The following is a 108,059-nucleotide window of genomic DNA, read 5'->3' on the forward strand; positions in this document are numbered from 1 at the left end:
AGTGACCTGGCAGCACTCAGTTGACTCTTTGGCTTGTCCTAATGACCATTAGAAGGACTGTGGGCAGTGAGTTACTTAAATGTTTTTCCCTTGAAATGGGAGCATCAGTTCAAGGAGCAAAATTGTTTCAAGGATCAGGAGAGACCACAGTGGGTGTGAGGGAAGAGAAATGATACCACACAGCCGTGAGAGTCCGGAGCAACGTATTCAGTGATAAATGAATGAAAAACAATTAAGGACACTTTGGGGAGTCTCCTCCACGTTTCATTGCATTGAGCAGCAAGGACATCACAGCCAAATGGTCCCAAATCCATTTAACACTGTTCTTTTGTACTTCCTGTCCCAAATGAGCTAACATTTTCTACAGCCTTCCTTTGCTGCACTCTGAGCCATTTTTCTCTCAATAAGCTTTCTGCTGGTATAAAATTGGCCTCATTTTATCTTCACTGGCTTTTGGGAATTACCTTTGCAGATTGTTAAATATACCTCTAGGTGACCTTTCAACAGAGATAAAACACAGCCCAGTTGTACAGTAAACTTGGAATACATTTGCCTGAGAAAGCATTTTTCTTCCATGATTAAAGCCATCTGCTCCTGTCAGCAATGCAAAATCAAATTGCTGTTAGGGAATACCATGTTGCAAAAGCCCAGTGGTCACTGTGCTCACCCTTCTTTTATGGCAGAGCAGGGAGAAAGAAGAGAAAGAGAAGAGAAATCTAGATGAAGGAGAGAAGACAGATCTTCCCTGGTCACATCATCCTAATGAAGAAGATGCTCCCCTTCAGTTTCCCTCTTGGAAAACCAAATGTTACTCAGGGAATACGAAAGACTCAAAAGCATCAGTCCGGCTCCACCCCTTGCTTCCTTCACTTCAATTTTCTTATGCTGCGTTTTGCTTTTGAATCCAGATGGATAGAGATTAATGATTTCTTTCCCCTTTGGCAAATCCTGAAAACATCAGAGATTTTATAAGAGGAGTCCTGGGACAGCTGATTCACTGGGTACGTGTTTGGTTTTTATTCAGGAAAGCTGATTACATCTTGGAGCGTGTGCTGAATGTATTCAAGTAGAGCACCTCTCTGGGTAAGAGGTGCACCTTGGCTTAAGACAGCTGTTTGCAAAGAGCTCTGCACACTCACCCCACTGCAGCCAAAGTGTGCTGTCTCCTTGGATTTCTAGCAAGCAGTAAAACAGGAAGCCTGGTGCTTTCCTCTCACTCCTCAAGTTACAAAGGTGTTACTGTCTGCAAATCACCTCACTTAAACAACTATGTTCAAGCCACCTGGGATGTCATGAAGGCTTGTGTTGGGTGGGGACGTCTTAAGGCAGGTATGAGGGAAGTTTGCTTTGGGGCTGGGCTGGACACTGCAGCCGGGCTGAGGATGGCCCTGAAGGCAGCAGGTCTTTCCCAGTCACCAACACTGCTGCCTCACCTTCTCTTTCTCATCTCATGTCTGATGCTTCTCATCTCCTGCCCAGTTTCCCCACTGTTCTGTAGGAGCTTTCCAGACAGTGTCCAGGTCAATCACTGAAGGATCATCTATTGAGACATGCATGACTTCCATAAAAGTCCGTGCTACTTCCCAGGCTCATGTGAGCTACAAACACTGGAAGGAGTGTATCACCTTCCCTGCCTTCTGACAGGATGGTTGGGTGTACATGTATATACATGGTTGTACATGTATGTACATGGTTGGGTGTACATGTATGCATTAATTTAAAAGGTATTTTTAAAGAAGAATACACCAACTGCTAATTGACAATAAGTGATAGTACTCTTCAAGACAGGCATAAAGTTAAAGAAGGGCAGAAAAACACGCATAGCAACAGACACCCTTTCAGCTTGTGCATTAATAACACAAGATTTACCAACTGATAGTGGCACGGCTTGTCAGACATTTTCTTTTAGTTTCAAGGAGAAGATTCAGGTATATCCAGAAATACTAGCAGAGACTTCAGGCTCAGTTATACATTCTAATAGCTCAGTTATACATTAAGGACTGCTTCTCAGCCCACCTCCTCTTCCACCCACTGCAATGCACCATCCTCAGGCCAATTACATATATGGAAAGAACAATATCAGTGAAATATTTGAGCATTTGTTAATACTCTTGTTGGTGTTTTCTTTCCTATAGAGAGCTGTAATGTCTGCATTCTTGACTTCAGCTTCCTTTTCTATTTTTCTTTTCTTGGATATAAGCCAGAAAGGCACGGTCATGGCACAGACTTTCAGAACTCTCTAGCATGCATCTCTGAGCACAGCTATCTAAATAGATGATACCTATCTTGCTTTGATTCTGATTATTTCATGGGGGATGGGCAGAAAACTTGAACAACTTTTAGGTTTCCGTATCTGCGGGCATCTGCTGCTTTGCAAATTTGGCCTCAGGCCCTCAGCTGCCTCTCCACAAAGCACTGGCAAATGATCCTCAAACAGGAAAGGAAAACAGAGCAGTCGATTTATTTATTTATTTATTTATTGCCTGTACTGAATTAGGTGCAAAAAAGCAGATAAATCAGCTTAAGATGCTGAAAGGACCATTTGATTGTTTTCTAATGGGTCACTTCTTAACAATCTTAAGTCTTACCCTTACAGGGAGAAAGACTTTGAGAACACAAGGTATAATAATAACTCTTAGCTGATCAGGTCTCTTAAAATAAAAACAAATATTAAAACAAAACAAAACAAACCAGTCCCAGGCTGGATGGAAAAACTTCTTGTTGAAGCACAGCCAAAACCAAAAGCATGCTGGGGATGATAGAAGACAACTGCTTCCAAAATGTTGCTCTGTCCAGTTTGCTGCCAAATTTATAAACATGATTATAAACATCGCTTGAGCTTTTCAGTTCAAAATCCACCTCCTATACATAGACAGTATTTCCTTCCTCCTTCAAAAGGGACAGAAACAAGTATTATCTTATTAACTTCCCAACAAAATTCTGGCATTGTAGGCAAATGAAGCTGTGCTATGTGATAGTACCACCAAAAAGCTTCTTCTTTCCAGGTTGCATGAGCTTTGGGCTCAAGTTCTGGAGTACCAAGTAGCAGTGGTTGAAGGCAATACCAGACTGTACTCCCTATCTCCAGCCCCAGCAACAGAAGGGGGGATGATGACACCCCCTCTGCGGCCTGTGCTGTGCACCTCTGCCTTTTCACTAATACACCTCATCAGCACCTTGTTCTGATATAATTCATAAGATTCAAAAGTACAAAGTAAATCTCAGACTGAAGACTTCTTTTAATCCAAAGGACTATTCCCATGAAACCAAGGAATTCAAATTCAGTTTAACCCCAGGACAGGAGGAAGGAAGGGAGTCATGAGACAGAATCTTTCTGTAGGTCCCAAGGAAAACATGCTTTGACAAAGAAGAAAGATTTGTTGAGACAATACAAAGTCATAGGTAAAAAGACTAACCCATGCTAATGAGATGGACATTCTGAATTTATAAAGCAGATATGGATTCTCAGAAACTGCCCTGACAGACCAGCAGCTGTGCAGGCTGTCACCAAAGCACAAACCTGCTGCTCTTGGTAGCAGAAGCACACAGTAAAATTCGTGTTTACTTGCCTGGGAATCAGACAACAGAATGCTAAAACAGCCCTGCCAGCAGCACTGTGCAAGTGACACATTTTATAACAGCATTGCCAGCCATAGTGGGTATGTGTTTTGAGAGACAGCTAAGCACAAACACATAAGTAATATGTCACCAAAGGGGCAGAGGGAGGCTGGTGGTAGAGTGGCACCAAGGCGGTACTGGGAAATACATGCAAGCACTAAAGCCTGCAAGGTATGAGTGCAGGAGGCAAGGCAGGTAAGAGGGATGTCTTGGCAATGTCTGCTGGAATCAGGACAGCCCTGCAGAGCAAGATGAAAAGATGTCTGGCAAAACCAGAACAACTCCTAGGCCTAGAAATAAAGTGAACAATGCCAGGACTACAAGAGCTTCACCCCTTGTTCCCTCCTTCACATGCACGGATGAAAAACTCCAGTGATGGACAGGGCAAAAAGAGGAAGAAATAAGCTGCCATTTCAGGGCCTCGTTCCCTATTGGAAGAGCCCACCAGACTGGGCACCTCGACCTCTATGGGCTGCAGTGTTAACCAGGTGGCCAACTAAAGGTAAGATTGGCAAGGACTAATTGTTTGAGTATGTGGAGACAATGACTGAATGTAGAATGGTAATTAGAGAGCCACTGAGGATAGAAGAGGCCTGTGGTGATCCTCTAGTCCCACATTACTACTCATAGCCAGGTCAGGTAGGCAGGTTGTTTGAATCCACGTCCAGATGGATTTTGAATACCTCCAAGGATGGAGGCTCCACAGCCTCTCTTGGCAGTCATTCTGCTTCCTGACCACTCTCACCATAATATATATATATGTATTTTTTCTACTTTTACATGGAATTATTTCTTATCCTTCCCTTTGTGACTGCCACTTCTCATCTCACTGAGCACCAAGTAGAGCCTGCCTCTATTTTCTTTACTCCCCCATCAGGTGTCTATATACGCTGATGGACTTTTCTGGACCCACAAATGTCCTTGCCTGCATGGCAGTGGGGAGTCCAGACTGAGCACAGTACTCCAAATGGGACAGTGATTAAGAATTAGCAATGTGCTTCATGCATGAATACCAAGCTAGTAACGTGTTGTTTTGAAACCAGCTTGATTTATCAGTCTTTTATGCACTCCCACATCACAGTGTACCTGTTAACTATCCCTACCCCTCCCTCTTCTCCTCCCTCCCTGCTTTGAATTGCAGCCCTCATGGCACACATGCTTGGAACTACAGCCACTGCTAAGCCTGAGAGTCCTGAGAGTGAGGCCACCGCTCCCACCAGCACTTCCCAGCATGATGGGGAACTGGGCAAAGCCCAACCCTGCATGGCCCTGCCACCGAACAAAGAGACTCATTAAATGTACTGATCTGGGTTTGATAAAATGACCCCAGCTCATATTCAGGTTATGAATGGCATTTTTTTAGTTCACAAGCCGGCAGGAACGAACAGGCCTTGTCTGACTGTCAAAGAGCTCATTTTGCTGGCATTGCAGGCCTCGATGCCAACCATTACCTCATCTAAGTTCAGGGAATACACGTTCACGACACTCCCCTCTGCATCGGTATCAAGGCTGATGATTCAAAGGGAAAAAACTCCTGCTTCTTAGGAGAAAGAAGGCTGTAAAGGAGGCAGAAAGTCTTCCAGTCCTGCTTAAATGTTTGGAGGAGCAAGCTGCTGAGTGTGCTCCTGCATGTCCTTCTCTCTGAGAGATGTGGCAATGCTCTGCTGAAAAAGAAAGCTCAGCTCAGCCCTGCACGCCAAACCCAGGGCACACTGAGGCTGATGTGTGCCAAACGCCAAGCAGGGACCTGCTGCTGAAAGGTCTGCCACTGTCACCTCCCCCTTGAGCCCAAACTCAGGAGTTACATGGGGCCTGGAGCTTCCCAGCAGCTTCACAGGCTTAACATTGCACTCAGGGAAGGGAATGCTTGGCTGTTTGTTTGTTTAATTTTTATTTTAAAACAGTGTTATTTATAAAACTTTCTGGTGGACCAACTGGTGCATCTGCTGCATAACCTCAGTTACTGTTGGGCAGAGAAACAAGAAGACAGCAGTTATGATTTTCTGCATTCAATCATTCTGGGTCTACTCAGCTTGGCAGCCACCATTCCTGCAAGAGCAGTGTAAGGTACCCCAACAGCAGGGGTATAAATAGATACTGCACTTAACCCTGATCAAAAGGTCAAGAGAAAAGGCTACCTAATACACATACTGCTCATGCCAAATCATTCCAGCACTCAGGATCTACTCTGGCCTCTCCAAGAGATTTTAGAAATTAAGAAGAAGGTTGCTCATCATAAAAGGACTGAAATCCTGACTGCCACCATCCACTGGAGCTTCCAGGTGCCCCATTTGGGCTCCAGGTGGGAGCACAATTCAGCTACCCCACTGGGCTGGGAGCTGCCTGGATGGAGGCTGCTCAGCTCCAGCTTCTCAGTGGGACCGTACAGTGAGGAGAGATGTAACGCTTCAGTTATGAGATCCAAACCTAGTTTTGAATTTGTTTTGAAAATTTAATAATCTGAGATGATTGCTAACATGTGTTTTGGATTTTTGTTTGAAACACAGGGCTTATATTGTTGCCTCTGGCTCAGTATGTCCCTGAACTACTCTCTGCTGGGTGTGGAGCAGGACGTGGGGTGATTTCTATGCTTGACCTGTTCCTGAGCTCATGTACCAGCAGCTGCTATGTACAACTGTAAGAGAGAGGACATGAGTCTATGATAGCCCTCATACAGCCCCATTGCAGTTGGTCTTGCTGCCCAGAAGCTCTAATTACATTTTGCACAGCAGCACGTGTACATCAAACAAAACTGTACCCACTTCACTGCTTCTGTGTCACCATCTAAGTAAAAACATAAAGAAAGTGCACTGTTCTCAAGGGTGTCACACAGGGTGCCCGCTGCTCTGAGCTCACAGCAGTTCTGGGCACCCACCCAAAACCAAACCAAACCTGAGCTTCACCCTTACCTCTGCCAGCCTCATGCAAACAAGCCACTGAGGAAAGAGGATCCTGATTTTTTGTGGCTTACAGAGCAGACGTAGGAGAGCATCAGTATTAGCACAACCTCTCAAACAGAAAATAAGCAACTAGACCTACCTTGTCCCTGCCATATACCATCTGCTGGGAAGAAAGTCAAGCTGTCACTCCAGCAGCATCTTGAAGGACTGTCCTTGGATGATTTACTCTCTGTGTTCTCTTCATGTTTTCTATACAGAAAAAGCATGTTTAAAAAATAATAATAAAAGACCATCAGAAACAGAAAATAAGGCCTAAACTAAAAGATAATCACACTGTTACATACACATTATCAAAACCAACTAATCGTGCTTTTATCTGCATGTGATGTTGTGAAGTCTAGAAGTTATGTAATTTAAGCCACGCATTAATCTATGCTGCTTATCACAGTGGATTTATTAAAGAAAGCTGGATGAAGACACTACACACATTAGCTATTTAAAACAGCCCACGTTGATACTATTCAGAGATGTAAACTCCAGCAAATCTCTGTCGAGCATGTAAGAAGGGAGTTACAGTTCCAGCCACATCAAGTGAAGCCAGCTCCAGCTCCCACTGACTTCAATGAAAAAGCTTCTGCTCACTCCGACAGTAATTCAGCTATGGCCATAATTGCCAAATGAATTACTCAGAGAAAGAGCACAATAAAAGAGAGCTAGTGGATGAAAAAAGGAGTTAAAAGTATATGCTGGAAAATAGATGATCAAATAAGACAAGTATTATATAGACTGTAATGTTTGGCTTTAAAATTGAATTTCCTTGTTCTGGCTTGCTCCACACAAACTAAGTTTTATGTATGGATGCCCATCTATGTGTATCTGTGCTTGCATTTAGCATCTCGAAGCCAATTAGGATCTGATTCTTCACTTCTCAGCCAGACCTCCAGATGAATGAGAGTTTCATACAGGCAAAGAGCATATGAAGGAATCTTTTGGAAATAACCATTAGAGTATACAGAAAAGACTACTGCACCCACATACTGGGTGCACAGGGCAGAGGTCTCACAGCACAACAGGAGCACCCAGATCTGGGCAGTGAGAGGCAGAGAGGCAAAGGGAAACACAGAAACAAGCCCCAAGATTTACATAAAGCCAAGGGGGTACTTCTTTCTCTAGGCCATGCATAGTGTGAAGCTGAAAATCCTACACTGTACAGGAGAGAAAAATTCTGTCTAAGCAACTTCTAACAAGGCCCCTCCATCCCCAGCATTTGCTCCCTCCCTGGGTCTGAAATTCTCTGCATTTGCTGCTCATCAGAACATACGGGAAACCTTCCTTGTGAGTAAATGTAACCAAGAAGGAATTTGCTAGAGGGGGCAATATTTTCTTTTATTTATTCCAAGATGAGGCAGCAGTTTGGAAAGCATTCAGTGGAATGTTCGGATGTCACTCCCCAAAACACTGGTGTGCTGGACTGCAGATGTGAGCAAGCTTTAAAGAGGAGAGTGCCTAATGAAACATCGCCTCGAGGGAAAAATCCTGTATATGACCAGTGTGAGCACTTTAAATAAAGCATCTCAGACAGCAGAAGAAAAAAATCTGAAGGAAACAATGAAAAAGGATAAAGAGAGCCCACACACCTCACTCCTCTGACAGCTCTGGGAATGTCCCAGAGGTCACAGGACACGATTTTACTTCTGCAATATCCCACATTCCTTTGTTTTAAAAAAGCAAACCAACAGTAACCCAAAATGTGATGTCACATTGACAGCTGGCAAATGCAGTTTCAGGCTGACGCTCCCAATCCTTTTACAGCCTTTCCATGTTCTCATCATCCCAAGCCTGCAGCTACTTTTATTGCTGGAGAACAATCAAGCAAAGGAGAAATGATCTCCTAGGGACAGAATCCAGCCAAGTTGCTATTTGCACCTTCTCAGCCCTTCCAATTGCATGTCATACCAACACAGCATTTCTCTGGACTTAATTCCTCACTCATCTGGACTGATTTGCCCATCATGAACAACAGAAAATTGTCATACATCAGGATGCTGTCATACATCAGGTTGGAATTTGGCCTTCTGAAGGCAGGAGAGTAAAAAATAGTACTAATGCCCTTCACACTCCAACCCTGTACTCTGCAAAAGAAGGACTCCAGCAAAGGAAGCGACTAATGTAAGGGCAACATAAGACCACTTTCTGAATCATCAGAGTCCTGCACTACTGCTACTGAAGGTGAGGTATTTTGTGGCCTTATAAACCAGTCAACCCAGTCATTAAGCATGATCAGTTAGTGAGATGTTAATAAAAATCAGATGCTTTTGGGAACTAACAAGAAAACAGTATTAACTACTTTAAGTCATAACCCCTCACTCCCAAAAAGTTAGAGAGAGAATCTAAAAGGTTTGAACATTCAATTTCCACCTAGTTATTAATTGGTTGCACTACTGTAGCCCTACATATGGTGGGGGGGTTGAAACCAGATGATCATTGTGGTCCTTTTCAACCCAGGCTTCACAACCCAGTGATTCACTTTTTGACATGGCTTTGCCATAAAAACTAAACCATGATGGAAATAAGAAGCCATCAAAAAATGTGTAAGAAAACCGATATCAGTGTCTCCTGATCTTCAGCATAATGGCCTGACATCCCACCTGCAGGAGGTGGTGCAGCAGCACAGAGGCCCTGGGCATGGTTCCCTGGCTGCAAGAGTGACTTAAGGCCTTGAGGGACCAGCTGGAACCTGGAGCAGTAAATGGGAGAAAGAGGACAGCAAGGAAAAGAAAGTAAATCTCCTGCATGTAGGTAATTCAAAGCTGCTGTAGAAATTGGTGCTAGGCATACCTGTATTATAAATTATGGCAATTATTTCCGACATCTTTTGTTCCAGAGCACTCCCAAAGCGTTTTACAACTCCAGCTTTTAGAATAGCAGAGGCTTTTCCTGAGGCTCTGGTGGGCAAGGAACCAGTGTTGACATAAACCCTGCTTTCACATAGCTTAATGCTGCTGCTGCTGCTGCTTATTCCCTGATGGCAACAGCACTCAGCAGGATTAGGGCTTATTCCTGGAAGTGGGAAGAGCACATTTAGCACATATAATTGCTAAGAAGGACCAGCATGAACAGATGACTTTTAGCTCATTGCACAAAGCAGCCTTCTGGACTTCTGATGCTTCAGCTGTAACTTGGTCCTCTGAGCTTCCTCATCCCAAACCAGCAAAGCACATAGACCTGTGTGGGCTTAGGGTTAAAGTACATTCAATTCTGCACAGGCAGCCAGTCCCACTGGTGCCAACAGGCCAACTTCCATGAATAAATGTGAGCATATGAGCTCTGCTGGAGAGCACATCAAGATCTCAGTGCTTTAAGCCCTTAGACATCATCACGTAGATATTTAACTGTTGTTTCCTATAATACAAGTGATAGAGAAACTGGTCCCAGAACATCTGTATATTTTTCGATCAAAATTTGCTGTATACTTGCCCTGATCTTCTATTTCAGTGGAGCATCTGAGAGTACTTTAAGATACTGACTTATTGCAGACAGTGTGCAAATATCTGTATTTATTCAGCTGTGTGACTCGGTTCCAAACATTTTAGCTTCTAAATTACTCTAATAAGTTTAACTTCATAGGTTTCTCTATCATGCTATTACGCTGATAGTTTTAACACAGATAATTAGATTATCAAGACATTTCCAAATATGGTCGGCTTTTATGCAGCAGTTATAATAACATAATTAGTAGAAACATATATAAGTGTAGATGCATTGGGATTTGAAACCCCTAGAGGAAAAGCATGGTGTGAGTACAAAACACTGTGTTATTTTATCTCACTGGGTTAATACTATATTTCCCCTCTTATAGCTGTTTAGCCATGCCCTGCCTTCATCCGTGCACACCAAGACCCACAAGGGATTGCCAGAAATGGTTTATAGAGAAAAAGCACCATCCCCTCACAAACATCTTCCTTCTCTAAACATCCCAGAACATGTGAAACATTTCAGCTGGTTCATCTGTCTGAAAAACTAAACAGCCCTTTGAAGAAAGCCTCTGCTGTTCCCATTGCTCTCCCATGACCTTGCAGGCTCTCATTGCTCCTGGAGCTCACAGGGAGGACTCCAGTCAGCACTCGGGGCTCCTCTTGCTCTCCACACTACTCTAATCGCATTATAATCTTTTAAGCCTGGGAAGGCTTAAATGCGATCGTTTACAATATGACCCCTAGTGGGGGGAGAGAGACAGGAGAGAATTAGGTACAGTGTATTTTCTGGTGAAATTATAGCTGCCTGACCCTTGTTTGCCTCTGCCACATTTCTTTACAGCTTCACTGGTTACCAAAGATCTAAGCTTCAAGATTGCTGGACTCTGTAAGTGGATGTAAGAGCCTTCCTGGGCACATTTTATTCCAAACTCACAAGTGATGAACGTTACAGCTCTTGGTCTACAAAAATAGACTTATCTGCCAAGACAGAAAGCCCATCTTGTAATTCAGGCACCGTCTCTGTAAGATTTGCATTTATCATTCCTAAGACTGTAGAGAAGTGAAACTTACAAATATTCATCCCCTTTCCAATTAGCAAATCTGAAAGCAACAGTTAAGACCCTGCTTATGTTTAACAAATAAAAGCCACTCATACAACAGGCTACTTTTAATGAAAGTATCTGCAGTTTACATGGATTTAGAAAGACAAAGTAATGCCTCAGGCCATTTTCATACAGTAGCGAGAACCAAGGCATGATAGTGCCAAGCTTTTACTGAGCCTCATGTTCCTCATTCTTCCCTTGACTTCTCTGTCAACAGGTACGATATGTTATTTTTATAACGAAATATCAAATAAGGAGCAATCTCCAACAGGTTTCTCTTGAAAGATGCTCCATAAACTGTAAAGTTTTTTCTCTGTGGTGTTGACCAACACTACAAGCTGCCAATTCACTGGAACATAGAAGACTCACATATATGGAATACATGTGAGTGTGTGTGTATGTGTAAACATACATACACATAAAATTATTTTAATACATAGGATATGCTGAAAGACACAGCTAAATAACATCTAGTACAAATCTGGGCTAAAATTGATGGCCTTGTTAGTTTGAGCTAAATTATTCCAAATTAATTAGTGTTAGCTAAGCCTTTATGCATGTAAATCTAGAAACACCTCATAGATTTATTCCAAAGCAGATATATTTGTGATTTATCCTAAGATTTGTCTAGGATCAAAGTTGGTTTTCAAATAGCGTAAGCCTGTCTCACAAAAGCAGCCAAGTCAGGAGAAGGTTTATTTTAATTCTCTGTAATTAACAGGAGTTCAGTGTACATCACTCCTCTCCCTGGTGCAGGTTGCAGATTTCAGAGCTATTTTTCACAAGTCTCAGGAAGTTCTGATCTGAACAGTGCATCAAAGTGCTCTATAGGCACCCTCCCACACACTGGCAAAGCATCTGGAGGTGCTTGCATGCATCATGCCTCTAATAGGGAGGGAATCAGGTTCTCATATAGGATAAGAAACAAAAAATGTGAAACCAGGGGAATTTTGCTGCTAAAAATGGATTTAAATATGGAAGATCTCAAGCTTACACTATTCTTACCTTCTGAGCATATGTATCTGTCCTGCGAATTGTGTGATAATCCAAATAGATTGTGTCTTTGTGCAATATGGAATGTTGGGGTTGGTAGGAGTTTCCGATGTAAAAACCTACTGCATGACACAGGACTTGAAGAAAACTGTTATAGGATGAGTGAAGAAAGAGATAACTGAGGGAAGCACAATCTTCCTTTCCAAACTCAACAAAACCTGGTTGATTTTGCAGTTATCATAACAAAATAGTCACCATTTTGTAAAGACTTTACCAATGAGCTCCCAAGTAAAGCTACTTTTAGCAAGACTCCCATCATCAGCAACAGAAATGACAGTGCTAATTCACAAGGCAGGAAAGAGGAGGATTTTATGCCATTTTTCAGAAAAACACAGACTGTAAGAGACATCCTGCCTCCTATTAGTGTCTCTTTACATCAAGATGCTTCTGCAGTCTTGATGCACGCAGAGAGATGAGGAGGTGTCAGCATGAAGGAAATGCACCATCTCCCTCCCACAGACTGCCATGAGCCAGAACAACCTGGGGCTGGGAAAAGTCCAGAGGGGAAATTCGGAGTGCAACAGAGAATTAGGGAAGACACAGCCTATACTCTATACCTATACTTGCTCTGATGGTGTATCTCAACTGAGGCAGGATCATATTCCTGAATTTTTTCCCCATAGAAATGAGAGCAGGCTCTGAGCTGGAAAAAAAAAACATAGCACTTTCTTTTAACGTTTTGCCAATCTGACTGCTGTATACTTTTACCAGACAAGCACAACATTTCCTACTTAAATGATATTTCATCTGCTAGGCAAAGATCCCTCTTCCTTTCCATCAATGACTGAGATGTTAAAAATATGCTGCTGACAGTATTTACTATGTCCCAGGGGTCTTCATGCTGACTGCTCCTCAGCCCTAAATACCCACCTGGGACTCCAGAACCTCACTGCATCCTTCCTAATGGGCTGCTGAGTGCAAGATAAATACCAAATCTGACCACTGACCCTTGATCACCAAATAGCTCTGTGAAGGTCTTCTTCCAAACCTGAAATATCTGTTACTTTTCCACTGTCCTTCGGTAACAACAGCAACTCCCTTCCTTTCATCACCAGCAATTCTACCGAGTTCAGCTTCCTTTTAGTGAAGAAGTATTATTCTAGCCTGAGCTTCATGTTAAATCCTGCCTTTATCCAGCTCTGTTTACAGTCTGTAGAGCTGAGGGGCCCCACCTCACCCTTCCCTATTCTTCCCCCTGGAAGCCCTCAGGACACTGAATTAGTCAGGCCTCTTTATCACACTGTTCAGCCATTCTGAAAAGAACAACAACAACAAAAAAAGAAGGATAAAAAGAAAGGAAAAAGAAGGAATTTTCATGATTTATTTTGCTTCACCTAATGGACTCATTAAGGAGAAATTAATTTTGTCGGGGTAATGTTTTCTTTATGAAAACTGGAGCTTTGTGCAAGGAGAACACATTTACACCTGCTGAATTTACGAACTGGATCCCGTCCCCAGCGTGATCCCAAATACATTAAATCTATGCAGATCCAAATCTATGCAGAGAAACAAAATCAGGACTTTTAGTGATATCGGACTTAGCGCATTATTTTGCACTCACATTGTGTGGAACAATAGAAAGATTATTTTTAGTTCAGGGCCGTTTGGTTTGCGACCCAGTGGAACAGGATTTCCCCCACACACACCCTGTGTGGGGTTTTTTTTGTTCCATCTGATGTAACCTAAGGTTATATTTCAGATGATTGCTCTGAAACCACTGTGCTTTTGTGCCAACGTTTAATTTCTTTCACACTGCTTCTGCCATTCTATGTAAAGCAGCAAAGGTGCAGCGATAGGGATGAATGTTCAAAATTACCAGGAAAATATAACCCGTGTGTTCAAAGCCATAAGACAGCGCCCTGAAACGCCTGCCTTGCAGAAGAGCAGAACAATAAGTGTCTTATCAAATGAAGAGCTCTGCCTTCTGCTCTGGGTGCAGGTTTAATTAACAAACCATGAGTGTACCCTCAGCTCCAGGCACAGCCCTGCGTCCCACCTCACACTCCCTGCTTCCTTAGCAGACGGACACCAACACAGAGCAAACCCAGCCCAGGAAACCCAAGGGGAGCTGGTGTGTGTCTTGCACACTGGAGATCAGCTAATTTGCTTCAGAACGTAAGTAAAGATGCAGAAAATGGTAGGCTGCCTCTTTCAGGAAACTGGGACAAAAATGGGTCGGATGCTGGAAATAAAAGAAAGCAAAACTACCCCTCCTGCCAGGGACTCTGTGAACAGAGAAACATTTGCAGCTTTAAGAAGTAATTTGGTTAAATTGTTTCCTAGTGATCGTTCCCAGTGCAAAAACTGAAATGTTTTTTATACCTTGTGTTACACCATAAGATAAAGGCAATATCAACATGTGCTGAATTGAAAATAATTGAAGACAACTAAATTTTAAAACAACAAGCAGAAAACCACTTTCTGAAGAACTTCCCTGCAACCTGCTACTGCTGATTAAGATCTGTGTTGCAGCAACCCTCCAATCAGTACAAGCTCAAGCACGAAATGATAGAGCACAGCCCTGCTGAAAATAACCTGGGGGTACTGGAGGATGGGGTGTGAGCCAGCAATGTGCCCTCACAGCCCAGAAAGCCAACGGTATCCTGGGCTGCACCAAAAGAAGCATGGCCAGCAGGGTGAGGGAGGTGATCCTGCCCCTCTGCTCTGTGTTGGTGTGGCCTCACCTGGAGTACTGTGTCCAGATGTGGAGTCCTCAGTACGGGAGAGACATGGAGCTGTTGGAGCGTGTCCAGAGGAGGGCCACAAAAATGACCCCAGGGATGGATCACTGCTCCTGCAAAGACAGGCTGAGATAGCTGGGGCTGTTTAGCGTGGAGAAGGGAAGGCTCCAGTGGTACCTAACGCAAGAGCTTCCCCAGTGTGAATGGATAAAAACACTGCTGCAACAGGGGATGAAGAAATCAGCTTCCTGAGATTAGCTATTCTAATTAATTAAAACAGCATTGCAACAAGGGGTCAAGGCTCCAGCTTGAGGTGTCAATCATCAAACCACATCAACTTCCAGGGTAGTTACGAAATCAATTCTCATCCAAGACAGCTATATGAAAATAGTTGTGCCACGGTATTCCACTGCAATGAAGAGTACCACAGAATCTGAGACGGCAGGAGAAAAGATCTGCCTGCACATCTCTGGAGCTGAAGTCCTTAGTTCTGGTGCTGTTAAGCCACTCCTACAAGAGGTAAAAAGTGCCTCCAGTTCATGAAGACATTTCTGCTAAGTGGGAAGCTTTCTTTTGGGATGTATCAGGCAACATGTATTTTTATATGTCACCTAAAGAAGATGGCTGCACTGCATCTTTGCAAAAGCTCTTCTTTTGGACTGACCTATTTGAAGAATAACCCAAAAAAACCTCTGAAGAGATGCAGTCCCCAAAATCCAATGTCCATCCAGTTCAATTGGATGCCTTCTGGCATACTGCATTAACAGTTTCCTCAAAGACTCTTAACTGCGGAAAAAAAACTTATGTTGAAAAGGTTTAAAGCCTGGAGCATCATTTGTAGAGGTTTATTTTGTGTGTGACAGTACTGAGTATGTCACTTGGTATGCATGATGACTAATGAGATCACATTCAAACATTGCTTGTGTGACTGTGTTAAGACCATGCTCACATTTGAACATGTGTTGCTCAACATACTTCACTTGAGCTATGGAAGAAGTCCAGACTTGCAATCGTTCCACTGCAAACACTGTATGTGAAGTTAATGAGCAGAGCAATGAAATAAAGGTCCCTGCCACCAGCGCTGATACTGGGAGAGGTTGACACAGCCCTATACCTTTGCTGGTGACTGGGCCTTGGGAAGGTGTGGGAGTGATTGTTTGAACTAGGGGCCACAGGATGGGAAGGAGCCCTGCGGAGAGCAGAGCTGAAGCATCCAGCAAAGGCACCCTGGTCTGGTGTTGGCTTCAGTGACTCTGGGATGTCAGGAGATCAGCCCTATATTGGAGGGATCCACAGCTCTGTATGCAGAGCAGAGCTGCCCTGCAGAGGCAGTCTCACAGCCCACCCACGGGGCAGCGGCTGAGAATCACTGGCAGACACACATTCCCAAACTGAAAAAATAATTAACCACCTAGTTTCTTTTAATTAAGACCTCAACTTATCCACCACTCCAGGATATGCGGATGTTTGGCTGCTGGGATGCATCAACACACCTGAGCACTGGAGGCGATTCCTCTTTGGCTTCATACCTCTGCATGCAGCAGAGCGGGGCTCCCACCCTGCTCTACCTGTGCTCCCCACTTTATGCCATTGGCCACGTCTCTCAGTGTTTTGTTACTGATACTCTCACAGATGCTGTCTTGGTAGGAATTTTCAGACTCAAATTTCAGCATCTTAAAAGTGTTCTGCAGCTCTGGCATTCTCGCATCAGCCCAGTGCCAAAGCAGCACACAGTGTTTTACACTTACGTAAGGAGATAAAGTTTTTGCCTCGAGGATACGGTGTTCCTAAGGCAGAGATAACATGCTGGGAAATGACAAGGAGCCACAGAGAAGGGGGGTGAGGAGAAGAAAACAAAAGAGAAAAATAGGGAAGAGAAAGGGCAAGGTATTGTCAGCAGAGGACAAACTGGATCTTTCATTCCAGCATGTGAGATGTTTTCCCCTGGTTATCTGCCTCTAGGATCTTTTAACTTATTTTTCTTGATCATCTTCTTCTCATCCTCCACCTCCTTAGGAGCATATTTTGCCTCCTTTGTGCTCACATCACAACTGGTGGGTCTCACATGAGTGAGATTCAACCTCTGAAGTCTGGCGCTTATAGTGTAAGACTCAGCTCAGTGCAGCAAAAGATAACAGGAACAGTTACAGGATGAGAGGTGATGGCCTTAAGTTACACTAGGGGAAGTGTATGTATTTTGATATATCGGCTAAATAAAATCCCATGAACAGTGAAAAATATGCAGACTCTTCTCAGTGGGGAAGGTTCACCAGCGATCCTTCCATTGAATTATCAGTCCTTCAAGGAAGACTAAATATTTTCATACTATGGGCCTAATTCCTGTTAGTCTTGGACAGGCTTAGTTTTCAGAAGCACGGTAAGAAGACATAACATTGGGAATTACCAAACAAAACATGGGCAGATTATCAATAAGATGATGTGCTAAGAAGCCTTATGGGGAGAGTTGTTCAGCTTGGAGAAGAGAAGGTTGCGGGGTGACCTCATTGCAGCCTTTCAGTACCTGAAGGGAACTTACTCCCAGGAAGGGAGTAAACTCTTTGAAAGGGCTGATAATAGCAGGACACGGGGAAATGGTTTTAAGTTGAAGGAGGGAAGATTTAGGTTGGATGTTAGGGGAAAGTTCTTTACTAGAAGAGTGGTTAGGTCCTGGAACAGGCTGCCCAGTGAGGTTGTGGATGCCCCATCCTTGGAGGTGTTCAAGGCCAGGTTGGACGGGGCCCTGGGCAACCTGATCTAGTAAAGGTGTATGTTTGATGGCCCTGCCAGGCAGGGGGGTTGGAACTACATGATCCTTGAGGTCCCTTCCAACCCGGGTCATTCTGTGATTCTGTGATTCTGTGAGAGTAAGTCTTCAGGAGGGAAGGGGAAATACTGAATACACAGCAAAGAGCCATGAGGGTACATATAGCGCTACTTGGAGCGCTACTGTTGGGATTGGAAGGTCCCATTTAAACATGGATCCCAGAGATAATCCATCCTTTGTTTGTGACTCACTCTGCTGATCTCAAGAACATTGTTCGGTATTGACTAATCTTGTGGGCTTCCAAAATGTCTGTGTTTCTATTCTGAGTCCTGGTACTGATTTCTTAGAATAATGTCACAGAATCATAGGAGTTGGAAGGGACCTCTGGAGATCACTGAGTCCAACCTCCCTGCTAAGGTAGGTTCCCTATAGTAGGCCCTGGCAGGTCTTGAATAGCTCCAGAGAAGGAGACTCTACAACCTGTCCAGGCAACCCGTTCCAGAGCTCTGTCACCCTCAAAGAAGTTTTTTTCTCATGTTCAGATGGAATTTCCTGTGTTGCAGTTTTTGCCTGTTTCCCTTTGTCTCTGGGCACCACCAAAAAGAGCCTGGCCCCATCCTGTTGACACCCACCCTTTAGCTATTTACAGATGTTGATAAATCCCCTCTAAGTTTTCTCCAGGCTGAGCAGTCGCAGGGCTCTTGGCTTTTCCTCACAAGGGAGACACTCCAGGCCCTAAATCATCTTTGTGGCCCTCTGCTGGACTCTCTATAGAAGTTCCTGTCTTTTTGGAACAGAGATGCTCAGTACTGGACACAGTACTCCAGATCTCGTCTAAACAGAGCAGAGTAGAGGGGGGAGGATCACCTCCCTTGACCTGCTGGCCACACTTTTTTTTTAATGCACTCCAGGATCTGTCTAGACTTCTATATTCCTAAAATGAAGCTGCATCTTTCCAAATCTGAACCTGGAGAGCATAAAATCTATTTGTTCCCACACCAAATAAAGGCAATTGCTTTATCATGGATGGCCTGTGATGGCTTTCATCTATTGTTTTCATCTCTAATTCTTTACTGAATTGTGAAAATAATGGACATAGAATAGAGATGAAAATAAGAAGGAATTAAGTTATTTTAATAGCATGTCACAGAAATTATAAGCTCCTGATTGAATGTGTTTGCAACAGACTTAAGGATTCACCCATTGCAGCTAAGGGGAATGCCCTAACCTTGACGCTGAACATCTGCAGCCTTTGCTTGTGTTTAATCAAGAGCGCCAGATGAGACAGAAAAATGAGTGATTTCAAACAAGTCAGAAATGCTCAGAGGAAGCTTTTAGACTGACTCAGCAGAAACACCTTCTGAGGGGCAGCAAGAAGACCTTTGCCGTATTTAATCCATTTTTATCAGCCTCCCTCAGCTGACAGTTTAGAAAGCTACGGCTGCGAGGAGACAGGCCAGCTTTATTTGTAACAGCTGTTCTGAAAGCCTTGAGCATGGATGGGGAGAGAATGAGCCTTCCCCTCACTGTTAGAAACACCCAGAGTTGACTCGGTTGTTCAGAACAGTCTGTTCGCATAAAGCTGTCCTCCTCATCCTCCCTGATCTGAAGCTGGGTGAACGTTGAGTCACTGCCCAATGGGTTTTGCACTGGTTTGGGGCGACCCAGAGCAGCTCTCCTTTCTATAGCCAGTTCTTGAACTCTGTGCCAGTTGTTTCTGATGGATGTTGAGATGTGGCTGAGATGGAAGCTCAGCTCTGATTTATAGGCATTTGCAGGTGATGTGGTGCAGAGTGATGGTGAGCTGCAGCTCCACCCTCTTTGTCTGCTGCACTGAAGCTCATTTTCAGGTGGAGATGATCTTTCAGCTTTATTTACAGGTTCAAAGAGGCACCGAACTGCAAGGTTTATCAATAGACAAGAGGTGAGTTGATAACATTTCTGTGTTTTCCAGCATACTCACACACTGTCCCCATTTTTCTTCCATCTGAAGCCACGGTGCACTTGAGGCTCATGGACGTGTGTGAAGCTGAGGACCTGCTAAGCTTGCATAGCTGCACACCTGGTCAATGTGCAGCAATGACCAGTAATGAGAAGTAATACCCACATTACCCAGCTGCTGCCTTTGGCATGGCTGCCCACACAGCCAGGTATTGGCCATTAAATAAGATGATTAATGCCTTGGCAGGCTGGTGTTTCCTTTGACATCTGTGTCTGCTCTGAGGTTTGCAGCTTTTTAGATTTTTATTAATGATCTAATAGGTTTTCAGTCTCTTGTTTCATATGGTTTTCATTAATGATAGGTCTTCGGAATACCATTCCTAGCTGATTCCTCTAATAAATATGTTTAGCACTTGCTTGGTTTCCTCTAGATGCTGCCGTCAGTTGGTGAGTGATCCACCTTTGCTGGCTGTTAAAGTCTTTGAGTTGGAAGATAACTTTAATAACATTACTTGGCTTTTCAGAATAGGGAGAAGAAACTGAGTCAAATAAATATGCAACAGTAATGCAGTCAAAGCAGAACCACTACCTGTGTTCTTTAACTGCTACTACTTATAATAATAATGATAAAATTGCATAAACTTCAATTTCCCTTTCATTTTCTTTAGGAACATACTGAAAACATTTATTTAGCAATACAAGTGAAATTGAAACAAAGAAATAGAAACGCCAGGCGGAAAGAAGGCATTTTCCCAGCTTAGGCATTAATTAAGACCAGTCAAAGAAAGCTGCTTCAAAAGGGAAAAGGAAGCCAGCAGTAAGCACGGCTGCAACTGCTTTTCATAGGGTTTAGCAATGACATGTGTGGCAGACAAAATCATAGCAGGCATTAACGCAACAATGTTAGTTCAAAGGGTACAGTGAAAAAGTTGGAGGCAAAACTGAAGTTACTGCATAATAGAATTGTTTCGCTAGCAGATTTGTCAGCAACAGCACAGGACAAAGAAACTTGCTTAGCAGAACATGATAGTCTTGAGAACTGTAATCACCGGTTTAAAGATAAAATCAAAGGCCTGGAGAGCAAAGCAGAAGAAGACGTAGAAATATGCATTGGTAACTCTCCTGAAGGTGAGAGGTTTGCATCCCTGTGAAGCGGTGCATAAAGAAGCTGCTGCACACCACAGGTTACTTGTGCCCCCTCATTTTCCCTGGCTGGAAGCCTGCAGGAGCGTGCAGCAGCACAGATGGCTTTCCTGTGCATCCAATCAGCAGAGGAGTTCTGGGAACTGGGCAGTAGAGTTTATCCTTTACAGAAACAAAACCAAAAGAAGCTGAGCACAGTCTACCTCATACCTCTGTAAATATTTTAGACACTTTCAAAAACGGGTTTGTCTATCAGCTGAGGTGTCATAATAGGGCTGGTATTACACTTTTGACATGCATTTTTGGTCTCGCTGTTGTTCAGGCTGTCTGAGAAAGCAGCTGGTAATTTTCTGTTTCTTTGATGGGCAGTTCAAGCTCTCTCTTCAAAAATTTCTTAAATCCCTTAATCTGAGATAAGCAGCACGTATACATTTCTTCAAGACAAGGGTGACTACAGGGAAGTTTCCTAAAACCAAGATAAATATCAGTCCTTGCTTGATTCCAAACCGTCATTTGACACAGTGAACGACAGAGTAAATGAGTGGTAACTTAATGCTATGAAATGCAGCCCTTGGAGAGCTGTGACTGGCACACATTCGCAGCAAGGCTTTAGTGTCAAAAATGTATGAGTAGGTAACACCAAGAGTGCTGCTCACATTTTGGAGTGAAGGTGATGTTACCAGCACGCTGCTGCTTTCAGTTCATGCATGTTTGCTGGGTTACTGAAGTAAATGACATACACAGACCAGCAGGAGTTGCTACGTGCCAGCAGGTAAATGCCCTGTGCTCAGTGCCCTCCTCTGTAAAGGGGAATTGATGTTTCTGCAGCATTTTGTGCAGTCAGTTTTAACACATCACATCATCGCGAAGAACTTCTTTACTGTTTTCATGATTAACAGAGGACTTGAAGCACTTAAAAGATCAACCTTTCTAAGGACACTGAAAGCATTTGTGGCTGTTGCAAGGATTTCAGGTTATCTGTCTCATTGTATCTGTATAGCAGGTACAGGCACTGGCTTAAAACTTGCTTCTGTACTGACTGTTAGTAGTAATGAAGGATCAGGTGAAAAGAATTATTATAGATGCACTGGATTTCTTGTATTACTGGCATACCTCCTAAGAAAAGAAGTGGCTTTCAGGGGCTGTCTGCATGGTGCTTTGTAGGTACATGCCTATTTGTTCTACCTGCAGCTGGCTGCACAGACCTGGCTTGTGTTCAGCATTTTCAACATTAAAGGCAGAGAACGGGTTACTGCTTTCTGTGAAGTGATGCTCTCTGTGCTGAGTGCGGTGGCAGGGACTGCTCCAGTGGGAAGGCCATAAGAGCTGGGGCAGAGCACTTGGGGCAGGCCAAAGACTTATGGGGATGGTGCCCATAGGCCCATGGATCGATCCTCTCATTCTCACACTCACACTGCCCCTTTAAGACACTGATCTACAAATGATGTGAGTCTGCAACAAGCTCTAAGAGCAGCAACCGGTTCTATATTTCAATCACCAGCATCTCATTTTAAGGCTTATTTATCACACTGCTGATCAAAGCACCGCTGCCAAGTTAGCACTTAGGGGAGGGCACTTGGATGTGGTGGTGGTGGCACCACCTAAGCTCCAACTCATGTTACACTCACCCGAGCACACTGTTTATCCCAAGAACTATTTCCTATCATGTTTTTTATTTTATTTTTGAGAAAACTGATGTCATTTTAAACTTTGTTAGTGATTATTTACTTATTTCTTTATTTTAAGTTACTGAGAGTTCAGCCTGCCCTGATGGTCAAGCCCTGTTGTGTGCTGACTGTGTCTGAGCCCTGACAAAAACCGCCAGTCCCAAGTGGAGAACATTCAGTTCATGTCCCTGCTGCATGATCCGTAGCCATGATAAAGCTTGTTCCAAATGCAGATTTAGGATCTGTGTAGCAGGGCAAAATGCTGCTCAGAGATACTGAGCTGGTAACCCAGTTTTTGTGGTGCTACCCACACTGTAGATGTATCCTGTGCTATGGGAAGCCACCAGCTGACCATATCTTGTGGGCCTTCAGGATTAGGCACATGATGCATTCAACACATGGGCCTCTGTGAAAGCATGCACGAATGGTCATGCTGCCTCAGGCTGCCGAGTCCTTAGCTGTCTCTGTACCATCTCTGTGCATGCAACTGGACAGCAAAAAGGAGTTGCAATTTTGTGTTGTGAGAATTCTGTATTGGAGAATAAGGCCCTGCATGTTATTTCACAGAATCATAGAAACATTTGAGTTGGAAGGGATGACTTTTAAGGGTCATCTAGTCAAATTTACACAGTGATAGGACAAGGGAGAATGGTCTTAAACTGTGACAGGGGAGGTCTAGGTTAGATATCAGGAGGAAGTTTTTCACCCACAGGGTGGTGAGGCACTGGAACAGGTTGCCCAAGGAGGCTGTGGATGCCCCATCCCTGCAGGCATTCAAGGCCAGGCTGGATGTGGCTCTGGGCAGCCTGGTCTGGTGGTTGGCAATCCTGCACACAGCAGGGGGTTGAAACTGGATGAGCACTGTGGTCTTTTTCAACCAAGGCCATTCTGTGATTCTATGGTGATATGAATTCCTCCTTAATGAACAGGGACACCTACAGCTCCACCAGTGCTCAAAGCCCCATTCAGTCTGAGCTTGAGTGTCTCCAAGGATGAGGCATCCACCACATCTGTGGGCAACCTTTGTCATTCTGCATTTCATAGAACTGCTTAACAAGAGGGACAAAAGGAGGCCCTTAAATGTCTCTCACAAAGTGGAACCCTTCAAAGTGGTCCTAAATGGTCCTAGTTAGGTTCAAACCTCTGATGAGAATGGCAGGAAGCATCACCCTACATCTGTCTCTGACATGAGAACAAATTGCAGCCACTGCACAGCCAAATTGTCACAGCTAGTGTCTGCACATAGCTCAGACTCAAGGAAATTTGCAATTCCAACAGCAGATGGCACAATCCTAACACTTAAATCAGTCCACAAAGCAACCGTGGGGAAATATTTCCCAGGATACAAATCTGAAAGCTCCTGGAAGAGTCCTACGGAGTAAGTCTGCTGGTTTGGCAACACAAGTCGACTGCCTTTGGAAACATTACGTTTTCTCTTCATGGGAAATTATTTATAAAAGAAATGGCATTTCTGAGACAACTTGGTAGCAGTGGAGTTTATTTCAAGGCTCTCAGGTATGGCTGTCATTTTAAATGTAATTACTGTAATTACTATTTTGTTTTATTTTCCTGCATCCATGTATCACAAGGCACTATTTGAATTGTCATTATACAAAGTAGAAACAATTTATAGTGGCCACAGGTATAAAGGAATTCTGTTCAGTGAAAGGGAAGTGAAACTCTACAATTATTTGATTGAACATCAATCTGTTTCCACGCAGTTCTAACCCTTTTGTGTTTCTTAGTAAACATCCAGTGTCTTACAGAATTAGGCACAAGCAAAATAGCAAAATGTTTCTAATGTTTGGAATGTTGTGACCCAAGCAAGATATATCAGCTCCCAAAGCCCCAGCCCCTGAACATGCGAGTGCCGCAAACGTAGCATTTGGATTCCATTATCATCAATGGGGTTGTTAAGCAAATGTTCTTGTTTTGGCACTCATTATACAAACACATAGAATATGACCTAGAGATTTTCCCTTAATGGGCAGTATGGGAAGTCTGGACGTACAATTCAGGATGACCATTTCTTGAGGTTTAAGGATTTAAGAAGAAGCAAATCCATCTTTTTGATATGCTAAGAAATTGCTAGAGGAACTGTCTGGTGGTTGGATCAGGAAACTGTGAGTCAAGGCGTCTGTTCCCCACTTTGCCAATGAATCATTTCCTCTCCTTTGAGTCCTGCAAAACACCCAGACAGAATCTGTCCCCAAGTAAAACAAACCCTTTACCAGCTTCAACCCTCATGCAACTCCCAGGCTCCTGTTTGTAGTAGAAACTCTAGTGTGTGTTAGAACTGGAAAGCTTTAAACATAACTGAGACGACTGCGTTGTGGTCCCATATGTGAATTCGCCCTCCAAGATTTCACTGAGTCCAGATCTGTGCTATCAGCCTCCCTGTGACAGCACACAGAAGCATCCACCTCAGCATGGTCTGTGTTTCTGCAGGCTTTGCAAAAGTGCAGAGAAAAATACTTTTGCAATGCTAAGAAGCCAATCATTTATATTAGCAATGTGAAAGGACTGGAGTGTCCAACTCAACTAAGAATCTGGGTGATTTTCTTGCAGTTAGAAGGGCTGCTGTATTCAGATAGTGATTCAAACCACATATGTAATGTCTTTTTATTGGGATAGGATGAATTGTTTTCTCGAGCAGTGTATCTTTCTCTGTTGTTCATAAAAGGAAATGTCAAGCCATTTTAATCTCAACATATTGCCCCAGATCAGTGCTTGAATGGGTGATATCAACCAATGCTGCAGTCCCACTATACTCCTCTATGTCCCTGACTCATTCCCCAGGTATCAGACCACGTTAAGCACCAACTTGTCAAGTATAACTAAAGTGTATTTGCCACTGCATTGTACTGTCAAAAACTGCAATTGCTGCTGATGTGTTTGCAGCTGCTGCACATTCCCTGACTCCACCGTGGCTTTACCGAGGACCATACAGCTTCTCAGTTTGGTAATATTTGTTCTGGAACTAGCATTTTCCCAGAGGCAGAGAACCAGTGTGATGCTTTAGTATCCAGCTCGTCTATCATCCTGTCCCACTGCTAATCAACCAAACAAAAATATGCACACTCAGAGATAACGAGGACTAAGGGTCTTGCAGTTATTTTCCACAAGGATTCCAGGCATTCTTATATTTGCAGTAATTCCCAGAAGTTTACTTCCCATCTCCTTGCACAAGAAGAGCAGCTCTATAACAGTCAGAGAAAATACCAGTTCTGAGTTGAATATCGCAGCACAAAATGTCTTGAACCCTTAGTAACCAGTGCAGGAAGAGAAACAATTTCAGACGAGGAAAATAAGAAAGAAACAATGCTTTAAACATGGAACTCTTGATGGTCTATTCTTTCCTTCCATTGTTTGTCTTAAAAACAATTAAAACATGATCCTTTTCACAAAGAAAAGAATTTTCAGTTTCATTTGCCCATTTGACTGTAAGAATTCAGTCAGTGTTGGCCTGATGCGTTCCAACTCGTGCATTTTTTTTTCTGCTTATCTGTCATCAGAGGTTGTTGTGGTTTGGGTATGTGGAGGTAGATACACAGGCTGTAGATGTTTACATCGGATCTAACAGTTCTCAGTTCTGCTTCCTAATGTTTCTACTGCATGGTATTTCTTATTCTCATATAGAGTAGGCGTAATGAACAGCACCCTGGCAATGCTTGTGTCTCCCTGCTGATAACAAGTGGTCATCAGCTCTGGTGTAGATAAATGCTTTGCAAATGCCTAAAATCAGGTGGGGATAAGTCTTGTGCTCCAAGCTTGATGCTATAAGCCCCGATTCAACAAAGCACTTCATGATAGCATAAAACAAAACCTAAACTGAGACACTTCTCTTGCTTGCAGCCTCAGTTACTTAAGGAATGAGCAGTCATTGAAGATCAGAGCAGTTAGACTTTCACAAGGCTCATGTTGGATTTCCACCATGTGAACTTTCTACTCCATTACAACAAAAGTTTTCTTCCTTCAGTTTCATCCCCCAAGCAGATTTATTTCCAGCCCCTCCTGGCATTTGCTCTCTCTGTCCAAGTCACACATGCTGTGACCCAAAACTGGGGCCAGCCAAGCCTGAGGCCTACTGGGCCATGCGGACTTGTGGCTTTTTGCCACTACTCTAATCCTTTTGTTTCATTTCTGTTTAGCACCAAGGTCTTCCTAGATGAAAACTTTGCTTGAGAATATCCAGACTGCATAAATACAGAGCAGTGGGATGACAACTTCACGTTATTGGGCTTTAGTCTGTAAACAGTGCAGGGACCAGCAGCAGGTGTATCACTGTCTCCCCCCCCAAGAGCCTCTTCGAGCTGAGCAGAGAGAGTCTATCAGCAAAACATCTGACTTTTGTTTTCTCCCTTTCATGTCTTTTTCATTTTTGAGGAAACCTCAACTCACAAATTAAAACAGTACAAGACTGTGTTGTGGTACATGCAATTAAACCAGCTAAAATTGGTGAGCAGCACGGCACTAATTACTGTTGCATCTGTTTTCAGCAAAACTAAGTGATCTTTAATGTGTTCTTATTTTTTAATGAAAGATCAGCGTAAGTAATTGTACAAATATGGAGGAGTAAACCTTGCAGTTAGACTAATTATTTTTCTTTAGTCATCTTGGACCTCTGAGGCAGAGACCTAATCAACCCTTTTACAAAGAAGGAAGTTACTACACTCACCTCCAGAATGTGGCCAATGCTTTTGCTGGAAATAATAAATGAGAATAGTGATTTTATTATTGATGTGCTTATGGTGTGAAGATGTCAGAGGAGATGTCAAATACTCAAATCAAATAGACATGCCTTGTCTATACGTGTCCACTGAGAAGCAGAGAAATATGATTACTGAATTGAAAGCAAGAATTGCTGCAACCCTACAGGTGCTAGGTGCACAGATTAAGTGGAAATTGATAACAATGGCAATACAGGAACACAGACATGATGCTTTTTTCCCCCCTATTTCAACAATTCAGATTCTATTCCCTGCTGATCAGTAAGATCAGTGGAGATGTAATACTTAGTGTTGCACAAAACAGGTACTGTTAGTTGGTAGAATCATAGAATCACAGACTCATTAAGGTTGGAAAAGGTCTCCAAGACTATCTATTGTAACCATCCACCTACCACCAGTGTTACCCACTAACCATGTCCCTAAGTACCACATCTACAAATTTCTTAAACTGTGGGTGCCTGAAACTATTCTTCGTTTCACACAACTAATTAACTAATAAAACAAATACACAAATTAAGCTCATTAGTAGCTACATGGCTGTAATTAAGAATTAAATTTAATTCCAGTGGCTGTTATTTCCATGGCCAAGGTGACTGTATTAAATAACTGAGTAGGGTTGGGTCAGCATTACCAAAAATAATGCTCAGCGATTTTCTGGTATAAAATATATTATTTTCTGTAACTCCAGGTCAGACTTTCATTTCCTTGTATCAAGTACTTAATGCTACATTCACAAATGCATTTTCACTTGGTTGTACTCTGGTATTTTCTATAAAATGAATGGCTGCATATGTCCATGTACAAAAATTCACGTCACCATTTCACCCCATTTGCACTCAGCAGCTCCACACATCACGTTTGATTAGTAGATTTTTATATAATTAGGAATTAATATTTTACTTTATTAATGTGACAGTTGCAGTAAACTGCAGGCTGGAAAACAGATGTGTTGTATCTCTGTGTTACAACTTTCTGAAATGCTCAGTGGTAATGTAAATAAATGCTTTTTGGTTTCTCAGAATAGGAGGCTCTTTCAGCTGGAGGCAGAAGTGCTTCTATAGGGCTGCTGAGAAGTGTTCGTTTAAACTCTTTGACAATTTCTCAGTAAGAAATGAGAGAATTAGATTATCTATTTTTTCTTTATTTATTTATTTTGTTTTTTATTAAGTTTTGTATAAATTAAAATAGCACCGTGCAATTACCAGTTTTAGCCTGTTCTAACCTGAATAACTTTCCATTATTCTAAAGCCATATCAAGGTCAATTTGCCTGCAGTTCACATTTCTGATATTTAAGTAATCACAATATAATGAGTAATTAAGAACTACAAGCCTTGTGAAAAAAAGATCTACAAATTCCATACAAGTATTAAACACCCTGCTTGCATAATTCCCCAGGTTTCACAATTCTCGAGCATTTCTCCTTTATGTAAGACAACAACTGAGTCAGAGACCTCGACACATTCTGTTACAAGCTCGTTTGGTGCATAGTCCCTGTTTGCTTTCTGACCACAGTCGTAAGGCAATCTACATCCAATTAAATCTCTCAGCCTGCAGATCAGATATTCATTACACGCCCCTGATGACTGCATGCAGCGTAGTTGCAAAACGTCTTGGTAAATCTTATTTGAGTGGATGAGTTGTTGAGTTAAAAAGTGATGTAAAGTGTAGTCCTGCCCTTCCGTCTGCTATGCTTCATGGCACGCTTTGGAGAATTATCTGCTGGGGAGATGAGGCTCAGCTTTCCCCATAGCACCTAAGTGGTAGTGACTGAGAATTTGGGGTCACACTCAGACTCAGTAGTTATTGTACAAGCAAGGTGCCAGCTGAGGTAGCCAGAATTTAGGCAGTTTATACTGAAGCCAGTATTCCCTTGACATTCATTTCAGTTTTATTTATCTTGTGGGTAATAAGGCTTCTGCCCAGAGAAGGGAATGATTACAAAATCCCAGAATAAGGCCTTGTGCATGGCAGCGGCCATAAATACAGGGAAAGCATGGTTTTGTGTGAGTTTATGATGCATGCATTGGCTGTAAAACTTACATTTCCATGAGCATCGGTGCGCTGCAATGCCATTGATAACCGGTATGTCTGATGCAGAGATCATGTGAAACTTTTTGTTTCGATGATACTATAGAGGTGGGAGTGAGCTTTGAGTGAAGTAACCTTGCTTCTTCATGCAAGGTGAAATCACAGGGTCCGGTAAATTGCCTGCACCAGATTTCTGCATTACATAAAATCTCGTCTCTGTCATTCTCAGTACATTTCCAATGGAAGTGAAGATCATGCTCACTGACCTGCCTTTGGGTGTGAACTGCGTTGAAAGCAATTGCAGCTGTTGATGATGATCCCTGAAAAACCTGTCCCTTACTTTTCACTTTTCACAAGAGCAAGCAGATAAAGGCAATGATTTGGGCTTCCCATCCAGAGTCTGCAGGAGTGCTGAACCAGCAAGTACCCATGATAGTGTAACTGATCTCCAGCTCAATTCATTAAAGACACGTTTACTGTTAAGTACATCCCCTCTTGGGTTTTTTTTTTTACTGTTGTGGGGTTTTTTTTTTGTCTTTTTGTTTGTTTGTGTGGACAACAAGGGACTGAAATCCAGAGGGTAATTTCAGCTTTGTTTCTGCAGGAATTAGTCCACAAGAGACTGTGCCATACAGCTTAGATAATTCCTCTCTCAACACATTCTCTTTCAGCATCCATGTGGGAAGCCAGAAAAATGAGAAGTGCTCATAGGTTTGCTGGTAGGGCTCCCCTTCATAAACTGCTCCTTCATTCTAGCAAGATTAAAAGGAATGGGAAATCAGCTTTGCAATTGAGTTCACCCCTCCTCAGAGATGGGGCACAGAAAAACAGATCCCTCTTTTCACCACAGAAAAGAAAACCACAATTCTTAGCAATGAGAAAAATAATGAGGGAGAAGCCCCTTATCTACTCCAGCATAACTGAGTGGGTCAGATCCTTCAGTCAGGTGTGGCAGCTAAAAACCTGCTTTGGAAACAGCAAATCTATTTGCAGATCTGGGTTGAGTTTGGACAAAAATGTTTACCTTCAAAGTGCAGGAATATTTCTTGAAAGTATTACTTTGCTGTTTCTTCTTGGTATTGGCCAACCATAACTCTTCACCTTTCGTTATAAAAAGCCATTTTGGATCTTGAAATTTACAAAATTTACCATAGAAAGCTTTTTTGAGGGCTAAGTTCCGACTCCCACAAAAGTCTTGAAACATTTGGTTGTAGATTAAAAATATTTTAGATGATGACAAAAGTCATTTTGTTCTGCAGAAGGCCCCTTGTTACTCTTTTGTTGTTGTTGGTTTTGGTTCAACGCAAGCCAAATCTTCCACTGTAGTCGTTTGTCCTACTTGTCAATAAACAGGAAATGTTTTCTTTTAATACTCATCAATATGAGACAGACGAAAAGTTGCAGAACACCCCCACAATTAAAAAGAGGAATGAATTGCCTCACAGTCAGAAAGGTTGAAGAAGACCTCACTCGTTTTCCTCTTACAAATAGTGTGAAGTGAAATCAGGAAATGAGAATCTGAGAGAGAAATGGCTGAGGTCCTGATTTTATTTCCCTGAAGTTACTAACTTTAAGCAATGCAGGACCCGTGTGTGTGAGTGAGATCATTTATGAAAGGAAGGGGCATGGGATTTGTCCATAATGATGGTAAAGAAACAGATTTAAATAGGAGTTATTTAGTGAAGAGCCACATAGAGCTTCAATGAAACTCACAGACAGATACTGCAGAGTCCCAAAACCTCACTCCCACCTGAGAGAGATAAGGAGGCTGTGGCACCTGCGCACACAAAGTGGAAGTTTTACTTACTTGAATCCTTGGGTGTTGTGATCTTCTGTGAGCTGCTGGTGGACATCCCTCGGCAGTCAGGAAGGCATTCACTGGATGCAGTCCTGCCCACATTTAGACATCCACTTCATGCTGCACCACCTTTCCATCCCTTTCCATCACATTCATGTGCTCATCTGCTAATCCTTGCCAATGCTACCGACCTCGTTGTCCATTGCAAAGAAGTCAGTACTTCAGCAGTTCACTACCTGCTTGATGGCTAGCTTGGGGAATAGGGAGTACAAGGCACTATACAGCATGGAAATCAACACTGGCACAAATAAGAGTAGTAGTCTGATTGATTGTTTCTTTATAATACTCTTTACTAATACCAATATAGCACTTTCTAGGGATCCATTCTTTTTCTGCTCGCCTTTTTAAATTCATTACATTTTTGAAATGCAAATTTCAATTCAGGAAACACTTTTATTTCTTCAAGGACTTTTAACATGCTGTAACCTGTGGGAAAATGGGGGGGTGGGGGGGTGGAAGGAGAATCCATTTACATTTTGCTTGTAGAACTGAGAGGATAAAAACTGCAAACTGACCCAGGTCAGGAATGAGCGATGGCCAACCTGCGGGGCTCTGTACACTTTGCAAGTATAATTGCATCCTCTGTTTGTAGTGCTGCTGCTCAGTGTAACATCTACACTGTAGATGTTCTGTATAGCAAAGGAAAAATCACAGCAGCCCCGGTGTTGCTTTGCTTAAACCAGAAGCTTTGCACGGATACCCTGCAAATGGCAATGCTGCTCTCCTAAAGCAAGCTTGCCAAGGCTGGGAGTGCCAGCTTTTCTGAGAGCTGAGTAAGTTTTGCCCTTTCATCCCACCTTGGCTGCATGTTGTAAAAATGCAGATGCCTTGGAAATTGCCTCCAGGTGTTGAGTGATTTGAATTTCACCAAAAAAACTTAAACCTTAATCTAAGATAGATGACCTTGTTTTCAGCAGAGGATCTTTCTGCATGTGGAAGAGGACTGGAAAGGGTCTTTCCTGCATTACCTTGTTGCAGCTGTAGTGCTTCTTTTGGTGGACTCTGACAATCCTCAAGTCAAATGCACCTTAGAGTGCAAGGCTGGTTTGGGTGTTTGGAGGAGATATATGTAAATTAACAGAAAACTCTCCAGTCCCAGCACTTTTTGCTGACTTAGTCCTGGCACCACAGTGCTCAGTGTGGAGGAAAATAGCTGTCTTTGAGGAATGCAGAGTTCATAAAGTGATATGGTGTCTCCCCACAGCAAACAGCAACAGAGGCTTGCCCTTTGGCTCTCCGTTTTCTTTGTGAAGCAAAAGCACTTAGCTTTTCTGTCTCAATTTCTTCAACTAGAAAAATAAAGGACAGTGTTATTTAGTTTTCTCTTGGGAGCGCTGTGCTGGTTGATTTATTAACGCTGATGAAGTCTGGGTCTTTATGTAGAGGCTTGCTCAAATGCATGGGTTTCTAATCTTTTGGCTTGTCTGGGAGACATTGAGTGAAGTGAATTTTATATTTGGACCAAATGTAAAATATAGTTAATGTCTGTAAGTATCAAAACTTCTTTATATATATATGTATTATTAAAACATTAAAAAAGAGGGCAGCAAAAACCAGAAACTGGTGGGGTATTTGGCTGTGTTTTAGTGAAACTAATGCAGTACTGCCTGCTTTGATAGAAGTGGATGTGGTTCTCAGTGAGTTGTTAGGGTGTTGGTCAGAGATATTTGATCTAATTTTACCCTTCCTGTGCTTCATCTTTGATAACAGTTGCTCACGAATGCCAAAAAGCATGAATAAGGCGTGATTGTGAAGCAAGGGATATTTGGGTCTCATGAAAATCTGGTAGACTGATAAAGAGACATTGTCAGATTTTTCTTTGAGTTGAATCTCTGACTGCAACCTGATGTGTTCTATTAGAAAATTCACGTGTAACGTATTTATGTCAACTGAAGATGGAGTCCCAAATATACCCCAAAATTCATCATTGTTTTTGCAGCCTTGAAACTTGTCCTCAGATTCTTATTATTGAAATGGAAAGCATGGCTACATATTTTTCTCTGTTCACAGGACTGTGTTTAGTCAGTACATCACAGTGCTTGCAATCATTTGCCATCACTTCACCGTGACATAATTTCAGTTTCATTTTAAGTGCTGTCATGGTTTGGAACACAGCATAGATAAGTTGATTTTCACCTTGAAGATGCATGCTTGGCTCATTTGAATGAGCAGTCGAACCCACGAAAAATACTAAATCTGTGAGCTATTACAAAACTAATTAAAAACATATTGCAAATTATTTTATACTTTTTGTGAGCTTTTTGAGACATTGAAAATTACAAAATTTGTCAGCAGTACGTGAGTATTCTGGATATTTCTATTGCACTGAATGTATTAACTTATGAAATTTACTTCTCAGAAAAGGTGGAATGAAATGCCCAGGGAGGTGGTGGAGTCACCAACCCTGGGGGTGTTCAAGGAACGACTGGATGTTGTGTTGAGGGACATGGTTTAGTGGGTGCTATTGGTAATAGGTGAAGGTTTGGACTGGGTGATCCTTTAGGTCTTTTCCAACCATGGTGATTCTATGATTCTATGAAATAATCCCATAAAACAGCAGCCATGCAATACTTACTGTGGTCCCAGGTTCAGTAGTGCTGGAAACCACACACTGTAGATGTGGTTTCACTATAGGTTTAGAGAATGGTAAAACTGTAGTCAGGCTATATGGGATTTTTTTCCCCCCAGTATAAAGTGGCCAAGGATTACTATCTGTTTAATATTTGGGAGGCAAGAAACACTTCCAGCATTTGGAAACAGCAAAGAACATCCTTTTGGGATAGCTGAGATGAGATGCTAAATCTTCCAACACACTTCCACTCCTTCTTCTCCTATTACAGCAGACACTGAGGGTAGCAGTTGGGTCCTTGTACATCACCACCATCAGGAACAAAACACATTAACTCGATGTTGCTAATGAGCAGTGAGCGAGCACTGGAATAGGAAGATGTGTTGACATTTGAAAGATCCCAGTTACGAGGTTCCGTGTTGCCTAATTGCGAGGGCTGTGTGGGAAGCGCTACTTCAGTGTCTCTGTCTAGTATGGACATGACCGGCAGGAATACTCTACCCCTGTGGAATGTCAGTTACTGGAGGAAACAATTATCCTTTCTGAATATTCAGAATATGTCAGAATGTTCTTCCCTTTTCCCTTTTAGGGCTCATCAAAGCTGTTGAGTGTGTCAACATCATTCCACCTACTTGGAGGTGCTCTGGAATATCTGATTCACAGGTATTTTGCTTGTTTGGCATTGAGCCTTGTGCAGCCAGTGCTGTCTTGAGCCTTTGCAAGTAATTCAGGTGAAAATGGAGTTTGCCAACAAAGGGGTGAGCATCCAGGCCTGGCAGTGGAAAAAAGGAGCTGGGAGGTAGGAAGGGAAGAGGTGGGATGGGCAGACAGGATTGGCAGGCAGGGAGCTGGGGGCATCAAGCTTGCTGCTCCCACCAAGACACAAGGTTGGAGGCAGCAATTGCTGATGTTGCTTTCAGAAGTGACCACACAAACTCACTTGTGATAGTAGCACCCTATCACACACATCCAGACCTCTGGCATAATCTAAGCAGGTAACATGGCCAAGGTTGTTTTACTGCCTTTAGCACCCTGCCAAGCATGGCACAGCATTCAGTGCCAGTGCTCCATTGACCGCGAGGGGAGAAATAAAGCATGTAGGCTGGTTTATCATATCCAAAGGCTGAAAGGGTACTTTACTTCTTAGGCCAAAATAATGTAAGGTTCTATTTCTTGGGCCTTGAGGCCTTCTGGCACTGTCTAGTTGTCAAATACGTAACATTTCCTTCCTCTCCAAAACAGGCTGCCCATATCCAAATTGCCTGTAGCCCTGGACTATGCTCATTCCCAAAGAATGTGCCTGGGTGAAGGCTAGCTGGCCTAGGACAACAGCACGTGGGGGTCTTCTTTATGAATTTAACAATGCAGGCAATCAAGTTCTGGGCCTGGGTTCTGGCATTCATTTACTAGCAGAAGTATAGCCAGTGAGTAGTAACAAAAGGATCACCCAGTCAACTTGTCTGATTGCATATCGTGGGTTATTATGTCTCACCTTGTTCTCTTTCATAGGGGTTTGCCTAGAGCATCTCTACTAGGAAGACATCCAATCTTGATCTGAAAACATCAAGAGACAGAGAATCCGACTCTTCTTTTGGTAAGTAGTTCCCAGGATTAATTGCTCTTACTATTAATAATGCATGCCTGGGTTTCTCTGTATGAATTTGTTTGGCTTCAGCTTCTAGCTGTTGATTCCTGCTATACTTTCTCCACGAGATGAAGGAGATCTTTTGCATATGCTATTATCTTCTTGTGGTGGTACCTGTACACTTTAATCAAGTCACGTCTCCATCTTTTTGATAAAATGAGCAGAGAGATCCCTTCCAGGCTTTCACTGGAGAGAGGCATTTTCTCTCATCCTCTCTCTTGTCTAATCTACAACTTTTCCCACTTTAAACACAGGCACCAGAACTTTTTACACTATGCCAGTATTAGGCTTACTAGAGCAGTGGAGAGAGATAAGATCAGCTCCCCACTCCTACTCACTGCTTCCTTGTTTATACATCCATGAATCACATTATCTCCTTTTGCTTTACACTGAGAGCTCATGTTGCTGCTCTTAAATCCAGTCTGCAGTCCTTGATTTCCAGGTCTGCAAAGGGTAAAATCCACACTGCTCTAATTCTTTTCTCATACACGAGATTCCCAGAGAGCTGGTGGATCCCCCATCCTTGGGGACACCAAAGGTCAGGCTGGATGGGGCTCTGAGCACTGATGGTGCTGTAGGTGTCCCTGTTCAGTGCAGGGGAGGGGGACCTGATGGCCTTGAAGGGTCCTTTCCAACTGAAACAATTCTATGATCTCCTTACTGCTGTGAGTGAACGCGTTGCCTCCTCCCCACTGCTACTGACAGCGCTTTCTCATCTTAAAAAAAGAAAAAAGAAGAATAGATCAAGTCTAACCTGTCTTTCCAACAGAGATTTTATGCTCATTAAAATCTGAGAACTATGGCAAGGATTTCAGCTTGATAGGCAGAAAGTATCTGATTCATCCCAAAGGTAAGTGTAGTCTACATGTCTAAGCCAGCATTATGATTTTTCTTTTAAAACAAAATCACAGCTACTCTTTGAAGGGCTGTGATTGTGCAATCACCAGGGCAAGAAAAGACACAAAGCAAACTGATCTGACACATGTTTTGTTTTAAGAGATGTAGAATGAAATAACAGACCTGAAACATCTCTGTTTGTGATCCTTAACATCTTTGCTCTTGCTGATTCTGATCTTGTTGATCCTCTGCTCAGGAAAATGTTTTAGGATTTGTCATGTGCTGATATTTTGTGTTGGTGATTCTTTCCATGTAAAGGGGAGGTTGCGTTGATGCCATAACACTTAGAAATCAGTGCTGTGGGCTTTTTAACAGGGGACAAGCCTCTAAATAACTACAGGCATTTGTGGCTAGCCAAGAATTACAGTGTGAAACCACCTGTAATACATAGAGATGCATGAAAGAGGAAAGTACATTGAAGCTGATGTGAAGCTGCCGATTACTCTGAACAACGCGCTTCATATTACAGCCCAAGAGCTCACAAGCTCTGCCATTAAACAGGCCTTGATCACTCTGAGCAATGCTGACATTTGCCTCTGAAACGACTCTGAGAGACTGATCAAGGATGATGTAGTTGCTATTGTCAGATGTTTACCCCCCAGATTATACGGTTATTATTCCCAAGGAGTTGGAGGGGTACACCCCACAGCTCTCAGGAAGAGGGATGGCTTACCTGGACACGTACTCTTGGTGAGGGCTCAGCATAATGTGAGGATGCCCGTGGGAACCTGTACCTCTGCAATATGCATTTTACCATGGTTTATTTGTGCTGTCCCCATAACACACCCATTGCTGTGGGATGTGGATGCCTTTCAGTGATGTACTAAACGAATAAACTACTTGTCATGCGTGTTTCTGACTCAGTTTTGCAGTCGAAAAGGAAAAGTCATCCCTCCCTGATGGCACATTGCTGCGTGGACACTCGACACTATAAAACAACCAAGTAACGTCAGTTCTGGTTTAAACAAACATAATTAAACAGCATAGACATGAAAATCTCTGTTAATAATAATTTGGCCACAAGGTATACCATAAGCAAAGCGTGGATTTCTTCTGTCAGTGCAGTTGTAGCTGTCCTGGTGGCTGGGTGGCAGTGAGGTGTGTTGGCCGTGGGAAACCTCACCTGAGGTGTTCCCAGGCAGAAGAGTGAAATGAGCCTGAGGATCTGTTGGGACACTGGTCATAAACCTCACTCTGCCAGATGTTACCTTCTAAAGTGTTGGTGTCTGCTCAGGGTTTGGAAAACAGTTGGAAAACTTGGTCGTATTCCTCAGTTGCTTAAAAAATATTAGTATTTTATAATTCCTCTACTGAAAGTGGCACCAAAACAGTCAGCGGCAAAATATCATCTGCCAGTCCCAGACGTGGCCAGGGAGCTGGGGTGGGTTTTCTGCAAAGGGAGAGAATAGAAAAAAAGTGGCCAGCAGAGGTCAGATGCAGTTTTGAACTCTCTGAGAGCAGAAGGTATCCAGAGATATTCACAGGGCTTTGTACTGTCTATTAGCATTCAGGATGGAGTGTTGTTCGGTGTTTGTCTGCAGAGCAGGGCTGCCTGTCCCTGAGCCGTTTTGCTTTACTGACAGCTGTGATTATATTTCCACCATTATGGTGTTTTCTGTGTTTCACTTCTTAAGTACATTTTGTAATGTTAAATCTCATACTGTAGTTGAGAGATGGCAAATAGGCTGTGTGGAAAGTCATAAATAATAAACAACTTATAGAAGGTTCCCTCTCTTACTCCCTCATTCTTTCTCTCTTTCTTTCATTTTCTTTCTTCTTTTCTTTCTTTCCTTCTGTATTATGAACTCGGGTACACTGGATGACAGTTACACCCACAGATTCACCCTCCCTAAAACCATTCACAGTTAGACTTGCCACTGCATGTTGCTCTCCTTTCCGAAGCTGAACAAATTGCACAAAAAGAGCTGAAAAACTTATGCTTCCTTTCAAGAGTTCTCCATCTGGCCCTGTAGCCAAGGCTGATTCTCAATTTAGGCATTCTGCAGACAGGGAGAACAGCACACATTGCACAGAGGTGGGAAACTCAGGTGGGCTATTTGCAGGTGATAAATGATGCTGTGAGTGTCCTAACAGGAAAGATATTTGTTCAATCTGGCCTTCCCCACTAAACCATGTTCTGTTGGTGTTACACAGTTTCCTGATGGACCAACGCACGTGTCCTAAAGAACTAGAGGAATTAAGAGGAATTAATCTGGATTATTAGACCTCCTAGGACATGTTTTTCTGCTACAGGTTTCAAAGCAGCAGAGAAAGAGTATTCAGAGTTGAATGTCTCAGAAAGTAAGGTTCAGTATCTAGAAATTATGGAGCCCCAGCAAGGTCAAGGGGAGAGAGAAAGGAAAAGGCAAGACCAGTTAGTTCCCAGTGGACTAATTAGCAGCTCTTGTAGGGAGCTCAAAGAGGAAAAACAGGTCATTCCTGCTTGCAAAGGAATTGTCATTCCTCTGAAAATGTTATATATACACATGGAATAGAGTACCATCCACAGGCCTCAAAATACTTTGGGAGTACTTAGTGAAAGTGAGCGGGAGACCAAACAGACATCATAGAACAAACAAATACACTTGGTCACTGAAGATACCTTAGCATATTTTCTGTCAGAAGAGAGGCAATATTGTGGGGATGCAAAGTAAATTCAACTGTCTTTCTAGAATTCCTTTGCAGATGGAGGGTAATAAAAAGAATTCTCTCCTCTTCCTTGCATGGTTTAGGGTTGCTGCACACTGTTTGAACAGCTGCACTTGCAGCCACCTTCAGGGATGGGACAAGTCAGCGGAGCAGGAAGCAATCCAAGTATAGATCATTCAAAAGTGACGGAAGGGATGAGCTATTGGTTTTCCTGACTGATAAATCCTTGTTTCTGTTTGGGATCTTGAACTTGCTGTCACGTCTGAGGAGTTTCAGCAACTTACCACAGTGCTCAGCACATTTGTCATACAGCAAAAAAGCTCCTTCCTAGCCAGGTTCAAATTTCCTGCCTTTAAGCTCCCAGTGGACATGTCTCATGGAGCAAACTCCACTGCTCTGTGGCTTGGGTGACTTGCTAGTTGCTGATTCCCTTCAGGTTCCTAACTGGGGAGTTCCTATTTCAGCAACGTTAGTGTGAATTCGTGTCTGCACAAATAGTGTCACAGAATAATAGAATAGAATCATATAAGTTGGAAAAGACTACTTAGATCATCTAGTCCAACCGTCAATCCATCCCCACCATGCCCACAGAACCGTGTGGCATAACTTCTTGTACACAGCAAGGGGACATAGCATGTGAGTATTCTTCCCCTTGTTACCACTCAGTAAATGCATGACATACAGCCTTGGAGGACTTGCATAGGATAAAAGCTGAATATTTGTAATTTTCCCACATATTTAGCAGTCTTAAAGATGTAATGTTCAAAGTCATTATTTATTGCCTCAAGTGATTCAAGAAAGCAGGAATTCTTCCACAAGAGGGAAGCTGTTTCAGTCTACCATCGTGTTGCTGCATGACTGAAGTCAGGGTAATTCCCCACACAGCAAGCACCCCCCACATCAAGTACTCTTGCAGAGGGAACTCCAAAACACACTGCTTATTCTCTGCAGGCAATCTTACTGATAGACTGCAAATATCTCTATGGAGCTGTGTTTTAATTAGATCTGTAACTGGCGTATGACAGCAAATTTTGGCATGTTGGGTTGGATCTGCTGTGGTGCTGCCCACATTGCCTCAAATGATTCTATGATTCTAAAGGTGAATGTTAAAATTAGATAAGAAGTTTATTGCCCAGAAAAGCAGCTGATATTTAGGTAGTAAATGTTACATATCTGAATTTAAGCAGAATGAGACCTGTCTCTGTCTCTTAGTCCTTCTTGGAAGCAGTGGCACAGCTCCCAGGGATGACTTAAATGCACTAAGAGCAGTCCAGGGTAGGTAGTGAGTTTTTGGAGCCACATAGATATCTATCTACAGGAGCACATGGCAAGTCCAGCACTTGAAAACACCGACAGATTTTGCCCTGGGTTTCTGAGTTTTGGAGCATGTTTTATTCTCAGAGATTAAAAAATAAGAAAAGGAAATCCACATTGCTTAGAAAGGAGTATTTATGACTGTTGCAGTATTTCCTTCAGCTTACCTATTGAAGGCCAGCAGACAGAACAGTCCTAGATTAGAGCAGTCCTACTGGTTCTTCCCCTCTGCTTCTCCCCAGTCATCTCCAAGAGTCAACCACAGACCTTCCCAGTTCCCCCAGTGCACATCTGAAAAGCTAGTTGCACCAGTCAGTAGACACCTCTTCTGTCAATGCCTGTTTTAAAACCAAAGTGTTCATCAATTCTCTCTGGCTGGTCCCTTGCCATTACATTTTCCTTCCTCCTAGAAATCTAACTCAAAATAGAGGCTAAAAAAACGGCAAAGGTTGTCCAACCCCTTCCCCTCACCCCCTGCATTTACATTTATGGAGTGAGTCACTGTGTTGAGAGTTTGTAGGCTCTAGGATAACCTCCAGGACCTGAGGGAACTGCACAGACCCCCTTCCCCCAGGAGAAAGGTAAGCTGGAGGACTGACATCACATCACCACGTTTGTTGTCTTTCCAGGGCAATATAGGCTATTGAATCCTGGTTTTAAAGCAGTCACCTAGAAACCTGGAGAAACATTTTTTTTCTTTAAACACTTTGGTCAGGTATAAGTTGAATTTCCCACATATACAGTGAACATTCTTTCAGGATAAAGAAACTGAGAATGCTTAGCCTGCACAGGAAGATGTACAGAGAAAGCTTTATACCAAAACATTGTCTGAAGGCTACCTAAAAAAGAGCGAAGTTCTAGTTCCAAGAAAAGCGTTAGAATAACAGTACAGCTGTGCAGTCTGTTTTACTGCGTATTTCACATATATTCAAAGTCTGTGCCAACCTAACAAGTCTTCAAAGACTTCAAAGCCATTTGCGGTGAGCTACATTGAGTATTGGCAATATAGATAGTATGGATATCTAGATTCTGGCACCATCATTTGGATACTAAATCTAAATGAAAGTTCTAAATCAAAATCCTTGAGTTGATCTTGGTCATATTTCAGAGATGTCTTAAAATCTGCATCTGGGTTCTGATCCAAAGTGTACCACCATGCTCCCATTGTAAACGCCACATGCACCAAGGCGTATGTCATGATTTAAACAGCAGCTGGGAAGGAAAGCAGAGGGTGTTTTTCAAATGGCTAATATAGATAAATACACACTTTCTATGTAGAGGTAAATCCTTTTATCCTATTGCGCAATGTTATATTTATGTAACACCTAAAAGGTTATTTTGCATCATAAAAGAGGGCTAAAAAGGCAAAACCAAGCAGAGCTGACCATAGCTGAAAAACAGGAAAGCCACTAGGAAAAGAGAAAAAAGGAATTCTGGTTGTTTTACATAACAGATGGCAGCATAACAGAAAGCAGCTGATGTTTGTTGCCTAAGGGAATTTTCCTGTGTCAGAAAAAAATAACATTTAGGATATACAGACCCCCCCCCCCCTCCCCATTAAATGAGTTTCATAAAAAGAGTGTTTTATTTACATATACATGTATGGGCATAGATATATAGCTGCACGTGAACTTGTGCATAGTTGTGTAGATATCCGTGTTTGGAAGGAAAAGGGGTTAAGAAAAATGACAGTGATAATTTTCTTACCTGCTTCACAGTGTTTACTGCTCCTTTCTTCAGAGCACCTCGTTGCTTTTAGTGTCTCTAAAGATCAACCTGGGAACAAGGAAGAGAGGAATAAGACAGAACATGAAGGCATGTGACTTGATTCACCTCTCCAGGAGGTTTCACAGAGCTAAGTATCATAGAAGCTGGCTTGGATATCTGATTTACAGTGTACAAAGGAAGATACATCACAGCAAGGAAGCCCGAAAAAGGACAGCACAGAAGAGAGAAAGACAAGAAAATATCTTTCAGCAGCATGTACTACTACTGCTTAGAGCCTGATGGGCTCAAGTCATTTGAGGATGCACACATACAAACATTTGCCCCGTGTATGCAAGGGCTTCTTGTACTGCCCTTTGGAGGATAAAGGAGAAATAACTGCTGAGAAGTGCCTCTTGTCTTAGCTCAGAGCATACGTCTAGTAGGATGGTAAATAATGATGATTTCTCCTGAGTACATCGCAATTATTATTAACTGGATTTGTTATTCACTAAAAGCTACACGAAGGAATTTTTCAAGCATTGGCCTAAATCCACTGTTGATGAAATCAGTGTGTTATTTTTTTCCTCCATGGATTTGGATAGAAGCATAGGATCATAGAATGGTTTGGGTTGGAAGGGACCTTTAAGATCATGTAGTTCCAACCCCCTGCTATAGGCAGGAACACCTCCCTCTAGACAAGGTTGCTCACAGCCCCATCCACCCTGGCCTTGAATGCTTCCAAGGAGGGGGCATCCACAGCCTCTCTGGACAATCTGTTCCAGTGTCTCACCACTCTCACAGGAAAGGAAAGGATTTCTTCCAGATATGCAGTCAAATTAAACCCTAAAGCTTTTGGAGAAAATAAAAATAAAACAAAACCCACAAAAAACATCCAAAGAAGAATCTTTACCTTATTGAGAATTATATTTCTTTGAAGAAAGGTGATGTTTTAACAGCCTGAGAAGAAAACCAATTGGATCAGAATAAAAATCTTGATATCAGCACTCCTAAGTGGAAATTCCACCTGTCTCAAGAAGCAGCCTGTGGAACGCCCTACTCAAAACTGTTTAATTTACAGGAGAGTTTTCAGCTCAGTGACTTTCATCCCAGATCTTATCCATTACCAAGATAAGGGAAGGACACAGGCAGGTGTTGTGGCTGGCTATTTCCAAGTAGAAAGGATGTAGCAGAGCAGAAAACAACTGTTTTGTGGTATTTCCCTCCCCCCACACACACACACACATTTGTTAATGTTTCCTTTCATTTTTCCCCCCTTTTAATTCACTTGTCTGCTCAGTTATTTTGTTGTTTGCTTTTATTGTTTGGTCGATTTTGTTTTGTCTTTTCAATTCAACCAATCTTAATGGAAAGCCACCTGGTAACAGCATTGTGGTTGGTTTTGAGTGCCATGGCTGACAACAGTGATGTTAGTTTTCTGAAAAGAAGGGGAAGAAAAGATTGTAGGATGGACAATTTCTGTTAAGGCTCTCAAAAAGCTGGTTAATTTACTTGCTTAAATATATTGACTATCAAATTGTCCTCTTAAGAGTTAATATAAATCACAACGGTGGTGCTGAGCACCGTGTGTGCTGCCATTGTCAATTGCAGCCACGATCAGGGATGTTCTTTGCTCTTTAATTTGCTTTTTCTCATGAAAAGATGATTGACACAAACCGTGCCATGTTTGCTCAGAGGGTGGTGAGTCACTGGCACAAGTTGCACAAAGTGGCTGTGGGTGCCCCATCTCTGGAGGTACTCAAGGCCAGGTTAAGTGGGTCCTGGGCAGCCTGAGCTGGTGGGGGCAACCAGCCCATGGCAGGGGGCTGGGGCTGGGTGGGCTTTGAGGTCCCTTCCAGCCCAAGCCATTCTATGATTCTATGATCACAGTGAGTCAGGTCAGCGGAGCAAGTGTAGGCTGGCAATTGCTATTCATTGTAGATCCTAAAGAAAATCTTCACAGTATATTGAATGGCTGCAGAAATGAATGTTGCAGAGGCTGCCATCTGGACATAACAGTCAACAAGTGTACTCTGGTATTTGAGTGGATAGGATGTGATAAGAATGACTATTATTTTCCTGGGTTACTGCAAATGCTTTGGATAGAGTTTCAGTTCTCACATTGTATGCTCCAGCTGCCATCGTGGCTGTGGTGCAACATCTGTAGAACCATCAGCCACAAGGAATTGCAAGCATCCCCTGAAATGAGGAGCTCTATAAGGAAAAACAGCACTAGAAAGCATTCAGCACACAATAACTCTACATACTTTATGCAGATATTAAGGAGGTTACTTGAGTACAAGTTGGACAAAAGACTAAGAATACAAGGGAAGAAGAACCTTCTAGCTGGGAGGATGTCTGAGGGTGATAGCTTCAAAATCCACCAGCACATCACTGCCATTCTGTAGGACTACCGTAAGGTCGTTCAAGCAAATGGTCTTGATTTTATTTCCAGTGAAAAACTTGATGGAAAGATGTTTGTGCAATGGCGATGGTTGACTCTTCTACATAAATGAAATCGCTGTTCTTCTACATAGATGAAAGACTGTTTTGGGGGCAATTCACTGAGAAATGCTCAGCCTTAATGAGTGACAATGAATTATTTCCACTTTGTCACATCTTTTCACAGATGATGTTTTCCAGTTTGCTTTTCAGTTCCCTTTATGACACCCACCATTAGCACACACTACAAGGGCTACTCAGATAAATCTCTTGCCATCTTCGGTGTAAGTCAGATAGTAAAATCCTTGCTTTTTAACCATGTTTAGACACATCCATGTCTCACATATATATCCATGTCACATATATTTTAGCTCTTTGCTGCTCGATCACACTCCAGCATTTTAATCTCCAAGAGAAACATCCGTTCTATCAGATAAAGCAAATAGAGAAAGCACTGAAAATGGAAGTCAATGAATTTGTCCTGCATGGAAAGTGGAGAGGGTGAGCCAGCAGTTCTTCACAATTCCTAACTCTAATGTACAGTCTGAATTCTCACAGTAAGAAGCTAACAACTCCATCTGTCAATTGTTCTGCTGTCATTTGGCATTACCTACTTGGTCATCTTGTGTTGGGCCTCTGTGAGGTTGATGGCCTAATGCTGAAATCCCCAGATGTATAATTTAAGCGTGGCTTTCCACCTACATTTCAGTCACTGGAGATATCCTGTGGGGTTGAAGTCAGGATGACAAACTCAGATGTCTGTGCATCCTGTCTCTCCTTTGACACAGCAGCGATCAAACCGGCTCTGCTCTCAGAAGACATTGCCTGAGGCTTACACAGCCTGTGGACATCAGACCTGGCTTGCTAGCAGGGTGACTGTAGCTCCTTGGTTGTGAGTGGGGCTGAATCACATTTCCCTGTCCTCCACTGTTCAGGGGCAAGAAGCTGAACCCACACAGAGGGAATGTAGCTAGTCATAGTGAGATGACTTGTAGGGAAACAGTCTCTCCTTTCAGCTTCCACCAGAGAGGGCCAGATTACCAGAGTCATTCTTATTGGGCTTCTCCTTTCCCCTCTTCCCTGTTCTTCCTGCTTTTCTCTTAGCTGATCTTTTATTTCAAGGCCTTGTGTGTAGGATTGCTTTTGAGTGTTGCTGTTCATTACTGTTATTGTTGCGATATGATGCTATAGACATAGTCCTTGTCCAGGCACAAGGTCTGCTTACATACACTGCTTCAACAGCTTCTCATTTCTAGAACTTATTTGAGTACTTGGAGGCTGAATGATCTGTGGGTTTTCTGAAGGAAACACGACCATAACCCAGGATGACACCCGTCCTTTCCATACTTTGCACAAGCTTTGCAGAATCAGGAGAAATTATATACAGTCCTGGGCACTGCTCATTTTGGTTTGGATCCAGTCCCTCTAGTGTGCCCCTGCAATGAGGTTTGGTGGTTTAAGCACAGTTTAAGAACCGGAGATGTCTGATCCCAGCTATGCTAGCCCTTGTGTGGCCCTGGATGTAGCCATGAACCTCCATGTGTCAGCCTCCCCAGCTGAAAAATGGAGCTGTAGCTCCTGCTCACCTCCATGTAGGTGTTGGAAAGGTGGATTAGTTTGCGTTTGTGAGGGACTTCTGGTATGTAGAGTACTTAATAAGTGCTGAATGTAGTTAGGGTGATTATAACCTTCTACAGAGACAATGCATGGTCTTTTCACTGCAGTAAGCATTATTGCTGGTGTTCCTAGAGCAGCCAAGCAAAACCATAGTCCAGTATCGATAGACATCCAGCAGAAGGCAACCAACCTCTGCTCCAAAAAGAGAGGCAGGGAAGGGAAGGGAAGGGAAGGGAAGGGAAGGGAAGGGAAGGGAAGGGAAGGGAAGGGAAGGGAAGGGAAGGGAAGGGAAGGGAAGGGAAGGGAAGGAGGAAGGGAAGGGAAGGGAAGGGAAGGAAGGAGGAAAGGGAAGGGAAGGGAAGGGAAGGGAAGGGAAGGGAAGGGAAGGGAAGGGAAGGGAAACTGGCCCAGGAGGCATCCAGGCATACCTGGAAGAGCACCCCTTGCCCATGGCAAAGCAGCAGACTCGGATTTCATGGAGGCTATAATTTTGCTTGCTGCTGCTGCTAGATCCTAATAACTGAGCTGAGAAGGGATTTTTTATGCCGTCCGAGGCATTCCTGATCCCCCTCCCCATCTAGTGAAAACTTAATAGCGTGAGAAAATGCCTTCCTGTAGCGTCTTGTAAACCACATGGAGACCAGCAACAGATGGAGGGGCGCGACCGAGGGGCTCTGCAAAGATGCTGCTGGTCCTCAGCATTCCCTATGGGGAATAGAAGCTCAAAGAAACAGCACCTTTGTAGGGTGAAGCCTTGAGTCAGCGCGGGTGAGAAAATGCAGAGGATGCTAAATGGGTGCTCCGAGGAACGTACATAAAGGGAGAGGGAGAGCTGCTCTTCCATAGCTGCTGCCTCGTACAGATGGTAGCAGTTAAGATTCCTGCAGGAGCCAGGAGCTGCAAAGTTAGCACATCTGAAAAGTTTCCCGATGCCTGAAGTCAGGCCGTGGCAAACAATGCTCGCTGGGCTGAGCTCCGCTCGGGTGCTTTTATTGCACTTGGACTGATTTCAAGCTCTGCTCCGTGATTAATTGTGCTTTTAAAAATAAAGTTCAAAACACTTCCCAGGAAGTCTGGGGAAGGCAGAGAGCTTCGGTAGCACCAGGAGCTCAGTGCTCAGTGCAGTTTTCATTAACTGCAGCTTGCATTAGCTGCAGCTTCATTTGAGATAGCATCATCTTTCAACCCCATTTCATCATGGAGAGACCAGTGTCAGGACTCAGAAAAGGAGGACAGAACAGTGGGTATTTTCCATCTGCATATTAGGGTGGAAGAAGGTTAGGACTCTTTACTATATTAACAAGTATGTGTTTGGGATAGAGGAGGTGCTGGTTCTAAAGATGGAGGAACACAGATTGCATTGCCTGAGAAGAGCTGGCGGGGACTGAGCAGAGACTTGGAAAACAGGATCATGGTTATTCATGAACACATAACAAAAGAGTCTGTGAAGGGTGGTTGCACCTCATCCACCACCCACCCTTCTGGGACATCTGCATGAGACAGCATGGATTAGAACTCACATATCCATAGGAACACTCTACTGCAAGGATTGCACAGGGCTGCACTGGCACCCAGAGGTGCTGCAGGTGTCTCTGAGGATCCTGGCTGGTGATGCTCTGAGCAAGCATCTTCTTCCTTGCAAAAGACAGTGGTCAATTTTTACACAAACAACAGAAGATGATGTGCAAAACCAGTGGAAAATACCACAGGAAGGCAGCAAGCAGGGGGCTACCGAAGCCCTGTGCTTGTCTTGGCAGTATCCACACCAGGACAGCCCAGCACATGCAGCTTCCAGGGTAGGTTATAAAGATGCAACACAAAAAACCCCACGGGGCTTTGTTGCCACCAAGCATTCCTGTACATGTCACAGTGAAGTGCAAATGGGGTTCCAGATGCCTGAGAACCAGACAGTAGATTTGTTATCCTGTGGGCTTGTGGCGGGCTCTCAGCATCCTTGGGCTTCTGGCATTTACCTCCTCTATCTGGTATGTCTGAAATAACACCCAGATTGGTAACAGTTGAAGCAGGCACACTTACACTGCTGGCTGATTTTACAGAGCATTATTCCATCTCTTCCCACCCCTTCTGCTTCCTCCACCACACTTACTTTGCATCGTGTCTCACTTTAGGACCTGGTTCTGCAAATAACTCTTTGCTTAACTCGAAAATGTTGCAAGTCACTGTGGTACAATCAGAAGTGCAGCTGTCTCCATGTAGATCTCATCAGGCACAGCAGGGATGTGCACCCCAAACTGCAGGACCTGGTCAGGATGCTCTCCTCTGAGCTCATACTCCCAAGGCCTTTTTTTGGCTATCGTTAGTTTGAGGATGCTCTGTTTTCAACACTGCCGTATAAGGCAGCACCCCAGAGCTGATGTCCTGAGGTACCTGCAAGGACAATGCTTGGAACACCATCAGGAAAGCTCACCTCATCCCTCTGCTCCAATGGCACGGTGTGTATGGAGGGCTGGGATGACACTGCTGGCCAACAGCAGCTTCCTCTCTATGAAGCAGTGTATTTTTAGCTAGTTGTCCATCATGCACGGATCTCTTACCAAGGTGAGCTCTGCAGTGGCTGGACAACACTCCTTTGGAAATGTTTCTCTGCTTCAGATCCCTACGCTGAGCTTTTGTCTTTGTGCAGCAGTAATACCACCGTTGTGCTGACAGTCACGGAACAAATAACCACAGTGACTGCCCAGAAGGAGGACACTCAGCTTTTCTCTCTCCTTCATCCCTCAAATACCTGCAGCCCCAAAAGCACAAGTCTCTGAGGATTGAGGCTACTTTACATTTACATCAAATAATGGATTAATAAGGAAGGGATTTTCCCAAAGCTCAGATCAAGCATCTTAACCAGAGGCATTATATCAGCGATCACCACACACATGTAAAATTGCAGGTGGAGCAAGCCTGCACATGGAAATACCACTCTTTGCAAGCAAGAATTTACCATGTTTCTTTTAGGGATTTTTTGTTTTGTTTTGTTTTTTCTCATATTCCTTCTATCATTCTGCTGCTGTGCTGGGTCTTCCAACCAAATTTCATCATATGATGAGCAAGGAATACAGGCGGGAAAGTCTCCATGTTGCTGCCTTCCCACACAGAGTGGGAGCAGCACTGATGCCACCACTCACAGTGTCACACGTTCACCTGTGAGTCAGTGACATACCCAGCTGATCCTATTGTGGCCTGTGCGTGATCAGGGCTGGTTCAGATACTCTTTTTTTCCCTGCTCCTTCTGATTCAGTGCCTGATTTAGATGGCCGACAGCTTCACGTTGCCATTAGTCACAGTCCGGCTGTTCATCAGCTTTCCAGGAGTGGGGAAAGGACAGACGGTTGGAGGCAGAAGACTTGTCCTCTTCTGGGTGACACAGAGCATTTGGTGGACAAGCCTGGGAAGAATCAATCACTGTGGTTGAACACCCAAGGCCTGCTGATAACATCTGCCTCTGTATTTCAAACAGGAGGTGTCCCCAAAGGGGTCTTCATAGAAACATAGAATTGTTTTAGTTGGAAGGGATCCTTAAAGGTCACCTGGTCCAACTTCCCTGCAATGAACAGGGACACCTACAGCTCCATCAGAGCCCCATCCAGCCTGACCTTGAGTGTCTCCAAGGATGGGTCATACACTGCATCTCTGGGCCTTCCAGTGCCTCGCTATTCTTATCATAGAAAACTTTTCCATATATCCAAAGTAATTTCTCCTCTTATATTTTGAAACCATTTCCCCTCATCTGCTCAAACCTATTTAACCAAATCTGAGAACCCCACCTGAGCAGCAGGAGCTGCCAGCCTGATAATGGGGCCCATTGGGCCTGTGTTGGTTCTCCGGCCTCAAGCAGCTTCTCGACATCTGGTGAAGATTTCCCCATTTTCAGGAAGTTCTGCTGCCTTCTTACCGACAGCAGCCAGCTGGCTCATCCACCGCAGCACACAGAAATGAGATATCCTAACCACACGCCCGCATTTCTTTCATGATGTTTACCTGGGATTTCAGCCAGATTGGCACTGAAAACTGGTTTCTGAGACCATAGTTTGGGACAGTGATAATCTAATCTGACCTCCTGTGTAACCCAGGTCAGGGAGTTTAATATGATAATTCCTGCAAGGGAGAAATTAGCCTTCCTGGCTTCTCAGTGGACTCTTCTCAGCCTAGCAATTTGTGGTTGAATTAGATATATTCAGACTGAAGCAATGATGATTTTTCATCTCCCTTAGTGGATAAGGGTCTGGTTTGTTGCATTAGATTTTCTCCCCAGCTACTTTCAAGCAATGTTCAATAGCTAAATCGGATTACAGAAATTACACCCTACATAGTAGAGGTATAATTTGTGTATGGATCAAGATATTGCAGCACTAATAGTTTAACCATGCAGATTCTTGGGTAAAAGGGACAATGGTTACAAATGTGATGACTTCTTGCAGATGACTGTGAGCTATTTCTGCACACTGTGATTCAGAGGCAGTAGGAATTGGGTGCAGATAATATGGGGGAATTTTATGACTTCCTCCTCCACTTCACTGCCCTGACCCTGCTTCTCTCCTGCCTCCAGTTCCGATATTATTTTGGTTATATACCTACTTGCGAGCATCCTGATACTTCTATCAGGATACTGGCCATGTTTGGCAGAATATCCACTTCTGACAATTAAGTAATATTCTCCCATAGTGAATATTTTTATCAGGGGATCTCATCTCTGGCATCATGTGAAAATGAAAGGCAAATAGGCTGGAGAAAGGAGAAGGCTGAACGTTCAAGACCTCAGAGATCTCGGTCTGATTCCACCTCTTGTTAAATGGCCAACAGATCACTCTTGGCCTTCCAGCTGAAAGTTGTTCCAGAGATCATGCATGGTGCACACAAACAGATTTCTGCATATATCTGAGCTGCTTCAATTTGAATTAAGTGCTTCCAGCAGGAGAAGGTGGAAAAATCTCTTACTAAGCAAATATACAGAGCCCAAAGCTACCTTTAATACATCCATGTCCTCCTCTTTTTCTGTGTCACGGACTAAACTCCATTCCAATCCATGGAACCACTGCTGTATCTTACCTGGCCAGAGAAAGAGCATGCATCAAAAGCCAGGCAAGGACAGAGCAGTGGGTGCCTTCTGCTTTTGCATTCACCTTTTTGCTCTTTCTCCTCATTCTTCATCTCATTTCCCTTCCCGTGGTCAAATGGGCTGAGTGGGTCTCAGGTCATCTGTGTCTAACAGAGTACAAGGAAATCCTGTTGCAATATATAGGACATATTTTGGTCCTGTAGGTTTTGCGACATTCACGGAAGGAAGTGTCATTTTACTTACAATTGAAACTACCTAAATAAAACCAGGCTGTGTTTTTCCCAGCAGTCACTGCCTGTGGCTCACTGAATAAGAAGCTCTCAATAAAACAACAGGCTCAGCCTGGAGAGCAACAGTCAGCTGGAATGAATGGGAATCAAAACCAGGCTGTTAGTATTTTGTTGCTTTTTTTTTCCTTGGCGGCAGATAAATTTGCCCCCATGCAGACTAAATCAGAGCCAAGATTTGTTCCGGAGTTCTGAGATCACTTCTTTGCCTCTTCATACTTTTTCATTTCTTGACAGGGTTTTATTTTTCATAATATCAACCCAGTAAGCAAAGAGCCTGTGGAGACCTGCTCGCATGGAGAACAGAGGGGAAAACCCAAACCCAAACCAGTATTGCTGCTTTGCTAATGGCACAGAGGCTCAGATAACAAGTATGGCTGCTGGATATTTAGGCTCTGCATGTAGCTCACCTTTCCTGGCTTCCCTTGCAACTCAAAATGACACACACTTTCTCTTTCCCAAGGCATTTTTGTTGTCTTTCCCCCCTCACCACGTGTGGCTGAAGAAACTAAATATATATATATGTAAATATATATGTATCTTGAAATATATATATATATATATATCTTTAAATATGTCTTTAAAGATATATATATATATTTAAAAATACATATATATATATATATTGAAGGAACCAATAGAAACCAACACTCCACTGGATTTTAGGCAGGAATTACAAGGCCTTCCTATGGAGCTGTTCGACCTCTTACTAACAGAATGGGGAAGAAGGGAGGTTGGGGTATTTTGTTCTGCATGGTACAACTTTGAATCTGGAACTGGGGCTAATTTCTTTGCTGAAATCAGCACCCCAGCAGATGGGTCTGTATTGTTACCCCAGCTGTACATATGGATGTGTAGTAAAGCTGTATATATAAAGATGTGCAGTATAGGAAAAGGAAGGACTTTGGAAATGGAAGAACTGTTATACTGTCTGAGGCCTGTACTTGCTTTTCCTGGTGTACTTGCTCATCCCCAAAGAGCAGCAGAGCTGGGACTGTCACAGTGGTTTCTTGGCTGAGGCTGCCTAGAGACGCTGTGGATAGCCCACCTTTGGGCTAGGTTGAATAGGGCTTTGGATAACCTGATCTGTTGGAAGGTGTCCCTACCAATGGCAATGAGGAAGGACTAGATGATCTGTAAGGTCCCTTCCAACCCAAACCATTCTATGGTTCGGTGCCTCCTGTTTCTGTCCCTGGTGGCTGAGCCATCACTGTGCATAGTAATGCCACTATGGGGGGTTCCACTGTGGTCCTCACACCAGGCTGCATGGCATTGTATCTGATGAGAAGTTGTGTCACCCATGGCTGTTTTAAGAACAAATCTAGAAGAGAAAAATATTTAAGGATCATTACCTGGCACGTTTCCTTTGGCAGAAAACTGGGTGTAGAAGTTCCTGCCCTATCAATCACCCTCTGGCTCTTGTTTGTTCATCTTTGATGTCTTCTCAAGGGTGGCACTCGGCTGGCAGGCTGTGCTTATCCATGGTGTCATTGGAAGCATCCCTTGGAAAGAAAATTACATACTGAACATGAGGAAAAAGGAAGATATTTTGCATCTCATTGCATAGCAAGCTTTCTCCTTACTGATCTCCGAGGGGGAGCTGTAGACTGTTTGCACTGCGCTTGTTACCAGTCCCCAGGCAATACGTCCTGCAGAGGTCCTTCAATAAAATTAAGGGTTTTGCCTTCTTTACCAGAACTGCTGACAAGCATTTTGTATTGTCTTGCCTATCCAAGATTTTCACAGTTCTGTGTCCCATAGGCTCACAAATTAATGCGTGTATTGATCCTCATAGAAAAAATGTTTTTAAGAAAACAAGAGTGGCTCTTTCTGCACTCAATTTTGCCAGTTTTCAAACTGTACTGGGCTCTGAGTATCTTCTCTTTTGAAGACGTATTCATTTATGTGTTTAGAGCTGCTACAGACACACTGATGGCAGCCAAACTCAGGCCTGAAATCCTGTTTTGCCCCCAAAATGCAACAGCATTTGCAGCACCACTCCTCTGTGGAATTAACAGCAACTCTGTGGGTATCTTGAAACCACGGAGTCCTAGAAGGCTTTTCCTTCTCTCTTTCCATAGGATTGCAGCACCGCGTTACAACAGCTGCAGCCACTGACATTAGCTGGGGATAGGACTGCTGCCAGAGATCTGGTGATGATTTTCACTCCATGTTTCTGGAGTTTGTTACCTTATAAAAGAAGCAATCAGCTTTCTTGTAATAGGGCAGGGCTTTACATTACTGCAGCATTTTCTACTTCCAAATCACTTTACAAGCATTAAGTGGTGCATCGTCACAGCACACCTCCGGGGGACTGTGGATAGGTTTTATCTTAATGTTATAGTTGCATTTAGTCAAACAAACAGGAAACAATTTTCTCATCAACTCTTCATTTTCTGGCCCTCGGGTTAGACCCACAGGCATAGTCCCATCCTCTGTCTGGTCTGGGGCTTGTCTCTAATCAGCCTGAGATGGCACTGATGCAGAAAAACAGCCCAGGGAATAATCCAGGGGCAAGCCACAAATATCAACACCAGGCTGCAGAGTGGCCACATGTCATAGTTTACCTTTGTGTGTAAATGTTTAAGCCAGTGGCTCTTGAGCATTTGCAACCTTCTCTTTTCAGACCATCCTACGCTGTGCAGAGAATTTTGCAACCGCAGCTCGTCCTCTCTGACTGAAGAGCTTGTTTTAAAGGCACATCACTCATTCTAGTTTACAGACACACAGTAAAGCCAATAACAAGTGACTTGATGACAAAATGTCATAGTAATCTCTCCCAAAACATATTTTCGGGCTCTAATAACTACATGGCCAAGGGTGAAGAGCACAGCTCTTAATTTGTTTTCAGTGACCACGCTATGTATTCTTATTCACCTGACTGTGTCAGTGTGCTCATATGCTCATGTGAGATACTGTTCTAGTTCTTTCAATTTTACTCAGTATGTCCGCATCCCAGAAGCTCCCAAAGAACCTTGTTCTTGACAAAGCACATTCACTGTTTACATTATTCTGCACTGTGAATTTTTGTGGTGGTTAGAAACCTTAATGAGTCACCAAGGCTACAGCTTTGAGTCCCACCCTGGTTTCTCATACTTGCTGTCCAGATGCACTGCAGTAAAATACATTGGGTTCATTTTCACACTGCATTTCCCAGAGGCTTTGTGTAAATAGAAGGACATCAAATGCCCCCGACTCTCCCAATTGCTTTCATAAAGCTAAAATTCAGGAAGCTAGACTGCTTGTTCTCTATGCGTCTTATGTCAATAGCTTCTTAGTAAGAGATTTTTAAGAAGGCCTATGACTTACTTGAAAAGAAAAGCCCACAATGGGATGAAAGTTTGTGATTGTCAGGGCCTCTCTAATCTGAAAATCATGGTGCATAGGCTGAAAGGTTAAATACATGAATACTGTCCAGCTTTTCATTTAACACGGGCCAAATGTCACGTCTGAAAACAGGACAGTGCTGTTGTCCTTGCTTCTTGGCCAGCCTACACCCATATACCTGTACAACACATAAGGCAAAGACTGAATGTCCCAAACAGCAGCCACAACAGTCAGTGAACTTACAAACATTGGTAGAAAACATCTCCACATCAGTGGATTTCTTGCTTATGAATGGTCATTTATGTATCAGATTTCCTGCTGCTGTTAAGAATTATGATAGTAATCCTACATGAATTGTTTTTTAGTGTTTCAACTGCAGCGAACCATCAGGCAGGCAAGATAGTGCAAGCCACATGGATGGAGCTGGCCTGTGATCTCACTCCATTACACAACAGTTGGAGGGGCCCCAGCAGTGTAACGCTGCGCAGAACAAGATCCAAGGAGTTTGGGGCTTATAGACAGTCACAAGGAATTACTTTAAGTCATGGGAGAGAGAATGGGAATGAACGGGATTTCAAAGTCTGGATTACCCATAAGGCCAGCAAAGTACATTCCTATAACCAGCAACTGTATGAAGGCATCATACTTGGCTCATTTCCTTTTATCTTGCCTCTAAGCAATCATAATCTCAGATCTGTTCTACCCATGTTTCAATAAAATGTGACTACAGGTCACATTTTGTGACTACAGGCAGCTCCTATGAAACCAGCAGGTCTGTGAACACCAGCCAGGGCTCAGGCCAGCTCTGTCCTGGACCGTGAGCCACTATTTCCATTACATTATCTTTTTCTTCCACTGACTTTTTTTTCCACCTTAAAGGCATTTATATTTCAGTCATAAAGCATGTTCACATTCCTACATGTTCTAAAACAAGTCTCTTCCAAAAGGTTCATATTTTAAGGTTCCATTCAGTTTTCTGATGAAATGAATATGCCTGTTCATAGGAAACCTCTGTGGAGGGCAGGCTAGGCTTAACTCCACCAAATTCAGTCTGGGTTTATGTTGGCACTGAGCACTTGCTGTGGATGAGGCAATGGCAGAGTGAAGGCAGGGGGAAGTACCAAGGACCTGGAAGACACAGAAGGAGCAAAAGAGAAACAAGGGCTCTGTGAAATGAGATTCTCATCCTGGCCATGGAAAAGCAAAGAAGAAAATAGCATTGCTAGTCTCCTGCTTTCTGGGACTCTTACCCAAGACACACAGAAGATATTTTCCTCTTTAAGCCTTTGCCAATCCTTATATTTCACTCATTCTAACAGCTCAGGTTTTAGAAAAGTACTAATGCAAGACTTGCTATCATGCCCAAAGCACTGGTAGGAAGACAAATTCAGCGTCTGAGGGAAAGGTCTTTGTAAACCAGTCAGGAGCCCACATATACTTTTCTCAACAAGACAGGCGCCCTGGCATTACAACCAGAATCCTTTAGGCCACGGCAGAGATCTATCTGTTGCTCAGTATCTGCATTTTTGTGCCGTTTGGCTGGATTTTGGATGAGGTCTCACTTTTTCTCACTGGCCTTTGGCCTTCACTATGACATGTACAGTCTCTGAAAGAGACTTCTTCCATCTGTGTTCTCAGTGCTCTGCAGGGCTTTCATGTTTACTGAAATAGATCCTTGTACTCCTGCACTTCTCTCAGAGCCTGCACACAGCAGCCCCCTGGGGTTGTTTTGGTTATCTGTATACTTTTCTCCTTGAATTAGATGACTTCGCCTTTCCTAGACAGATTGCACAAGCTGTTTCTTACCCAGACACCATGAGTCTTTCCACCCCCATAAATTGCCACACAGCTCCTTGCTGAGCATCTCTTTCCCATAAATAATACATTCTCGGATTTCTTAAATTCTCAGTCATTTTCCTTGATTCAGCTATGTCAGTGACCTCTGTTACGGTAGCAGTGTCTTTTCAAATCAGTGTATCTGCGGTATGAATCCCACTTCATATGTTTTTTCTTATTTTATAAATAAAAATATGTACTGTAGTCCCTCATGTGTGGAGCAGCAAAATTGCCATGATGTTTTTATGCCCTATTAAGAGCTTTGACCTACCTTAGCACCAGCCAGCTCCCATTGCCTCTTACTCAGCGCTTTCCATGGACAGGGTGCAGGCGAGCTCTGTCCCTGAAGCTCGTGAGTTTGTGTCATGTATGAGGGAATGGGAGAGGACAGGAGGAAACTCATCCCACCTAGCTGAAGTACTGCAGTTATAAACCCAATTACTCAGCCTTTTGTAACCACTGTTTAACATAATTCCTGTCTTGTGTCACTCCCGTGTCTCTGACACAAGACCAGGTTCACTGTGAATATGATGACTTGAGTGAAGTTACAGTATGTGGGGTCATAGAACCATAGAATCTTAAAATCAGTTGAGTTGGAAGTGACCCTTAAAGGCCATCTAGTCCAACTCCCCAGCAATGAACAGCGGCATGTACAGCTCCATCAAATGTTCAGATCCCCCATCCAGCCTGACCTTGGGTGTCACCAGGGATGGGGCATCCACCACTGCTCTGGGCAACCTGTGCCAATCATCCTCATGGTAGGGATCATCTTAATGGGAATGGTGGCAAATATAAGATTCCTATGCTCAGTCCAACAAAATCCAGTGGAAACAATGAGGGTAGGAGCAGATGCACATGATATCCAGCCAGGTTTTACCAGAAAAAACACTGGATGGTAAGTTATCAGAAAGATTAACCCTGTGTTCACTTTTTTTCCACAAAACAGAGTTGTCTACAAAAGATGATCTTCATATCTGCAATGCCATCCTTTCCACAACATCTCTTGCCCTGTGCAAAGGCTGCCCTATCTCATGCTGGTCTGTACACTCAGTAACACCTTTGACCTACCTTAGCACCAGCCATAGAACAGCTTTCAGTCTCCATGCTGTGGGCTGTTGCTGTTGCCTTCCATCATGTCAGGCTGCCCAGGGCCCCATGCAACCTAACCTTGAGCACCTCCAGGACATCCACAGCTTCTCTAGGCATCCTGTGTCAGTACCTCACCACCCTCTGAGTAAAAACTTTCCTAACATCTAACCTGAATTTCCCCTCTTTTACTTTAAAGCCATTCACCTTTGTCCTGTTGCTATCCAGACCATGTAAGGAATTGCTCACCTTCCTGCTCACAATCTCCCTTCAAGTACTGGAAGGCCACAATGAGGAATATTTGCTTTGCTCAACCGTTTTGCTCTTACTGGATCTGAGGACTGAAGTCACCTCCCTGTGTCACTCTGCTTGTTACAGCTGCAATGCGACATCACTGTGTTCATTATTAGAGGCCTCTATTTTCCCTCATCTCTGCTTTCTTCCATCCCATATCCCAACCTGCTCTGTCCCCACATGTATGAGCATCCTCCTGACCCCATCTCCTCCATGCTGGCAACCCATGATCCTGCTGTACTCCAGCATTTGAGCCTTGCAATATTTGCAGCCCTGTAAAACACCATCTGAGTTCGCTGCTCCGCACACCTTTGCTCTTGGGTTCAAAGATCAAAATGAAAAGTAGTTGCAAGTGAAAGATTAAAACAAGACGCTCATACCCTCGTGTACTTCTACCCATGTCCTTGATACGAATCGATCTTTCCGTCCCTCTTGATACGCCGCCAGTTGGCCCTTTGTACTGTGTGGGATGCAGAGATCAAAACAGGCAGATTTAATGAGCTCACTTTTAACAGTATTTTGAAGTCGCCTTTTTGTAGCGTGTCTCCTAAGTTCTCTCTGGCTATACTTTGCATTTGTCTCATTAGAAACGTGCTTTTCCTGTCAGGCCGCTGACAATGCAGGGAAGCTACTCTTGGAAGCTGACTCCCAGTCTGTGTCTAAGCACACATTTGCACACACACAGATTCATACATGTTGATTCTTTAGCAAAATTTGGGATCTCATAGGTCATTTCAGTGACAGGAAGAAACTGAAGATGAGTTCGACTCTCTTTATACCTGCTGGTTTGCTACACGAAAGTGCAAAGCCTACTTCGCTGAGCACAGGAGCAGTAAGGTACAGATTTATTTTGGTCTTAGTTCTCAAAATGTCTGAACACTTCCTAGGTCAGCTCCCTAGTGCCCATGGCACATGGCTATGGTTTCTCTGCTCTCCTTCCTTTCCCATGGGCTCCTGGCCTGGTCTGCTCCTCAGCCTAGGGTCTATCCCTTGCTCTATGTGCCCATACAGGGTCAGAATGTTCCCCCAAAATCATACAATTAGAGAATGTCTTAGATTGGAAGGGACCTTAAAGATCAATCAGTTCCAACCACCTGCCATGGGGATGGGTGCCACTCACCAGCTCAGGCTGCCCAGGGCCCCATCCAACCTGGCCCTGAGCACATCCAGGGATGGAGCAACCACAGCTTCTCTGGGCATCCATTCCAGTGCCTCACCACTCCCCCCAAAAAAAAATTTCTTCCTGACATCTAACCTAAATCTCTGTCTTTTAATTTAAAGTATCTTCACTGGGATCTGTCAACTTCCCACGTAATCATTGCCTCTTTCGGTGCTTACATTTGGCTTTTGAAGTTCCTGATTTCCTACAAGGCCCAGCTTTTTGGTGCTGAAAGGAGCTAGAGACCTCTCACCCAAGAGGCAGATTGGACACAAGCCTCCTGCAATGAAGCTGGGACAGGACAGCACCAAATCTCTGCATCCCTGTGTGGTGGCTGAGATGGATGTCCACAACCCCAAACCATCAGCGAGCTGAACATGTCAGAATTTGGTCAGGTCTGAGCCACAGATTTAACAAGGATAATGGCCCATACTCTAAAGAGCTTGAATTTATCAACACTTGGAGTGTGCTGTGCTGTCAGACTCAATTATTACTGTTACGCATCATGCTGTTCTTTGCTGTCACTCACAAATTGTTTCATCCTATCCTGCAGTGAGCTGGGGCTGGAGATAAATTGTGTTTTGTGAGCACACAAAGGCTACATACTCAAAGGCACATTAGATATCACAGCCATGCACACCACAGCGTTTTACACTTTGCGTTTTTTGCATTGCAAATGTGTATGCTGTAACCAGACTCGTTTCATTCTTGTTTTCACAAAGACACTGAGCTTGTATTTCCAATTGGAAGTAGAACCTTCTCCAGTGATACATTTCTTGACTTCTCCAGTTTGGCAGCGTATTTTAAAATGCACACCAGATTTGTAGGATTATTTTTTTCCAGAATCAGTGTTAGGCCAACTAAAGAGGTAAAATGATTTCTTTCTTCCTACTAAATAACTTCCTTGCCTTGTACAGACCAAAATCAATTTATCCTCTTCTGTCACCTTGAGAGCTCACGTGTGCCTTGCCAAACAGCACTCCTAAATCCTTTCAGAGTTCCTGCTTTTCAGAGACAGCCTTGCCCTGCAGATGGTCAGCTTCCTTTGCTGTGAATTCTGTAATTTTCCATCTCTCTAATTTAAAATGCTGGTTGTTTGAATCATCTTGATTTATCTCTCTCTTCATCTTCAAATGATTCTAGATGACAACCTTATCTTCATCATTATTTATCATTCTGTCAGTCTTGGTGTCATCTACAGTAAATTAACTCAGCAGTGTTTCTTATATTTGCTTCCAGAGAGCTGTAGAAAATGTTGAGCAGCACTATATAATGAAGCCAGCATTTCATCATTAAATGATTCCCCGGTGACAATCACTTTTTGAGACCTGTCAATTAGCATGTTTTTGACCCAATTAACGTTCATTTTATTGACATGACATAGAGTTCTTTTTAATTGCAATGCTGCTGGAGTACCAGTCTTTAAAAATCCCTGTTTGCCACTACCACTCAGCTCCGCAGTGCCTCTGGTAATGAAATCAAACTACTTTGAAAAAGACAGTGAACCATGTGTCTGACATAATTATCTGCTTATCATTTCTTACTTTGCTAATTGAATCTTGCTAATGGAAGCATTCCCATTATCTTGCCTGAGAGCAGCAGGGTAGCTGGCCTGTAGTTCCTCAAATAATCTTGACTGCCATGTGTGACTGCCTTCACACGGGCCCATTTCCAGCCCCCTGGAACTTCCCAGCTTTTCCAGTGCTTATCATTAGCATGCCAAGTTTCCTTCCTCTAACTTCTTTATGGCTCCTGAGTTCAAGTTGCCTGGACCTGCTGATTCTCAGCTGTGCTCACCAGCGTGCTGTTAACCAACTTAGAAGCTAAATAAACTGACCATTCTCTTGCCAATACTGAAGTATTTGTTGAATGTTTTCACTTTCTTCCATGGAATTCCCAAAAACCAAGGCAGTTTTGGATTGCAGTTTTACAAGGAAGTTACGAAGTCTGGTCCCTGTGCCAAGTTCCCCATTCATGTGGGGTGTTTTTGTCTGGCTCAGCCCTATCTGGGTATAAGCCTGTTGGCAAGTAGAGCTGGCAGAGATGCGCTGTGATATAATCAGGTGGCTTTATGATACAATCCCTTTCACAAACTGCTCACGCTTAAAAGTGACTGGTTTGTTTGCTTCCATGGGAAAGACTCAGAGAACATCATTCCTCTGGAAGGATGGAACTTCCTTCCAATTTCCAGCCTAAACCTATTCATGACGAGTCTATAACTGTTTTGGCAGCACTAACATTTTCCTTTTCTTAAGCAGTCTTTTCCATCCCAGGCATGGACTCCATATTATACAATACAGGCTTCGATGTGAGCAGTTAAAGACCCAGGGTGTTTTGGTTTCTCCACGTCTAACAGAATGCTTGTTCTTCCAACCATTGTTCCAGTCTGAATTCCTCTTTCTTGAACTTAAAGTGATCAAATGAGGTTTCATCAAATCTCTACGTAACGGTACTGACATTTCCCTATTATTGCTGGACAAGTTTCATTTGGTATGTCCCACTTCTCTCTCAAATGCCCTATTATATGTGTTCTTGCTTCTTGTTACGGGGTGGAGATGGCAAGAGAATTCCAAAAACTTTATACGATACAATTGTAGGCTGTATTTTCTAAAAGCTCCACGGGATTTCTGACGTCTGATCTCACTTGCAAGGGGATTTAAGCTCTAGTGAAGTTCTGCACAGCACTGAGGCACATGGCTTACGTCACTCCAAATTCAGATTCTGATAAGACTCTTCCTACACCTTCAGGTGCCTAAAGCATCTCAACTTCAGTAGTTCTTAAAAAGGACTTTAGTCTGTAGGTTACTTAAACATTTTTGAACGTATTCCCTCAGAGGTCACGCAGTGGGCATGGTGTGCTGCCCTAAGAGCACTGTAAGCGGGATGCATCAGTAGTGACTAACTAGGATTGTATGGAAAGTCTTTAAAGTATTTGACTGGTAAAATCATCAGTAGAATTTTCCTTAAATAGTCTTATACCAGAAAAAAACAATCAGAAGATTGAAGTACAGTGAACTGGTGGTTAATGGAACATGCGTAGAACCTTCAAACTTCTTGTCTACACCTTCATTGGGATTTTACTGCCTGCTATTTTCATGATGCTGACTTTGTTTTTTTTTTAATGTCATGCTTATCACCACACACCCAGCAGAAAATGCCCTTTGCTACATTTGTCAAGGATTTGGGTCCCTGTCCCAGAAAGGGAACAGACAAAAATGCTGATAGGGATGAGTGTGGGGAGGGGGCGGTCACAACACGAGAATGGCTTATGTGTGACTGAGTTCACCTGCTGGGAGAAGTAGCTGAGGGCTTTGAGATGCACATCTGTAAAATTATGAAGAAAGAATGAGAGCAGAGAAGAAATTCCTGTACACTGGACAGTGTAAAGAAGTGATGTAGTGGATGGCAACCCTGCCCACAACAGGGATGTTGGAACTAAATGATCTCTGAGGTTTCTTTCAACCCAAGCCATTCTACGATTCTATCATGATTTTATTGCAATTACAGGATCAAAATGAAGCCAAGAGATGCAAACTCAAAACACACAGAATGAAATATTTCTTTACTTGGTGATTCCCAAAGCAATAGGCACATGTAGGCTGATAGAGTACTTGGGTGAAGCTATCACTGTGCACTTGTATTTTCCTTGTACTTTCCCTAGGTGTCCATTTTTAGTCCATATTAGAAACACGACTGTAAGCTAGCTGGGCCTTTGGTTGGAGCTGGCACCACCATTTTCTATTTGTGTGCAATGTGGGTGTGTCTTAGTTTCATCTGGGATGGAATTGTTTTCTTCAGAGTGTCTGGTATGATGCTATGCTTTTGGTTCTAAGAGAAAAACAATGCTGATAGCACACCAATGTTTATAGTTGCTGCTAAGCAGTGTTGTACAGAGCCAAGGCCATTCTCAGTGATGTAGGGATGGTTTTGAAAAAGTGATGGATCTTTTCCTGTGTTTTCAACTCAAACGTTCATATTTTAGAAATAAAGACAGCTGTTAGCTATGTTTGTGTTCAGGACATGGAGAAATCACATTATTTTTTACACAGGACTTTTAATGGCCCTAAGATAACTAACCAGCCCATAATTAACTTTATGGCACTATTTTTCAAAGCAGACAATCAAACTTTAACTACACTTATATTAAAATGATGGTATAAAGCCTCTGCTCTAATAAGGTTAAATATCTATTAGCAATTTCAAGCATTTAATTAGACTAGTTGTTCAGGTTAATAGATCTGCTTGCATTTCTATAGTGTCCTCCATCAATTTATCTTTGCAAAGAGCAATTAATTAAGCCTTATGCTTCTCCTGAGGGTCAGTTAATAGCATTATATCACTAATATGCGGCTCAAAGTGGTTTGACAGTTTTATCATGCTTCCCTGAGGAAGCAAAAGTGGTTGTACACCAACCTTGTGCACCTCTGCCTGGTGCCAAAAGTTAGGTGACAATGATCTATTGGTACTCACAGTTATGATAAAATAGTCAGTGATGTCAAGCTTAGTGTGGGAACTGTATATACGGGGAAATCTGGTCACCTGTGGGTGGGCATAACTGGGATGCAATGGTGTCAGGGAAAAACTTTTTATGGGATTATGGATATGGCTACCTGAATACTCTTGGCCTTGCTCCCCAGGAAGTCACGATTGAGTGTTCCCCTTCAACTAGCTGTGAACTCCAGAAATTTCTCACACAACAGTGCCTTCACCACTTGTGAGATGCAGCCATCTCTCACAGTACTGTCTCTAGCTTTCTGCAATTTCTTACACTGTTGTTTGTTATCATCTTCAGCAGTTTCTTATGCCATGACCTGTGGTTTCCCTTGCCTTGCTTAGTTAGCCTCACCTCAAGCCACAGTCAACTCAAGGACCTGGTCATTTGCCTGCAGGCCTAACATAAGACATTAAGGAAGTCCAGAGAAACCACACCATGGCATCAGAGACTTCTTCAATACCTCAGCCAGTGCAAAACCACCACTGGTCAAGGAGCTGGCAGAATCCTTAGCAAAGAGAGAGAAAGGCTGAGTGTGACTTTGTCATCAATATGAACATATAAAAATTCAAGTCTTACTATGCAGCTTTAAGGCTCCAGTCTCCTCCATTTCTTCCAGCACCAATAAGTACTTGAATCTCTTCACTCTGATCTGCTAATGAGAATCTAAGGTGCATGGCGTGGGATGTAGGGAGTGCTTGCAAAGAGTGCAAAGATGATTTAATGGAGGGGTCTTGAGTACAAGGTGATACATAACCTGCAAAACAAGTTTAATGAAATGTTTAAATTGCTGTGAGTTATGTAACCACATTAAAACATTAGCATCAACACTAAAACAGTGAACAGAAGCAAGGATTTTTGTAGCTGAGACACCCAAACAATGCTAAAAATGCAACCTCCTCCATGACATTACTGCATATGCAAAAGACAAGAAAAATCCAGTAGAATTCTCAGTACAGTTGGTAAATTGCACTGTGCATTATTATCTAGTTGAACAAAGAGTGCACGATTCTCATCTTTTTCTGCATCACAGAAAGGAGGAATAGGATGGAGGAAGGAGCTGACCCCCACCTGACTGACCTGCCTGAGCCAGAGCTTCCCATAAAAGAGGGACTGAGAGACCCAATGTCCCTTCACCAGTGTATGAGTGGCTCCTAACAGCTACCCAAGAAGACCACTTCTCCCCCAGTCAGAAGTTCTCCCAAGTGGCCAAGGCCTTTTTGCAATCTGTCTGCCTCACTGGCATAAGTTTACTCCATTTGGATTGGATTGATTTGCACTGATGAGATGTGAGAGGATGGAGATCAAAGCCTTCGGGTTTTACAAATTTCATTTTGGAAAAAACATTTCCTGCACAGTTAGCAGCACATATTTCAGTCTCTTTGCCTAAATCTACATTCTTTACCCTGCTCAGAGCTCAATGCTATGGCTTTTACTTGAATGTCCCCATACATGGGCTGCTGATTTACATCACTGCTACAAGGGGGGCAATGGTCATGTAAGATCAATTTGCCATATGGAGACATGCAGGGAGAGTCCTCGTGGGCTGAAGCTGCCATCAGAGATGAGCCCTTTCTGCCCTGTGATAATCTAATTTCAAAGCAGGAAATTCCTTAGAATAATCAGCTCTGAGTCCCAACTGAGAGCTGACTAATAAATATTTAACTGTGCATAGTAGCAGAAGATTAAGAGCAGGTGTGATCTAGCAAAGCAGCTATACCTGGAGAGAACATATCCCTCTTCCCCAGCTCCAGAAGTGTCCAGCACCTCCCACTGACACCCACAGAGAACTGATGTTCTCTCTCTTCTCAGGAGCTGCCCCTACATCCCAACATCTGCCATACAAACACTCTCAATGAAGTCACAGTGCTTAGAGCACAGGGAGGTGACAGTACTTCAGGAGCTGGTCAGACAGAGAAAGAGCATGTGCAGTATTGTTCCTTGATGTGAATATGAACTACCACCAAGTTTGGGATTGAAGCATCGCTATGGGGTTGTTATGGGAACTGGGCAGAATGTTTTCATTAAGGTGCACAAATTCAGTGTCTTTTATTTGAGTGTTTTGAATAAAGACTTCAGGTCTGGAGTTTGAAATTTTATCCAGTCATAGTATTTATTATTTCCTTCTCCCTGACTTTCATTCCAAGGCCTTAATTTTTGGACTCAGTTTGCTTACTTTCTAAGCAGACTAATAATCATTAATCTTTAATTTTGGTGATATTCAGCAGATATTTCTATAAGATTTTATTTAGTTATAACTATCAAGTGTTTTCACAATTAATTCAAGGAAAATCAGAACTCAGGAATTTAATTTCCTAGCACAAAGTCATAGTTACTCAGGGAAACCTTTATGTCCTAAGGACTTGCTGGCCAGGAACACGGGATGTTTGTGGTCGCGGCCCAGAGGTGGCTGTCTGGCTCCGTCTCACTGCAGTTTCACCTCCAGCCACCGAAATACTGAGTTACAGCAGCTGATAATGAGAGTCATGCAAAGGATATTACAACCAAGGAGGCACTTTAGGCACAGCTCCTGGTGGACAGCAGAAGCAGGACACGAGTATATCTGCATAATTCTTAATTAACTACAAAAAAGTGACTGGCTCCCTTTTCCCCCACCCCACCTTCCCTCTTATTTCCCAGACCATAAACCAAATCTTCAGCAGGTATAAACTGGCACAGGCCCTCTGACTTCAAAGGAGCTGCCTTGGTTTGAACCAGCAGAAATTCTGACGCCATATGGCCCTCATTATGTTAATGTGAGGCCCAAAGGATGCAATGCAATAATAAAAAGGAAATACTGTGTGATCCATCATAGCTTTGGCACTCAAGGCAAGACTTTCAAAGGTATTCAGGCACCAAGAGAAGTAGACAGGTGTGTAGGAGATTGTTCTGCCTTCCATTTCCCCATGACAAAAATCCTCTTCCTTTCCACCCCAAACCAGGCTGGAGAGTCACTGCACACGGACAAGAGATTGCTCACTCCAAGTGACCATGGAGAGCCATTTTGTTGTCATCACTGTGGAAAGAAGTGATATTTTTTCTACATGGTTCAACAACTCAGCCTAGTGCTGCACCAGGGGCTGCCAGCAGCTGTGCGGGCACGGGCAGCACCAGAGCAAGGCTTGGGCAGCAGGTAAGGGCCCCAGCATGATGAATGACTCAAAGCAAGCTCCGACCATGCAGCCATACAGCATATGGAGCTGCAGGAGGAGATTCAGGAGGATGGGTGCTATGCTCTCAGAAGATGGAAACCTACTGCACCCAGTTCCCCCAGGCCTACTGGTATGGAAACCTTCAAGAGCATGGAAACTTCCTTTGAGTGTAAATCCAAACAACAAACCACTGTTATTCTTGGACATCGATGTTACATTTTCCTCATATTTTCCATCGCATGGATCATTAAAAACAAATTATTGCATTAAGGTGTTTGAAGTGTGGATGCTCCATGCAGCACGTGTTTGTTTCCTTGTCAGGAGTTTCCTGCTGATCTGGTTTTATGTTGTCTTTATGTAAAATTTTCACCAAGGACCAAAATAGGCCTTAAATAGTTTTAGAAGTGTTCTCCCATCTCAGGCTGTTGTTTTATTGGGTTTTTTTGTTCATTTGTTTTTTGTTTTTGCTTTTTAAAGCCCTGTAATCTTTGCCTTGCCAAGTAATGGAGGAAGATTGCTGAGAGAATACTCACATTGTCCTAAAGGAGTGGGAAACAGATTGCTCATGCAGCTTGAGTTATAGCCCATGGAATAATTTTCACAGACATTTTTCATTGCTCTACTGCCTTTATATTGGTGATCTCTAGTAGTGTGCTCATAGAATCACCAAGATTGGAAAAGACCACAGAGCTCATCCAGTCTAACCATCCACCTACCACCTCTACTGCCCACTGCCCACGTCCCTCAGTGCCACATCTCCACGTGTCTTGAACACCTCCAGGGATGGCGATTCCCCCAATATGAAACCATGGTCTGACTCATTTTTGTGATTGCAACTAATTTGACACATGCAAGCAATACTTGCCCTCTGGCATAAATATGTGCAAGATCAGAACGTTAACACCTAGCCAGTGTGATTTAGGAAAAATCTCACGTATGAGTCCCTGTAGTAGCTTATTATTTCTATAAAGTACCCAAAGTTCATTTACACTGTGCAGCAGGGAGCAACAAAAATCTGCCTTTAAAAATCCACAGAATGTAAGACTTATGTTCAACTGAAAAAGAATGTGGAAAGAAAATATTTTTATAGCAAATTCCTCAAATACTTATCAGGTGAGGCATCAAAACCAAGACCTTAAACAAGCTCTTAATTCCCCAGTGAGGTATTTGAACAGTGCTGGACAACAGCATTGCTTATTGGCATCTTTTCTGAAGGTCAAACCACAGAGATAGGTTCTTACAAAACCCTAAATTTAGGCATTCATTGGAAAGTTTTCACTGCTGCTTCCATTTTGTGATATGCCATCCTTATGTTTGGGTAGAGGATTCCCATCTAATTAGCACAAATCATAGAATGTCTTGGGTTGGAATGGACCTCAAAGATCATCTAGTTCAATTCCATTGCCATGGGCAGGTCTGCTGACCACCAGATCAGTCTGACCAGGGCCCCATCCAACCCAGCCTTGATCACCTTCAGGGATGGGGCACCCACAACCTCTCTGGGCAGCTGCTGCAATGTCCAGCTGTTGAGTCCTCATTAATTCTCTAACTTCCCTGGTTTTACAAAACACAGACTAACACTTCACTGACTATTTATGGTAGGCCTGAACAATGACAGCTCACTTGCAAAGTGTAGGTGTATGAAAAAGACTTTTTTGCATTTCTCATCTTTTTGCTACCACTTTCCTTCCCTCGTCTTATGTCACAGTCTCTGCAGAGAGCTCTGTGAAATCCTTAGTACAGCAACGTAAAGGACTCATGAAGAAAAGGGATAACCATGTGGCCTTACCAGAAGGTTTCTCCATAGCACAATCCTTCACCAAACATCACACATTTCCTCCTGGCTTGCCTTGAGGCCCCTGAGATTTGTAAACTCTGTGGGTAAGGATGGGCTGAATTTTGGGCACTTGTAACCTCAGTGAGAGACTGCGGTTGGGTTCAGATCAAACACAGGAGCTTCACTTTTGGTTGGCATCAACCCTGGAGGAACTTGCCCCAGTAACTGCACAGAGGAAGATGAGACTTCTGAATGGGAAGCAACAGCAGAACTTCTCAGATGGAGCAAATCAAAGGTTTGGTGGGGTCAGGAGGGGTTGTTTTATGCAGGAGGGTAATGTTGGGCTGAAGAATAATTGATTTCAGACTGCTTTTGTACTATTGCTTTTGGCTGCTGTAAAACCGTTGCTTTTAGGTTGACCTCTCAGGGTTCATCTGGTGCTGCCCTGCCTCTTTATTAGTCACTATTAGTAATTGTAGCCTGCAGCAATGGGGCAAAGGAGCATGGGGGAGAAATAAAACATAGGAGGAGGCAGGGAAAGAAGGGCTTTGCTCAGGAGGGTCTGCCATCATGTAGCCTCTGAGGGGGCCCATTGGGCTTCCCAAAAGGCTTCTCATCCTTTTCTGCAGAGTGGGAACATGGTAGAGGGATCTGGGATTGTGACCACCAGAATGGTGAGAATGTATCATGAGCCATTAAGAGGAGCTATTGTGGTAAAGGTTCCTTGTGGGAGCAGCAAATGGTTGCTTTGATAAGCTCAGAGGACTCAGAGCAGTGGGAGAAGCAGCTGAGAGCCTTCTGAGTTTGCTTCTGTGGGCATAGATGTAAAGCCCTGGGGTTTACCCTGAATCCAGGCAGTGGAGTGGATGTTCCCCCAACAAATTCCAGATGTTTTTCAATCCTTCTAGTGTATTGTTTGCATATGCTAAGTGCTGACTACCACCCAGATGGACACGCTGTTTGGTTTCCCTGACATATGCATGAAGAACTTGTAGGTGATAGCACCTACATCAGGGCCATAGCAGGAGGCTGGGGAAAAAGAGAGAACCACCAGTTTCTGTGTGTTTGCTTCCATTTAAAATGAAAGTTTGGGATGCAACAGACATGTGATATGTGATACAACCCGTCAGTGCTATAGCTTTGCTTTCTTGTCTGGGAGATGATCCTGCTTTGAAGGCTCAGATCAAAGTCTGTTGCAAGTTTGGTTCTGGGCTGATGTCATGAGCTGCTGGATCTGGTCTTGCCATAAAGGTGCCAGACAGCTCTCATCTGGGTCTCCAGGGAACAGCACGGCCCACAGGTTATCCAATGGGACATGAACCTTAAGCAGCTCCTAATTTTTCATTACAGAATGGAAGGTCTTAGTGGGGACCAGACTGGAGGCTGGTAAAGCCATGCACAGCAAGTGTGGCAGACAGGCTGATCACTTCCTTTGGTCACATTCCTCAGTGGTTGGTGCTCAGTGCATCCCAGCATGGTCCTTTATCCCTCACCAGAGGCATCAGGGGATGCTGTTTGCCTCCAGATGCAAAAAAAGAAATCTATGTAGTGCAATTCCCAGGGAGGACTTCAACAACTGCTTCTAACAAGAATGGTCTTTTTAAAGCAAGCTGCAAGCGCTGCCATTATAAATAAAAGTTGTACTACAGTAACAGCTTCTTTGCATTACACTGCTCCAGCATGCCATAAATAACACCCTGCTTAGCACATTGCCAAAGCAGAACTCTTAAGCGGAAAAGATTCTGCTTTTTCTAAATGTTGCTTCCTATAGCTATGGCTGTACCAGCTTAATTACAACGTGCTCACACACATGTGTTACTGTATGTTCACATACAAGTCTCTAAAATTTATTTTGGAACATTTCTGTATGCAAGAAAATGTCATTCCTGCCTGGATGCGAGAAAAAAAAAAAAAGGGTCATACATTTACTGAACTTGCAACTGCTCTATTTCTTCCTCCCGAATCTAATTGTTTAGCTTTTTCTTTTCATGCTTGCAAATTGCTCTGTGCAGCTGGTTTTATTTAAGAGGTTAGTATTTAGAAGTTGAAATAAGGACGTATTGCATGCATTACCCCACAGCTCACAGTCCTAGTCCTGTATATCATGCACAGCAGCTCAGACTGTTAATCATAGGTGAGGGTTAAAAGAAGACAAACTGCATGCAATTACAGTGAGATGGATGAGGATATAGCCAGACAGAGCAGCTTAGAGCTGTAGAAGTAGTTCCTGTCCCACTGGATGGGATGGCTATGTGCACATAGCAAAATGAGTTAGCTTGGAGCATCCCTTTGCACTGCAGTAAGTGAAAAGCACGTGTGGAAGCAATGTTGCAGGTAAGGAAACACTCAGACTCCATCAGATCATGTGCTTGGCTTCATTGCTCAGTATGAAACAGGATCTGGAGAGACCCTTTTGGGAGGTCACAGAATCATTGAATGGCTTGGGTTGGAAGGGACCCCAGGCATGGGGCTGCCCAGGCTGCCCAGGGCTCATCCAACCTGGCACTGAATGCCTCCAGGGATGGGACATCCACAGCTTCCCCTCCTTTTCACCCACTCTCTGGAATTGTGCAAACATGTACGTGGACTGCAGGGTTAAAACAACGATAAACAATTTGTCCTTCATCAGGATCATGCATGTTGCAGATAATCTAGGCGTGGTGGTAAAAATGCTCCACAAGACAGCCTGTATCCAAAACAATCTCTCTCTCCAGTTTGTCCAGTTGTGCTCACTCATAGCGGGAGCACTTGCAAACAGGCTGCCTCGCCCTTGGCAGAACAGTTGGTCAGGAGGACCTGGGGTGTGCAGCCCCATCCCTGTTCTGTTTAGCACCATCCAAGGATCTGGTAATGGAAAAGGAATGAAAGGAATCGGTGTCTTCTGGCAGAATTAATCCCAGGAGGATTTGCAGTCTGTGAGCAAGGTCTGGTGAATGTGAGCACCCAGGGCACACACAGAGCTCGGCTCACCCCAGCTTTCAGAAGGCAGCGAGAAGGACTCTCCTTAACAGCTGTGAGAGCTGAAGTTTGTCATTTAAAAATGCTCACAAACAGGGAGAGGGGAATAACGGAAGGAAGGAAGGAAGGAAGGAAGGAAGGAAGGAAGGAAGGAAGAAAAGAAGGAAGGAGGAAGGAAGGAAGGAGGAAGGAAGGAAGGAAGGAAGGAAGGAAGGAAGGAAGGAAGGAAGGAAGGAAGGAAGAAGAAGGAAGGAAGGAAGGAAGGAAGGAAGGAAGGAAGAAGGAAGGAAGGAAGGAAGAAGGAAGGAGGGAAGGAAGGGAAAGGAAGGAAGGAAGGAAGGAAGGAAGGAAGGAAGGAAGGAAGGAAGGAAGGAAGGAAGGAAGGAAGGAAGGAAGGAAGGAAGGAAGGAAGGAAGGAAGGAAGGAAGGAAGGAAGGAAGGAAGGGAGGGAGGGAGAAGGAGGGGAGGGAGGGAGGGAGGGAGGGAGGGAGGGGGAGGGAGGAGGGAGGGAGGGAGGGAGGGAGGGAGGGAGGAAGGGAGGAAGGAAGGAAGGAAGGAAGGAAGGAAGGAAGGAAGGAAGGAAGGAAGGAAGAAGGAAGGAAGGAAAGGAAGGAAGGAAGGAAGGAAGGGAATGGAAGGAAGGAAGGAAGGAAGGAAGGAAGGAAGGAGGAAGGAAGGGAAGGAAGGGAAGGAAGAAGGAAGGAAGGAAGGGAAGGAAGGAAGGAAGGAAGGGAAGGAAGGAAGGAAGGAAGAGGAAGGAAGGAAGGAAGAAGGAAGGAAGGAAGGAAGGAAGGAAGGAAAGGGAAAGGAAGGAAGGAAGGAAGGAAGGAAGGAAGGAAGGAAGGAAAGGAAGGAAGGAAGGAAGGAAGGAGGAGGGAGGGAGGGAGGGAGGAGGGAGGAGGGAGGGAGGGAGGAAGGAAGGGAGGGAAGGGAGGAGGGAGGGAGGGAGGGAGGGAGGAAGGAAGGGAAGGGAGGGAGGGAGGGAGGAGAGGGAGAGGGAGGGAGGGAGGGAGGGAGGGAAGGGAGGGAGGGAGGAGGGAGGGAGGAGGGAGGGAGGGAGGGAGGGAGGAAGGAAGGAAGGAAGGAAGGAAGGAAGGAGGAAGGGAAGGAAGGAAGGAAGGAAGGAAGGAAGGAAGGAAGGAAGGAAGGAAGGAAGGAAGGAAGGAAGGAAGGAAGGAAGGAAGGAAAGTGAAGGAACAGAGGAAGGAAGGAACAAAGGAAAAGGAAGGAAAAGGAAGGAAGGAAGGAAGGAAGGAAGGAAGGAAGGAAGGAAGGAAGGAGGAAGGAAGGAAGGAAGGAAGGAAGGAAGGAAGGAAGGAAGGAAGGGAAGGAAGGAAGGAAGGAAGGAAGGAAGGAAGAAGGAAGGAAGGAAGGAGGAAGGAAGGAAGGAATGGAAGGAAGGAGGAAGGAGAAGAGAAGGAGGAAGGAAGGAAGGAAGGAGGAAAGGAAGGAAGGAAGGAAGGAAAGGAAGGAAGGAAGGAAGGAAGGAAGGAAGGAAGGAGGAAGGAAGGAAGGGAGGAAGGAAGGGAGAGGAAGGGAGGAAGGAAGGAAGGAAGGAAGGGAAGGAAGGAAAGGAAGGAAGGAAGGAAGGAAGGAAGGAAGGAAGGAAGGGAAGGAAGGAAGGAAGAGGAAGGAAGGAAGGAAGGTAAGGGAAGGAAGGAAGGAAGGAAGGAGGAAGGAAAGGAAGGAAGGAAGAAGGAAGGGAAGGAAGGAGAGGAAGGAAGGAAGGGAGGAGGGAGAGAGGAGGGAGGGAGGGAGGAGGAAGGAAGGAAGGGAGGAGGGAGGGGAGGGGAGGGAAGGGAGGAGGGAGGGAGGGAGGAGGGAGCGAGGCAGGGAGGGAGGGAGGAGAGGAAGAGGAGAAGGAGGAAGGGAAGGAAGAAGGAGGAAGGAAGGAAGGAAGGAAGGAAGGAAGGAAGACAGAAGGAAGGACAGGAAGGAAAGGAAGGAAGGAAGGAGGAAGGAAGGAAGAAGAAGGACAGGAAGGAAGGAAAGGAAGTAAGGAAGGAAAGGAAGGAAGGAAGGAAGGAAGGAAGGAAGGAAGGAATGGAAAGGAAGGAAGGGAAGGAAGGAAGGAAGGGAAGGAAGCGAAGGACCGGAAGGATAAGGAAGGAAGGAAGGAAGGAAAGGAAGGAAGGAAGGAAGGAAGGAAAGGAAGGAAGGAAAGGAAGGAAGGAAGGAAGGAAGGGAAGGAAAGGAAGGAAGGAAGGAAGGAAGGAAGGAAGGAAGGAAGGAAGGAAGAAGGAAGGAAGGAAGGAAGGAAGGAAGAAGGAAGGAAGGAAGGAAGGAAGGAAGGAACGAGGAAAGGAAGGAAGGCGAAGGAAGGAAGGGAGGAAGGAAGGGGAAGGAAGGAAGGAAGGAGGAAGGAAGAAGGAAGGAAGGGAAGGAAGGAAGGAAGGAAGGACAGGAAGGCAGGATGCTGTAAGGAAAGGAAGGAAGGAAGCGAAGGAAGGAAGGAAGGAAAGGAAGGAAGGAAGAAGGAAGGAAGGAAGGAAGGAAGCGAAGGAAGGAAGGAAGGAAGGGACAGGAAAGGAAGGAAGGGAAAGGAAGGGAGGAGGAGGGAGGGAGGGTAGGTGAGGGAGGGAGGGAGCGCGAGGAGGGAGGGAGGAGGGAGGAGGGAGGGAAGGGAGTAATCGGGAGGAAGGAAGGAAGGAAGGAAGGAAGGAAGAAGGAAGGAAGGGAGAAGGAAGGAAGGAAGGAAGGAAGGAAAGAAGGAAGGACAGGAAGGAAGGAAGGAAGGAGGAAGGGTAAGGAAAGGAAGGGAAGGAAGAAGGAAGGAAAGGAAGGAAGGAAGGAAGGAAGGAAGGGAAGGAAGGAAGTGAAGGAAGGAAGGAAGGTAAGAAGGAAGGAAGAAGGAAGGAAGAAGGAAGGAAGGAAGGAAGGAAGGAAGGAAGGAAGGAAGGAAGGGAAGGAAGGAAGGAAGGAAGGAAGGAAGGAAGGAAGGAAGGAAGGAAGAAGAGAAGGATAGGAAGAAGGAAGGAAGGAAGGAAGGAAGGAAGGGAAGGAAGGAAAGGAAGGAAGGAGGAAAGGAAGGAAGGAACAGAAGGAAGGAAGGAAGGAAGGGAAGGAAGGAAGGAAGGAAGGGGAAGGAAGGAAGGACAGGAAGGAAGAAGGGAAAGGATGGCAAGCTGAGGAAGGAAGGGAGGGAGGAAGGAAGGGAGGGAGGAAGGAAGGGAGGAAGGAAGGGAGGAAGGGAGGAAGGAAGGGAGGAAGGAAGGGAGGAAGGGAGGAAGGGAGGAAGGGAGGAAGGGAGGAAGGGAGGGAGGAAGGGAAGAAGGGAGGAGGGAGGCCTCCTATGTTTTCGATGGTGGGCACTTTGCATAGGCCTGCAGAAGAGTCCCTGAGAGAGCTGTTGGCTTGAAAAGTCCTTCTGCCCTCTGGAGAAAATCAGATCAATACTAAACCTTGGATCCTGCCCTACTTCTCGTTTTCCCACCCTGCTTCATGCCTCGCTGCTCTCTGGGATCCATTCCTAATGGGAGCTTTCCATGGACAAATGCCAGCTCTCAGTATGACCCGTGTGACGATTTGAGGTTACAGCCTAGAGGTTGGAGAGGGTGGCCAGTGAGGGTCAGGGTCACATCATCACTGGGGATGGGATCCATGCAACCCAGCCCAGTGGCTGGTAACACTGTCAGTAGCAGGGGGCTCAGAACGAGGTGATCTTCCTAGTCCCTTCCAAACTAAGCCATTTTATAATTCTATGATAATTTGTTCCTCCCTGGGCCACGTGCAGAATATGAGAGGCTGTTTCCGCCCTTCGCTTTCTTTCCTTTAGCACTCAACAATCACTCATGAACTACCTCTGTTCAGTGGCTCGTTCCAATGATATCTGCACAGTTATTTCATTCCAGATATCCACAGATCCATTAATACTGCACCATATCTGGGATGCTGGCCTCAGACTCACATACATGAAATGATTCATGATCAGAAACACTAGAAGCAAAAAGACAACTGAGGCATTCGTGTTTTCTTTTCAGTAACCTGTCCGGGACTACAGCACTGCTAAATTAGCAGCGGGATCATCCTCAGCCTTCAGTGAACACACATTGCCAGTTACAGGTCAAACATTAATTCAAGAAATCAAATGCAAGTGTGAGCAGTTCAAACAAAGAAGCTTCCCGGTTCAAAGCCCAGCACAGACCTTGCTTTGTCAGCCCTACATTTTTTTACAGTTGGCTTTGCTCTGCTCCTTATAGCTGTACGTTACCGTAATAAAGTGGTGGTTAAATGTTCTGAATAATTGTTGGGCATTTCCAGGCTGTGAAATGCTGTTTCATTACAGTGCAATTCAATTTGTTAAAGATGGGAAAAGAATAATAATTAAAAAAAAAAAACCAAAAAAATAACAACTGAAAACTACTGGAGAATATGGATCACCATACTCTACTGCTGGGTCCCCCAGTGAAAACCTACTGCTAACACTCTTCTGACAGGGCTGCTCTTAAATTTGGACTGGTTCAACTGGAGACCGATGGACTGGAAAGTACATTTGAAGTAAATACACCCCTATGCTTTCCAGTAGCCCGTATCTCTCAGTTACGCAAACTACCAGCAGCAGAGCATGGATGTGCAATTTTGGAACGGAGGGGAAAAAAAGGCAATTACATTAAAACAATAAAAAACAAACAGTGAGAGGGAGCTTAACCAGCAAGTAGGCTTGTGGCCTTAATGTTCCCCAGATCTACAGATAGAACCTCTGAACACCAGGCTCTGCACGAGAAGCAAGGAGAATTTTCTATAATTATCCTCATTAGTACCTGTCTCTTCAAAACTCTTCCTTTTGTTTTTAGCAGAAAAATATGAGGCTTGAGCTGACTGGTGTATTCTCTATCACGGAATCTTCCCTAACAGCCTGCCTCATCTGCTATTGTTTGCTGTTTATTGGGAGCGTTGTCTTAGCGTCTGTGGGAGGTCAAAATATGTGCAGCACTAATTTCAGGGGTCGGTAACAGGTTTTAATGGGGAAAAAAACCCACATCCAGTTAGAAAAGCAGACAGGCTGCCAAGCAAGAAGTGTGAGTTGAGTTTGTATGCCTGAAAGCCTCTCTGCTTTATCAGTCAGTCTAATAAAAGATTGCCAGCCCCCCAATTATTTACCAAACAAGTGCTCTGCATGGCTGAGAGCTTGCAGTTTATGTAGATGCTTAATAGACAACGGGATGAATATTATGACATCACTGACAGGATGAGAGGGAATGGCCCCAAGTTGCTCCAGGGGAGGTTCAGGTTGGTTATTAAGAATAACCTCACAGCAAGAGCAGTGAGACATTGACACAGGCTGCCCAGCGGGTGGGGGAGTCACTGTCCCCAGAGGTGTTGAAGAAATGTGGAAATGTGGCAGTGAGGAATGTGGTTAGCAGGCAATAATGGTGGTAGCTGGACAGTTGGGTCAGATGATCTTAGTGGTCTTTTGCAATCTCAGTGATTCTATTGCCCAGAGAGGTTGTGAATACCCTCCTGCCTGCAAGCATTCCATGCCAGGTGGAATGGGGCTGTGAGCAACCTGGTCTAGAGAGAGGTGCCCCTGCCTATAGCAGGGGGTTGGAACTACATGATCTTAAAGGTCCCTTTCAACCCAAACCATTCTATGATTCTATGCCCATAGTAGAGAAAAGAAATGAAAGAAAGGTGGATTTTCATGTCAGTAATGAAGCCCATTGCTACTGTGCTGGAATGAAGTGATTCCACAAGAAGGAGTAAGTTTGTGTCTCGTTTAATGGAAGAAGGGCAAACTGAAGCTCACTGTAAAAGTGGATGATGTGTTTTTAAAGCAACTGATTGGTTTCATGAAAAAAAAGAAGAAAGTGCAGTTCCTGCCTTGCTCTGGTCCAAACTTTGCAGCGGGTTGGTGCGTTAGAGCAACAGTAGAACTCTTTGTCTGGCTTGGTTGAGTCATGCAATTATAACAACAGTAAGTACCTAGCAACAGCCTCAATAAACACCCATTTATTTGATTAATCAGCCGTTTTGAAACAGGTTTGGTAAACATTACCCTTTCACTTCTGGATTACTTCATTAAGAAAGCTGCCCTCTGAGGCTGCTCCCTACACGATGAATAACCACCAATGTCCTGCCCACCGTGGGCAGGTGGGCTGAGCTTTCCCAGGTAGTTCCACAGTACAGAGAGCAGGTACAGGACAGGGAAGCATTTACTGTGGGGTTTCTAGCTATGAGTTCATGATAAAACTGTTGATGATTATATGCACTCTCAGTAAGTGCATAAGAATCCAGTGCCTATGAGAGCAAGGTAGGAAAAAAGAAGCAGCAGAAGCTTAGTTTCCATGAATGTAAACATTTGCACGTGATATTTAAGGATAGCTTACAGTGGCTGATATGTACTTTAAGTACTGAAAGGTGCTCAGAGAGCTCACAGACTGCAAGAAGTGTTTACTGTGAACTGGAATCTGGGAACAAATGGAAAGTTTTGTTATCATGAAAGATATCAAGATTATTTCCAAAGTAACCCTTGATGCAGCCCTGTGAAAGGGAGGCTGTGAAGTCTAGTTAAAAAGCATATATATGCATATATATAGAAAGAAATATGCATGTAAAAACATTTCTATATATATGCATATCGGGACTGGAGGTGCCCACTTAATGAGAATGATGAGGATGAAGCTGTTTCCCATTCTTTCCCAAGCTTTCTTGCATAGCAGTGAGAGAACTGAACCAAAGGGACAGGGAAACTTCATTTCACAGGAAAATGTCCCTGTTGAACTGAACCTCTGTCCTCTTGCCCTCAGGTAAATGCTCCATCTGGCTATATGGTTGAATGGCCTTTGCTCAGCCTTTCCAGCTGACACCGTTCTGTTCTGCATAAAATAATTAAACATAGATCTCTACTTGTTTCAGTCATGATAAAAAACTACAGAGCTGCTTTTGCATCCAGGTGTTCGGTGTTTGTTTTGTTTTGTTTTTCATTCTGCTGTCATAAAGCCACTTAAATATGCATTATTTATCATCAGTATAGTGAGATTATCTCCAGCATTAAATTACTGTACAGCAGCAGAGTTCACTCCTTTCCCTCTTGATTCTCAACATACAAAGAAATAAACTCCTTTTATGACTACGTTCGCAGCCCAGGGATTGTGCCTGTCATTGAAGCAATACAGTCTGCTTTCAGATAAGATCTAGATCTAGCCTTGCTCAGCAGCGAGGAAAAGCAGACGTAGTCCTCTCTCCTGCAAAACATCATCGCCCGCCTGCTGCAGGGTGAGGCACTCAGGTGCCTCCTGATCTTCCCGCTTATCTCAGCCTGTCATCACACCTCCTTGTGTTTCCCATGCGTCACCTTTATGCAGCGTCAACAGAGAGCCATGCAGCGTGCTTCCGTGAAGGCACACTGAGAATAACGTAAAGGAAAAACCACACATTAAAACCCAAGCAGGGAGATGTTTTGAAGTCTCCATCCTTAAGGATTTTCCAAAAGCTGATGTGAAAGTGGGTAACTGGGGCAAGTTTTGTGGGGCATGCTGATCTTTTATTAGGCCAACTGATAAGGATGGAAGAACGCCTTGGACAACCTCACCTAACTTTGAAGCTGGTTCCGCTCTGAGCAGAGGTTGTGCTTGATGGTTCCAGAGCTCCCTTCCAAATTATATGTGTTTTTTTTAATAATTTGATTAAAATTGGATTGCAAAACTGACACCCAAAATGCCACAGATGACAACATGCATTGCTGTGTTCTACCACAAAGACCAGTGATTTATAGGTTGGTTAGATGTGGCAGGGGCCTCTGCCTATTGGGCGTTAGGGATCCCAGTGAGCCCCACCTGGGGCTCCGTTTTTGGCACTGAACAGCACCATCTTATGACACATCCTAGCAGGCATGGTGAGGATAGACTGATGGTTGGATCTTATGATTTTAGATGTCTTTTCCAACCTTAATGATTCTGTGATTTTATGAGTGGGTACAGAAGTGATGGGTTTGATGGTAGGACTAGATGATACTGGAGGTCGTTTCCAACCCTAATAATTCCATGGTTCTAAAAGGAAAAGAAAAAAAGCCTTTTGGAACTTGTTCTGTGGTTATCACAGCTGTTTTCACAGCATACCATGACCTGAATAAACACACACAGTACCACAGCACACGCAGGAAAACAAACACTCACAGGTACATTCTGGTTGGGACAAAGAACAAAAACCAAAATGAGGCTGTGCAGTGCAGGAATCTACTTGCTGCTACTGTTCCCCCCTGCAGAGGATGTTTGCAAAGGGACAGGCATAAAAACCTATGAAAGTAAAAAGAGGGGGATGGGTGTGTGATTGCTTTTCCTAAAAGAAGTCAGTTATAAAATATAAAATTTAAAAGATGAGGAAAGTCAATAGTAAATCAAAAGAAGCAAGAATTCTTTTAGCAAACATTGAAACACTCCTGTTTTAGTTGTTGACTACAGGAGTCATTAACGACTGTTGTTCAATGCATGGAGTGGCCTATGCATGTCAGGGCAGATGCCAAGTTCAGCGCGGCTTTGAGAAGTAATACCTGGGAGCTGCACTTCCATCACGTGATTTTTCAGTGGAAAAAAAGAAGTCTAAAAACACATCACACTGAAATAAAAGCTCTTTCTTAGGAGATTATGATAGAATCCAGATAAAGTCAAACCTGAAATGAAATTCTCCCAGTTAGCTTCAAAGCACCAAAATCGGAGGGTGGAAAGTTCCTAAATCACAGGAACTAGCCGGAACTTGTTAGGTTCATGACTGATAGCCACAAAGTTCAGCTGATCTTCCATAGAACAAATAAAGCAAATTTCCCTTCAGGGGGTTCTATTTACCTGACCTTTCAGATTGCATTATTGCCCATTGTAATGTATTTAACTTCCATTCATGAGTCACTCTCAGACTTTACTGCTTTTCAGCTAAACAAACAACAAGTATACCAAATTTCTGTCCACAAATAAAGAAGGGACTTTGAACAGAACACTTTTATCAATGAAACGTATTACACATGACTATATTGATGCCAGTCATGTTTCCACTGAAGCTAAAATTTGATGATCGTTTTCCAAGGCTCAAACATCACCTGAACCTAACAGATTGTATCAATTGTAGCATCTTTACTAATTGGCTATGATACAACTTCCTTCATAAAATGTGTATACTAATAGATTAAAACATTTTAAAAGTAAGAAGAGTGTATAGAGTATATGTGAAAGTAATATCTATTTCAGATAGCTCTGATGGGTCCTTTGCATGCAGCTCCAGTCTTCTGCAGGTACAGGTAAATTAGATATTGGTCACTTCTCCTGGACTGCTAGGAGCCTGATTGTACACTGCTGCTGTTTGACCTCTCGTGTCAGGACTTGGCTGCAACTCAGCAATAGATGTTATTTCTTAATAGTATTTCTAATGGTATTTCAGTCTTTTGACACAGCTAGAAGCCATACAGCAGCAAGGTGGAGGCCTCCTGTTGTGAAAATGAGATGGGAGCCTGGGAGTCCTACAGCGTCCTCCATAATCTGTTATGTGCTATATAAAATACTGCGGTATACGCACTGACATAATGCCATGAGCTATGCACCTAGCACTCTTTACTCTCTGAGGTCATAAAAATAAATAAATAAATCTCTGTGTAAACCTGTGCTAAGAGAAAATCACTGGGCAAGTTCCTTAGTAGCTCATCCTGGTGCCGCAGACAAACAGTAGGCTGGCAATGGATGCAGTGTTCCTCACATAGCTCATTACTTCCCATTTTGACACCAGATGCCATTTCTGAATGGTGTTCGGTGCACCAGATGAAAGCAGGAGCAGGACTTGCTCTCTGCTCTGCCTTTGAGCACAGAGGTGAGGAGCCCTTGGGGAGCCGGAACACTGCTCCAGGCCATGACAGCATCTGGGCTGACTTGCCATAGCACCTCAATGCCCATAAAGCTTGGGTGTAGTCACTGTCAGACACTGCCATACCCTCAGTAAAAACTCTACAGTGACTTTAACAGGAGCAGACTAAGAGCTGGAGGTGAGTGGTTTGCAAAATCTCATGTTATTCCACTCGTGGATTGCCTCCAAAAGCCTTTTAAGGAAGCTCCCGGGCTGACTGAGGCTCAGGTACCTACCCATCTCCTTTAGCAGGTTTTGCAGCTTCCCAGGAACAAAATGTTTCCAGGGCTGGATGGTTGTTGGCAGCCAGTCCCACCAACTGGAAGCAACTGGGCAAATGGCCTGGCAGCGACCACAGTGCCTGCTTCAAGTGGCTGCTGTGAAAGGCCAAAAACGTGAAAAAGTGAGGAAAGGACTTTCTTTCCTTCTCACTACCACAGTAAAATCGCCTGGGTTTATGCCTCATCCCTCAGGCTTTTTGTCACACCTTTTCTGATGTTCTCAGCCTTCCCACCTGCTAAACGCCTATCTGCTGGCACACGACAGACTGACGGCACATCTTTTTGTAGTTGCTCACACCGGGGAAAAAAAGCCTCCAGTTGCTGAAAGATGCTTTAACTGAATTTAGTGAAAGCAATCCTGAACAACCGTGCTGGAAGGATGGGGCTTGCATTTGTTGCAGAAGACAGAAAGGCAGATGAGTAGGCCCAGAACGCAAGCCATGTCTAGTCAATGGAAATAATTCACACTTTATATTTTTTAAGTGCCTAATTTCACATTTTCAAATGACTTCAATTTTTAAATCACTTAACAGATTGCCTCCGGTTTTGGATTATCTCTTTAGTCTCTATTAATAAATAAACCAGGCCAGGGACCATGTGCTGGCCCTGAGGCACAGCGGGCAGTGCAGCTCCCATCCATATGGCTGAGCTGTGCTGCCTCTTTGTGAAAAGCACAGGGAACAGTCCCCAGCCTGTGGTGTTCACTGAGCAGAAACAACGTTCAGATGCTTGTAATATATGTTCTCAGGAGCACAGATGGAAAAAAAAGTTGAGATTTCTCATTTATTTACATGAAAAGTTAGCTCGTTAATTTTCCACTTGTGCACTTGAGGGGGTGGAGGTGCACACTCAGAGTACAAGGTCTAGGAAAACCCAACCAAGTATAAATAATCCTGAAATTTAACACCTGCACAGCCACTGATGCTTTTAGCCCACAAAACTGTTTTATGTATTTTAATCCTTCATGTGTGATTTTGTTAGCATCCTCCAATGGTCAAGGACCAGGACAGTTTCTCCCACAGGACAAGATGATCTCGATAAAACATTAGGAAGAAACAAAGCCCAGAGAGACCATTATTTTGCTGTTGATTTTCCACTAAACACCACCATGAGTCAGACAGCTTCAGCCTTGATATGAATAGGGGTGTAGGCAGGTGACATTGGTTAGCTTTTGTAGGCAGGCTCACACAACCAAAGTTCATGGGCAGGTTCCTGATGTGTCTGGCTCTCAGGAGGCACTTAGAAAAGCAGAAATGATACACTGTTCTGCCCAAAATCTTTTCCACTGGATTTATCCATCTGTAGCCTGGAAAGCAATTAACAAGTTCCATTACTCCTAAAGCAGGTAACAGGCACTTGGAGTGCTGAGCACACCTCAACACTTAGTTCTCAGCTATAACCACTCTTTGGGCTTCATAAGGGATGACAGCTTGGAGATGCACTATCTATCATAGAATGGCTTGCAATCAAACTCTATGGACATGGCTGCCAACCACTAGATCACATAATCTGCTTTTGCTTTGCATAATTCACCCCAAAAAAGCCTTACTGAACATATATAATTATACTTAATGGATTACAGTCTGGTTGCAGAAGCAGGTCTTAGAGAAATTCAATAGGCAAAAACAATAAAGAGCCAGATTACAATTCATGTAATTGACAGTATATGGCATTGACTTCCAAGTGTTTAATATAGGGCTCTGCATGTGCAGAACGAAAATAGAGTTCTCTCCCACTTGGCCAGACTAGCTTGAAGTGCAGAAAATCAGGACTTCAGCCCCCAAAAATCAGGTTTAGACATCTTATGTATTAGCTAGAATAGGAGCTATCACATCTGCCAAATGAGCTGAAAGAGAAGCTGCCCCTCATCTCCCCATGTGGGCTTGCCAAGAGTCCCAGTACGAGCATCCCCTGTGTTCCTCACCATGTGTGTGGTCAGAAAGCAGCCAGAGGCTTTGGGCTGAGCTCTGCAGGCTGCTGCAGCCTGCCACAAACAGCCATGCACCCTGCCCAGTGTGAGCAGAGACCGTGTCTCCATTGCAAACAGCACAGAAGCACAGCCCCTGTCCTGCAATGTGGCAGAGCTGTGAGACAAGCAGTACTGGTTGGAGACACTTGAATCTCATCAATCTGCTCTTTTTATCTCATCCTTACAAGATTCCTGTCTGTGTTAGAAGTATTCTGAGAGTTGACAGTGAGTTTAACTGGTCTTTTTCAACATACAAATCTCTATCCCTATTCAGTCATCTAATAGGGGCTATACTAAGACTGCAGCCTTCCATCAGTATAGGTACAAATGGAGCCTGTTTTCCTATTGCTATGAAGCCCATGGAAAATAGAGATCTTTGCAACTGCTACCCACAAATGTTTCTGAGCTGGCCATATAAATGCAAGGTTTTGTGTGGTTATGCTACCTGGCTCATCAACACAAGGTTACCATGTCAGTCAGTATATATTTCCTAGGACAGAAGTATTTCTCAATCATGTTCATTTAATCCACTTCACCGTATTTCTAATCTCTGTCAGCGTAGGAGGGCATCCTGAAGTGCTGCTGTACATAACAAGTATATGCAGTGACAATGTGACAGTGCTGTTAAACCATACTAGAATCATGGAAATGCTTGCAGTTGTCCTGCAAATCAATGCGGCTGGAATTTGTGTCAAAAAATAAACCAACCTATTTTGCACGGAGTCCAGCTTGCTCTTCCCCCAGATTCATTGTCCAGAAGAAGCAGTGAAGGTAGGCATACATGTGTCTCCATCAGCCAAGCATGTTCCCAAAGACAGAGGACGGGACAAAGGCACAGGTTTTAGTGATTAAGACATTTGGAACTGGTATTACATTTCTCCATAATTCTTGCTCCTTAAGGACTTAGGACAACCTTTTGGCCTTCCACCCCCTTGGATAAGCAGAACCATGCAAGAATAACATGAACATGAGAACCTGTGTAGCACAGACTGACTCGGTCTGAACTCTCTGGACTTCAAAAGCCTCACACTGCACAACAACCGCAGGACAGACAGACGGGAAATGGTAGTGGGCACAGTGGCTGCTGGTGTGAGGTTGCTCTCCTGCCCCCTCAGCAGTTTTTGTTTTTTTCCCAGCCTTCCTCTGATTCATCAGAAAAAATAAAAGTCACAGAATGGTTGAGATTGGAAGGAACCACTTGGGATCATCTAGGCTACATTCATAAGTGCCTCTCTCAGTCTTCTCCAGGCTGGACAAGCACAATTCTCCCAACCTCTCTTTGCATTACAGATGCTCCAGGCCCTTAATCATCTTCATAGTCCTTTGCTGGGCTCACTCGAGTCCCTTGTCTGCCTTTGTAAACAGCCATTCCCCCTCCTGCTTCTAGGCTGCCTTCAAGTACTGTAAGGCCACAATGAGGTCTCTCCAGAGCCTTCTCTTCTCCAAGTTAAACAATCCCGATTCCTTCAACCTTCCCTCATAGTAGAGGTGCTCCATCCCTCTGATCATCTTAGTGTCCCTCCTCTGAACCTGCTCCAAGAGCTCCACATCCTTCTTGTACTGGGGGCCCCAGGCTTGGATGCAGTACTGCAGATGGTACTCCTAGAAATATCAATAATCACATATAAGAAAAAGTTAACACACCCAACTGGCTCTACAGGTCTCTAGCTATAACACACCCCTTCTCAGGAAGTGACCTTCACCCAAGAAACATTCTCCTTCCAGAGGATAGCCCTTAAATGAGCCCAGGGAGGGATGGAGTTACATGGGAAGCAGAGGTGAATTGCTTGCACCTCTGCTTCCTGGGCTGGCCACCCCTTCACCAAGTGCTCATTCATCAGTTCAGGTTGTGCCATAACAGTTTCCCTACACCAAGACACCCAAGTCCTCTGCAGAGCTCCACTGCAGCAGGTCAGCTCCTAACCTGTACTGATGCATGCAATTATTCCTCCCCAGGTGCAAGTCTCTACACTTGCTCTTGTGGAACTTCATGATGTTATTTTCTGTCCAGTTCTCAGCCTGTCCAGGTCTCTCTGAATGGCAGCACAGCCCTCCAGTTTATTTGCCACTCCACCCAATTTGGTATCATGAACAAACACCAAGGGTGCACTCTGTGCCATCACCATGAGATCTAGAATGGATTGGTCCCACGTACTGCCTGATAGAGATATTTGTTTGAACCGTGTTAATGAACACCTTTACAGATCTCAGACTCCATTAAAATTGTTTAATGCCTTGAAGACTGCTATTAGTTAGACGACCTGTAAAAACTCCTGGTTAAATGAGCCCTAAAGCTCTTTCAAGATGCTCAATGATTAGGCTGTTGGATTGAACGCGTATTTAAATTAAATTGCATTTTAAGTTCTGGCCCATTTAAAATTTTCCACATTTAAAGGGCTGTTTTTTTACTGTGTGGAGAAAATGGTGGCTGTACCTTAGGACAAATTCACTGTGCTTTGAACAGGCAGATGAGGCTGTGCTGGGAGGGGAGGCTGTGCTGTCATTATTCTCTGCTGGAAACCAATTAACAAACAAGTGGTCAGGGGCTTAAAATCTGTCTTTAAATCTTTAAATCTGCATTGAGTCGCTGTGTGTTTTCCTTCTGTTAGTTTTGTTTGTGAGCATTTCCAGACCTCGGGGTGTCGGACATGACTAATTTCATTTGACCAGGTGCCATAAGCAAACTGCCTGTTCTATTCAAAACTACTTCAGATCAGATTTGTTGTACTGCATACTTCCACACATGCTAGGGAAGATAATCTCAGTGCAACCATTTAAGCAATTTGCAAGGCAAGGGACAGGACTGCAGCAATCTGTTCTGTGAATTCCTCTTTCTGAGGAATTTCTGAAGGGCCTGAAAGTCAGCTCGTAACATGCTTGAAGTTCCTCCAAGAGAAAACAGGGCCGTTCACTTCTAGACATTTAAAGCACCAGCAAAATGCAGTATCCGATGTACAAAGGGTAATCTCACTGATTTATGATACTTCTCATGAAATCACACAGCTCTTCAGTTTCCTCTTTCTTTCTGGGAGCTGGCCACCAGCTGTGGCAGTGGTGCAGTGATTGAACTTCAAGGATCAGTCTCACAACCCTCACTTGAGCATGGCTAGGCCTCACCCTCAGAATGTTAAGCCCAAGGCTTCAAATATCAGGCTGAAGGGTTAATGACTGATCCAACTATCCTTTGTTAATAAAGGGGGCAGTGGGCAGCTGGTTAATATTTCACCATCCATTGGACTTGCTGTTCAAAACAGCTGCTAAATACATGAAAGCAACCTTGTTTTAAGGGAGTAAGATGGCCCAGGGCAAAACAACAGGGAGAAGATCTTCCTCCAAACTCAACTACTTTGTGCAGTAAGTTGAGGATGAGATGTGCAGAGGTGGTATGCCTCATGGATAATAAAGAGCTGGTAACTAAATGTGTTGCTTTGTCTAATTAAAGGCACTCAGGTCACATAATATCTATCTCCTGCTAAGCATTTTTAACCAACCTACACGATAATTTTGTTTAGCCAGATTCTGTGGACTGAATGAAACCCTTTCAACCTGTGAAGTCAGCAGGACTTATTTGGTTCTTTTAATTTGGTTGGTCTATCCAACAATTATTGTTACAGTGATAAAGGGAGTTTTCTCATGTGAACAAAGAATACATTGAGATATCTCTTAAATGCAAGGCACATTGCAAGGGACACTGCAAGACAAGGGACTTCACCTAACAGCCATGACTCTTCAAATAGGATGGAGAGCAGCTTGGCAGTGACATCAACCAGCTCCCTCATGACTCTGGGAAGCACGTCATCCTGCCCCATGGACTTGGACATATCCAGTCTTATGAGCTGATTTCTAATTTGCTCCACCCTTATATTGGTTGGGGAGTTTGCTCCCTCAGTTCCCACCTAGAGATTCAGGTTCAGGGATGTGAGAATCCTGGCTGCCAGTGAAGACTGAGGCAAAGAACTCACTGAGTACCTCAGCCTTCTCCATATCTGTTGTAGCCAGTTCTCCTTTCTCATTTAGCAAAGGAGATACACTCTCTTTGGCCTGTCTCTTCTGACATATGTACCTGTACCTTCTTGTTTTTAACATCCTTCAAGTTCAGCTTCATCTGTGTCTTGTCTTTCCTAATCCCATCTCTGCAAGTCTGGACAGCATCCCTGTATTCTTCCCAGGTGACATGTCCTTGCTTCCACTGCCTGTACTTGCCCTTCTTTTCCCTCAGTTTGACCAGCAGATCCTTGCCAAGCCATGCTGGTTTCCTGCTTCTCTTGCCTGCTTTCTTATTCTGAGGGATGGAGAACTCTTGCATTCTCATAAAAACATCCTTAAAGAGTAACAAGCTTTGTTCCACTCCTTCATCTTTAAGGACTTTGTCCCAGGAGATCCCGTCTGAAATTCCTCTTAATAGAGCAATACCACTTCCACCTTGAAGGTTCTAAAGATTGGACAAAGAGCTTTGGCTCAGAATTTCACTTCAAAATTGAACAGCGTCATGGCAAAAGGCTCCTTGACATCTGAAACGCATCTGCAGAGCAGAATACTGGAGCTGTTGCACACTGACATACATGCACTCATAGATATGCATGTTTACATGTCCGCATGAGTATTTCTTCGTTTGAAATGACATTTCTCCCATTTTCACCCTCTAGATCTCAGGTTTCTTTTCCAACAAATTTTCAAGGACATGTTCTCCAAGCAATCCCCTGTCAAGGACTTGGCCAACTAGTTGGCTATTCAAAACAGTGCCTTGCTGCCAAGATTCCCAGATGTTTGCATGGTGTGCTCAATCTTTTAACAGTCCAAGTGTTTTGTACTAAGGGCTGAATGCTCCTCCTCAAAAAACATGGTAAAAATGATCTGTGAAGAATAGGACAAGAGATGGAAGTAGTAAGAGAAGACTAGAAAGAAATGGATGTACAAAATTAAAATAGGGTACTACACTATACATAGGGCACTATGGTTAGGCTGTGGTTGGACTTGATGATCTTCAAGGTCTATTCCAACCTGGGTAATTCTATGATTCTATGATTAAAATATCCGATTTGAGAACAAAAAAATGTTTTACGTAACAAGAACATTTTAACCTTTTTGTTTACATATATATATGATCTTTCTTGCTACCCGAGGAAGACTTACAAGATTCTACAGAAAGCTGGATCAAATATGGTATAATTCTGAAGAATAATTGTACAATAAATTGGACTCTTTTGCTTAACAGATATGTTCAGCATATATTCAGAGCTAGGAAAAATTTTGGTTAGTGAAAACGTTAAGTCTTATCAAACTAATACAGCAAATGCAGAATGAAACCAATTCTATTCCAGTTTTGCACACTACCAGATCAGTTAGGTGCTCGTGCAAAGCCCAAGTACCACCATATAGATACATCAGCAAGGCATCTATTAGTTCTTTATTACCTGCACTACTACTGAGCATCCAACTAGGCAAAGAGGCGGCACAGCTGAAGAACAGAGATAAGCAATGCCAGAGTGAGGTTCAGATCAAGAGTTCTTCTTCCTGAATTAGTTAGTAGCTTGATGAGGTTAACCCTCACCTTCGCACTTCCCCTTGTTGAACTTCTGAAACTTCCCTCCCCTCCACATCTCCAGCCTGTCCTCACTGGCAGCACAAACCCATGGTGTCTTAGCCACTCCTCCCAGCTTATATCATCAGCAGAACTTGCTGAGTGTGCAGCAAGTACTGTTTATTTAAGCGGAGACATCTCATCATTTTTGCTTTTCGAGTTAAAACATGGTCAATGACTTTCATGGTGTCCTTTCAGCATTAGAAAACTGGATTCTTGCATCCGTAATGCCACAGATTTTTTTCTAAATATTTGCAACTCCATTTTCAGTCAACATAAATATACTACCTGTGATTTTTCCAGTGGAATACAGAGCTGCAATCAGACATTCAGTGCAAAGGAAAATGTGACCATGTCTCTTTAGTAGATTTTTATAAGCCCTCTCTTACCAGATAAAGGTTTCTCCCATTTCACAATCATTATTCAGTATGCACATTTGTGAGCAACTGTTTTAAAGGATGAAGTACAAGAAGCACAGACCCAGCAAACAGCAGATTCCAGCCCAAATTGTTTCTCTGAGGAAGGAGTCAGGGTGTGACATGGCCTCAGAAGGTAGCCATGAAAGCTGGCTGAGGATTCCCATGTTCAGTCCCCACACACAAGGACTTTGCTTCCAGAAACACCAGCAAACTGCTCAACCTTGTCACCAAGGTCAGTTATCCCTGGCGTAGTCAACAAGCAGCTTGAGTCTGAGGGAGTCTTGCTTGTTTGTATGAAAGAGGCTTTGTTGGTTGCTGACTTGCAGTGGGCCATGTGATATGGGCCTGGAGCAAACTAGTAAATTCACAAGCCAAGCTACTGTATGAAGAGAGAATTTTCTCTTGAGAAGGTAAGGGTGGGGCAGAGGACATGGTAATTACATGCTCTTCATGAGCCCTGCTTTTCTTCCTTTGCCCAAAGCAACTTTGGAGAAAGCATTCCTGCTTGTGTATCTCGCATCAGCTCTGCCCTCCCCCCACACAAGAAAAATTCCCATTAAGAAACTCTGGTTTCTTTGAAGGGGATTCAACAGCAGTAGGGGGATAACATAATCCATGGTTGGTTTATGGAAATCTAGGATCCTCCACTGGAAGCCCTGGAGCATGGACTGCAGTACTCACTGTTGTCAGAGACAGCTTGATGCACAGAATGGCCATGCCAAGCCACAAGATCCTGTGCGGGGATGCAGTTCTCTTTCATGTTCCCCACTAAGATCTTCAGCTTTACTAGCTCTGGGAAGGTCTGGAGAGCAAGGACAGCAGTAATGGGTGATAGTTTTCTATGGAGTAAAAAATAAGAGAACTTGCTTCAGGCTTTAGTTGCCATCTTGGTTATGAGAAAGGGCGAATTTGCTCCTCACAGGCCTGAATTTGTTATAACCACAGAACCATAAGTCATCATTTGTCACCACCTGCTTTGCCTCAGGTAGCAAGGCAACAGTGTGACTAACCAAGCACTTCAACTGTGAATGCCCACCCCAGACCTCCTGGCTTGGAAGTGTTGGCTGAGTCAGCTCCACCTGTAGGACCTCAACAGACCACAGTGTGTGGAAGTGGGGAAGGTAGATCTCCGGAGGAAAAACCATGATGCATCAGGACAGCAAAGTAAACAGCTCTGATGTATGTTGCACAACGCTGAAGAAAAATGATACAGAAACTCACCTTGTCAGTAATAAGCGGCAGACTGAAAGGCCCTCCATGTTTGGATGTGATTTTCCCATAGACGTGTTTTTACAGCTGTGGTTAATGTGTGACTAATCCTCACTCTGGAGTAACCACACAACCACTCCTTAGAGCTGCGTGAGCACACAGCGCTGCGCTTCATCAGGAGGGGTTTTGCTTGAAAGGAGAAATGGTGACATCTGAAAAGACTGCTTAAAGCCAGCAACGCTTCTGAACGGAGCTCTAATCATTTGCACCTTGCTCCAGAAACTCTCAGCTGGGTCCAGGTTTAGTTACGTAGCGAAGCAACAACAAAACAACAAACACATAATAAACAAATATAAACACCTCTCAAGAGCAATAAACAGCTCAAAGGCTTCTGGTGTTGGGCAGCCGCTATCAAACATTAACACGCTATTTCAGCAGGAAGAGCAGACTCAGTCAACATTTTGAAGAGCAGACGCACATTCGCTTTCCTTCCAGTAGCATATTAACAGCAATAGCAACAGAGCCACAATTTCAGCCCCTCTAAATGCATGTAGCACAGCTGCAAACCCACTGTATTTCTCCTGTGCCATGCTGAGAGCAATAAACCTCCAACGAGACCTTGACCCATTCCTCTGGGTCATGACGATTTAACTCTCAACTGCTATTTAAGCTATTCCTATAATGACCTTCAGGCCCAGCTGCACTGAACAGGAAGGGACTGGTTCCTCCAGCAGCAGGGCTGTGTGCAGCATGCCCATGCTGCATTGCTCAGCTGTGTCCTCCCCGTGTCCTTGTCCCCCATCCTTGAGCTCCAAGCTCTGCATACAGGGGGGGATCTGGTTGGCTCCTGCTCATCTCAGCAAAAGGCTTACTAGTACTTTGTACAATGATACCCATCACGATGGGTTGGTCCCTTCCAACCCAAGCCATTTTATGATATCCATGATGCTGAAAATACTGACAACTGCTTTCCTGAAGTCCAGTTTCATTGGGTTGCCTGTGACTGGAGAAAACAAAAGCTATCAACTAGCAAGAGAAGTGATGAGCAGCGATCCGATTAGGCTGCTATCATCTACTTCTGGTGAACCTGCTTTATATTTCATCCCATGTGTCAGCACCCTGCCTTTTAATTTTTCTGTTCTCTTGCAAGATCCTGCATGCTATCAAGGCCAGACCTTTGATTTCCTTAGCAGACACTGCACTTCATATTCTGCAGTAAAATTGCTGTCCTCTGCTTTGACAAGCTTATGAAAAATGCTGCCCATCTGGCTTCCAGTTTCACGAGCTGAACACCAGCCCAGACGGCCAAGCAATTATTTGGGTTACAGCATCTTTCTCTCATCTCTGGCCATATTTAAAGTATCTTCTTTTGTCACTACCTCAGATGGAGCAACTTTCACACTGCACTTCTATTCCACTACTTGTTTTCAGCATTATATTTTATTTCTTAGTCACGATGGAGTCTCCGATAAAGCATTTATGTAGACCACAGATCACATCTGAAATAGTTTTTCTTCTCAGTACATCCAGAGTGTACTTTTTTTTTTTTTTTTTTTTTTGGTCCCTGATTTTCTATGTCAATTACAACACTATACAGCCTCTTAGATTGGCTGAAATTCTCTTTAAAGGCCTTAATGCAGCCTGACAAAGTGAGAACTGTGCAAAGTCCTTCTGCTCTCATCTTTTGCCTTCCTTGACACTCGGCGCATTTACACCCTCCAGCTCATTTTTCCAGAACAAAGCAGGGGTCAGATTTTCTGCCAGCCACATTCTTTGCATCTCACTTGTGAACAAGATCAAACGTGATAATTGCTCCAGTATGGATGAAAAAGAGTCAGGAAGCACAGTGAATAGAAACATGACTCAGGAAAACCCAGGCTACCCTGTGCCAGAGCACAGAGGCAGCCTCTCCTTATTCTCTCTTAATACAACAAAGTTTCCCTTCAAGTGTTCTCTGAGGATCAAATAGTTTCATTAGTAAGGGTTTGGGTAGTGAATTTTTCCCCCCTTTCCTGACCACTTTTCCCCTCCCTACCACACTAACCTCCCATATGATCACTGAATGGGGAAGTGGAAAGAGAGGTCTTGGGAATCCCCAAGGAAGGGAACTATCCTGTTAAGACATTTGCACAATACCTGTGCTCCTCCCCAGGTAGTTTTACTCAGTTTAAGGGACTGGTGAAGTTGGCATGCAGCTAGAAATGCATTATGGCTTTCTTTTGCTACAGCAGCAAGAATACAGTTCTGAATACAGTCCCACTGTCCTTCACCTTCATCTCAAAGCCTACCGACTACCAACACTCCTGACACCTCCTGTTGTGAAACGCACAGCCCACATGGCTCCACTGTGAGCAAAGAGGGATTATAAATTAAAAATACAGTGGCCAGCTATGAACCAAAAGAGTAAAAGTCACTTTTTATACCTCAGCGCACTGGGAATGAAACGTATTGTGAATAGGCCAGGCATGGCCATCCCATGGCACAGCTCATGCTGCAAGGCCAAATATCCCACTTGTTTCACATTTTTGTTGCTTGCTTTCATATTTTAATTTATATATATATATATATGTAAAAAAGTTTTGTTACTTATGTATGTTAACATTATTACATAGTTTATATGCAGACCAAGACTATTCCTGTTCACTCAATGAGGCCCAGGCAAGCCAAAAGGTTGGACAGCCACGGTGTAGGCTCAGACCCACCCAGACAGGCAGGGGAACTTTTGACTTCTCCATTTTATGAAGAACATTTTTCTCTACTTCCCTTTTCCTTCATCTCGCCCAACACCAGCTGCTGCACCCAGGAGTAATCGATGCTATACAAAACACATAGGCCTGCTCTGTTCTCCCTTCCTGAAGGTACAGTCTCTGATCTGCCCTACAAAGTACACTGCAGTAGAATCCCAGAATGATAGAATAGTTTGGGTTGGAAGGAACCTTTAAGATCATATAGTTCCAACCCCCTACAATAGGCAGGGACACCTCCCTGTAGACACGGTTGCTCACAGCCCCATCCAGCCTGGCCTTGAATGCTTCCACAATGGGAAGGAGGAATTGGCACTGCCCATACTGGAGCCTTCCCTGCTCTCAAACTCCTACAGGCATAAGCCAGGCCCCAAAAGCAAGCCTTGCAGAAGACATACGGCCTTTTTCACCCCTTCAGGAAAGCACAGTATGAACTGCCAGAGGACTCTGATCTGCTTTCACACAAGTCCCTGCTCCAGCCTATACGGAGCAACATTCACAAGCTGGACACGTTCTTGCCAAAATGCCATTTATTGCAGTATACCTTTACATGGCATACAGATATCTGAATGTTGCATCTTTTGTTAGAACTTGTGTTTCATTTGTACCACTTAAATAACACAGAATGTCGTGTTTGTTTCACAAACTGTCAGTTTAGACTACCAAAATATACAGTTTTTCCTTTCCCCCCAGCAAGGTTCTGAGGTACAACTGAAGTTTACCACTTTATCTGCCCGTGCTTTACAAGAATCTTTTCATAGAGAAACCTATCAAACAACATTTCTACATTCCTATACAAAGCAAAGAATTACAGCTGAAATTAACACCGTCTGGTTGTTGCATTAACCTATAAAAAAAAAATCATTCAGTTAAAAAAGACATAATGGACTTTGCAGCTTTACTTAAAAACAGCCAGCTACATGTATGCACAAGTGTTTCTTAGGCATCAAGAAGAGTTTTGAATCAAAAAGTGTTTTTTCTTGGGCTTGTAGAGAAGGCACTGATTTCAGCTGCATTGGCAGCTCAGGAGTGTTTTATACTTCATTTAAGTTATACAGGTTTTTAAGTTTTAGTGTTAATGTGCAACGTTTGTACCAGCTGTTGCAATACTCTCCAGTATTCTCCTCTGGCTCAACAGCACAAATCTGTACGTCAGCTGTAAATGCTCCTCCACCCCCCCATGCCTTCTGTGCTGAGCGATGTCCAACTGACCTTGCGAGGAGCAGAAGCAGGAGTAAGGCTTGTGCACAACGCCACACTTCTTTTCCTGCTCGGTTTGAGATGCTCTGGAGAACTCCAAACCCTCAGTGAGGCTTCGGTGCCTTCCATCTGGCAATGCATTGACCACCAACAGCGTCAGGCATCCAGACTTTCCTCAGGAGGCGCTTCTTAGCCCTTGCTAGTCTGACATCCCAAGGGTTGCTTCTCTCCAAAGTGCAGGAACAGCCCCTGAAGAGAGGCGTTCCAGAGTCGTGAGAGCCAAGCACATCAACTTGTATATATTTAAGGCGATCTACACACTAAGCCTCCATTAGGCTTGTGTCAGATGCTGCATTTCTCTACTCCTTAGCTGCAAAATTACAATAGGCTGCTTGTACCTTTCACCCCTTGTGCCAAGGTTTCCTGTAGCGTAGGAGGCAGGCCACAATCTGAGACAACTTTGCAAGCAGTGCGCAGAGTGGTAGGTGCTACAACGTGCCATCGGTCATCTGGTGACCACACAGCACAGGTTGGAGTATTTACAGCAGGGCAGCCAAGAAGATTCAGCACCGAAGAAAAGGGAATATCTGAGATGAGATCGCTTAGAAAAATCCATTTCTTACCTAAACTTAGAATGAGCAAGTTGGTGGTAGGACAGACCAATGCTACCGGTAAAATGAACTCTCTACTTAGTTTTTGGGTCTTTGGGGTTGGTTTGGTTTTAGTGTACATGCCAGCTGCAGAGGAGCTGGTTTAGCATATGAGATAACGTTGTGAACTTTCCAAAATATAAGTTATTCTAAACCACTAAGTCATTTGCTTACCCTGCCCCTACACCTCCTTTCACTAGTGATCATGTTCAGCATGATGTCTCATAGGCATTAAATGCTCCAAGTACGGCAGCTAGAAAGAGCTAGAGTATTGCAGTGTACCAAACTTCTGCCCAGCGCAGCCATTTGGTACACTTAAAAACACATCCATGAGATAAATAGGAAGGATCCCTGCAATACAGAATTTGAGCACTGTTAATCATTTATTCTTGCCATCCCTTTCCCTAAATAACAAACGGTTGATGCACACAGTGCTCCTTAATCTTCTCCCCATCGCCTGCCCCAGCAGTCTTTAAGATAAACCAAAGCGAGTTTAGGAACTTGCAGTCCCACTTCTGTTAAAAAAATAACAATAAAAATGTTGTGCAAGAAAGCAGGGAACGTTCAGTGAATCCAGATCTACTTTGTAGTTACACAATTTCCAATGGCAAGGTGGTAAGGGCAAATAACCCAATGATCATATGGCTTAAGTTCAATGCAAAGCGCACTAGGAGGTCCACGTGCAGGGAGAGAAGAGTCCAAGAAAGATGTAACAAAGTGTCCTGAAAGTCAGTGTTTATGCATAGAACTCTTCTTGTTTGTGTGGTTTTTGGTATCCTCCGTTAGACTGTTTCGGTTCATCCAGTGAATAGCTTCCTTCGTCTTTTTTCTTCATTCTGTACAGCATAAATGCAACTAGAAACACTGCGAACACCAAGCCTACCAGTCCTCCAGCAATAACACCTACAAGGGGGGAAAAGACACATATTACTCTAGATGCCATGCCAGCGAACACTGGTTAAGACAGTGTTGCTGAACTCTACAAAATGGACTCAGGACAGTTTTACAGTAATTTCTGAGTGAAGGAATAGGTTTAAGCTTATGATTCCAGAAAACTAGTGGTGACTGCTTTGCTGTTATCAGATAAGCATATTGTCCCCATCAGGGTTTTCAGCAACACAAAATCATTAACCACCCTCATTTCAGAGAGGTGTAGCATAAAAGCTTCCCTCTCATGCTCTGAAACATAGTTGTAGAGCTGCAGCTTCTGCTGCCTGGGAAACTCCTATGAGAGCCAACTAGAAATCCAGAATATCAGGTACCTCCAAGAACTTCTTTCCTGTCCATAATTCCCGAGGCTCCCGCTGCTTTGGCATTCCTCCCAGAGTCAGCCGGCACTTCAGAGATCTGGGTAGGGACCAAATCCTCATCTTTAACCAAGATGAAGTCTCCCTGTTGGGACATACAAGGCAGGTTATTCATGTTCTTCATCACATCTGTTTTTATAGCTTTGTGTTGTTTTTTTTCTTATCTAAACCCAATACAAAGGATTAAACTACTTGTTTGCACAAATTATCAACCCTTCCTGCAAAACAGCTTTAATACAGAGAACTAGAGCGATCTCCCTTGGAAGGATACCAAAGTTACCAGTCCTCACCGGGTCTCCTGAGCCATCTTCAGAAACCTCCTCATGTGTAGGAGCTACATCGCCTGGAGCCGTTGTGGGAGCAGCAGCAATGTCCCCCTCCGGATGGGTGGTGGAGTTGGTCTCAGGCACATCTTTAGTGTCTGGCATCTCAGAGCCAGGTGTTTTAGGTTCGAGCTCATGGACTGTGCCTGGGGCTTCCGAAGGAATTACATGAAGCACTGAAGGGAAGCGAGTAGTGGGACTTCTTGTTGTTGTTACAATTGCATCGTCTGTTGGTTTCTCATCAGGTGAGCCCAACAAGGGTGTTTCATCCTTCACAGCTACCACTGGCTCCTCTGTCACTACACGACTAGTTGCAGGTGGAGTTGTTATCTTCTTTTCAGTTCGGCTCCCAGTCCCAGGAAACAGCTGTTCATTGAAAACCACTGGTGTTGCCAGTAAAGAGGAATTAGTCGGCTCTGCTGGCATTCTCCAGGTGAGGGACTGATCAGGCAGGGGACCTGCAAAACAAAACATATCCCCGACCAGCTTAGAGACCTGTCGATGATATCTGCAGGATGCTGGTGCAAAGGAGGAAGCCCAACCTACACAGCCAATTTCTGTAGTAAGAGTAGTTCATTTTCTAACTCCTCCTCTTTTTCAGTGCAGTAAAAAAGGCTCAGATCAATTTCACATAATTTAGAAGCACGTGGCTGGAGGGAAGCAAAAGGATACCATGGTTTAGTTTTAGTTTTGCTTGCTTTTTCCTCAGTGGCATCTCCTCAACCTCAGTCCAATACTGAACATCAAAAGGTGCCTCTCATGCATTTCAGTAATCATTCTGACAAGACTTTTTCTCCACCCTAGAAACCTTTTATAATGCTAAAAATAAACCCAAAACTATGGCCCATAGGAAATTGCACATCTGATGATAAAGTATGCACTGGATGTATGCTGGCAAGTAGGTTCACACCCTCAAGTGGTACCTCCCTGCAGCCTGTGAGAGAGGCTGAACGCCTTCCTTATAGTCTCTGTGCCTCACAAGTGAAGAATCACTGCAGTTTCGTAACTCTTCAAGCAACATACCAGCAGGAACATACAATATACCTGCTTCTGCTCCATTTCAAGTCTCCTACAACTCATTTTCTCCTAATTGTTCATCTCTGCAGCAATACAAGACAAACAGATCAGGCTCCTTTTCTATTCCAAAGTCAGTATGCTGGAAAACACGTGATTATTATTCCCCCCTCCTTTTATCCAGGATGTTCAGGATCTTCATTCAGATCGTGACTGGCACGCTCTGGAAGGATGAAGCACTAACAGTGCAAATCACTTACCTGCACCTGAACCTGAGAATCCATCATCGTCATCACCAGAAGAATCGAGATCTTCAGGAGGAAGGTTCAGATTTGTAGTTTGCTTTAAAGAGAAAAGGAAAAGCAGTTCTGATCAGTCTGTTCACTGTCAGGTCAGTCTTGCTGTCTCCCTTCTCTATGCTGCTTCCAGGCTGCACTAACTTTGGGAAAGTGGAAAGCAAGGAATGCGTTCAGAAAGCTGCATCTTGGCAGCAGCTCAGTCCACACACAACATAACCATGCTGCTTCAAGTTCTGGCTGCTCACATCTTTGCTATCTACCAACCTGTTCATTTGTGGTTACCTGCATCACTTTTAAGGGGAAGACAGGAAGGGGAAATGAAGTACTTTGGCTTTTCTGCCTTTCTGAGCCCTTCCAATGCTGTTGTGCTATCTGAAACCACAGCATTTAATGACGTGGAATGAGTTTCTGTTTTAACAAGAGTGGACATTCATATCAAGTCCTGAGATAGAAGCCAGTCTTACGTGTAGGAGAACACAGCCCTGAACACTCTCCCTGTATTGTACACAGAGTACAATAACCAGCAGCCAAACTCAGCACCAAAGCAAGAGGCCAACCCCCCATTCTAATGCACTTGTTTGTCATAACACAACATTCAAAAGCTGTTCAGGATATCCAAAGAAGACAATACAAAACAAAGGAGTGTGATTACTTCATTTGTTTTGTTGGCTCCTGCTGTATACGCTTATGTTTGTAACAGCAGACACGCAGGACTCACAGCTCATGTCTAAAGGAATTTTCCCCTGTGCTCAGACAGGAACTTCTGTGTCCCAGTTAGTGCCCAGTGCCTCCTGTCCTGTCACTGGGCACCGCTGAAAAGAATCTGACCTCATTGTCAACTTTATTACATACATGGCTGTATTTATTCACTCCATTTCTTTTCAATGCACTGGGTTTGTATAGTTTTCTTTCCCTTCCTCTGTGCCTCACCCATTCCAGATGCTCCTATAGAACAATTCAGTCCCAAGGTGGTTAACTAGCCCATGAGATGTTTAAAAGGCTTGATGTCCATGGACATACAACTTATTCACATCCATGACCTCACCTCTTCAAAGCAATCACTATAGTTAGATAATTTAAGGACAAATAACAAACAGAAACACACACGTTGAGCCTTTTTAGCATCCTTCTTTGGCTGCCACTTCACTACCAGTAAAAAACCTTTTCTTTAAGCTTCCAGCATACTTCTAGAACAATTCCCAAGCTGCCTTTCAATCTTTTGTTTAGCGGCACATCATCAGGTGATCTGGATTTTCAGATCTGCCCCTGCTTGTTTGCTGTGTGCTTATGCACTCACCCATGGAAACTAGGTCAGAGGAGTACTTCCTCTATGTCTTCCTGCTGGTGTCCAAGGCCAATGACTCACCCAAGCTGATCTCACTGCAATTCAAGTACCGAGTGTGAACTAATGGTGCCAAAAGAACATGGAAAGACCGCCAGGCTTCCCAAATTTCACTCTCTTGATCTTTCTTCCTTTACAGTAGGTTCAGAAGCAAAGTCAGGCTTCATAAACCATGCCACTGGGGTGGACCGAGGGCATTTTTCTGCAACTTTTGTCCCATCATCACCAGAAATCACAACCCTTCGGTCTCTCACCCAGCTTAGCTTTGGGTGCAGAAAGGGGATATGCTCTCCTGGTGGGAAGATGTTAGCAGTCCCTCCAAGGTTTTAACTGAAGAATGGGACTAAGGGCTTACACCACAGTCTTTATCTAGGATCGAGATTAACTTCTCTACAAATCTGAACCTTCAGAGAGAGGTAGCTCATACAAGACTTCTAAGAAGCCTCAAGAGACATTACAGAACCACTCACATGCTTTACCAGTAAGAATGCCCACAGAGTGATGTAATTCATGACACAAACATCAAGGAAAATTTATGTAACTGTTCACTTATACAAAGACTACCCTTCTTGCTGCATAAATCGTAGCTTCAGAAGGTGTGAAAGGCAACGTCCTTCCCTTCTGACACCACAGAATTTAAGCACTGCAGGAAGGTCCTGCTCCTGTAATGATTTGCTGCTGCTGAAGAACTTCAGACACAAGGCTAACGTAGGAGTCTGACTCAAAGCAGCACTGGAAGAGATCAAACTAATGCGGGTTTGGATTAAAAATAGAAGAGGCACAGTGCTGCTCACACAAACACACACCTCATGGTCAAGGCTTGTCCATGACCTTTCATTGCAAATGAGTTTCACCAACAGGAGAGATCTGGGTTAGTCAAAGAGGATTAGGAGTGCAGAACAGATAGAACTGCCAGGCTGTGTTGTGTAAGTGCTGGAAACAAATCAAAGCTTCGCTCTGCTGAAAACTTTGGATCACATTAGCTGCTGTAGGTGTGCTTTTAGAAACCACTTCCATCATCACCCAGCTGAATCTTCAGACCTCTGGGACCACTCCCAGGCCATTCACATTATGAGAGAGCTGCTCTGAAAGTAATGCTTGCTGCTTTATTATGTCGGCCCATGAGGTCAGAGGTGGATGGTGGTGGTACAGCAGCAGAGGTTGAACCTTCCCACCAGTGTTCCATTACAGGCTGTTGCTGTGTGACGGAATGTGTTGAAAAACAGTGTTTTGAGGCCAAAAACGTCCTCAATCCAACAGTGCCATTGCACTCCTTGTACCTGTTGTAGTTTACGCAGAAGTAAAGAAAACAGACTACTTTTGGAGCAGCCTACATCACTGATGAGGGGCTGTATGAACACAGTCAAGTTCACTTGGTGGAGTCACCGACCATGGGAGTGTTCAAGAAACGTTTGGATGTTGTGTTGAGGGATATGATTTAACTGGGAAGTATTGGTGATGGTTTGACTAGATGATCTTCCAGGTCTTTTGATAATTCTGTGATTCACACTGGGGATCATTTAAGGACAGAGCTCTGATGGCATTTCCTGTATTCCAGTCCAAAATCTGGTGATTTTGCTATTGCATTTACAACGTTTTTCACTTTAATAAGACTGATAGAATCCTAGAATCATGAAAGTCTGAGACCAATAAAATCATCTCATCCAACCATCAACCCCACGATACTCAACAGGCTTTTTTATCCTTTTTAATTAATTATTTTTAAATGCATCTCATACAAATGACTACAAATACTTGCCTAGCGCAGCACAACACCCCTCGTGATTTGGTGTCACTGATCTCAGTTGCATAACACGAGGGATAAGCATTTTCTACCAGCACTTCTGATAGCGCTCAGCAGTGTTTGTGAAGCACTTCCCCAAGTCTCAAGCAGCCTGTCTAGAGGAAACCCTCGGGAAGCCGCTGTGTTCTGCTCTCACTGAGGGCTGTATTGTTACACAACAATAGCTATTCAGTTCTGCTGGGACAACCAGAAAGCTGCTCAGTGGCATCTCCAATTTAATCAAGGATTCTGACAATTCGTTAGCAATACGGTTGGCTCCAGAAGTCTGACACACACCAGACTTGGAAAGAAAAAAAAAAAAAAATACATTTAAAGCATAATTTCTACCCATTCTTTAGTCTTCATCCTGCTTCCAGTCTCAACCCAAGAGTCCTCCCGTGCTGCTCAAGCAGGGATCCATCTCAAGCACCGGCTCCCGATGGAGGGGAGATTTATAGTCTATTAGTTGATCTCACCCCACCCAAACTGGGAACCGTGTTTCTTTAATTTGAAGTCGGGGTGTATGTAAAAGGAAGCAGCACATTTCAAACTGCTCTTTGAGGTAAGCAAAACCACACTGGCTTTGCCACAAGCTGCTACAAGCCCTGCACTAGATTAGGGGTGATTTGTATCCCACTCTTATTAATCCCTGTTAGCGATCAGCCAATTACAGCAGCGTCAAAAACACCTGAAATCCTCCATTACCTGAATAATGCTGTTAAATTTGCACATTTGTTTCTCTGCATCGTAAATCCTCATTGAGTTGAGAAGGAATGAGCTCATCCAGCTCAAACACCTCCCGGAGCAACCTGCAAGATCCTGCCAGCGTTATGGGAAGAAAAACCAACAACCTGCTACTCTGTTTGAAGAGATTTACACAAATAAGGCTTTGCTTTCTAATTTGCCTACCACATATTACGCTGCAGACTTGAACAAGGATTTGAGCAGCCCTAAAATAAACCCATGTGAAAAGGTTTCTTTGATCTTTTTCTATATATTGAAGGACAATTGTGTTAGGAGGGCTAGTTCTGCTATCTGAGGCAGGGCAGCCTGAAGAGCTTCTGGCCTCAAAATATTTATATTAGCGCGTGGGAAGATAAAAACTGCTGAAAGAAACTTTAGCTTTGTTAAACCTTGATATTCTGCAGTTAATAACCCACAAACGATTAACTCCAGTCCCAGTTCCCCAGGGTCTTCAGACAACCTCAACTGTCAAGCAAAAGGAAGGCAGAACCAGCAGAACCACCACCAACCCCACCTATACCCACCCTCCTGCAGCCTGCTGACCTCTAGCACTGTCAACCTTGTGCATCTTTCATTTTAATGGGCAGACTTAAATTCTGGGGTAGCTGAAATAGAACTGACGCCCTTTATGTGACAAGTTGGAAGTGACGCTGGTGTGCATGTCTGACTCGTCAGAAGCCAAGAGCAGCATGGCACCATCTCAGCTGGCAGCTCTTCCAGATGTTCCTCCCGTGTTTGAGAGCAGTGTCCACAAGCTCCTTGAACTCTGGCAGCTCAAAGCCATGCCCACCAGCCTGGGGAGCCATCCCATGGCCCACCCACTCTCCATACAGCTATTCCATATGCACTGCAGCTACAGTCCTACTCGCTCCAGAGCCTCACCTGCTCATTAGCACACTGTTGCCCAACCACCACTGCATCTCCTTACTGTGACAGGGCAACTTTTGTAATTAAGCCAGTCCAAAATGCAGCAATCAACATGCCGAGAGTGAAAACAAGCCAGCTTGTCACCATCAGCTTGAGTTTCACCTTCTGCATCACAGCCCTTTCAACTGCAGCTCACCCCACTGCCTCCTGCACAAGCGTGTGACTTCACACTCCCTGGACCGTCCCCCGTATTCATGCAGTCTTGTGGTGACCCAGATCAGGGAACTGGTCTGCTTAAAGAAGAAAAAAAAAGCAACAAAGAAAACCAACGCTGTCATGCAAAGAATTTTCCAGCAAGACCAGTTCTGCGCTCAGCGCATGAATGCACAAGTGTTTGTATTGGCACGGGGCACGGTGCGGCAGCCAGGGCTGCTGCAGTAATTGCTACAGAATCACAGCCCGGGTTCCTGGGATGCTGACACACACTCAGCACCCCGCGGCATAGGGGCCATGAAATAGCCTGATGCAGCTGTGCATTATGGAAATGCACATCGCCACCCTCAGACTGCGGGCAACATGCAAAGCAGAGGCTGACTCAAAGGACCACACAGGTTTATATAATACGGAGCAAGCAAGAGAGGCTGCAGTGAGGCTTCTCTTCCAGAGAGTTCCTTTGTTCAGTATGGGTAAGGTTTGTGCTGAAGACAGCTCTGATGCAGCTGAGCTGCTCCCCAGCCATCTCTCAGCCTAGTTCTACCCAAATGTGGGCTGCCAGCCTCCGGAACCCTGAGCTAATAAAGGCTGAAAGACAAGTGTACACTGCAGGTCACACTGTCTATGAACTACAGTCTCATTCAGTGAGGACCTTCAGTATCTCAAAACCCACGCACACAATGCAGATAAGTATAACCCTCCCAGTACAACCCCTAAGAGTCACAAGAGCTACAGTTCGTGACACGTTTTCATCCCCTTGCAGCAGCATACATCCCATATATCCCAACATGACTAGCTGCTGCAAAGACCAGATAGATGACACTGGCAGCCACTTAAATGGATACTGATCTTTGTAGTGTTACCCTCTAACATATGTTGACCCAGCAAAACCCATCCCTGTGCTCACCTGTATTTCCATAAACAGCCTGGCTTGCAGCTGGGCATAAATTCCTCTCCTTGCACCATCTCCAGCTGTCCACACTTCCTGTGTTACAGACCATCACTGGAGTTGAAATCCCAGCAAAGCAAATCAATTGGCTGGTGGAACTACTACCCATCTCAAATGAGCTCCGTGTTCTTTTGCATCATCATGAGCAAGACTACAGCTGCACCAGTGCCCTGAGCTGAACAGGTGCATTCCCAGAAGACAGCGGTGACACCAACACCACACTATATGATATTCTGAGGGGGAAATATGATCTGTTCACCTTATGAAGGGAAGTCAATGCACAATTCGGAATACCTTCTGCCTCCAGGAATTGTTATGAGTTAAGAATGAATTCAACAGCCTTCAGTATCTAGGCATACGGCCAGGAGAGGACCCAGGTTCTTATCTTTATCCTAGGAGTCTCTCTCTTCTCTTCTAGCAATTACCTAGAGTGAGATATACCAGGGAGCCAGAGCTTTAAGATCTTCTTGGAGGACCACAGAAGCATTTTCACTGCATTAGCGATACACATGCAGGTTTCTAATTTGAGTGCTTGCAGTACTAAGCTTGTTTGGTGAAATCCAAGATTCAGATAAAAATCCCTGGACATCACACTAAGAATTTACTGACAGTATTTCTGGATCTGCACATTCCATATGAACACATACATATTCCACATGAACCCAGACATCTGTTAGCTTTAAGCACTGTATTTCATTGTAAATCTCATACCCAGCTCCATAGCTGTGCCCACACATCTCTCCTGGTACACCCCCCTCTGCAGAGCTCACTGATCAGAGAACTCAGGAGTCCTTCAGAAAGAGCCCCCTGGCCTGAACAGACACATCCCAATTTCTGTCTCACACGTGCACACCAGATGGCAAAGTAGGTCACACTCTGATTTGGTCATGCTCAAATGCATGGTCAACTGCAAATGTGCATTTACTTCTATGTCCCACCATTTCCAGCTTCAAGAAAACCATGGATGTGAAGAAATTACATCTCCCCTTACATCATGAGTCATACCACCAGGTCTGATTTATCCGCAGCATCTCACAGCACTGACTAAGCGCAGCCTGTTGATAATGCAGATGCTGTCCCTACCAAACAGATGCAGTTGCATTAGCATGACTAAGCCGTGCACAAAAGGACTGAACATTACCGGATGCAGCAGCCACACCTCAGGTTGAGAAAACCTCAGCTCTCCCATCCCAAAAGTCCTCCTAAAGAGGCAATTTCAGCTCCACCCCTTCCCTCTATGTAGCCGCAGTAGATTCTGAGTGCTTCCCATGGCAAAGGAAAACAGTGCTGCCAGCATCTCGGGTACTACCAACCTCCTTGGAATCAGCAGCAGTAAGCTGGATGGTCTTTGGGCACAAGCTGGACCATTATTCTAATGCAGAACACTGGTCAAACTGGACAGGTTTCCTATGAGAAACAAGCACTCTCACAACCACTGGAACATATAAAAAGAGACAGGCCCACATAAATGGTGCTGAGATCACGCTCCCAGCACCAGTGCTCCCTGCATTCAGGTTTACAGATGCACTGGCAATCCTGCTCGTTAACACCAAGGTCTGACAGCAGTTCCTACTGCCCCGTTTGCAGTTACATTATGTAACACCTAAATGAGATTACAGAAGCTGGAGAGTATACTTCCAAACTGAATCATGAGTGTGTTCAAGTATTTCAAAGCTGAAGCTTCGAATGAAATTCTCCCTGCAGAAATAGCTGTAAGAAACCCGCTGCTGCAGCTGTGCGCCAATCACCTCCGCTTCTGCTCACTACAGGAAGGCGCATTAGGCATTTCTTGAGTAAACACCACGTGGATCGCAATGAAACAAATCGACTCTGATCCACAGTAGCTCATTCCAACTGCTTGGTGTTGTATCTATAGAGTGGCCTGTTGCAATGGAGAGCGGGCAATGTAAGGCCAAGTGCCTCAGTATCTTGTTAAGTCTTAGAACAAGAGCCCTTATGTTGTACAAGCTTCTGACAAGCAATGCCTTCAGAACAGTTAGATGCTAAATAACAGGCCTGGTCTGGTGTTAGATACAGAGGTTGGTGGCCCTGCCTGCAGCAGTGAGGTCGGAGCTTCATGATCCTCGAGGTCCCTTCCAACCCAAGCCATTCTATGATTCTACAAAGACACCGTTCAAACACCAAGAACTTAGAGATGCTTCACAGAGGAATGCAATTCTGAGTCTACCCAATGACTATGAACTCTAGTCAGCACACAGTAGACCTGTAAAGAAAGTAGAGCATAAAAGACTCCAGGACAACCTTATGGGCTAACTCCAGAATTGCAGGCTGAGTACTACCAGCACCTTCACTACCACACCAAATGCTTCACCGTTCCGGGTTCGTATTATACACCTTATACACCTATATACACCTTGTGGGTCTCAAGACTGACTGCACAGAATTTCTCCAGCACCTTTTGTTGCTCATCCTGATACACCCCAAAAGGTTCAGTACTCCATAAGAGTCATCATATCCTACTAAGGGCTTTTACTTTCCTTTACTGTACACTGCAGTTTTCACAGTTTCCTAATATTCTGGGCCTGTTGCCATTGACCCACTGGCTACATCCACGCTCTCAAATTAAACAACATCAGTGAACATCCCCAGGCACTGGAACACAATCTATACCATCAAATTATTAGGTGGGTCTCGGGCACAGCTTCAAGCCTTGCCAACTGGTGTGCCCCCAAATGATGCACGGCAGCACTCCCCAGCAGGCAACCCAGATGCAGAAGGGAACACAGGGGGGTTGTTATGGGATAGGTGAGAAAACAAATAAGGTTTGCTCTGTGATCTGGATGGGCTTATAGGATTGAGTAGTTTCTGGCCCATTTAACTTACAGGAACCACTGTAATATGGAGTCACTTCACCACCCCCCTCCCCCTTTGGCTGCATGCTGGAGGACGAGGGGGCGTATGGAGCATTCAGTACTTTCTAGCTATGATAGCTCCAACTGCATATAATTCATCATCCCATCTCCCAGCTTCTGTACTAAGAAGCTCCCCATCCCCACCATTTCCCAGCTACAGAAGCAGGCTGAGAAATGTTTTACAAGTTATTTAAAGATGCTTCAGAGCGGAGCTGATGGCACTGGAGGATTAAGCTCGCAGCTTTCCTGTTTGGGGCCATGAGTCAGTTGATGTAAGAGCCAGATAGCAGAGCACTCCTTTGCCACTGCCCAGACATGCCAGAGTCAGCCTCCTTTGTTAGGTGCTTTGTTCGCTGATGGGAAAGTAGTCACAATCTAGATGATTCCTCCATTAGGACTGAAACAGATTTAGAAGTCAAAGCTGTCTAGCTGCAGGCTGTTAGGCAAGTTTCGATGCAAGCCTCACTACCACTGCACGTAGGTGTCACCTGCAACCTGGCAGAGCCAGCAGGGTGGGCAAATCTCATTTGGCCATCAGATCTGCCAGGTGAGAGGCTCTACTGCAGTTCCATACGCACTGAGCACAGCTGAGCATGGGAAAAATATCACGTTACTGTTTGCGTCTGATATTAATTCAGGCAAACTTTGTGGTTCCTTTGGTTTGAACTTTTACTCCTCATACCCCACAGCCACAAGACCAAAGAAAGTCTGGGCTCTGTCACTAAAGAAAGTGCCTATTAGCTGGTCAGTGGGATAATAGGGCTTCTCTTCTGCTTGCCCCAGAGTGATGCTTTGCTAGGGACAGGATGTCCTGAGCTCCTGTAGTTGTGCAGAGCACAAGCCTCCCACATCACCCATCCTGTGGTCATGGCTACAGCATCCACATTCTGCTGTCAGCTGGTCAACAAACCGACCAAGACAGAGGAACCTGTATGTGTATATAATTCTTCCCTCTGTTAGTCTCAGTAGTGGACCAAGAGGCATCATTTCCTGTTTTGGGACAGGAAAGAGCCAGGTAATCTCTTTCTACAACACCGGAGCTGCTAACTCTGACCCCAGGGGACACACAAAGGCTCTCCCAAACACAGCCACAGCAGTACTGCCAGGACACAGAGCTTCACAACAGCTCTCATCTGGAACCAGTTACACTAATCACTGCTTGCTCTCCAGATGGCAGCCTGACTCCACTTCCCTCTGCCCACCTCTGGCTTCAATATGCAGTCTGCTCCTCTAG

General features: G+C 44.0%; 1 protein-coding gene and 2 long non-coding RNA genes across 3 annotated transcripts in view; 1 reads left to right on the forward strand and 2 right to left on the reverse strand.

Annotated features, from left to right (window-relative positions):
* Window positions 1–23,677: 23,677 nt before the first annotated feature.
* On the forward strand, window positions 23,678–78,308 carry LOC107312254. The gene is made up of 6 exons (XR_001554455.1): window positions 23,678–23,861; window positions 34,122–34,195; window positions 35,042–35,126; window positions 66,292–71,307; window positions 73,802–73,806; window positions 74,558–78,308. It is a non-coding gene; the product is annotated as an uncharacterized LOC107312254 (long non-coding RNA).
* LOC107312255 lies at window positions 39,066–87,075 on the reverse strand. The gene is made up of 5 exons (XR_001554456.2): window positions 84,017–87,075; window positions 63,929–64,106; window positions 52,508–52,657; window positions 41,745–41,813; window positions 39,066–40,375 (listed from the first exon to the last, which is right to left on the reverse strand). It is a non-coding gene; the product is annotated as an uncharacterized LOC107312255 (long non-coding RNA).
* A 6,698-nt stretch (window positions 87,076–93,773) lies between these two features.
* Window positions 93,774–108,059, reverse strand: part of SDC1 (syndecan 1) — a 19,254-nt gene continuing 4,968 nt past the window's right edge. Inside the window, exons 2-5 of the mRNA XM_015859498.2 lie at window positions 98,016–98,097; window positions 96,709–97,199; window positions 96,374–96,503; window positions 93,774–96,014 (exon numbers count right to left, since the gene is read on the reverse strand). Of these exons, the coding sequence (XP_015714984.1) occupies window positions 95,848–96,014; window positions 96,374–96,503; window positions 96,709–97,199; window positions 98,016–98,097 (870 nt within the window). The 3' untranslated portion in view covers window positions 93,774–95,847. The remainder of the gene's footprint in view (window positions 96,015–96,373; window positions 96,504–96,708; window positions 97,200–98,015; window positions 98,098–108,059) is intronic.

This window comes from Coturnix japonica, chromosome 3 (genome assembly GCF_001577835.2).
Source record: "Coturnix japonica isolate 7356 chromosome 3, Coturnix japonica 2.1, whole genome shotgun sequence".
NCBI lineage: Eukaryota > Metazoa > Chordata > Aves > Galliformes > Phasianidae > Coturnix > Coturnix japonica.